Here is a 121,896-nt window from a genome sequence, read left to right as displayed (position 1 = left end):
TAATGATAGCACATAAAGAAAAAATTATAGGCTAGCAACGCTTACAAATATTGATGGAAAAATTATAAATAAAATGTCAGCAAATAAACTCTTAACATTACATTAAGAAAATAATTCACCCTAAGTAGGTTTTATGCCAGAAATGTATGGATGGCTGTGAGAAAATATATTAACAACACTCACCTTATTAATATATTTAAGGAGAAAGATCATATGCTTCTCTCCATAGGTGGCTGAAAAAAGCCTTTGACAAATTCAACCATTTCTTACACAAATACTTGCAAAATCTAATACTCACTTAACATTATAAATTATATATTATAAAAATCCAAGATCTTACTTAATGCAGTAATACTAAAGGCATTCCCTCCAAGGTCACAACAAGACAAAGATACAAAGATATTCTCTATCTCTAAAACAATTTTATGAGTAGCATTATTAGCCATACAATTAGATAAAAAACAATTATGAGTTTAAAAATTAGAAAAGAAGAATTGAAACTATGTCTGTTTGAAGACAGAATACTTGAAAATTCTCAGAGACTAAATTATAAAACTCAAAGAAAAAAGAACTTAGCAAGATAGCAGGATATAAAATTAATGTGCAAAACCTATAGCCTTTAGAAACATAAATTATAACCAGTTAGAAAATAAAATGCAAGAGAAAAATCCACAACAAAAAAGATAAAATACTTAAGAATTTACTTAAGAAATGTGAAGTCTGTGTGAAGAAAACTATAAAACTACTGGAAAAACCCCAAAGTATGCTGAGCAAATGGAAAGACATCCCCTGTTCTTGAATACACCGTTTCATCATTAAGTTGTCAGCTCTCCCTATGTTAATTAAGACATTTAATACACTCTCAAAGAATAGCACCACGTTTTTTTCTCTGTAATATGAACACTTGAAGTTTGATCTCAAGTCAGTTCATCAACTTGGAACAAAACTGTGACTTAAAACAGAAAGCTATATGCTTGGCAATTCTCTAAGAAATGAACCTACTACCATTGAGCCAGCTCTTCCCATCTCTAGCAAATTGGCTGCATGTAGAATAAGGCCTTCGGGTCAGTAAATCATCCAGTTTCCAAAATAAGCTAAAAATCTCAATTTGTGTGTGACATTTTACTCGTGGATATGTTGTAACTAAATTAAAAAACAAGATAGTTGAAGTAGAATAAAATGCACCTCGCAGGTCATATCTAGCCCACAAGCCATCAGGTTTTGAAATTTTGGAGTCTAACAAACTTTCTATAAAGGGTCTGTAATATTTTAGGCTTTGCAGGCCACATATAGCCTATGTTGCAATATTCCTGTCTACTTTTATAGCATTAAAAAAAGTAAAAAGACATTTGTTAGCTCAAGAGCTGTAAAACCCGGCCTTGAATTTGGCTGTGAAGGGGGCAGCTTGACAATCTTGGTAAACAGAAATGAGCTTTGAGATTCAATGAGTACTTCCAAAGACAGCCATGTTACCTGACCTCTATCTCCCACAGATACAAGTTTTTTAAAAATCAATCTAGGGTAAGTATAATATATATAAATTCACTAGCAATTGGCCATTTCATAATGCTGTAAGTTTTCCTACTGTTACATATTCAGGAAGCATATCCTGAAAGGGAATTTATGTGTAATTTACTCACTTCCTTGTCTAATCCCTAGAAGAGAATCATGTTTGATAAAGTTGAGGATAATAGCATCTATTTCTGAGACAGGCCAAGAGCTTTGTAATCCCATTAGACTAATGATGTGGCAAGCAGTGGAGGGAAAAGTCATTCCAATTCACCTCAGGAATTGCTTTGGTCCTGGGCCAGCCTCAGAAGGGACATTGCAGTGATCTGATCTGGACTTGAACAACTGTAAAACTAACTAGGAGGCTATTAACATCTTCCCGAGAATCATTTAAAAATGGCATTGTGAGCCCTGGGTGGTGTGGCTCAGTGGATTGAGTGCCGGCATGTGAACCAAAGGGTTGCCGGTTCAATTCCCAGTTGTGGCACATGCCTGGGTTGCAGGCCCGGTCCCCAGTTGCGGGGCATGCGAGAAGCAACCAATGCAACTCTCACACACTGATGTTTCTCTCCCTTTCTCTCCCTCCTTTTCCCTCTCTCTAAAAGTAAATAAATAAAATATTTAAAAAAAAATAGCATTGTGAGATTTTAAAAATAACTACATGTGAAGGCTGACAAGATAGATATCAGCTCTCAAATACCCTTTAAACCTCACAATTCACTGAAAACATACAAGGGGAATGAATCATAACATTATTTACTGAATCAAATTTAATCCTGGAGCACTAGTAATTTTTTTAAGAGATTTTATTTTTTAGAAAAGAAGGGAGGGACAGAGGGAGAGAAACATCAGTTCATGTCTGAGTTTGCATGTCACTAACTGAGGGCTTGGCCCACAACCCAGGAATGTGCCCTGACCTGGAGTCAGACCCGGTGACCTTTCAGTTTGCAGGCCGGTGCTCAACCCATTGACCACACAAGCCAGGGCTGGATCACTAGTAATTTGACTCTAGGTCTAGCCAAGTTGTATTGAATCTTCAAATCAGTAACACAACCACCACAGGACTAAGGATTATCTAGTGCTTGACTGGACTAATGCCCATGGACTTCTTGATCAGTATCTCTAATTTCAGGGAGAAGCAAACTCAAAAGCAACTCTTCAAGATTAAGTAGAGTGATGTGCTGGAGTAGGCAGGCCAACTAACTGTTAAAGAGACAGAGTGAGCCACCTGTTAAACACAGCCATAACTAAGATGAACTATATTATATTAAAAACAATGGTACTAAAACTAAAAACTTACCATTCTCCATTTTACATTTCACCTTTACCTCTGCTCTTGAGGTTATTTACATCTAATGTATCTGTATGGTAGGAAAAATATGTAATGGTGTGCTACTGAGCATCTTCTACCCACTTAATTGTTATCCCATTGATGATCTGAAACTGGCTATGCTAGGAGTATTAACACCACACAAATAGGCAAATGCTACTATAAATAAGGCCCTGTCTCCATTTTTTTTTTAAGTTATTGATTTTAGAGAGGAAAAGTGAGGGAGGGAGGGAGGGAGAGGAGAGAGGGAGAGAGAGAGAGAGAGAGAGAGGGAGAGAGAGAGAGAAATTTGTTGTTTCACTTATTGATGCATTCATTGGTTGATTCTTGTATGTGTCCTGACTGGGGTAGGAACCTGCAATCCTGGCATATCGGGATGATGGTCTAACCCACTGAGCTACCACAACAGGGCTGTCCCTACTTTTTAAAGAATCAGTTTAAACATTTCCCAGAACACTACTAGCTTAGGAGGATACCACAATCTCCGGTTAGCTCATGTACAGATCCCATCTCAATCACTGTCATGCTACTTCCATAGAATAGACTCAATTTTTAAAAAAAAGCCTAAATATTTATAAAATAGAATATTTTAGGAATCATTAGAAATGGTTTCCTTTTTTAACATACTTACCTCCTCTATAAACAAGAAAGCATCTCCCCTAATAAACTGCAAACTGGCTCTGAGACATTTTGGAATTCCCACAATGAATGTCTTACAGAAAGGCTTATTTATGATGGGTTATTTTTATTTTTTGTCCTTTGTCTCTGACATCAAATACTTTCTCCTGTGAGAGGAGCTGCTGCCCTAAGGCAACATAAACTGGCCCCAGGAACAAAGATAGACCAGTTGGCTCCCTCTCACCTCCAGGAAGTGATTAAGCAGGCCCTGAGCTACTCCATGCAATACAAAGGCCAGATTCACTAACAAATGTCTTTGATGCCATTTGGGTCATTTCTGGACATATGGAGTATCTCATTCAAGCTACTTAAAAGAATATCAAAATTGGACAGTGTAAAAAAAATTAAGGCATGTGTGTAAAAGGCATTACATATGAGTTTTAATTTTTTTGTTTGTTTGTCTTGGAGTGCCCGCAAATAGTCTAAATGCCTAAAATGAACTGGAAAAAGATACACAGGACATACTTTATTTTTAACCTGCCTTTTAGGTAGTTGAAAAAAAAAGCACCCCGAACTCTAGCTGGCAATGTGTGGTGTGCTAACACCAGCATATCATTGTATAAGGAGTGCATACTATCAGGATCAAGGGCCATGTGCTTGTTCTTTACAATAGAAAGGCATTGAAAATGCAAAAGAAGGTAGTTTTCATGTTTGAGGAATTGTTACCTAACTTTAAATTAGAGGAAGAGCAACTTTCTGTACTTTTTTTCCCAGTGGAAAATTTGCAAATCTGATGCAGTATACTGGGAATTAATCACACACATTTTCCACTGAATACTGAGAAATACTAAAGCAGCTACTAGGGTTTTAAAGGTAATTTCCGAGCATTTATGTGTGAGTGCATGTGTATAATTGAGCCTTAGTTCTTAATATTTGAATGAAACTAAAATATGTTATCCAGTCACGACAGCTTTGATCCCTGAAGACCCACCTATAAACCTAACTGGGGAGACGGCTTCACTTGCACGTCCTCCTGTGACGAGCACAGTGGGGATATGGCTATCCCGCTGCTTTCCCACAAATAACACGTGCAAAAAACATCTACACCTTTTACTTTATTACAATTAATAAACTGATCATCACAATTCCAGGCAAATGGCAATTCTGTACATTTGGTTGGGTGATATTAAAAATTTACATATTCACAACGCATAGATCCTTTACCAACACCGAACATTTTAGTCTATGTAGTCAAAGTCTTCTGGAATTCCAAAATTTTTATCAATTTTATTTTCTTCAAACCCAAATTTTCTTTTGGCCCAAGATTTTATTGCAAATATGTTATCTATAAAGAAAATAAGAAATATTTTTGAGAATTCAAAACACCATTATAAAACATTTCAAATATATCCATTGTTTTTACTGTCAGAAGCATCCAAATAAGGAGGTTTCTGTATTTTCAAAGTAATGGCATAATGGCAATTAATTTCAAAAGAAAATATCTCATGAGTATTTTGAATAAATAGATTTCATATTTAAAATTCCAATAAATTAGGTGCCACTGAGGAATGACTGACTTAAGACTACTCCAAAGACAGGGAGGAGCTAATGATGCCTCCCACGTTTTCAGAGCAGAGGTCAGGCTCTGTTCCCTCAAGAATCAGAGTTGCTCCTGTTCCCAACGGGAATATAGTCTCTCAGACCCTTTCCCTCCCTGACAGAGAGTAATGGCTTCCAGACCAGCAGGCCAGTGTGAGGGAGAGGGGTCAGGAGGAGAGAAGGGGGTTCCTCTCTAAAGACTACAGGATGGGAACAGATGTATCTCCAGTGTCCTCTAGGGCAAATTTAAAATGCATTTTACCACTGAAAAACTATTATATCTACTTAGAGGAATCTGTCCCAAAGAAATAAAACAAACTGTATACAAAGATGTATGGTCAAATCTTCATCCAAGTGTAATAAAAGAAAAGTAACAACCACCTCAATGTCTACTCCCCTGGACGGCGTCTTTGCACAGGTAACCCCAATGTGCTCCAACGGTTGCACTTGGGGAACAGGAATGATGGAGAGTTTTCTTTTGTTCACTTTGCATGTTTTCTTTAATGTACATATACCACTTTTATAATGAGCATGTATTATCAACATAAAAATAATGGCAGAAAGAGTATTCTATAACTATTAGTAGTGGTAATGAAGTAAGAGTTAAAATAGGTTCTCTGGGAGTGTGATGGGCTGAAGTGGGTCACCTCCCCCAAATTCATACGCTGTAGTCCTAACCCTCAGTACCTCAGAATGTGGTCATATTTGGAAACCTGACCCTTTTGGTTTTGGTTTTGTTTTTTCATTTTTACTCATTTTACTTAAAAATCAATGGAGTGAAGACACATTTTGGTGAAGATGGTCAGTTGATCTGTGAATGATCTTTAAAGAAGTGATGAAGTTAAAATGAGCCTGTTAGGGGAGGCCCTGATCCAATCTGACCGCTGTCCTCATAAGAAAAGGAAATGCGTGTGGACACACTGAGACATTAGGGGCGTGGACAGGAAAGGCCATGAGAGGACACACGAGAGAGTGGCCATCTACAAGCCAAGGAGAGAGAGGTCTTAAAAGAACCCAACTTGCCCTTGCCAGTGTGGCTCAGTTGGTTGGAGTGCCATCCCGTAGACCAAAGGGTCATGGGTTCGATTTCTGGTCAGGGCACATATCTGGTTTGAGGGTTTGATCCCTGGTCAGGGCCCACAGGAAAAGTCAACCAAGTCGATGTTTCACTCTCACATGGATGTTTCCCTGCCCCCTCCCCCTAAAAGCAATGAAAAAAAAAACATCCTTAGGTGAAGATTAAAAAAAGGAAAAAAGAAAAATCTGACACCTCATTTTTGAACTTCCAGCCTCCAGAACTGTAAAAAAATAAATCTCTTTTGTTTAAGCCACATTCAATCTGAAGTATTCTGTTATTGTATCTTTAACAAATTTATATTTGGACTCTGATCACTTTTTAAAATATTGTTTTAAGAAGTTTGTTTCCAAGGACACCAACATACGTGAGGACACAGTAAGAAGGTGGCCATCTACAAGCCAGGGGAGAGGCCTCACAAGGAACCAACCCTGCTGAACCTTGACCTTGACTTCCAGCCTCCAGGAATGGAGAAAATAAATTTCTGCTGTTAAAGCCACCCAGATGAAGGACTGCAGCAGCAAACAGATGGCCAACCCAACAGGAGTAAGGGAAGAGGATAGGGAAGGATAAAAGAAACATTCAAGATACGGTGAAGCAGATGGGCCTAAGCAAGAGCAAGGTATTTCTACTCCAAGGAAGCAGGGCAAGGAAAAGTGGTTCCTGGCCCTAGAGATCCCTATTGCAGGAAGAGGGCTCTGTTAGCGGCATGAGGCAGAGGAGCACAGTTATTTCCAAACCCCTGCACGGCACGGAGAGAAGAAACTACTCCAGGATATGATCCACACAAATGAAGGAGTAGATCTAAGAAAGACATAGATATAGGAAGTGGGAGATCAGGGGATCCAACAGAGGAGAGAGGCAAGCAATCCCAGGATGACGGCGAAAGGAAAATCTAGGGTGACAAGCTGTGCACCAGCCACAGGACGCAAGAAGACCAGACAGGACAAAACAGGAACAGTTTTTTCAAGAAGATGGAGGAAAATGATGCACTGATATGTCTGAACAAATGAAGAAGATATTAATATATCTAGTGGGATTTTGGGATAAATTAGCAGTAAGTACATGGAAATGTATGCCTTATAGGGTAAGAATAATACATTCAGCTGTGCACAGCATTACATAATCTTAATAATGTAAACATTCTTGATCACAGTCAATAATGTCAATAATGCATTATAATAATTATACTGGGAAAAAAGCAAGGAAGGAAGAAACATGCAGTGGTCGGGAAGCAGAATAGCAAAGCTTTTTCTTAAAAATTAAAGAACTACCTAAAATTGAAAATTCAAGCAACTAAATATAGAATGTTATTTGGAGATATAGTTATAAATAACAGAAAAAACAACTGAAAGAGTTCAAAGAGCTTGCTCTCAAGATAGGAAATGGGAAGAGGTCAAGGTAGTGGTGCTTTTCAGAAAAAAATTGTAGCTTTGACTCTTTAAACTGTGTGTGTATAACTTTGACTACAAAATAATAAAAAAACAAAAACAGAAAATCTAGCACAATATCTGGATCATAAAAATTCAGTGTTAATCATTTTATTATGATAATGACAAGACAGATGACAGCTTTGCACACTACCATTACATTCATGCTAGGGATAGCAATGCTTCCTCTACCATAAATGCTACTTGATCCATTTAAAACATGTTATTTACTATGCTCAGAATATCTGAGTATACTTAATAAAACAAAAAAATTATAAAACAAAGAAGTTTAATTCAAGATATCAAATAATGATTAACTAAATGTTTGAAATGAAGTTCATTTCTAAGGTGACTAACACATCAAATAGAACAATGTTAAAAAATATCCTTATTTCTTTCCATTAAAGTGTTATAGAATATCAACAGATATTAAAATAAATCTTTACTTTTTAAAAAGAACCTAAAACAAATTTTACTTTTTATAAGGACCTAAGAAAGAATACTAAATATTAATAGCATGAGGTACTCCAGAATGATGCTTAGTGTCTCTAGTGTCTGCAGAGCCAAATATTTATGGAGGGCTACGTACGATAGGTTTAAGTATATTATAGGTATTCCAGAACATAAAGAACTATGTCATCAAGCAGACACAAGAATAGGGAGAAAAAGTCAATTTACTACTAAACAATTTCAAAGTGACACGTATGTTAGAAAGAAAAGCTCAACTGTTACGTGGGCAGATTTCAGAGTAAAGCTCCATGAGTACAGAATTATCTCCAGGAAATGAAAGAACAGATGCATGTTTGGAAGCAGAAGTCGGCAGAAATGGACTTCACACCTGGGCAGGAGAGAAGAAAATGAGAAAACAGAGCGAGGCTACAGCCTTTGCAGGAAGGAGTTCCTGATCTACACGAGGGCAAAAGAAATAGTTTCATTATCAGCTTTCTAAGACAAAAAACAAAGGAACAAATAAAAGCCTCTCCGCAACAATGCTTAATGGACCAATTGAAAAAGACTCGATTAAACAAGCCCTTGAACCACGGGATGTCTGCCTTCAAGGAAATGCTACCCACAATCTTGATAGTTCATTCTCTTTCAAATAATTTCCCTATTTGGTGGAAATATTTATAAATGGATATAAACAGTATTTAAAATAAATAAATAAACAAACAAACAAACAAACAAACAGCCTTATGAAGGCTACCAGAGCTCCTGTTAATATGTGGCATGCCCAAGAGACACAGGAATAGGATGGGCGGGATCATATCATATGCATGAGTCTCTCTTAGGACCTCACCATGTCTATCCCCCCTCACTCGTTAAGGTGCCTCTCATACAAAGTCATTAAAAGTCCACTATCTTAATTATTAAGCAAGGTGCTAGATGATATAATTTGTTAGATCACATTTAAAGTGTATTTACTGTCACAGAACATTTAAATGCAATATTTCTAGTTATATTTGTACTCTGAGGTAATCTCTTATTCTATAAAACTGAAATACTGAATTACTGAACAGTAAGTATTCTCAATTCTATACACAGGGTGGGGCAAAAGTAGGTTTACAGTTGTTCATATGGAAAATGATACAATAATTAATAAATAATACAAGAATGAACTCTGTTTTGTGCACTCACAACTGTAAACCTACTTTTGCTCCACCCTGTACATATTAGGGAATCTTTAAGTAAAAAAAAAAGTAAACTTTAACTGATAATTACATAATAATCTTTAGTTCTGTTACTGATATTTTCTTCTTGTTGTTTTGAAGACTGAGAGGTTTTAACCCCATGATCTTTTCATAATACTTTTATGTTGGGAGGACCAAGTTATAACCTCAAATGGAAATAATAGTTCTTAACAGCTGTTCCTGCTTTTCTAAAAATATCTTCCTTCCTACATGATTTTAAAGGTTCCAGGTTCTTTCTCAGCTAATAAAATGGGGGGGGGGGCAGTTGTTCACCAATTTTTTTAAATTATAGTTTTGGAAGTTGATGAACTACTGTAAAACATGAGCATTTTTTAAGAAGAGAGAACGGGGAGTATTTATTTATGTGCCTAATGTTGTGCTAAATGGCTTATGAACTGTCTTATTTAACCCTCTCAAAATGTGAGGGAGATATTATCCACACTGAACAGATAAGGAAGCAGGTTCTGAGAAATTCAGTAGGTCATAGGGCAAATAAGGAACAGAGCCTGGATTCCTTTGACAGTAAGTTCCTCTCACCATACACACAAGCAGCCTGTTTCTGCTGTTTGCTGAGAGCTATTGGGGGAAATTCCTTTGTGACTACCTCATTTTAACCTAAAAATTCACCTGATATTTTTTCAAAGCCGTATGATAGAATTGCATTTATTATTTATTTAGACTTCACTGGACACATAATTCATTATTCTCTTTTCTTTTACGTTAGTTTGCTGTTTTACCCTTCTCTGATTTTACCATGAAAGCATTACATTATTTAGGAAATAACTTCATAATAAATAAAATTACAATTTTATCGAAACAAAGGCCAATTACGTTGACTTTTATCAATCTACTTAATTCTAAAATTGACAAGAAAAAATGATGTTAAAACTTTTTGAGAAATACAGAGGCCTGAGCATAGAGTCAGGGAAACCTAGTTCAAATCTCTTTCTTCCAGGGACTGATTTAATCACCCTTGACTTATGGCAGTCACTTGAAGCTTTCTGATCTTTTTGTTAATGCAATCTTACCCATCCTCCCCCAGAGAAACGGAATGAGGATGAGTAATACATGTGAAGGCGTTATAAACTCTTACCAGGATGGAATAGTGTCAATTACCATTATTTTATAATTAAATACTGAAAAGTCATCAGTGTAATTTTCAGACAGGTTTTAACAATACTAATCATACTTGTATATAATTCACAGCAATTATAATTTACTAACTTTCTTCTAAACTTTAAGACACATAGATATTGTCTTATTAATTCCCATTTCTTAGAATATCTCTGGTGTAGGACAGATATATATCCACTGGCAAACAGATTAATGAGGCGTTTCAGGAAGGCAGGTATACAGAAAAGACAGTATCAGGTAGTGGGTAAGAGCTGGGGCTTGGAATTCAGAAAAGCTGGGTTCCAATTCCTATTCTGCTGCCAAGCATCTGTGTGTCCATGGGCTCCTTGATGGTCTCCCGTTTCATCTCTAAAATTAGAGATAATGATCCTATCTACTCACAAAATTGTTGTCGAGATAAGTGAGAATGCACCACAGACACTCTCTATAATGCCTGGCTTATATATAGTCAGCCCTCACCAAATGTTAGCTGTTATTATTAGCAAGAAGACAAATCTTTATTAAAGAGTCCATGAAACTCTTCAAGTTGTATGCAAGTTAAGAGATCAGCCTAAGTGACTTATCTGGGGAAAGTTACACAAAAGTTAAACTGGCAATAATCACTGCTTTTTCAAAAATCTCTTACACTTTACAAAATGACTCATAATAAGATTTTAAAATGTCTTTCCTTGAACAAAACTAGGCACAATAGCTTCTGCATTTCATGTCAGAGTAAGTGTGAAGTTTGTATTTTAGCAGTGCCATTATAATACATACCAGTCCATCTGTTAGCAGCTTCTTTGGCTACTTTATTTGCTTGACCTGAAAAAAAAAAAAAAAAGGAATATATACATACACACACACACAATCATCTTCATCTATCTAGATTTCTTTTTCTTATATGAACAAGTTTATACAAATAAAATGACTATGTAAGAAAGCTCAAATAGTGACATATTGTATGTATCTCACAAACTTGCTTAACTACCCCCCCAAATTTAGATAGTTGCAGTTACATTAGTCATTAATAGAAAGTCAAAGTGAACAGTATCCCTTTCCTAGATGTCATTATCATACTTGCTCCTTTAAAAACAAGTGTAATTGAGATGTGTTTCTCAAACAATTTACAACACCAAAATAAGACAAAATAATTTAAGTTTAATGGTAAGAATTTTAGTGTACTGTATATATTATCAGATCACAATAAACCTGACCTAAAAACATTTCAATGTCATAAAGAAGCCCAATAGGAGGAAATATTTACTTACATTTAATTATACATCTTACTATGCAATGTGGATCTATATACGTTATGTCTTTCAAGTTAATCTACACATTACTTATGTGATAGCATTTATTCATTGGAAAATAATTTATATACCACAGAATTCACTATATAAAAGTGTATAATTCAGTGGTTTTTAGTATAGTCACATGGCTGTACAATCAGACCCAAAGCCAGAATATTCTCATCACCCAAAAGGAAATCCCATACACAGTAGGAGTCACTCCACATAACCCCTCCCTCCAGTCCCTGGAGATCACGTATCTCCTTTCAATAGTTATAGATTTGCCTGTTCTGGACATTTCATATAAGTGAAATCATACATATGTGTCTGGCTTCTTTGACTTAGCACAATGTTTTCAAGTTTCATCCATGTGGTGACATGTATTGCTACTTCATTCCTTTTTATTGTCAAATAATATTCCATTATATGGATAAACCACTTTTTGTAAGATTTATATATATGTGTGTGTGTATATATATATATTTTTTAAGTTATTTTTTTGGATATTGGACACTTGTCAGATATAAAATTTGCAAATATTTCCTCCCATTCTGTGGGTTTTCTTTTCACTTTCTAGATAATCTCTGGGTTTTCTTTTCACTTTCTTGATAATGTACTTTGATACAAAAAAAGTGGTGATTGCTTCAGCTTTTGGTGTCATATCCAAAAAACTGTTTCCTAATCCAAGGATACATCTATGTTTTCTTCTAAGCGTTTTATAGTTTTAGCTCCTAGGTCTTTGATCTGGTTGAGTTAATTTTTAAATATGATGTGAGGTGAGAGTCCAGTTTGATTGATTTGCATATGGATAACCAGTTGTGCCCAGCACCACCAGTTGAAAACACTATTCATTCCTGATTGAATGGTCTCGGCATCCTTATTGAAAATCAATTGGGCTGACTTCAGAATTTTCAATTCAATTTCATTAACCCACATGTCTATTCTTACACCAGCACCACAGTATCCTGATTACTGCAGCTTTGTAGGAAGTTTTGAAATTGGAAAATTTGAGTCTTTCAACTTTTTTTTTTTTTAAAAGATTCTTTTGGCTAGTCTGGGTCCCTTGCATTTTTATATTAATTTTAGAATCAATTCATCATATTCTGGAAAAAGCAGTTGGATTTCTGGTAGGTTTTACATTGCATCTGTAGATCATATTGGGGAGTATTTCCACCTTAACAACCTTAAATCTTCCAATTCATGAACATAGGATGTCTTTCTAGTCAGACAAGTCTTTAATTCCATTCAATGTTTTGCACTTTTCAGTATGTCATGCATTTCTTTGATTAATTTTATTCCTAGGTATTTTACTCATTTTGCTGCTGTTGCAATGGAATTTTTTCTTAATTTCTTTTCAGAATGCTCATTTTTAGTATATAAAATACAAGTAATTCTTATATATTGATTTTGTATGTTGCAACTTGCTGACCTCACTTATTAGCATTAATAGTTTTTTGTTTTTGGTGCATCGTTTAGGGCTATACTGCAAATAGTGATATTTTTATTTTTTTCCTTTTCAACATGGATGCCATTTCTTTCTTTCTTGCCTAATTGCCCTGGCTTGAATTTTCAATATAATGTTGAATAGAAGGAATGAGAGTAGATATTCTTGGAGAAACTCTATAGCCTTTTACCATTCAATATTAGCTATGGATTTTTTGGTAGATATCCTTTTATTAGATTGAGAAAGCTCACTTCTATTCCTAGTTTGTTGAGTGTTTTTATTATGAAAGGGTGTTGGATTTTTTCAAATACTGTTTTTTCTCAGGAGAAAATTATGTGGGGTTCCACCACCTTGATTCTACAGATATGTTGTACGCATTGATTTCTGTATGTTGAACCAACCTTGCATGCCTAGGATGTCCCCTAAACAGGGTGCATAATCCTTTTTTTATATACTGCTGGATCTGATTTGCTAGTATTTTGTTGAGAGTTCTTACACCTATATTCATAGGCAATATTTATAGTTTTCTTTTCTTATGATGTCTTTGTTTGGTTTTAGTATCAAGCTAATACTGACCTCAAAGAATAAGTTAGGAAGTGTTTTCTAATTTTTTTTTTTTTTTTGAAAAGGTAATTCTCTAAACTGGTAGAATTCTGAAGCATAGACTAAGCTTTTCATTGCAAGAAGTTTTTTTATGTCTAATTCAATCTCTTTACATGTTCAACATCTACTTAGTCTATTTCTATTTGAAATAGTTTTGGTAGTTTGTATCTTTCCAGGAACTGGTTAATTTCACATAGCTGATCAAATTTATTGACCTATAACTGCTCAAAGCATTCCCTTATATTTCTTTTTATTTCTGTAAGGTCAACAGTAATATTCCCTCTTTCACTCCTGATTTTAGTATAGTGGATCTTCCTTTTTCCTTGGTCAGTCTAGCTAAAGATTTGCCAATTTTGTTGTCTGCTTAAAGAATCAACTTCTGGTTTCACTGATTTTCTCATTTTTCAATTCTCGATTACTCTTACTTCTGCTCTATTCATTGTATTTCCTTCCTTATGCTTGCTTTAGGTTTAGTTTGCTCTTCTTTTTCCAGTTTTTTTTTTTTTTTAAAGATTTCATTTATTTATTTTTAGAGAGAGGGGGAAGGGAGGGAGAAAGAGAGGGAGAGAAACATCGATGTGAGAGAAACATGGATTAGTTGCCTTTTGTACACGTTCCAACTGGGGTCCAAACATACAACCCAGGTATGCGCTCCAACCTGGAATCGAACTGGCAACCTTTTGCTTTGCAGCACAATACCCAACCAACTAAGGCATAAGGCCAGGGCTTTTTCCAGTTTATAGATACAAAAGTTTTCTCTAGGCATTAAAATGCTAATATATTTCGAAAAAGAAATTATTTGAAAAACAGTAGATAAAGGAGAAAAGATAAAATACATAAGATGTTAATAAATTTCCCACAGAGCAATGCCTTCATTGCACTCCAGTCTGTGTAGGGGCATGTTTAAACATTCAGGCAATTTACAACTCTGCCTCAGCTTTTACTTCCTGCTTGTAGAGTGTCAAGGAAGGTCAGCTAGAGGTGGGAGACTAGGAACTTCTCAGGTCTTTGCTGAGAATGTGCACAGGCCTATGCATGCATGTGGACTTCTAGATTTCCTGTATTATGTTGATTTTCAAGGCACCAACGAACATTTCTTTCAGTCTTTTGTTTTAAATGTTTTTTATTCATTGATTTTAGAGAAAGAGAAACATTAATTTGTTGTTCCACTTATTTATGCATTCATTGGTTAATTCTTATACGTGCCCTGGATCGAACCTGCAATCTTTGCGTATGGAGACAATGCTCTAACTGACTGAGCTACTCTGCCAGGGCCTCAGCCTCTCCTTTTAAGCTTTTTGGTTAGTCTGTTTGCTGTAATCGCTATTCATCACCTAAGACAAACACAAACTTAAAATTCTTGTCTAAAATTGTTTTAGACAAACACTCCTCAAGGAGAGGCCATTAGCACTGGGCATACTCCAATTCAGGTCACATAAAGACAATCCTTTCTGTTGGAGGCTTTCAGGGAACCACCAGAGACATCAAATAATGACAATTCTTTGGGAATGAGGGTCTTAAAGAGATCCAGCTTCTTTCTGTTTCCTCTGATACCAGGATGCAGAGCTGTTATTTTTTAACACTGGAGAGCAGGGGTCTAATACAGGGCAAGTTAAAACACCACAAAACACCTGTTCTTGCTGAGATACAGCCCCTTTTCTTTAATAGGCAAATCTTCAGTTTGTTTTTAGAATTCTTACAAAATTGTGAAAATTCTTGCCAGCTTTCATGGAAGGCTAAAAATTTTCAGATGGCCTTACTCCACCATTTTTACTGTCATCCTGGCATTTATTTCTAAGAAAATACTTTCAAGTATTTCTGTGGGAATTCAATTTTTACTACAACTTATTTCATTTTTTTTTAAGTAATGGTCACAGCAGCTAAAATTAAATTCTATTTTTTATTAATTATAGCTTTTACTTCTTAGTTCTTGACTATTTGCAACTAATGTTGCCAATACTTGCTTAATGATATCAATAATTCTGTTGGCACAGTGAAAGGTAAATATTTCCTGAAGGAATTATTGAGGAATAAGAGAGAGATAATACATAGCAATTTTCTACAAGAACATAAGGGTTATAGCTATTATCAGCAGAAAAACTGTTTCAGAATAAACCATGACAGACTTAAAGATAAGCCTAATTGTACTATGGGTGCTACAGCCATGCCATTTAGAACTGAATCCTATTAAAATCAACGTGAAACTGGTAAACCTTTAATCCAGTATAATCTGCTCTGCAATAATATGATAGCCAAAATACTATGTAATCCTTCATTATCAAAAAGCACATTTAAAAACAATAATCTCATTAGGGAAAGGGGATTTGGGGTGAATAGAGGTTAAAATCTTAAAAAGTTCTTTAGATCATTGCCTTTTTACTAATTATGTATTTGAATTTCTTGAATCTGTGGGTTAGTTTTCATCAAGTTTGAGAACAATTTAGCTTTTATTTCTGACATTAATTTCTTCAGATATTTTTCTGGCCTGGAAACCCCTGCTACCCCACAACATAACACTCCTTTTGGCACTCCAGTTACAAGTATATTAGGTCACTTGAGGTTGTCCTACATCTCACGAATACTGTTTTCATTAAAAAATATTTTTTCTCTCTGAGTTTCATTTTGGATCATTTCTATTGTTATGTCCTCAAATACTTTCTTTTCCTTTCAAATCTTTTCTTTTGCAAAGTTTAATCTGCTGTTATTCCAGTTCAGAAGTATTTCTCTCTACAAATTTGACTTGGGTCTCTTTTATATCTTCCATGCTTCTACTTAACTTTTTGAACGTATAGAGTACATTTAGAATAACTTATAAGATGATAATGTTCTAATTTTACTATCTGTGTCAGGTCTAGGTCAGTTTTGACTGATGGATTCTTCTCATAAGGATCATGTTTTCCTACTTTTTTGAATGCCTGATCTTTCATTGTATTGTATGCCAGACATTATGAATTTTGTTGTGTTGGGTGGTAGGTACTTTTGTACTCCAATAAATATTCCTGAACTTGTTCTGTGATGCCAAAAGTTACTTTGAAACACTTTGATGCTTTCAAGACTTCCTCTTACGGTTTGTTAGGTGAGTTGAGAGGAGGCAAGACCTTGAGTCCTTTACCCAGTGCCTCAATGTTCCTCATCAATTTCTCTCTCTCAAATCAATAAATATATCCTCGGGTAAGGACTTAAAAAAAAATTGCTGTAGATAACAAGACACACAATATTTGATTCCTCTTTACCAAGCAGCCTTTGTTTTCTTTTAAAGATGAAGCATGAAGCACAAGAAGGCCCAGCTTCCTGGGAGTAACCCCCTGCCTCTCTCCTGACACTTTGATGTCCTTGTATCCACTGAGAGTTATTTGATACTAGTTCGAACTTTAACACAGATTAAAGCAGTTAATTTTGTAACAGCAGATTTAATTGGCACTTTCTTTTGCAGGATGATGATAAATGAAATGAACCTGTGGGTGGCATGAAAGAGCTAACATGCCTCCCCCAAACCTTAATTTACAGAAAATGATTAGCTCAGGGGGGTTCTTCTGCTTCCACCTCTCTTTGACAATCTCCCTGGACAATCAATGAAACCAGAGCTAAATACATGCCACCCTTGGACTGTGCACTACCTGTACATGGATGTGCCTCCCAGAGCTGCGCAGAGTGGGGACCTCGCTCTAAAATGAGGTTTAACTTCAGGTTACACTAACTGAACTGCTCAGTGTTCTTTTAATTGTGAAGAATACCATCAAGGATAACTTCATTGTAATCAAACTATTCTCCAGTTAATTTTCAAGTGCCAAATATATTTTCTCTAAAGCCTTCAATCACATAGTATAATGTCAGTTTTTAATAGAAGTTTCACTCTGTAAAGTTCCCTAAATGAAAAGACAGGCTAAGGCAGAAAATGTGAAGTTACAGGTTCTTGGCAATTAAATGCAGTATCTTTATAATACACCCTTTCATTTCTTTAAATATTCAAATTTCTATCTTTACATAAATACATACAAATTACAAAAATGAAGCTTTGAAGACTCTGGTTTATAAGTAGGACAAAACATCACTGTATATTCAAAAGGTAAGTCAACGCACAGACTGATTTTCTGCGACTTGCAAACCCTTATATTTTGGTATCATTTTTCCTAGAAGATAATGGTGGATTTCTTTCTAGAGTCAAGGTACTTGGGGCCAACTTAGCGCTTCCTCTGACTCCATAGTTTCCTAAGCTTATACTGTATGTCTTTATACTTCTACCCCACCAAGCTTCCTTACTCTTGAAATGCTTCTAATTTTAAAGTTATCACTGTTCAATACTTTAACATTAAGTTTCCTCAAAGGAAATTTTAATGCAACATTAATACTATTAATGGCTTTATTTTCTCATATACATGGAGAATGGTTACCAGGCAACAAGAAGTTCAAAGTCTCTTTCATTAGCAAAGTTAAAATCCTCAATATGAGACACAAACTTACGTATTTCTTCCACAACTTGCGGGTCACATTCTTTGTATTTTTCTAATTCTGCCTTTTGCTCGTCCCTTTGTTCTCGAAGTGAAGAAAGTTCTTTTGCTAGCCTGTTTCGCTCTTCCTGCATTTAAAATAGTTTTATGTAAAACTAAGGCAAACAAAATGCATATAAGGTATATATTTTAGAGATATTTTCATTTTATTCCTCATAACCAATGTGCATTAGGCACGGACAATATTATAAATATACCTACATATATTTATAGTATAAGACCAAACTCAAATGATCATTTTTCTGACAACTCAAGTATCCTATATATAAGACTATATATTGACTAACTGAATGAAAGTAGGTAGAATGAAATACTCATAATAGATAAGAGATTACCAGTTATGTGTGCACTCAAAGACTATGTCATCTCATGTTGGGTAAAAAAAGTTGTACTGCCGCTTGGGAAGTCTCACAACATTGTGTCTATATATGTAAATAATATTTAGGGTAGCATCAATTATCATGATTTTTCTTAAAAGTGTTCAGCCTTGAAGGATGGTTAACCTTTAAAAATATTGAAAGACATCAGAAATAACAGAATTGTAGCTTGCAGCCTCCCATCACATTTCCTTTAAAGCTAAACCAGAATAAAACTTTTAAACAGAATGCAATCCAATAAATGCCATTTGAAATGTCTAGCCACAGTTCTCACTAACAGGTAGACGTCATGGTGCTATCCGTATTCAATTCATATGTGTGAAACCTGAAAAATAAGTCCAAATAAAAATCAAATACTAGCAAGGGTTGTGGTACAGAATTATGGGGTGAGCCTGAGGCAAAACCAAGGAATTCACGCTGCCTAATAAGACTTGTTTAAGGTTCCTTGCTAGCTTGTGTTTTTGTACTTGTATTTTCCTACGTTTGCCATTCTCTGTTTCCTTTGGTTCCAAAGTGGAGAATGCTCTTTGCTAGCACAGACAGAGCAGCATGCTCTGGGGCGGCCTAGTCCAACAGGTCTCTGCAGTGACAGAAGTGTTCTCAATCTGTGTCATCCAACGCGGAAAGCATGAGCCACAGGTGGCTACTGAGTACATGAAATGTGGCTCTCGGTACTGCGAGCCTGAATTCAATTGTATTTAATTTTAATATCAGTGTAAATAGCCACACATGATTAATGTATCCCATATTAGCAGAGCTTAGGAGAGATTTTTAAATAACTACAATATAAGATAGTCATCATTTGCCTACCACACCCAAATTACACACGCTCTACAATGAGACATGAGAGAAGAAAGCTAATGCATGAAGACCGGAGAAGCAGAGCGGTCAACACCTGTGTGAGTACAACGATGGCTGTCCAGACACCGTGAACTAGGAGCCACGTCAGACAGCTACTAGCACAAGGACTTTGCCGAGTTACTTAACCTCTGTGTGCCTCCACTAAAATGGAGATAGTAACTGTCGCTACCTCCGTGAACTGTTGGCAGAACTGAATAAATACACAAAATGCACTTGGAGCAGTACTTGCCTGGCTCGTACTAAGCACAGCATTTATGTTAGCTACTACTTCTTCCTCAACATTGTCAGCATCATCACCGTAAGTAATATCTAGTAGAGAGGAGCTACATATTTCTGGAAAATCCTGACGGGTGAGCTCAGGATCAACATAAGAATGCGTCTTTCTCAGGAGCCTTTCTGAACTAGTATCCTCCTCTGATAGCTGCAGACACCAATTAGATGTGCTACTGGTTTTTACTGGTCACAGTGGTTCCAATGGACAGGGTAACACTCAGCAGACTGGCTGACAAGTTGTGGGCATGGGTGCGTCACCACTAGTTGAAGGAGTGTCTATAAGTTATTGCCAATGTTAAAGAAAAACAGGATAAAAAAGAAATAACAGCTTCAGGTTATGCCCAAAACTCATCTTCCCTTGAATATTCTTTAGAGATTACCACTCTCCAATTGCTACCTGTGACTGCTGACTCATCACGTGAAAGAAGGTAAATAAAATAACTTTGAAAAGCATAAAGCCACTGTAAACCTCAGATGTGTCCCTTTCTACAATTTGACAAGTTTTTGAGTCTCTTTCACAATCAAGTGGTACAAACAGAAGCCTAGATAGAATGTTTAATGGTTCATGTTGACCTTCAATATTTCCTCAAGTCATAAATCCATACCTGAGATAATGATGAAATGAAAAAGTAAGTTTTAAAAACCCTAACACAATACTTTAGAGAACACTACACTCTAAAAAACAAAAGAGTAAGTCAACAATCATTTAAGTAATTTAGAAATAGTAAAGGCCACAAGGATATTATATTGATAGTTTTCAATTTGTTCTGTGCCAAGACTTAAAAAACAAGACCCTTAAAAACATATATAAACATTTATATAGGGTTTACCTTATGCCAGGTTCTCTTCTAAGTACTTTGCCAATATTAATTTAACCCACACAATTACCCAATGGGGTAGATTTTATTATTCCCCATTTTACTACTGAGAAAACCAAGAACAGAGAGTTCAGGAGACTTTCAAACCCAGGAAGTCTGGCTCCAGAGTTTATGCTTCTATGCTATGCTGCCATTGTATAATCTCATAAAATAAAAATAAATCTAGATTCACGATTAGTGAATCATACCAGGTCAAATGTTCATGTCCTTTGCTGTGATTCACTTGTCTTCTGGCAGAAACGGCATACTGCTCACAGGAAGCTGTATGTCTTTATTCTTCTAGTTAGAATTGACATTATTAAAGAATCTACAGACACAAACTTACCGTTTCATGCCGGCCAATTTTAGCCTTCTCGATGCTTTTCTGTAGGTTTGCGTGCTTTTGGTTTCCCTCAGATAACTAGAGAAGTAAAACAAATAAAATGGTTTGTTAAGATAAACTTGCTAAACACGAAATTTATGAGTCAAAAAGACAAAATGAGATTTGTCTTCAGCCCAAAACAATATAACATAAAGGTCAAAGACCAAATTGAGAACTACTCTAATTCAAAGAAAACAATGTACCATGAACCATTAGAACAGACTGAAAAATAAGTTTAAAAATATTTCTCTCTATCCTGTGCAGAAAATGAAAAACATGCTTTAAATCTTTTCTAGTTTTCATTTATCAGGTTCCTCACCGCCATCTCAAATAACTTGAGATAGATTACTTAAAAACTGAATTTGCAAAATCAAAACCTGGTCTATATAAATTCTCTTCAAATTTCATTTCACTTCTTTTCTGTTGTTGTTGACACTATTACAAATATCTCCTGCTTTCTTCCCCTTTGCCCCCGCCACCAGCCCCCCTTAAACTGTTCCTTATAGACTTGTCCTGTGACCTATTTCACTAACAAAGTAAAAAATTAATGCATCACTTATTGTTCTTAAATAAGGTAATTTATGAGGAATTGATACTTTATATTCTAAGTCATCAGAGGACATAAAAATCCATTAGCCTGTGGCCAAGTTTATGCAATTTTATGTACCTTAAAGGTGATTAGTTTAAGCACTGTACTAAGCTTAGAAAGTAGTAAATTATATATGAAAATGAATTAAATGGTACCAGCATGAGAAGACCAAGGATATAGAATATTCATCAGCTGTGGCTGGGCCCAGGCCAAAAAGGACTAGTTAATTTCAGAGAACTGCTGCACCTTCTCAATGTTTTAAATCTCACTTGAGCCCATAAACAAATAATCACAGGAAATTCCCAATACTAAATTCTCCACCACATATTTTGCTATCAACTAGTCAGAAATTACAGACTTATTTGATTGGATAAGGGCCTTCTTAAAAAAATGTTCCAATCCTCCCTCATTCTTGAGTTAAAAGTATTTAAAAAATAAGGACCAACTGAATAATTTTTTTTTTTTTTTTTGGCTGATTATAAGAAATTGACCTTTCACAATATGACCCAGTTCTAAGTTGAGGGTGAATAATATTTAGATATCCTTTTTGCTTAAAAATCACAAATAGTGCCTTCAAAAAGTTGGTAGCTTTACCCTAGCTTTAGGAAATCTCCCACTTCTCAATATGCATAAAGGGAACGTTGTCAGCTTTCTCTAATGGTTCGCTTATCACTGATTCTAATCCATACCATGAACAAGATCCACCTGTTATGTCAAGAAGACACCACCACCAAACCAGTTATACCTCTTCTTGAGAGTAATTATCTTCTTAAGTTAAAAAAAAAAAAAATCTGCTGTAGATTTAAGAGCCAGAATTAAGCTCTAAAGCCTTAAATTTAGCAAAGACTTCTAGTTCTTTTTAAAAAGGCATTCCCATTTATAAACAACACCATGTTTAAAAAGTTGATGTTCCACCCTGAAGGATCCACTTGAAATAATTAATAAATGCATGTAACAGTTAAGTTCAGGAAAAGAGAACTTTCCAATAAAAAAAAATACATATATACATACACATACACATTACCATTAACATTTTCCCATTAACAAATTTTTTAAAATATTTTATTTATTTATTTTTAGAGAGAGGGGAAGAAAGGGAGAAAGAAAGGGAGAGAAACATCAATGTGTGAGAGAGACATTGACTGGCTGCTTCTCACACGCCCCTGTCTGGGGTCCTGGCCAGCAACCCAGGTATGTCTTCTGCCTGGGAATCGAACTGGCGACCTTTTGGTTCACAAGCCAAGCCAGCACTTAAACCACAGAGCCACACCAGCCAGGGCTAAAAATGTTTTTAAAATAACCAGATAGGTAGATGCTACAAATATTTAAAAATAAATTAATACTTATATAAAAATAAATTAATAACTAATGAATATATATACTATACTAATGCAGTGTCTTCCAGGTATTGTACGTTGTAATTATTTACAACATAAAAGCACTTAAAAGAGAACTAATTCAGGAATCCTTTAACTCTGAAAATAACCTTATGTATTTAAATTGTGATTTCATGATTTGTCAGCTTTAGTATCATGGTAATGAAGGGAGACACGATCTAAAGGATGTAAACAAACGAGAAGCTTCTGCTGATTATCCCAAGTACTGAAACACTATGGTTCAGGTCAATAGTGAAGGATTCTCGGCTCTCTGTTTAGTTCTTAACATCTCAACTGCTGGGAACAATGAAAGCAACTCACGTGAGGCAGCCTCTGCTAGCAGTGTTTCATCTACACATACATCTCTTAGAAGCTATTTTGCTAGAGTTCCTAACGCATACCTTGGAATTAAACCAAACCCAGGCCTCAAGTGATAAGAGCTGTACAGATATTATCTAAACCAGTAGTTCTCAAACTTTATCATATACCAGACTCACCCAAAGGGCTTGTTAAAACACAGGTTGTCGGGCTCCACCTCCCAGTTTCTGAAAGGTAGGTCTGGGGTGAAGCCTAAAAACTTGCATTTCTAGACGCTCCCAGGTCATGGTGATTCCGTAGCTTCTGGTTGGGGGAATCACACTTGAGAACTGATCTAAACAAAATCTATTCTTGCGGTAACAAACCCAACAAAAATACACAAGATGTTAATATACGGGAGAATATTATCTAGTTTACCAGCAAAAATTAATTACTGCTAAATACTGTAGCCTGAACTTAGAAGATTATTTCTGTCACTGGGAAAAAAAGGAAAAGTCCACATTTACATACTACATATTCAAAGAGGTATTCAGCACAGGATTCCTTTAAAGAGCAAACTCTTCAGACACATTCCTATAACATAAAGCAAGAACCAACTATATGCTATAATAAATCCATTTCCAACTTTCGCTAAAGCAAATAATTTTTAAAAATCCAGTAACTCGGAACAAAACAACAGCAGCAGTAGCAACAACAAAAACTACTTAAAATTAGTAAGAACAGGATTTCATTTTTAGATTTGAGGATCTGACACAATGCTTCTCTTTAATACATTCCAGGCCACCTATACAGACCCTCAGGGTTAAGAAACATAATGCCAATGTTTTCTGAAGGGCTAATTCACTGCCTGGAGGAACTGCCTATTCATAAGAGAAACAGAAAGATTGATTCAAGCTGGCTAATTTGGAAATCTTATTTGTTCCTTTTTAGAAATTAAAAAAAAAGAAAATTCCAAAGCAAAGCAAAGGAAGATAGGAGTTTTCATAGGTGGGAAAGAATGTCAAGAAACAGAGAATGGGGAAAAGAGGTAACAGCAAGAGAATCCAGATCAGTCTCAGCTTTATCAAAATCCACATACAATGTCATGAAAAAAATTGGTTGTATGTCTTATTTTTCCTTAAAAACTAGGTCAGTATCATTCACTTTAAAATTTTATTCATTTAAAAAGTCTTGTTAAGAGTATTTAAAACAGCCCTGGCCAGTGTTGCTCAGTTGGTTGAAGCATCATCCCCATACACCAAAAGGCTGGGGGTTCAATTCCTGGTCAGGGCACATACCTAGGTTTTGGATTTGATCCCCGGTTGCAGCGTGTATAGGAGGCAACCAATCGATGTTTCTCACATCATTGTATCTCTCTCTCTCTCCTCCTCCTTTCCTTTCTCTCTAATAGCAATAAACATGTTTTCAAAAATTAATAAAACAAGAGTATCTAAAGCATTAAAATTTATCTTCTAAGGCAATATTCAATTTATGAATCAACTTAAGAAAGCAATAAACACTATAAAGATATATTTATATATAAAGACAGGAGCCATATAATTGTCTTAACAACAGAGAACTAGTAAATCAGTATTTCACGGTATAAATGTTACAATTACATAGCCAAAGGGAATGTTTTGCAAGAATTTTTAAGGATACTGTAAAATACTCAGAAAACAGTTTTCAAAAAGTGGAAACAAGACTGTTTATACATTTGAGAGCCTATCTGTGACAAAAAAAGCAATGACTTTTTGGACTCCTCTTAATGAAGATCTACAATTGTTTCAAGTTGTCAAACAAAGCCTTGATTCAGAAATTAGAATGTCTGACGCAAAAATTAACACTCAAATCTTGATTTAAAAGTAAGACTCTTCCCTTTTCAGCAACAACTGGCTGCAAGGGGTCTTTTGCTAGAGAGGACACACTGTCCTTTTCTTTCCTGGTCTAGAGTTTTCGTTCTCCCTCCAGTCCACTGACTGCTGTTTCTCCTTCCTGGCCCCCACCCTTACCGAGGCTGGGAGACGGAGAGAAAGAACAGGTAAAGGCGGCAGGAAATACTGTACTGCTTGCTGTTAAGATGCCTGAGTGCTCTCTGGGCCTGACAGACGTTTAAGCTGAATACTTGCATGGCTAAGCTCCTGGGCTCTTTGTAGGCTTTCCACTGGGTCCCCCAGTCTGTAGTCCCCACGATACAGAAGACATGCTCTGTTTCTCTGGGGGCTACACAGCGTGCCACCCCTCATCACCCCACTTCCTTCTAGCCCGGCTGTTCAGAGGTTAATTCCACACAGACGCTCAGTGTTGGGTTTCAGTGTCCTCAGGGACAGGATTTCTCACAGCTCCAGGTGGGCTCTTGTTCTCTCACTTTCGAGTGTGGCTCACACGTGGCCCATGGGGACACTCTGTACCCAGTGAACTCCAGGACTGCTGTTCAGTTCCTTACTTTTGTATGTGATCATCATCGACAGAATCTACCAATAGACCTTTATAGATGTCAAAATTATCTTTGCATAAAGAATTGCTTATTTTCCTACTATCTTTCAAGAGCAATGGGAAATAATATGTTCACATTTTACTACTAACATTTCCAAAAACTTCTTAGGAGAATTAAGATTATCTACTATTGAAATTTCTAATGAAAATGGTGCTTAAGTACTATTTAAAGTGTTTTGATCCAACAAGTTATTCAATTTCTTTAAGTAATTTAGTTTCATTAGAAGCCAATCTAAAATACAACAAATTACTTGCTAAAAAGCTTCAGTTAAAGTGCTTAATTTCAAATTTAACTTAAATAGAATTAATTTAAAATTAAAGCTTTAAATTTCTATTTAGACCAGATAACAAGAAACTCTACATTAAAATTTATAAAGCCAAAGAAAAAATCATAAAGACACAATAACGCTGAGAAATAGTGATTAGAGTACCTGTCCATAAAGGCTTTTTTTAAAAAATAATCTTTTTAAGAGAATGTATAAGAGCAAGAACAGAGCAGACTTTCCAGACACCTTTGACAATTCAATATGGAGCCTCCGTCAGACATAACAGTTATGTCAAGCAGCAATATGTAACAGGAGCACCCTTTTGACAGGCCCAGAACACCCAAAACCAAAAAGTCTGGAATCCTGGCAAAGGACTCCACGTGGACACTGATGTGAGTGGACTGTCGCCCACTGTGGGCTATAAGAACTCAGAGCTCTGACCACCCACCTCGAGCTTGGCTGTACCACGGGTCCTCTGGGAGCCCAACGGACTTCCACTCCACCAGATGCGCACCACTACTGCAGCCACCTGGCTTAGCACCCACAGCCACCACTCCACCGGGGGACCCGCCAGTGACGGGGACCTCTGCTCTTTTCTATCATATAAGCTCCCCTTCTCCGCGAGTAACCTCTGTGTGCCTCTATTGGCCTGCGCAGAGGTCTCCCCTAACAGACCTAGCATTGTGGAAAGGCACACACGTGCAGGGCTGTTTCCTTGCTCGTGACAGAGAATAATGCTCTTTCTTCTTTTTCTATTTCTGCCTCATAAAGCTGAAAGGTTCAAGAAAACTTGGATTTCAGAGGATTACCCAGGCAAACTAATGCCTTCTCTTCATAGCCTAAATAGCTTTAGTGGAGTAAGGAGAGCACCCTAATGCATTTGAATGGTAAATGAACTCAAGAGAGGAAAACTGCCAAACAAGCTAAGATCTGAGGCACTTCTAAGTGTTACAAATATTGAAAAGGTGAAATGCATATAGCTTTTAAAAAGAAAATAATTAACATAATTTGAAATTGAGGTCGTTTTGCATCTAATCAAAAGCTATTTTTCAAAAAAATTTTATAGTGCAGGAAATGTATGGTTATAAATAAATATAAATACTAGGGGACCTGAACTAAACTCTGTATTTGAATCTGATGAAATGCAGGCCTGGAAGTCTAAACCATGACCTTGGTCAAGTAAAAAGCATACTTTAAACAAAAAAGCACCCAACTAACAGAGCTATTTCTGTGAAACTTCTAAACACACAAGGCAGCCAGAGATATTAGCAATATTAAAATGTATAAAATATTGATATGCTCTTTTAGGGAAAAAAACAGGCCAAACAAATTGAAATTAGGGCTATCCCAAGAAACCAAGAATATGTATGGCTTTGACACTGCCACCACCTGGTGGCATGACATCAAAATTGTAGGTCCAGTTGTCGCGGAGTACATCTTTTCCAGGATGCTTGATTTTGGGAGAAAATAGTTGTGACTGAAGAATGGCTGTCATAAACCTGTAAGTCACATGAAGAAGCACAGAAGAGTGTTTTGGGTATGGGGAAAATTCTGTAGCTCTAGAGTCAGGTTTTTTAAACTCATCCAGCAAGCTGCTCCAAGAGCAAAGGAGAATAACTTCTAGGAGAAGGTTTAGAAGCCCAGCCCAAAATTACCTACTACAAAGGCAAAACAAATAACAAAAACAAATATCAAAATAAATCTCTTAAGTCCTATCATAAAAATTCATGCAATTTCACAGCTGTAATACTATTATAACTTTGAACTACTTTAAATTATTTACCAATAAATATACTTAGTTTATATACTTTCTCTATCCACCGCCAACCCCCAATTTTTGAATCTCTTGATCTCAACAAACATATATTTAACTCTTGATTATCTAAGATGCTGGAAAGAAGTAACAAAAACATTCAGACATGACTTTTAAGTTCATACTGATAGAATTTGGCAGACCCTATTAGTTGCCTCTCTAAATAAAGCCTTTATAAACAAAACTCTAACTTTGTTCAGATTGGGATGGCAGTGTGCTCAGAGAGATTGGGTCCCTTCCCAGTCTCACGGGGTGGACTGTGACAGCTTGCCCTCCCAAGGTGAGCTTGTACCTCAGACCTGGCCAATGAGATTTGTAAAGGGAAGCCTACTTGGGAAAGGGGGCATTCTGAGACTTTCCTCCTCGATAAAAAGAGAGAGAGAGGTACAAGAAAGTCCGTCTTTCTTCCCACTTTAGACATTGTCGAGGGAAGATAGAGTATCTACAGTAGCTACTTGCATCCAGAAACAGAAAGTCAAAAAATGTCAAAGAAGCCAGTCCAGACCTCTGATACCAATGTGTGGTGAGATTAACCAATCCTGAAAGGGGCCACACCCCCAAATTTCCTAAGTAAGATAAAAAAATTTTTTAAAAACCTATTATTTAAGCCAATCTACTTTTCTGTTATTTGTGGCTGAAAAAATCCTGATTCATGCATATAAAAATAAAAGAATATATATCAAAATACCATCAGTAATTAGTTCTAAATGATAGGATTGCAAGCAATTTAACTTTTTCTTTTATTCTTTTTCTACAGTGAATATATTTTAAATTTATTATAGAAGATGTCAATGTAAGTATTTTAAAATATTACAATACGTAGTTTTTGAGGCTTGAGAAGTTCTCATTTGCTAATGTCATGTTATAGATACAAATCTGAAGTATCAATGGGTAGAGAGAACAGATGGGTAATCCCTAAAGTAGATGCTATGCATGCACACTAATCGAAAGCTGACCACCACACAGGAGTGCCTAGGAATGCAGGAGTTGTTAAGGGTAAAGGATTATGGGTTGGGCTCTCTGAGAGACTCCACACAAGAATAATCAGTACAGCTTTGAACATGTTGGGATGTGGTTTGCCAACTGGCTATTGCAGGTGGCAACACAGAATATACATCAGCTCTGGGGATAAGAAAGTAGTCTAAGGTAGTAAATAGTCTTATCTGCTGAAGCAAACCCATAAAGTTGGGCAGCATTTCCCAAAGTATGTTCCAAGGAACATTAATCTCTCATTTCACGAAAATGGGTCAAGTGAGATTAACAATACATAGTATATATGACGGCATTAAGAACTTTTGAAAATTGATGTGAAATAACTAGCGCTAAGATATTTAGTTTATATAAATCTAGGCTATAAAATAACACTCCAGTCTCCCTAATTGTAAAGAAGGGTTAGTTTATCCTTTCCATGAGAAGCTCATTTTTGAAGAACTACCATTCATGAGATTTTAGCTAGCCTATGCAGCCCCATCTTAAGTAAATATATGTTTTCTGTTAAGATTACTGAAATACAGAAAAATAACTCAAATCCAGGCAACCACCTTGACATATTAGAGATCCCCGGGCTGGTCCCCAACATCCTGTCCTCAGTCCCTTTCCCTTGCTCTGAACATTCTTCCTGGGAAGTCTCATCTGCTCCCAGGGCTTCCACTGCCATTTCCATCCTTTTGACTTCCCAGTTGTTATCTCCTGCCTATCCCTGTGCACTGAGTTCCACACCCATGCAATCAGCTACCTACTGAACATCTCTACAAACATGGCTGACAGGCAGCTCATATTCAGTATGTTCAAAATTCAGTTCATTACCCAAACCTGCTCCTCTGTGCCTTCTAGACTCTGAAAGTACTATGCACTTAGTCACCCAAACCAGAAACCTGGTAGTTATCTTAGATTTTTTTTTTTCTCCCTTTTCTCCACATCCAGCTGGTTCCAAACCTCTGCTGATGTCACATACTGGTATCTCTCAGATTGCTCCCTTTCCATCCCCACTGCCACAGTCTTGGCTCAGACACCTCTGGTCCAGAGTTCTGAATTAGTGTCTTCACTGATCATTCTGTCTCCAGTGCTCACTTTCTCCCATCTGCTATAGGAGTTATCTTGAATGTCTGCCCATTGGATGGCTTCCCAGTCCTAAATAATGAAGTCCAGATTCCTCAGCCTGGCTTTAAGGCTCTCTGTAACCCTGCCACTGGCCAGCCTAATAACCTGCTGGTACCCTTTCTGCAACCCTACACACCAGTCACACCAAATTGTTCACAGCTTCCTGAATGCCATTCCCTTTCAATCTTTGTATTTTAACCTGCTGTGCCTAGGTAAGTCTTCTTACTCCTCTAACACACTCACTCCAACCTGCCCATTAACCAGTGATATATCTCTCTCTCCACCTCAAACATCTTTTCTTCTGGGAACTTTTATCCCACCTCCTCAGCAGGGTTCAGTACTTCTTTGTGCTTTATTTCTCTTATAGAATGCCTTATTTTCACAGCAGACATTCTTTGAGGGCAGGGATATCTCAATCATGTTTATCTCCAGCACAGAATGCAGTTACTGAGACACGTAGAGACCTAATAAATGTTGCTGAATGAATGCATAAATCAGTACAGCACTCCCTAGTTTCTGTTCCAACGATCATGTACTTAGTCTAGAAGTACATCTCTGGGCCAGCTTTTCTTTTCCTTCCAGTCCACAACATACAGCAGTAAAGACGATTTTCATTAACTAGTAATGATGATAGTACAATTGATTTTTTAAAATTTAGCCTTTCTATATATAGAATTAAGCATTATTTTAATTATTGTCATAATCTATGCTATATGAACCTGACTTTCAGAGAATACAGACAGACAGTATGTGTTCCTCATCCACACACAGACAGGTAACAAAGGGGAAATCTATGTTTAGATAAAAATTAGTCTGCTTATTTTAAAATCTGAACTCTATAGACTCAAAGTGTACACTACTAATGACTATAGATTCTACCTCCTAAACTTCTCCCCATCTATCATCCCCAATCCTAGGTCCAGAGTCTTAGTTTAGGACTTCATCATCTCTTAGCTGGACAATTTCACAGTGCATACCCCTCCATACTGTCCTATAATAAGGCTCTTATGATCTCACTTCCCTACTCAAAATTCTTCAACTTAGATACACAGCCCTTCATTATCAGCATCTGCCTACCAATCTAGTTATAGTTCATTCATCTCTCACACAATTGAGTGGAACAAAAATAACTCAAGATTCTCTCACACATTATGTAGTACTGCTCACACTACTATGTAGGTCTTTGCATATAATAACAAAAGCGAAAGCACTTATTATGTATTATTAGTCATTGCTGTAAGCAGTTGCATAAAACATTTCATTATCATAATTATCATAACTTTTGAAGTAAAAAATATTAGGACCATCTGACAGATGAGAAAACAGAGGTATAAGAGATTAGTAAATGAAGTCTGGGCCTAGAGTCCATTCTTTTTAAAAAAAATAATTTATTTATTTGTCTGTTTATTTATCTGTTTTTAGAGAGAGGGGGAAGGAGAAAGAGAGGGAGAGAAACATCACTGTGTGGTTGCCTCTCACTCGTGCCCCCAACTGGGAACCTGACGTGCAACTTAGTCATGTGCCCTGACTGGTAATTGAACCAGCGACACTTGGCTCACAGGCTGACGCTCAATCCACTGAGCCACATAGAGTCCATTCTTAAACCACTATACTATACTGGTCTGTACCCAGAATGCCCTTCACCCTAACTACATTATGATCTCCCATCATGTCTCCAGAACCAACAAATGTCTTCTTTCTTAATTGTAAAGCCTTTCCCCAGCAGAACTATCACCTTCTGGTACCACTCTCCTGCACATATCACACCATATTGCAATGATTTGTTGACATATGTGTCTCATAAGACTGTGAGGCCCTGGAAGACAGGGACTACTAATTTATTTTTATGTCCTTCTCATCAGTCACAATGCCTACCATAGCAAGCATTCACTAAACAATTACTGAACTGAAACAATTTCAGTACAGGTAATGCCTATTTTTCTTCAAAAATATTTCAAGTGGTCCACACAGTCCAACAGTAAACCTATTCTTTATGCACTCAATTTTAGCAAAAAAAAAAATTCTCTATACTCATTTCTAAACACTGGTAAAAACATTTTTTTTAATTATCCTGAGAATCTTTTAGTGTCTACCAAAACCAATACACTATATCCAAAATCCAGCTCAGTGTCGATAACAAAATGTAAACCAACTCCTAGAAAATCTGCCTCCTTCCCTACCTTCCACTGGTAATAAATGGATTTCAAACCAGAACTTGGATGAACAACTATGGACAATCTTAGCAGAGCAGGAAAACAAAAGGAAGAGCATGATTTCTATAATTTTTGCCCTTAAAATAAAAAATCAGTTAAAAACAGCTGCACAGACTAGTTGCAGCCCTGATGAAATTCTCTGAGTCAGCGAATGGTTCCCAGTAAACGGTTATCATATCCTCTGTTCCCGGTAATTCTCATTCCCTTCTCAAATATCTGCCATCTGCCAAGGACTGTGCTGGGAACTGAGGACGCACACTGACTGAGAGGCGGCTGAGCACACTGCCCCGCGACAGCACAGCGCGGCCGCCTGGAGCTGGTTCATGTGCTGCCGCAGCAGGAAAAGGTCCAGGTCAGAACGGAGTGCGGAGGAAAGGACAGGGACAAGAACACAAAAGCAAAAGCACATTGAAGTGCTATAGCTTTTGGGAAAAGTCTCTTCCTTTTGGGAAAGGCTTTAAAAAAAGCATTTCTAATCAGCAATGGTCAGTTATTTCCCATCCTGCCAGTGCCGTCAGCAGCATGTCAAGCACAAGAGCTGTGACGCTGCTCTTAGTCATCCCCTTGATGTTAAGATTGTTAACTTCATTTTTAAAAGCTATTTGAAAGGGGCAAAGAAAAGGAGAAAACCAGAAGATGATAGGAAGATTTATCTATCCTAAGATTTTGTCTTGCTTTTCTGTACAAAAATATTCAGAAAAACCACACAGAGACACACACACACAGTAACTAAAAATCATCATCACACTGAAATAATCAGCAAGTTTCAGCCAAAACTCTTAAAATAGTTACCAAGAAGAAAAAGATCATTTCTTGACCTTGAACAAGTTCCATACATTCTTTAGGATAGTTAGAAATGCCATTTCACTTGGGAGTTCCACATTATAATTAAATTTTAAGCTACTTAACAATTCACAACAAAATCACAAGGACATGAGAGAAGGATCTGGTAGTTTCTACTTTCTGTTGAACCAAATGGCTATTTCTTCATTCATCCATATTTCAGAAGAACTAACAGATTTAAACATACACTATCACTTTACTTTGATCATCTCCACATAAAGCTTTTCTTGCCCATTAAAGCTATTCATTTATGTAAAAGGACTTCAGGAATGCATCTCTGCAACAGCTATTTAGTGAAGTCTAGCTTAACAATGTTTTTTCTACCCAAGTATTTATTTCAGCTTTGCAGAAATAAAATACTACATCATATATTTTCAGCAACATTAATAATACTATATTACATAGAGATGGGGAAAATTGTTTTTGCTTAATATCAAAATGTAACGGTACTATTTTCTCAGCTTATAATTAGATCAGGAAAAAAAATGTGTGATATATATATATAAATAACCTGGCAAGAAATTCTCAACTTCCCTTGCTTAGTGTATATGATAAAAATTGAGCCAGCCACTAAAATATCCCATAATAGGCCCTCAATCTAATTTCTAACCTTATTTTCCCATTACTATACAACAAAAAACTGCACATTCTTTGCATGCTGGTCACCAACTATTCATTGAATGTAATTCGCTTTCAAGTTTTGTTTATCTATAGTTGAGAGCAAGGACTGTGGAGTCAGAATGTCTGGATTTGAATCCTGTTTCACCATCTACTAATACTGCCGCCTTGGGCAAGTTATTTAACCTCTGGGTGCCTCAGGCTTCTCCTATGTAAAACGGAGTTAGTATCTACCTCTTAAGCTGTAAGAATCAAATGATATAAAACATGTAAAAGCTCGGCTATGATCTGAGTGTCTGTGTCACCTCAAATCCATATATTGAAGTCCTAACCCCTAAAGGTGATGGTATTAGTCGGTGGGGCCTTGGGAGGTGCTTAAGTCATGAGGGTGAAGTCCTCATAAATAAGATTAGTGCTTTTATAAGATTATCCAGAGACCCTGAGCCCCTTTCACCACGTGAAGGTAAACAGAGAAGTCTGTGACCCGGAGAAGGCTCTACCTGACCAGCCTCCAAAACTGTGAGAAATAAATTTGTTGTTTATAAGCTGCCCTGCCTGTGGTATTTTGTTACAGCAGTCCGAACAACTAAGTCAAGCTCTTAAAACTGTTCCTGGCTAAGTGCTCTATACATTTTGGCTGCCATTATCAACACAAGCATCAGCGGCTCCCTCTGCCCTCCTCGGGAATTTCCTCCACCCATCTAAATTTATTCAAATTTCAGCTCAAAACAATTGTTTCTAAGAAGTTTCCCTTAACTATAGGGACTTATAAAAATCTTGCCATCCTCTAAATTCATATAACAAATAGGACCTATAGCAACAACAGCATTTGGCACTGCTCTTATATAAATTAAATCATACATGGCTAATTAACTTTTCATAAAAAATTAACTATGTCTTTTCATAAAAAGTTACCTACATAAGGCATTTACTCTGCATTACCAAGTAAAGTGTAAATTATTTCAACATGAAACACATATTCTATTATTTTTATATTGCCCAAAGAAGTTATATTGCACAGAGCAGGCACATAGTAAATATCTGTAGTATTAATAGTTAATGCAACCCACACACAGCTGATGGCTTGTTTGCTAGCTTAGAAAATGTGAAAGAGAAACATAAATTATAATCATGAGGCTTTTTTAGACTGTCTTTAATAATGATCAATACATACAACCTAAAGGAAAGGGAGAAAAAAACATGCTTCCTGATTTAATTTTCAGATCTACTACAAAACTGTCTCTTCTCAGGAGACAAATACATTCCTGCACATAATTGAAATCACTGACAGAACCAAAGTAGAAGAGATTGATGGGGGGAGGTGGAGGCTGAGTTCCCCCTCTCTCTAATCTGGAAGTAATTAACAAGAAACTCGAAGTTCACATTTTACTTTGGCAATGTGCTGAATAAACGGATCCTTCAGTGCAACCTTGAATTTGGAATCTGGTTCAATCCAACATTAAGTGAGTATTTCTATCTATATAAATCCCACCAGCTCTTGCAGCATTTTTAATCTCTACACATCACTTAGGCAGTTAGCCATTCGGTACTTTTCACTTACATGTGTATGTATGTTAGCTTCAGCACAGGGTACAAGTTCTTTCTTATCAAGCATAAATTTTGAATTCTACTTTTTTCTGGTATCTGGTAAAATGCTTTGTACACAGCAGACCCTCAGATATTTGTTCTGACTGAACAAATAAAGAGTACATACTCCTGGACGCATACTAAGGTAACTGAATCTGCAGCCACCACATACTAAGCACCTACTTCTACCAGACCCCTTAAGCTGCAACCTCGACCCTTTGAAATAAACATAATCTCTTTTACAAATTGCAAAACAGAGACTTTAAATAATTTAAGAAAATCTTCCAAGATCCTGTAGTTAGTAAGAAGTGAGATGTGACTTGCATCCATGTCTGATTCCTAACTATCCTTCCATTAAGCCACATAACTTCTCTAAGATAATAAGTGATCTTCGGAGCCATGACTGAGGGGGCAGAGTATGACACTGACATGACTACTGAAATTTTGGTGAAAAAATAAAGTAGGTTTAGATCAGTGAAATGGCACTAAGTTTTTGTCTGTTTGTTTGTTTTATAGCAAAGGCCAAGGGCTATCAGCCTTTTACAAATGATGTATCAAAATCTCACCCACCTACTTCTGCAGTACTTAGAGCAGAAGATATTAAACCTACGGCCTATGTGTTAGCTCCTGACTTGAGCTCTGATTTCTGAACAGGTGTGTGAGATTAAGCTTTGACCTCCAGTTTGTAGACAAGGGTGGGGAGAGAGGGGTGTGTCACAAAGCACATTGGATGCCAACTCTCAGACCAATAGGGAGAGGAGTATATTGACAGTAACTAATTAGAACATCCTACTCCTCAATCATTCAGTGTAAATAAACATGGTATTATGCTCACTTTTTAAAAATAGATTCACTATACTGGCAAGGCTCTCTTGCTTATTTCTATTAATGTTGACAAGTTTGCCAAGCTCCTCTGCTTGCTTAGTAGAGATAATGCTAAATCCAGAGGCAAGGAAATAAAAAGTGTACATTTGGTCTTTTTTCTCAAAGTCAAGAGTTTCTCTGTCTTATGAAGTCAACCGAAAATTGCTTTGTCAGCACCTGTTACGCCCAGTTTCAGGCATGAATAACTGCCTGGAGCACAGTGAAATACACCACCAGGAACACCAACCATAAAGAAACAAAGTGATAAAACAGACTTCATCAAAATTAAACATTTCTGCTCTTCAAAACAGTTAAAGAGAATAAAAAGAAGAACTACAGATTGTGAGAAAAACATTTGAATTTATATCCATAAAGTATAGAGAACTATCTAAACTCAGTAATAAAAACAAACAATCCATTTTTTTAAAAGACAAAAAGATCTGTACAGACACTTCATCAATGAATATATATGGATGACAAATAAACACTGGCAAGGATGCTCAACACTATTGTCAATATGGAAATAGAAATGAAAACCACAAGATATCACTACACACTTACTAGAATGAGTATCATACCAAGTGTTAATCAGGATGTGGAGGGACTGGAACTTGGAACTCTCGTACAGTACGAGTGGGAATATAAAATAGCACAACACTACAGAAAAGAGTCTGACAGTCTCTTAAAAAGTTAAACATACACCTACCCCATGATCCAACTATTCATTCCACAGTTCTTTACCAATTATAAACGAAAATAAACGTTCATACAAAGACTTGTTTGTATATGAATATTCAGAGCAGCTTTATTTCTAATAAACTAAAACAAACAAAAAATCCAAATATCCATTAACAGGTAAACAAACTGTTGTACATTCATACAACGGAATACCACTCAGCAATAAAAGCGAATAATTAATACATAAGCAACATAGATACATCTTAAAACAATTATGCCGAGTAAAAGAAGCCAGGAAAAAGGGTACATACTGTATGATTCCAATTATAGAAAATTCTAGGAAATATAAACTAATGCATAGTGACAGAAAGCAAATCAGTAGTTGCCTGGGGATGGGGGCAGGGGAACAGTACAGAGAAGGACAGGAGAGAAAAACTGAAAAAAGGAATAAAAATCTTGTTGGGGTGATGGGTAAGTCTTTATCTTGACTGTGGTGATGGTCTCATGAATGTATATATACATCAAAAGCTATCAATTTATGAACTTTAAATATGAGCAGTTTTTGTATGTCCATTATTCCTCAACAGTTATTTTAAAAACTAATCGAAAGGATGAGACTTATACATGTGAAAAGTTAAAAGAAGAGAAAATTTGTGGTACGCATCCTCAAGCTATGGTTTCTGAGGAGAGATGTTTAGAAACGGCTAAGCAGAAAGGAAGGACAAGGGAATTTACAAGAGGATAAAAGCAAGAACAAAAACTCATGAAGACAGGCAAACACAGGAAGGCCTAAAAGTAAATTACCTTGTGCAAAGTTTTTAACTGCATAACTTTTTTAAAAAAGCAATAAATATGCATGTCGTTTCCTCACAGGAAAAATAAAATGCAGCAGCATGTTTAAGAGATAAAACATCGGCAAAAGATCCGAACAGACAGGTCTTTAAGAAAGATACAGAAATGGTCAATAAATACATGAAAAGATGTCCAACATCCTTAGCCATCAGGGAAGTGAAAATCAAACTTATGCGATACCACTTCATACCCACCAAGATGGCTAGAATCCAAAAGCCAAGTAATGACAAGTTTTGGTGAGAAAGTGGTGAAACCCTCATACACTGCTGGTAGGAATGTAGAACACTGCAGCTGCTTTAGAAAACAGTCTGGAAGTTCTTCAAACAATTAAATATAATACTATCATATGACTCAGCTATTCCCAAGATAAATGAAAGCATATGTCTACACAGAAACTAACACAAGACGGGATAATGGGGGAAACTGTGTGTTGGCCAGGAAGAAGGGGGCTATAGGAAGTTCTCTGTACCTTGCCATCAATTTCTCGATAAACCTAAAAGGAATTAAATTACTAGAAAATAATATCATGGCACATGGGAAGGTGAAAGTTAAAACACTGTAAGATCCACATATACATACTTTTAAGATTTTATTTAGTTTTAGAGTGAAGGGAAGGAAAGAAGGGAGGGAAAAATACATTGAGGTATGAGAGAAACATTGACCAGTTGCCTCTCATATGCACCTTGACCAGGAACAAAACCCACAACCCAGGCATATGCCCTAAACAGGAATCAAACCGGCAACCTTTTGCTTTGCAGAACGACGTCCCACAAATAGCCACACGGTCAGGGCCTGAGGTCCTTATGTTGCTTGGGTGAAAGAAATGTTGATATCTTTAGACTGAGTCAAATAATGTATGTGAAAAATTTAACAAAAACCACTAAATGAAAGATTACGTGAAACAAATTTCCTATAAGCAAATCTATTATTTGTAACTGTGGTAGCTTACCTGAGACTCCAGAACCTCCAACTTACGTTTCCTCGCATGAAGAGCTTTACTTGGAAAAGCCCAATAATAATTAGACGTTCCAATCCGTTCACAGTCAACCATACCATCATCAACTAAGCTTTGAAGAACGTCTTTTACTGACATAGCAGCTAAAAAAGATTTTTAAAAATATATTATAAATAAAATTAAAAGGCCAATGACTGAGGAAATACAACAAATATTATAGATCAAGAGTTAGTAAGTTAATCAACTATAATAGCATAACCAATATTTTTAAAAAAGAGATAATAAATAAGGAGCTTTCAAAAATAGTTATAAAAAAGCCAAATACTCCAATAGAAAAACAACAGTAGCCCTGGCTTGTGAGGCTCAGTGAATTGAGTGCCAGCCTGCGAACCAAAAGGTCGCTGGTTCAATTCCCAGCCAGGGTAGATGTCTGGGTTGCTGGCCAGGTCCCCAGTTGGGAGCATGTGAGAGGCAACCAATCTATATTTCTCTCACATATTCATGTTCCTCTCCCTCTCTTTCTCCTTCCCTTCCCCTCTCTCTAAAAAGAAATAAATAAAATCTTTAAAAAAATAAAAAATAGAAGAACAGAAGTATATCAATGGGCATCCACAAAATATGCATGGTCAGTAAACAGGAAAAATGTTCAAGCCCATTGATAACTAAAGAAATGTAAAAGAGCAATGAGATATTTTGACTACCAAATTAAAAACACTAGGAGATATAATAAAGGATTCAGGGAATGGGTACTCTCAGCCTGGGTGGACAACATGGAAGCATGTATACAAAGCTTTAGATTTATGCATGCCTTTTATGTAGAAATGCCACTTTTATAAATTCAACCGAAGAAAATAATGATGAACATGCACAAGGATTATTGTCAAAACACTGTTTTCAACAGTAAAAAGTTGGAAACCAGTCTAATAATTAAACTTTAAAAGTATTTGATTGTGATGGAATACTACACAATCATTAAATTTATGTTATAAAATGTTTAATGGCATGGTATGCATATGTTCAAATGTATTATGTACAATGTATAATATCAAAAAATAAAGTTAAGAAACAGTATACACTAATGTGACAGTGATTATCTTTGAATGACAGATTAAGAAGCAATTTTTATTTCCTTATTTTCTTATTTTTTTCCAACAATAAATATATATTGCCTTTTTTGGTAAGAAAACTAAAATAAAACTTATGAAAAATTAAACAATAAATAAATAAACTGGATATTATGGTTAGGGGTAAACTTAAAAATCAGAAAAAGGTTTTTAAAAGTAGCATGAAAAAATACGAAGCCATCTTTCAGAAATGTTTGAAATTCATGAACAATTCTTAAGTTCATTAAATAAAACTGTACCAAGAAATTATCCATATTTTAATGTCCATTTTAATTTTTTCTAGAGCAGATCACCAAATATAATAAAATCTATTAGAAAATTAAAGATTTAATAAATAAAATTGACATCAAGTATGCAAAACATTCAACCTCACTGTAAGAAGTACAAACTAAAATAAAATGTCAAAGAATTGTAAAGTAAAAACACAGTTCTGAGAAATAAATGTGAGTTTAATTTGGTATAGCCTTTTCCTTAGGTAATATGAGAACACACATAAAAAGCCTAAGACTACACATGTCTCTATTTTCTGTTCTATTTCCTTCTGAAGTAATATGAGATGTGGAAAAAATTTATGAGGCAGAGAGGATGGGGTGAATAGGCAGAGCACAAAGGATTTCTTGGGAAGTGAGAATACACTGTATAATTCCATGTGATGGACCTATGTTATTATACATTTGTCCAAACCCACACAATGCACCACACCAAGAGCGAATCCTACTGTAAACTATGGACTTTGGGTGATGATGATGTGTCATTGCAGGTTCATCAATTGTAACAAATGTACTACTGGTGAGTGATGTTGATAACAGAAGTTATGCAGGTTGGCAGGTTTTGGGAACAGGAGGTAGGAATTGTATGAGAAATCTCTGCATGTTCCTTTCAATTTTTCTGTGAACCTAAAACTGCTCTTTCGAAAGTCTTTTAGAAAAAAATGTATGGTGAGCATGTTAATTATTCACTAATTCCAGCAGGAAAAATTTGGAAATGATCTAGATGCTCAACAATAGGTAATGGGCTAAGCAAATTGTGGCACACTTGGCAGTCATAGAATTAAACGTTAGGAGATGCAGATGAACATCATTTTTTAAAGCAAATGACATAGGTACATGTGGACGATACAATATTATATGAAAAAACACATGAACAAACCATGTATGCATTATAGTTCCTTCTCAGTGAAATGGACAAATATTACACATACATACAAAGACAAACAGACCCTAAGAATAAGATACCAAATACACCCAAATGTTAAAAGTAGTGGTCTCAGAATAGATTATGAACTTTTATATTCATTACATTCTTTATAATTTCCAAATGTTTAAATAAGCATGCAGTTTAATATAATCAGAAAAGTTTTTTAAAAATGTTTAATATGTAGTGGGTTTAACAGTGACCCCTCAAAGGATAACCCACAGAACTTGTGACTGTGACCTTATTTGGAAAAAGCATCCTTATATAAATAAGGACCTAAAGGTGAAACCACCCTGGATTTAGGATGGCTCCCAAATCCAATGGCATTGTCCTTAAGAGACAGAAGGGGAGAAGATAGAGAGGAAGGCCATGTGAAGCTGGAGACAGAGACTGGAAGGATGTGCCTCTAAGCCTAGCACTGCAAACAGCCTCAGAGCAGGCAGCCTCCCTGAGCCAATCCTGTTGACACCTTGATTTTTAACTTCTGGCCCCCAGACCGATGAGGAAATAAACTTCTATTGTGTTAAGCGTCCAAGTTTGTGATCATTTGCTGCTACAGAAAAGATACACCATGTAAAGACAAAAAGTCACGTTTAACAAATATTAAAACATACATGAACAGTTGTTACTTCTTTTAAAGTAAATTATGCCCATAGATAACTGTGTGTATTTGTGTTTTATACATGTGTGCCTGTGTGTGTCCGCATTTTATTTTTCCTAGAGCAGATATGCCAAACACAGGAATCATGGCTGTGGCCCAGAGACATCATGTAAGGACTTTTACAAACATTCATCTCCAGAACTTATGTTTCCATAAAATGAAAGACTATAGCAGAAAAGATGACCGGTATGTCCCTAAATATCCCCAAATGTCTTTGATACTTACTAATGCCTTTTTCTTTGGGAGCTATCTTCTCTATGTCTTTTAATTGAAATACATCTTTCTGTTTAAAAAAAAAAATTTAAGAGATGAAAAACATGCTTTTATTACATATTTATATTTACCATAACTATGTTCATAAAACATTGTACTAAAGACCTATGCCTAGAAATGAACAGTGCAATAGAATCAGCATTTTGGAGCTAGAAGAACTGCAATTACATTGTTCAATACCTTCAACAGAAGTTAAAATGGACAGGTTTCTCATGAACATACAATTAGTTCTTAAAGTAACTGGAGAATACCTTCCCACTGAAGTATAAAAACTAGTTAACATGAATCATTTGTTAACATGAGATAACCCAGCTTCTCTGACACTGATTTTAAGTGTCAGAATGGGAATGAGAGAACATACTCACCGATACATCTGATAAGGAGTTAATATCCAAAATTTCTAAAGCACTTATTAAATTCAACACCAAAAAAATACAAATAATTCAATTAAGAAATGGGCAAAGGACCTAAATAGACACTTCTCCAAAGAGGATGTACAGATGGCCAACAGACATATGAAAAGATGCTCAATGTCACTATTCATCAGAGAGGCAAGTTAAAATCACAATGCACCTGTCAGAATGGCCATCATCAACAAATCAACAAACAGCAAGTGCTGGTGAGGATGTGGAGAAACGGGAACCCTTGTGCACTCCTGGTGGGACTGTAGATTGGTGCAGCCACTGCGGAAAGCAGTATGGAGATACCTCAAAAAAGTTAGAAGTGGATCATCCTCTCAACCCAGCAATTCCACTTTTGGGAATATATCAGAAAGAACCCAAAATACTAATTTGAAAGGACATAAGCACCCCTGTGTTCACTGAAGCATTATTTACAATCACCAAGGTATGGAAGCAGCCCAACTGCCCATCAGTAGATGAGTGAATAAAACAACTATGGGACATTTACACAATGGAATACTACTTGGCCAAAAGAAAGAAGAAAAATTTACCCTTTGCGACAGCATGGATGGACCTGGAGAACATTATGCTGAGTGAAATAAGCCAGTCAGAGAAAGACAAATACCATATGATCTCACTCATATGTGGAATCTAACGAACAAACTGAACTAACATGCAAAAGAGAGACAGACTCGTAGATGGAGAGCAGATGACAGCTATGGGGGTGGAGGGATTGAGCAAAAAGGAAAAAGGACTCATGGGCATGGACACCAGTGTGGTGATTGCGGGGCAGGGAGAGAATCTAAAGGGGAGAAATGGTAATGGAAAAAAAATAATAATAAAAATAAATAAATAAATAATATCTTAAAACCCATTTCTGGGCCATATCCTTGAAAATATTATCCTTTATCAGAGGATGGCTAAAACTGATACCTCAAATATAAGACAAAAATGTTCCTAAGATTTAGAGATATTTATGGACAATAATGAAGATAAAAATACTGTAATTTCAAAGCCATAAGAAGGTTTTCTAGGCAATAGTGTATAAACCTGTAATATGTATTTGAAAGTACATGATTTCTCCGTTCTGGCCCCACAAAAATCTGAACACTGGGGACTGTAAACATGAAGTTGAACCACAACCCAAAGCACCTAACAGAGTTTTGCATAAACTAAAATAAAAAAACAGAAACTGTACTTTGCTTATTATATATCACACGTTACATATTTAGCAGTTCTAACTAAAAGCAAAACAGATAACTGTCAAGACTTGTTTACATTTAGTTTCATGAAGAGCTACACTTAAACAAAGGAAAACGACATAATTCATGGCTGCCAATCAATCATTTATCCACACATGTTACGCCAAAGCAAAAATTATGGGAATCTACACATGTAGAATATTTAACTGTATGATTACTCCTTTTTTTTTTTTTTGTAATAAGCCTTGGTTAAAGTGGTGAAAAAAATTTGGACCAATGAAGTGAAATATTTAAGACAGAACTATTCAGTAATTAGAAAAGAATTATTGTGATTCTTGTTATGAAAATCTGGGATCCATTTCTTCCAAAATAAACTTCAAAAGGCAACTTCAATAGGATGGAAATTAGACTTCATAAAAATTTAAAACTTCTGCTCATCCAAGGTACTATTATGAAGCTGAAAAGAAAAATACTGACGAGAAGACAATATTCACAAGACATGTATCTGACAAAAGACTGGTACCTGGGTACACATCCCCCACCCCCAAAGACAAACTGACGGATGGACAAAGGAGAGGATAGATAAATATATATGTGATGAAGCAAGTAGAGTAAAATGTTAATGGTAGAATTTAGGTGTGGAACACATACGTATCACTGTAAAATTCTTTCATCTTTCACAATAAAATAGTAGAAAAAGTAACTTCATCTCACTAAACTGCAGATTTAGTAAATTAAGGAAAATACTAAGTCACTGGTCTTAGGATGCAAAATCAATTTTCACACATTGGGAATAAACTGTTTAAAAATAACACATTAAGGTCTCAGAGAAAATGCAATGAATTACTGGATTTAGGCCTCTAATGCATTTTTAAAAAATCAATTAATCGAACCTATTTGCAAATAGTTTAGATTCCTGGAAAAAGGTCATGTACTCATTGAGACATTTGCCTGTACGTGGTCACCAAGGAACAGCCCCGGGCATAATGGCTGCCCTAGTGGGGTTGCTGGGTAAATAAATGAGCTTGCAAAGAACTAGCCTCAGAACTAAAATGTGGTCATTTAAATGGACAGAGAAAACAGACGAGTATATATCATTTCTCCCCAGCATTAAACAGACATAATAAAAGAGAGATGACCACAATGATTCTTGCCCTTAAAAAAATAAAAAAGAAAAAAAAACTATGTGTAAGAGACCACTAGATAAATTTTAATCATGCATTTATGACCTAGGCATTACAATGTTTTGCACAGATGATCTCATTTAATTCTTATAACAACACTGTGAGCTGGGTCCAGTTATTATAATCCTCCTTAATAGATGAGGAAACTGATAATTAGGTCAAACAATTTCCTTAAAATCACAAAGCTGTTAGGTGAAACAGACTTCAGGTATAAGTTCTTTATCATTGAGCTATACTGCTCCCATGTTCTTCTTAAGTGTAACACGCAAAGAATTTTCTCTAGTACATTTGCAACTTCAAATATATATATGTAAGTATTCATATAAATGAATGTACAGTAGTCCCTCTCTGTATCGTGGTTCACTTATCATGGCCTCACTGTATCGCAGTATTTTTTTAAATATTATATTTATTTATCATGGATTTTTTGCTATTTCACAGGATTGTGCAGTACTGTATATGTATGTTGTTAAAGTTACGCAGGTTTAAGAGTGTAGAATATGTTTAAGAACATAAGTAGTGTTTATAAAAGTGTAGAAAAGGTTAATAAGGGACTGGGATTGGTTTATAAGTGTGTGGGAAGGGTTTATAAAGCCTTAAAATATATACAAATACTAAAATAAATGTAAGGTTCCTACTTTGCGGATTTTCACCTATCGCAGGGGGGTCTAGAACATAATACCCGCGATAAGTGAGGGAATACTGTATATAGGAATATATGAACTGAAGCCAATCAATCCATCAGTTAATACAATTACAGTCATGCACTGCATAATGACATTTTGGTCACTGTCCCATAAGATCATAATGGAGCTGAAAACTTCCTATCGCCTAGTGACTTGGTAGCTAGCCATCCTTGTAGTGCAAGGTATCACTCATGTGTTTGTGGAAACACTGGCATGAAACCTACTGAGCTGCCATAAGTATAAATGTAGAGCAGTACTATTGTGTCCAGTATATTATACTGGGTAATGATAATAAATGACTGTTACTGGCTTATGGATTTACTATACTGTACATTTTATCATTTTTTTAGTGTACTCTTTCTGTTCATAAGAACAACTTTGTTGCCACAGCGCGCTGGCGGCAACCTCACACAGCTCGTGTTCACCGTGTCTATCGCGTCGTTCTCTCTTGTGCTTGATTGAATCTCGCGTTGTTTTCCACAGGAACGGGCTGTAGAGGCTCGTAGCCTAGGAGCAAGAGGCTACACCACAGAGCCTAGGGGAGCAGTAGGCTGTACCATCTAGGTTTGTGTAACAACGAAATCACCTAACAAAGCAGTTCTCGAACAGAGCCCATCATTAAGCTGTGCATGACTGTAATTGAGAGCAAATTGAAAAAATTTGCAATCAGAAATAGCCTATTTTGATATCTAAGAAAATTCTGACAGTCTCATAAAGGACAAAATAATTTCCCCACCACTCTCCCCAACTTACCACTACTTTTCTTGCTCTGGGACCAAAGGGAAAATATTTCAACTCAGCAGAACAAGTCATCATAATCCTCATGTACAAAGTTCATCAATTTATCTTTCTAATCATATCATCATTAATATATTGTTTTGAACTGCCAAAGACTTTTAGTAAGTCATGGTATGTAAGATTAGTGAGATTACTTAGAAGGCAAACACTTTAAAAAGAAAAGATCATTTGTTTTACTGAGAACCTGCACTATTAAAATGAAAATGTCAAGTATCATTGTTATTTATTAATTTCATATTCTATTTTGCCATTTCCCCCATCTTTTTCACATTAATATATAATGAAAATAGCCGGTAGGTTGGGGCCCGACTTGATTTTGAAGGTCCTCCCAAGTATTAGGCTAAGACACAAGTTAATATTTTTTGTAGGTCAGAAGTATGGACTTACCCTGGGAAGCTAAGAAAAGCCACTGTATCGCAACATGGTAAAGAAAACAGGGTTTAGAGCCAAGTGATTCAATTTGAATCCTGGCTCTGCTACTTAGAAGAGGGAGCTTCAAACATATTTCTTGTTAGTGGCAGGCACAAATAACTGGAAAAAATTAAAGAGGCCTATATACTGTCATATATGTGTTACACTACAGACTGATCGATAAATGCAAAGAGGCCATATTCAGCACTGCCTTTACAACCAGATAACCCTCCCTGAGTCTGAATCCTGGTACTAGCACTTCCATTTTTCAAGATCCAGGGCTAGTATTTTAAGTTGTATCTCAGATGTACAGATCTGTAGAATGAGAATGATAACAATAGTATTGATCTCACAGAGTTAAAAAGGATGAAATCAGATAAACTACACCAAGTGATGAGCACATCGGAGGCCCTCAGTAGCTGTGAGCTCCTCTCATTAATTTCGGGCAGAACGAGGACACAATCAAATATATGCCTCAGAGAGTTCTGGGTCCACTGCGCAGGACAGTCTGGGTAGAAGAGACTCTGAAACCTGGGATAAGGTTCTTTCGTGTCCAGTAGCTCACAAGCACCACAAATATTTGCAGAATTGTATTTATTCTTCAGGAGATTGGTGAATACTGATCTTTAATTTAAAAAAGGCACAGTTAATACTGGATAACATATACATAAGGAAAAATTATGCAAAACACTAAAAATCTTAGGGAAAATGACTTACCGTCTCAAAAAAAATCTCCATCATGCGTGTTCTCTTTTCCTCTGCGCTCAATCCTTTCTTCTTTGACTAAAGCACAAAAAGTAAAAACCAAACACTGTATTTTTTTTAAACAGTGCATTTTAAAACAACTTGGTCTAAAACATTATCAGAAATTTCGTGCATGATCTTGTCTTATACCAACAGGTTTGATAACACTCAGAGCCAGGCCTAAAGACTGATTTTAACTATTCTACTACTATTGGCCAGGCCTTGTGGTAGGTGCTGCCAGTACAACAAAAACGGACTGAGACAGAGCCTGGCATTTTGTAGAAATTCATTATTTATCAATGACCCAATTACAAATCACCATATTTAGCTTCAAAAGGCTTATAATCTCTCCAAGAAAACAAAGAGATATAACTACTTATAACTGGTGAACAGGTTCATGCACAAACTGTTTCACTGAACAGAATGAATTACTACTCAGACCAGAGTGAGTTAAGCCCACCCTGGGGAGGAAGGAAAGTTAGAGGTGAGAAGGATTTTGGTGAGTTGAGAAATGGTGAGAAAGGTGCCCTGGGCAGACCACACACAAGCACAATGTTATGGCACGGAATGTTTCAGAAAGATCGCATGACTGTTGCACGGCATACAAAGAGGGAGTGGCAGGTGAGGTGAGGAAGGTAGTCTGGGGTCAGACGATGAAGGCCGACTGCCCAGCCGAAGAGAGTGGACTTTATTCTGGGCAATGAACAGCTACCGCACAATTTCTAAAATAGGGAGCGATGATACTAGAATTACATTTTAGCGAGATGCTTGTATAGCATTGGGAGGGAGGGCTGGAGAAAAAACCCATCCACATAGAAAACGGAGCCTACTTCAGGTTGCTATTATTCTGTAACTATCTTTTAGCCAACCTGAAATGAGATGATATGTAACTAAAATGTACATTAATAAATTTTACTATATATTGTATGGATAGTCCAAAATAAAAAGAATAAAGCCACATTTCCTCAATGCAAAGACTCACAGAAAATAACAGAAGAGAAAGAGAACCATCATCTCTTGTGCTCTGAGAGAGAATTCCACACTAATGTGCATCTTTCTCAAAAATTGCACATAAAAAAACTTTAAAACACTTAATACCACTTACAAAGCAGACATAAATAAAACAACAATTAAAGACTGACCCTATCTAACCAACAACTCCATGAGAAAATGAGAACCCATGACACATGGAGAGGAACTTGGAACTGCCATAGTGAATATACACCAGAGCAGGAGTCTTTATTCTATTTGCAGAATCTAGAAACCTACCAACTCGTCTCCACAGCAATAAAATTATCCTGTGTTCCTTGATGAGTTTATGGGTAAAATAAGTAGCCTTAAAGTTTACATTTTTCTTTTTTCTGTGTCCACTCTCAACACGGCAGTTCCCCAGGGTTCTTGACTGATGCCCTCTCCTCCTCACACCATTTCTTTGATGTCATCTGCTTTCATGGTTTTAATACAGTGAGTCCTCAAATCTTCCCGCGGGAGTCCCTGAGCGTGATTCTGAGCTGCGATCTCCTGTATCTACCTGCCTGCTGGACACACTTCAAACCCAGGAGGTGTGCACTGAACTCCTCCTCTCCCACATCCACTCCCCAAACCCGCTGCTCTGGTTTCCGAGTTCAGCGGGACGCCACTGTGTTGCCCGAGCCAGAGCAGAGGTCTAGCCGTCATCCGAGTTCCTGCATCTTACTCCACGTCCAACCAGTCGCCCGCTCCGCCAACTTCTGTGCTTAACTATTTCACAAAGCTACACTGCCTGCCCCACTCCTACCGCCTCTGCCTCCATCCAGGCCTTCTCATCTGCCTCCTGCAACATACCTGCGGTCCCCAACGCACTTCATCTCAGCCTCCAGGTCCCCATTCCGCTTGTCAAAAGCATTCAGGGGCTCCATCCAGGAGAATCCAGCACCCTAGGAATGACGTAGGAGGCCCTCTGTCACCTGACCCCAATCTACTCGTGCAGGTACCACTCCCCACCTCAAATTTTACCATGAACACACGGAGACCTAAGCAACCTGAGCTGTAATACAAAAGCTACTTGCAATTCTCCACTCGCAGAATGCTCTTTCCCATTTCTGTGCCTTTAAAAATGTTCAACCTAAACACCTTCTCCTCTTACCTACTCAAAACTCCCAAGTCTCCCAAGGCTTCCTTGAAGCATCTGGAACAGCTCAGAGGAGGCTGAGTGTCCTTCTATGTGTTCCCAGAACATACCTTCATCGAGTCACTTATTCAAGTTAAAAAGATGGGTTTACTTGTCTCTCGCAGAATGAGCATCTTCAGAACACGAACTGCCTGTGGCTTCTCAGAGCTTAGTGCCAGGCCAGACAGAGCAGACATGAAGGTCCAGCCTTAACATCAGGACCATGTGTCTGAAACTCCTGACCCTAAAACTTGAGGCTGTTTTGTTCCCAAACCCCACAACACCCAGTGGACTCCCTTAAATACGCTACAGGGTGAAATAATAAGAAATTCTGTGATAACCATTTATTGCCTGGCTTAGAGATAAAACAGAAAAACCTCAGGTAGACCTGTGCACTAAACATAGGGCCGAGAACTACAGTTCAATACCGCTTTATCCGCCTCCTTTTGCACTGGCCTCTGCAGTACCTGAGTAAACCAAGCCTGAAATCCACACTCAGTCTGAAGGCTCCCTTGGGTCACTTCACTCGTCCGCTGGGTCTCAAACTGCCTTTGGAATCACGTCAGGGGCTTTTAAGCAATGCTGATGCCCAGGCGCATCCCGTAAGAACTCAGTCAGAATCTCTGAGATGGGGCCTCAGCCTGGGCTTGCTTATTTTAAAAATCCCTCCCAGGTGCTTTAACTGTGCCCTAGGATTCAGAAGACTGCTCTTCTCACCCCAGAATCTAGAGGCCGTATCAGGGGCACTTGTGGAGCAATGAGAATCCCTTTAGGTTTTTAGTCTGGCTGCAGTACCGAAGAGCAGATCCAAAGCCTTAGGAAAGGCTCCCAATCCTAATATTTTGGTATTATAAACAGCTCCTTGGAGAGACCTATTGACGCCCCAAGAATCTGCCACCCAGAGTCAGGCGAGGAGAGAAATCCAGCGTGCTGCGGCCAGTTGTAGGAACGCTGGCAACTCTCCGCTCCGCAGCTATGCAAGCTACCCAAGGACTACGGACGAGCTGTATCACCCATTTATCCTGCTTGCAGACTGATTTCTTCATCAGTCTCTCTTAGGACTACAAACAGTTTTGACTATTAACCACAGTGGCAGAGTATCGTGGATGGAATTAAAATAACTAATGTGAAAGAATGTCGTATTAACAGGTATTTAGAAATTTCTCTTTAAAAAATCAACAAGAGTTCATTTAATACTTAGGATTAAAGAAAATCTCCTGACAGTGTAAATTATGAGATGCATTCAAGTGAGCAAGGAAGGGGACTCGAAACCTGACTCCAGGGCAGCCAAGGAACCTTCTCCAATTAGGAGCTACAGAATTCCTAAAGTCAGCCCTCCTGGTCAATTACAAGAACATTTTGCTACATTAAAAGTAGACGGTATCTGCAGCCCTCAGAAGGGGCAGACTACACGCCCTTCTCCACTTCCAAAAATATGCCTGGACTTACAGGAACTCGTTTCCTCAGCAAACCCAACCAAATCAAAACAGCTATTCATTCTCCATCAGGAAAGAACAAAAGTTATCTTTGATCAACACAACACTCAACTGATTTCTTAATCATTAATAGAAATAGGAAGTATGTAGCTTACACAGTTTTCTCACTGGTTTTGTCTCTCCCTTTTCAGAGGTAAGAATCTGAATAGTGAACAGCACATTAAACCATCACATATTAGAAGGTGATTTATGAGGAGAGAGATTAGGTAAAACGACAGCATGAATGCACCTTTACTGCACAGTGATCAATAGTTGGTTCTATTGGGCCAGTAACTCTGTAAGAGAAATGGTATCACAGAGCCCTGGGAAGAGATTTAAGTGCGGGCCTGTCTGGCTTCCTACAGAATTTCATGCCCAGGTGGCTGGGACGGTAGTTTAACCACAAAGAAGCCGTTATCAGTTATAATTACATCTGGACAAGTATCTTCAAATAAACACCGTCCGAGCTACATCCACGTTTAGTTGGGCAAAATAACGGCCACTTATCTAAATTAAGATATTAAAATCTTAGATCCATGTAACGAGGTGTTGATTCTTTGCCAACAAAAACAGAAAGAAAGAAAGAAAAAAAAAAACAGCATGGAACTCCGAAATGATTCGATGACCATAAAGCCCTTAAATTCAGGGTCCACTTGGAACCTCTCCAGCCCTTCCGGCACCCAGGTACGACGAACGCTGCGGCGCTCCCCGAATCATGTCAACCGCAGTCCCGGGCGCGGACTTGCCCAGAAATCATCTCACTGGCACCGAGGAAAGATTCACGGGGGCACTTTGGAAACCGTGAGCCGTTCGGAAAGGTGCTCTACACGTTGCGATGCATAAAGCCACTCGATTGTCAAAAACCAAGAGAGCCGTTTGGGACCTAGGGCGTCCTGCCCCTCTGTCTCGCTGACACCTTTCTCTCCTAGCTCTTTTTTGGTGGCCGAAACCGGGGAGCAGGGGCACAGGGTGGGAAGTGACTCGTGGTCTCCCGGACAGATGGCAGAGTTTGTGAGATCCTCGGGCCTCGCTTCCAAACGCTTCGCGTGTTTAATCGAGCCGGCCCGGGAGACTGCCGCGGGGGGCAGAAGAGCGGGCGTCCTCACGGCTCACAGTCGCGAAGGAGGCGGGGGTCTCAGCGCTGCCCTTCTGCCTCCGGCTCGGGCGGGCACGCGCTCCGGGACGCCCCGCTGCGCCCGGAAAGCGCAGGGTAGCCGGGGCGTCGCCCTAGCGTCCCCGCAGCGTGAGGCCCAGGGACCGAGCACCAGCCCCCGAAACCTGCCAGGGCCGTTATGGATCCCTGCAGCCCGGAGACGGTGGAGGAAAGAGACCCCGAACCATGGCCTCAGCCCTTACCATGGTGCAGGTAGCGTTTCTTCCGGTGGCGAGGCCCGCGCTGAACACGAGGGGCGGGACGCGCCGAGGGTTTAATTTTGGCGCCTAACCCGCCCCAGGGGCGGGGCAACGAAAGGGAGGAGGTGGCAGAGACCGACCTTCACCCCGACGGCGCGCAGCGACCCCTGGCGGCCTCACCGAGAGGCCGGCAGGGGTGTGGCCGAACCTTCTCAGTAGTATCAAGTTCCATTGAGGTACTGCTAGCTTCCACGAATTCTAGAACACTCTTTCATTTCCTTCCACTAGAAAACAAAGTATATTAAACAAACATTCACCCCGGAAACGGAGAAAACAAGCTTTATTATAATGATTTGAGATTTGTGTGCATGGTAAAGAGAATACACATGAATCTTGTTTCTCCTATGTTTCAAGACAGAATTAAAGTTTTATTGTAGACTAAAGCATCCAAAATACTGTGGTACGTATGTAGCTACGAACATACAAACACTTCGATGCACAGCGTTTATTCTTTTCTTTAAATAGGCAGTCAGCATTTTGATTCATAAAAGAACAAATGAAAATATATCAATCAGTATCGATGTCATTAGAGCGCAAGGCTTCGCGTTCTGTACACAAAACGTATGAAACAGACCTATAAAGATGGAATGTACAAAATTTAAAAAGAAAAGAAAGGAAGCATAAAACCTTTCTACTCATACATAGAATTGAAAGGCTATAGAACCGAGAATGATATAAAGAATTCTATTACAAGAATACGATCTTGTTGATGACAGAACATTCCATGTCATAAAGCAAAAGCGAGTTTAAGGCTGTGCTGCTGTACATTCATTGGAACAACATAGCCAATTTATTAATCGGTTTTAGAATATTAATAGCTCTCATACGTTCTCCACAAACAAACCTCACAATCACTGCCACACGATTCATCTTCAGAAAGTTTAAGATTAACACCATGATTTGTAGCTTACTGTCATTTAAAACAAACCAAAAAATTATTTATTTATACCAAACAAATCTTTAATGGGCACTTAGTTTCTTTATGGCAATACTAGATTCCTAGTTATCAAAAATATTAAAATAATTGTAAAATTTAAAACCCTGCAATGTTTACAGAATGCAACAGTATTACAACTTTCGGTTTTAAGCAAGATTAGGTGTTTGCAGCAAATAACTTTCATTTTGTCCTACCTGGAAGCGTCTTTTTAAAAATTATGAAACTAAAAATGCTCCTCCCTTTTCAGAAGCTGGTGAATAGAGAGGATACTATAGAGTCCAAACGTACAAAAAGATTTTTTCCCATTTGAAGCAATCTGCAGATGACCTGATGTTTATTTGGCATTCCCTCCAATTAACTCAGTAGGTATTACCAAAGCATTTATGTGAACCCTTTAATGTTAAGGATCCATAGTCACTTGCTAGTGTACTGCTATTCCAGTTAACTCCATGTTAGGACATACCCTGTATATTTAGTAGTAGAAGCAAGTGTCTTCTAGTTCATGGACCTGTAGTATTTTTTTGCCTCAAATCTAGTCAAAGAATAAATAAAAATAAGGAACTTGGGGACTTGTTTAATTACTGGAGACAAAAGTTTGATCAAGATACTAAGTACCATTAAAAATGGCAAACAATCATAAAGGCATGGTATACATGTGTTTCTGAATGGTCAAGTGACTCTCCACCACCCCGTGTCCAGCAGGGGTGGTCTGTATTGGGAGGGAACACAACGCCATTGACCTTTACATTCTAACTGGCAATATTTCACCAGAGTGCCCAGGGGAAATTTGAATGGGTAATTTTTCAGTGCTACTTATCATGAGTGTATGACAGGTTCTGTACACTTGACAAAGAGAAATCAAGCAATAATGGTAGCCTGGAAAAAAAAGTCACTTACTTTAATATCCTTCTCAGTTTACCAGAAACCATTTTCCATAGAATGTGACAAAATTTTACTTAAATCTTATCTATTTGTATCTTAGCAGCACTTCCCCCCCTAAAATATGTTTACCAAGGAATACAGAAAAAGCACATCTGTATCCAAATATGAGATGTTATTTATATTTTAACATATATGATTACATATTCGGGGGGAAAAAAAGATAGCATTTCCTGGAGTGCCCCATAGCATGTGTTTTAGTAACAGATAAACAGGTCTGAATCAAAGTATCTGTTCTTTCATTCCAGTTTGTGCCAATATTGACATGTTAAAAAATTAGCTTTGTTTTCAATCTACTAATTGAGATATGCAGCCCAATACAGTATGATGGCTAGTTAATTTCTAAATTCACACATATAATTTAAATGTTGTGCAAAAAAAAAAAAAAAAAAAAAAACAAACCTTTAAGTAAACTAGTCTTAAGATCAATAGCCTGTGACAGAGTCTAAATAGGAAGCCATTTTTACTTGTGAAAATAAACTAAATTTATTTAACTAATTTAAAAAGTTTTCTTTTAAATAGTCTATCAAAAGCCTAGCTTATCTTTTATGCAGAGTATTAATAAAGGGCAAAATGAAATTCCCTCCCTGGAGGGTAAGCTCCAATGGGGCAAGAATTTTGTCTGCTTCCTCCATTACTATGTCCCCAGTGCCTAGAACAACTCCCGGCGCCTGGCAGGCACTTGTTACATATGTTACTTATATTCAAAGACTTATTTCAGTAATGCTAGGAAACAGTGTCTTAACATTCTAAAAATGTTACTGAATTTTATAACTTTATCACAGATGATCTTAAATATTTTGAAGGTATCTAACTAAAAAAGTACTAAATCTAAATGTAATTCTGAAAAAAAATTTTCAGAGGTTGATTTGGGCATAAGTTTCATAGACAACTGGAAGTCACTGGACTTCCTTTCTAAATTAAAAAAATTCCTATAGAAGAGAGTGACTGAATTATAAATTAATAAGTAATAAACATCGCATTCATATAATTATATATATGGGAAATGTTTTCTTATAGTACAGTTCTAAGGTGCTTTCAGTGATAAAGATCCCAAAATCATTACTGAAAATGCCAAACATGACATCCTATTTGGTAGAACTGAGTAGAAAATTAAACAGTGAAAATAAACCACATCTTATTTTACAATATCAATGACAGATTAATAATCGACTAAATTATTCCTAACATTTCTCAAAATGCATTTATACTTCATTTAAATGTAACTTAAGTTCAACTTTTCTTTTTGACCTGTTTCTGTTTTTTGTGTTTTGTTTTTTTTTCTTTCAAAGACCAGAAGGCCATTTTCTGATGCAAAGTCAGCTGATACCATCATTCCTGGAAAACGCCAAAAATTAAATCTGCTTTAGGGCTCATTCTACTAGGACGGCTTGAAGCTGCTCTGTAAAGGAATGTGCCGAAGAAAGGCTGGATGATACTTCTGTCTTTCAGAGTGCTGCCTATTTCAATACACCAAAGATTCAGCTATATATATAGATATATATGATACATTCTACCTTACCCTAATCATGTATACATAGTCCTTTAATGCCTCTACTATTCATTAGACAACGATAAATAACCATAACATGCCCTTACCTGTAATGCTTTCACAACTTTGGTAACACTTGCTTTCTAAGGGGAAACCATTACTCAATCACATGCCTTTGGTTGACACCATCCGTCCTCCAAAGGGCTACTTATGGCTCTCTGTCCTAGGATACTGGTGTCCTATTACATGTGCTGACATTTTGCAGGAGGTAAACCTTTCGCTTTCATGAAGTGGAAGAGGAGACACATGTGAGAACATGGCACATAAAACGTGACGAACTTTTTCTGGATTACATTCCAGTGCATTGACCTGGAGTTGGGCTGTTTGTTTACCAACAGGTACCATTACTATTGTAATATGCTTTCAAAGCATTAGAAAGTTCAGGTTTCCCTGAAAATGTACTTTGTTTTTTAATATGTTAGCAGGAGAGAGAAGGTGAAAAGAACAAGTAAAAAAGATCCTTGATCTAACCCAGGAAGGATGGAAATTTTGCATTTATTTTTAAGTACTAAACTCAGAGGCCTGCTAATCACAGATGAGAGGATTTTGTAAGACAGTCTTATTTGTTGTCCTAAAGTAATTTATATGTAGTTATTGATAACCAAAAAAATGTCACAAGAGTAATACCTATTCTAAAAGTGAAGTTAGAAGATCCCCCAGGTCTTGTGACCGAGGTTAAAGTATATAACTACAACAGATTTTGTCTTTGTTTTGTTTTGTTTTGTTTTGTGTTTGGAAGCTCTGTGCAAAGGCTACCATTCACCAGATTAACAAATATACCTTTAAATCTTCTAGATTTTCTTTTAATGCTTGTTTAATTTGCAAAATTAGTTCAATTACATAAATCCCTGTCCTATAAGCCATAGTTCACAGGTGTAAAACTGCAGTTTTTATAGATTCAGTAGAAGAGATATTTTTTTTTTTTAACCCTAAGGGTCAATTACAGAAATCAGATATGAAGTTTTTAAGGAAATTGTTACATTCAGAAATAACCTTGGAAAGTTCACCAATGATTCCTTCTAGCATGAAAAGTTGAATGTAATCTGGTCCCGCGCCGAGAAATCCATTCCAGTTTATAGTGCAAGACCTTTGTGAGGGGCTGTCCGGCTGCCCACCGTTACTGTAAGTACCGATAGACCTTGAAACAATGGTTCCCAGAGTCTGCAACCACAACGTGGCCATCCGAAGTCAGGGCCAGGCCTTGGGGGCCGTAGAGTGGGTCAGCGGATGTGTTAATATAAGACAAAAATGATCCACTTCCATCAAAAACCTGTCAAAAATATACAGTCAGAGTGTTAGAGGAAAAGTTAAAGGAATATGATGAAATAGGAGTTAGGAAACTCCTGATGCCAATGTTTTAAATATAAAAAAGCACATGCGTAATCGCCTAGATTTGCTTTAAATCATATCATTTTTATAATCCCTCCCTCTAGTTACCTTGCCCTTTCTCCTCTCGCTCTCCAAGAGTCACTGATGAAGAACATGCCATCGGACACGAGATCATATCTATATTCTTAGTGGTCCTATTTGAGGGGAATGCCCTGGATGGAGTTTGAAAAATGAATGACCCTTATCTCTCACTCTAAAGCTTCCCTTTTTCTCCTCTAGCCTCATATCCCTCTTTTATCCCTAATCAGAAGTGAGAAAAATCAGCAACTAGATCTCAAGGAATTGTCCTGACTCATAATATGCCATGAGAAAGATTTTTTTTTTCCTTTTCAGAAAAGAGTACATTATAAGAAGTCAATGGATATGAAGTGGTCTCCTTTTAATCTTTAAGCTTCTGCTTTGTATAATGTAACAAAAGCATTGGGAATACTTCTCCTTCAGAAGACTCAGGCTGGTTTCTTCTGACCATTTTTGTCTGGCCCATCAGGTATTATAAAAGGCAGGTAACTAGGCAAATGCTTTGAGGGTCAGAACACAGCTCAGCATCCTTGGTCCTACACAGAACTGCTTTGTGAACTTGGTTCCCTGTCTGGCTCTGGCTTCCCATCAAACATAGAATGCCTCTTTCAAATATAGATGTCCACTGGGATAATTAAGCAAGACAAATATATTTCAGAAATAAAAGCATTTAGTAATACATTTGTAGCGTCAACCCTTGTTCTGAGAAGTTGATACCTATATCAGATTCAAATTGCTGACTATCGCTGTCCTCACAGAGGCATCTGAATGCTGTTACGTTTAGCTAGTGCACTCTGGGTTTTCACATGCATTGCAGTTCCCCATCGGCAAGGATGAGTAACCCCATCTGTAAATGTATGTTTAGGTCCATGAAAGTCTCTACACAGAGAAATGGGAGAAAAGAATAGTCTTCTTCAGTTTGAGGATTTAATAGCTTTATTCTTAATTTGGAAAAGAAATTAAATATTTTTGTATCATGGACCCCTTTGGCAGTCTGACAAAGACTATAAAAATTTTGATTATAGTAGTATGTGTGCTTTTTGAACCAACACATTAAACAACAAGAAATAGTGACGCGTCTAATAAAAACTGTAATTTTGAAGTAGCGGTAAGCATAAATGATAATTTGAAATGTCTGCAATTGTAATATGATTTCTCTTCGTGACAAAGTTATTGATATTACAAAAACTACTGTGATTATTGCCTATATTCATAATTCAAGTAAATGATAATTTTTAATTAGAAGTTAATAAAAAAAAATAATATAATATGTCTGTTCACTGGACCTCATGAATTCTATCCACAAACCCTTCCGGGGTTTGTGGGATCCATGTTAAAAATGCCTGATTTAGAGGGTTTCATTAAATTTGTTGGGGTGACCCTGGTTAACAGGATCATATAGGTTTCAAGTGTACATTTCTATGATACATGACCTGTATATTGCATGTGTACCCACTACCCAAAGTCAAACCATTTTCTGTCACTATGTATTAGGCCCCTCTGCACCCCCGACCACCCCAACCCCCAACATATTTTCTACTCCACCTTCCTTAGTTTGGCACTTGTTGCGATATTATCTATGGTTCTATGATCTAACCAATGAAGAATGAGAAACATTAAGATTTGGGGACAGCTGATTCTCCACTTTAACAAATATCAATCTCTCTACATAAATGAATGAGTACTTGGATCTACCTGGATCCTGCTGTTTCCCCAGTCCGCCACAATGATGTTCCCATTGGAGTCCACTGCTACACCTGTCGGAGCATTGAACTGCCCGTTTCCCTCCCCATTCGAGCCAAACTTCAACATGAATTCTCCTTCCTGATTAAACACCTGTATAAAATATTAAATTATTTTATGTTAAATGAAAATAGTTGAGCCAAAAATTATTTAAAAATTTCTATTTAAAAATATCTATCTGAGGTTATTTATAACAAGACCTGATTTAAGACATTCTTTTAAAAAATCTACAAATTAGACACCATAGCACTTGTGGTTTCCCAATTTACTGCATAAATCTAATTTATTATTTGTTAAATTAATTCTCCTTTTGAACTTATATCTGGTTGTTGAATACTTATATGAAAAATACTTCCATTATAAATTATAAAATGTATACAAATATAAGGTAGGATGAGAAAGTAGAGTTATGATTTTCAACAATATTATTCTTTCTACCTTTAAATAAATAGCTAAATTTCAAGAAGCAGCACTGTATTTCTACTAACAGAATGGATGATGATTAAAAGTTGGGTCAGAAAGTACGTTTTTGTTAGGCCAGATGCTCAGAACTTATTACCATTTTACTAAGTCAATTCAACAAGAAAGAGTAGGTTGGACTTCACAATTTTAACAGGGGAAATTGAGAGAAAGAGAGAAAGAGAAAGAGAGAGAGAGAGAGATGGCAGTGGGTGAGGAAAAAAGGGCTTTTATATATATATTTTCAAAATATATTTTAGTTAAAATAGGGAGTTTATATGTCCCTACGGCTAGTGATAGAAGGGAGGCGGACAGAACAGGGAGGTAAACAGAACTCTTAAGCAAATTCTCTAATCTGACAAGGGCAAGCAGTGGGTTATTGCAGTTAATTAAATATTCTTATTACCATTATTACTAGTATGTTACTGTATATGTATTAAACACAGATTACTGATTTTGAGAGAATTAATGTGTTTAATGATAAGACTATAGTAACTATAATTTTATCTTGATGATTCGGATGATAAGTTAATGGTTTTGAAATGTCTCCAGGATATCATTTTAATCTTCCATTATTTTGCAGCCTCCACGTATGGAAATAACTCATTAATAATCTGAAAGTGTTACATGCGAGGCACCAGGAGAGGAAGGGTTCCTCTAACGTGAAACCGCGGATGACCTCAGGCCCTTTCAGCGATTCTCCTACTGCCATCTATCTCTGTATCAGGAAGGATTAAAATGACTTTTAGTTACCTATATTGGGAAAGTGAGACACTTCCATCTCTAAAGGCTAAACTTACTTTAAGATAAAGAAAAATAGTCATGACCACTTCCTGAATTAATTATTTACTTGCCAAATAAGCAAGTTACCGCTTTGGTTTTTTGCAAAGGACAAAGACAAGAACTTGCTTTTATGGTCTGGCCAAAAAGTCCATTATACTTTTTCTATAAAATAAAAGACATTTTTCATTTTCACCAATAACTTTATTGATTTGGATATTTTGAGTATGTTGGCTGTCTCCTGCTATTGGCTTCTAGTGGGTAGAGGCCAGGGGTACTGTTAACCATCTTCCAATGCGTAAGATGGCCCCACAGCAAAGAATTACTTGGCCAAAATGTCAATAGTACCAAGAAACTTCACAAACCACTTTTGATACATTGGATCAGTCACAGCACCTTCTCCATATGCTGCATAAATTTTTTTTTTTTTTTTTGCATTTCAGTTGCGTTTTTACCTTTCTCAAAATAATAAGATATAATACGCCAAAAATGTTGCGTTTTTGCTTCCATCTTCAGTATTAAAATGGCTGCACAAAAATTCACCAGTTTTGATAGTTTTTCTTAAATGCAGCTGATATGACAGCTGTCACAATACAACCTAACAAAATTGTTTCAAATGAAGTTCAAAACAACTAAGCGCTACTAGAGCCACTGCACAAAAAAACTAAATGGACTTGTTGGCCAACCCAATACTACCATGTAGGCTTACTACTATGTTTCAAAAATCTCTCCTGAACCTTTTGATTTCCTTTCACATAAAACATTCTAGCTTTAAAGAGCAATAGGCGTGTCTGCATGCAGGTGAGGTCCCAATTTATCATTCTCTGATCTTTCTCTTAAGTCCTACAAATAATCTTTGTGTTGACTTGTCTGTGTTTATCTCTCTGAGCCAGTATGTTTTCCTTGGCATAATCCCAATGCTCGGCACTTCTGCTTCATTTTGGAATGATGAAGAATGCCAAATTTAGTCTTACTTGTTTTGCCAGGAAAAGAAAATATATAATGAAGGTAGCTAAAGAATTAACCAGACCACTTGTTAGACTTGACCTACAGGTATAGTTTTTACATTTATCAAGAGAAGTGACTTTAATCCAGAACGATGCTAGCTGCTCTGTGTTATATGAAAAACAAACAAACAGACAAAAACCTCCAACTATCCATAAAAGCGATATGGCAACAGCTACCACGGAGAAGACAGAAAAACAAAACCAAAAAAAAAGAGACTGATTTTAAGTAAGAGGAAAACTGAGTTTAACTAAAATAATCTACCTCTGCTGTATTGAAAACTTGAAGTTTTCAGAATCCATAATTATAAATTTCTCATAGTTTCTATTTCCCCCATCTAAAATGTCATTTAATTGCTTATAAATTATTCAGATGAAAACATATTAAGTGTTAGAAGTATGACCTGAAATCATTTTTTATAGCTTTGCTTTTTAGAGTAAGTGTTTAAGGCATGTTTTTATAACATTGATGATAATCCTTTTCTGATTTCAAAATTCTGCTCACCTCAAATACCACTCCACTTGGAAGTCTTCCCTGACAGTCTCAGAAATCTTTTCTTCTGGACACTTACAGAACTTTATACGTACCTATTTGTAAGAAATTATTTATTGCTATCTGCCTTGCATTTTTGTCACTTACATATGTCCTATGTCCTTCTACAGTGGTAGCAGGGCTGAGAAATAGGAGGTGTCCCACACCAATGCTAGGGCCTTCATAGAGGCTGCCTGAGCCCAGGGATGGGAAAGGCTCCAGGGTCACAGTTGCATTTAGTAGAAAAGAGCAACTTGATTAATATCACTGCCTTCTGGTGGGGGATAGGGAAGAACATCTGTGGCCAGGTGTTTGTTGGCCTTTGCACTGTTAGGATTTACATGGGTTTTCTTCTGATTACGGGCCCTTACATAGTTCAATGAATGATTCCTGTATAAATTGAGAGAAGGGTAGGATGTGATAACAGCCTGTGCCAGCCTTCTGTAGTAATACTTGCACAGGACCGTTCTAAGCCCCCAGGAGGAGGGACACAAGCCCAGTCCCTGCTGCTTTTTTGTTTCCTTCCTCCTCCGCCATTGATTTTTTCCCACTGCTCTCTTCCCTGTTTCAAGACATGTCCCACAGAGGTGAGAATATGCAATTTACTGGCATGGAGGGAAGTGGAGGCAGTGCAGATGGAGTTCCGCCTCTTTGGTAGCAACTGTGGAGAGATGGCATGGCAGAAGGCAGCCTTGGAAGCTGGCAACAGTGGGCATCCTTTTCCCTCACCCTGCCCCATTGTGAGGGTCCCCCATGCTCTACTCTTTGTACAGGGACTTGGCATAACCATCAAAGAAGCTTAAGGCTTTTCCATTTACTCAGGTTAAAGAAATCTTCTAGAATGGGCTAGGGAAATAAAGCAGTGAAAGACACAGAAGAAAGAGTACCTTTGGGTGTTAAACTCCTTTCTAGCCACTCCAGTTACCAACACTGACAAACTGCTTTTAATGTCGGTTGCTCAATGGTTGTCTCTAAGTGCAAACCTCAATCACTGGCATACCATCTACGCTGTTCCCTTATTATATTTCCTTTAAATTCCTAACTTGAAAAAATTTAAAGAAATTTACTTACAAGGATAACTTTACATCACTTCAATAAGTACAAACCAGTATGTATTAGTTGATAGAACCTGAAGGTAAACCTTAAAAGTAAATACATGACTCTTCAAAACATCTGCCCATGACCACCTGGCATCCCTTCAATGGAACATGCATCCCACCTTGAGAAGTGTGGTCTTGAATGTTGCTAAGCATTTTCTCATTTCCATAAATGAGAAATTTATTCTGAATCACTTTTATTTATTTCCTAATTTGTTCATAACAAAGATCAAATCTTTCTTTCCCCCTCTACCTACATCTCAAGGAGAAACAAAATCTGTTCTTTCAGGTTAACTCCTTAAGATCCTCTGTGTGTATGTTACCATTATGTTACTTTTTCCCCAGACCAATTTCTCAATAAAAGCAGTGAAAAGTTAACAACAACTGATATGTTTTTAGTAGTACCTTGACAGAATGATTATGGAAATCTGTAACAATAATTTCATTATTGCTATTTACAGCTGCAAAATGGGGACCTGCAATAAAGATGGAAACAAATATGAGATGATTGTAACAAGAAAAATAATTACAACAGAGCAGTTACAAAACATAATGCAGTACTTAGTTAAGAAAGAACAAATAAGATGAGCCTTAGTACTTGAAAGACCATTCAGCCAGACCTCTGGTTCCAGACAGCATGGAATGTCTATCACTCTACACTCGTCACCATCTACTCTGACTTCTTCCAGATCAAGCTAAGCGTTCCAGCAGCCATAATGAAGAGGGATGAGCAATGAGCATCAGAATTCATTCTCCATACCACCATCTGAATGCCACATCTGCCAGCTTGCCTGAGGACGTGTTAGTTATTTTAGGGTCCTCAGGTCCCACTGAGGAAAGACATGGTAACTCCCAGCATTGAGGAAAAAGATGCCACTAGGTAAGATTTTTTTAAAAGTAGAGCAGAAAACCCACACTCTATAATTTTTGGTGACGTTCAGAATGTGGTAGAACTGGAGACAAAGCACAAAGGAAGATTATACAAATTAAGGTTAAATGACAAAAACAGCCCTTTAAGAAGGAAATTTAATGAACGGTTTTCTGCTGCTTCTCGCAGATGCGAAAAACTGAGTAAGCTTGTGACTGCAAAGTGGTAGAGCAAAAAGAGAAATAAAAGAGACTGCCCTTCCCTTACTCAACAAATACTCTGAATGCCTGTTCACCTATAATCACCTAGAAAGGTGAAAAATTTCTCATTCAGAGGCTCTTTAAATAAAGCTCCAGCCAGGCGGATACAGGAGTTACTCCACTGTTCCTCAAACACTCTTATTTTAAAATATTTGATTTTAATTTTATATTTTATTTACTATTACTATTCAAAGATTAGACTTCTGAATGGTGAAGTGCCACTCGTAAAAGCCACACGTGGATGGCAGTTCAACTCCCTGCAGGGGAGTCACTGAGAAGCACCTAACCATGCCTTTTGCTTCGATTCCATCCCACAAGTCTTCCCCAAAGCCAGCAAACACACCGGGGCTGAGGCGTCTTCAACATGCTCCAACATCATGCAAATGTGAGCAGAAGAGGCATAAAAAGGGGGTTTACATATTACCGTCGAGTGTACCTGCAAACTGCCTGTCCCCATTTCCTCGGCTACCAAACCTGGTGACAATCTTCCCGTTTGGCTGGAAGATAAACACGCAGCACGCCTTGTTATCCACCACAATGATGTGCCCGTTACGGTCCACAGAAACTCCTTTGGGCCCCATCAGCTTTCCCGATCCGATTTTAGTCTGTGAGAGACAAACACAGCAGTGAGTGACGTTTAAGACACTACGCAGAACATGAAGGCAGACAGTTTTCTTAGTAAACATTTACTTGAGTGTTCAAATGGGGGTACACAGTGACTCATGTCACAATGATCTCTGTCTTGGAAAATTGTCTTTAGCCCATCTCTTATCTGCTATTGATATTTATATGAAATTCTTATTTTTTTAAAGGAATCACCACCAAAAATATTCTGGAATCCCCTTAACTGGGGTCACAGTTCCCTTCTAAAGAGGAAAGCGGTATAGCAAAAAGTCCCCGGATTATGAGTAGGGAGTCTGACCTCTGCTGCTTGCTTTGGATACACCTGGTCTAGCACAAATGCATTTAATTTCTTTAAGCTGCAGATTCCTCATATAATAAAAAATGTCAAAAAATGACCTCAATAACTTCCAGTGGTATTTTTGGACTGTATTAAAGTTAAACAAGGTAGGTAAAGTGTCAGAACATGGAGGCAGCCAGAATGCACACCCAGACTTTTGACATGTGCAAATCAACCCGGTCCTAGCCAGTTCCCAGAGGAAATGCAGATAACTTAGCCCATTCCCAGAGGAAATGTTAATGGACCTAACCAGTTTTGTTAACTAACCTTGTGGGGGAAACTCAATAGGATGTAAATGACCTACTGAATATGTTAATAAGCAAACTCACCCTCAAAAAATGTGTGTTGGATAGCACCTGCAGAAGTCCAGGAAGGCAATTCCTACGGGCCCACGTGGAGGACCAGGAGTCTCCACTCCCCATTCCCTATCTCCCCTTCCCCATCCCCTCTTCCTCCTTTTTCCTTTTCCCTCAATAAACCCGTTGCCTATCCCACAGTGGTCTCCAGGTGATTCCTCAGAGCAAGGCTGCCTTGACAATATTAATCCATCATAAAAGAGAAGTGATCATTGTCATTATTTTATATCATAATTCACATCAAAATTGCCAGGCATCTGCCATTGAACTTTACTAGCATTAAGTGCCCCAGAGGCAGGAGTCATGTCTATTTTATTCAGCACCATGTACTTCTTGGTGTCTAAGAGATGCGGAACAAATACTTCCTTGATATATTAACTTTAGAACTCTAGCATTGTTCTAAGGTAAAATGACTAAATGGTTCCAGTTTTCACAGCTTTTTAAATGGTAGAAAAACATTAGATTTCTTTCAAACAAACACCACACGCATTTTAAATTTTATTCATTTTTCTCAGTAGACTAGGTGTGTACATAGATGCCTGCTTGCCACTAGATCCATGTCTTACACCTTTACTTTTATTGCTCCATTTTCTAGAATGCTTATAAAGTATTTACTCATTTCCCCATTTATTTACTAACTCTACAGGCAGTGATTGAGCACCCACTATGTGGCACTCGAAGATGTCTGTCACATTGCAGAGACAAACACGTCTCCTGTGCCCATTTTAAAGTGCCTGGTAGTGAGTCTTTGACACGGTAGATGTGGGAGCATTCAAATGAGCCATCTCAGAAGGCATGCGGAACAACCTGATGACATGGGTCACGGTAGACAAGGGAGGAGAAAGAGTACCCAAGATGAGAGGGCAGCCAAAAGGCATGCCCAGCCGATGAGGGGACAGCAAGGAGCACATCTGTCCTTGCACCCCAGCTTAAAATGGCAAAGCGAAGTTGATCAGTATGTGTTTTTATGAAAGATCTCTCAGATATATTATAAAGCAACATACAGAACAGTCAGAATAATCTGACCCCTTTTGTGTTAAATGTGTTTATATACGTATACATATTTCTGCAGGAGAAAGTAAAAAACCAGAGTATTTGTATCTGGGAAAGAGATACTAGTAGTAGTGAGAGAAACTCTTAACTTTTCATTTTATACTCCTTTATAGGCTTATCTGAAAAATCTGTTTGCAAACAGTACTTTATAAAGTAAAATTTTTTAAACTGCAGACAAGCTACCTTCTCAGTTTCTGCTTTAGTTCTCATTTTCTCTATATATATTAGTGCTGTCTCATCGAAATCTAATGTGAGCTACACATGTAACCTAAAGTCTTCTAGTAGTCAAATTAAAAAAATAAAATAAAAAGGAAAAGGGAAAATTTGTTTGAATTATATATTTCATTTAACTCAAGATATCTGAAAGTGATCATTTCAACATGTAATCAATATAAAAATAATTAGTGAGATAGTTTACATTCTGTTTTGGGGACTAAGTCTTCGAAATCCAGAATGTATTTTCCACTCACAGCACATCTCAATTCAGACCAGCCCCATTTCAAGAGCTCAGTACCCACAAGTGGCTAGAGGCTACCGTACAGGACAATGCAACCCTACACTTCTTCTAAGATCTCATTTATGCTATAGCATCAACTTTCACCTCTATGTGTAAGATTCTCAAATCCGTATCTTTACTCATGGCCTACTTTTCAAGTGTCACCTTAAACTCAATAAATGTCAAACCGAATTTATCTTCCTCATTTCCATCATTAAAAAAACAAACAAAAGAGAAAAGCCAAACTAGCACCTCCTGATTTCCTAGTTCCTTGTATGGCACCGCAGTTCATTCTGTTAACCAGGATCACAATTTCGGACAAAATTCATTCACTCTTTCACCAGCATGAACCTCGGTTTTCTCATCTGTAAAACGGCAACTATGTCGTTTACCTCCTGGGTCTTGCAGGTTTCAAAAGATAAAGGGAAATGTCAACCACAGCATATGGCACACTGATAATCTCCTTTTCCCTCGCCCCACTCAGCTGGCATCATACCTGACCCATAGGATTATCTTCTTTCCCAACAGAGACATGAAGATATGTGCAAAAACAGAGCATGAAGAGAAGGGTGGGGATGTTCCTATAGCAGAGGTTCAGACTTTGTATAATCTTTCATTCTTGGAAGTTTATAAATGTCTGAGATTCAGGTTTGATCTCTTTAGAGCGAAGACATTTACTTAGGAAGGAAACAACGGCATTCTGGCAAGGGATTCTATTGTGTAAATTTGGTTCTGATTCTGCAATTGAGCCCCAAGATCAAAGACACTATAACATAATAACTTACAAAGAAATTGTGCACTTTCTTCCATGTCTGAATAGAAGATATGTCAGTAGGGATCAAAAGAGAGAAGACTCTGATTATTAAAACAAGAATATTATTAGTACCTAACACTACGAACACTAGTTGTTACTTAGAATGACTCAGCCACATAATAATACCAAGTGGATGATAATTACGTAGCTTAAAAACAGAAAGTAAAGGATTACTGCCATTCTATCAAATAGTTAAGAACTAGTTAGTGCGGGTCTAAAGAAAAAACTTAAATGTTGAACCAAAACCTCTTTTCTTTCCACTTCCCTTCAATCCTAGTTCAGCTGCATTAGATTCTACCAAATAAAATAAGAATGAATAACATTTGGTCTGATAATGTGTCCCCCATCTTAAATAGAATAATAAGCAAAGATATTTTAGATCCTGGCTCTGGAACTGTTAAATGAAAGTATTTAGCTCAACAAATAGGTCATTAAGTTGAAGAAGAAAAAGATGAGATATTTTAGAATATAGTGACCAGGGTCTTCATTTCTACCATTAAAAAAAAAAAAAAAAGAAAGAAAGAAAAGAAAAAGGAAAGGAAAAACCCAAAATGGCACCTCCTGATTTCCTAATTCTTTATGACAGGGGCCTCTGTGTCTGTTCTGGAGTCACAAAGGGTTCCTAAATGGACCAGAAGATGTAAGTCAGGAGGGAAGATGGGAAAGAAAAAAGTTAGAGGCAGAGAGGAGTGAGTATTACGGCTAAGAAGTTAGTGAGTAAAAGAAAAGAAGATACGATGTGATAGTCCTAGAACTATTAGGAATAAATACATAGAGTTCACATTTGTGCTAAAGGTTTGTCTTTGTGAGCACCTGTTTTATTTTATTGAATCCCATCAAAGAAGAAAATAAGCATCTCTCAGTGTATGGTCCTGCACATCATACTTGGATGAACTCCCTTAGGGTACTAATGTGTTTTTCACTCGCTATCCTTCAACCCTTTGGGTTTTGACCAATATCTGCTGTAAACAAAAAAGGCGTTTAGGGGTAGGATGTTGAAACTACCATGTCCATTCTCCCAATCCTCTAGGGGGCATGAGTGTTCTTCACTGTTTATTCCCATTATTATCAAGACTATTCCAACCATGTAAATCCAGTTCTTCCAGGAAGAGTGTCTATTACATACAGAATATTAAACCACTGAATGAAAAGGCTTAATTCAGGAAACCATTCTCTCTTCCATTTCAATGTTTTAATATATTAGATATAAAATATTTCAATATAATATATAGATATAAAACTCCTCTTTCAATACCTATCTTAGTATTTGTTTCTGAACTTTAAAAAACAGGTCATGATTTTGCTACAGTATGAAGTAGGAACTGTAGTTTGTCTCCTACCTAGACAGATATTTTCAAGAGGCCCCTGCATAGTTTTTATTCTATTGATGTTAAAATTGTCATATTTGGGTATGGTGCACTACACATACAATTATGAAAACACAAAAGAAGAGAAGGAAGTTAGAGAGGCCGGAGACTTTTCTTTGTACATGGCCATCATATGAAGGCATTATATTACTAGTGGGGCAAAAAAAAGCAGAGCCAATTGAAGAATTTTGTGCAATATGGTAGAATTAAAAACAACAGCTTTTGGGGAGTGGACGGGGCAGTGGAGAGCAATGGGGAAAATTGAGACAAATGTAATAGAACAACAATAAAAAAATTAAAAATTAAAAGTTAAAAATATTAAAAAATTGCTTTTTATTTTTCTAGGTTGAAAACATCCTACATCATACAATACAGAGGTTCCAATCTGAAGATGAACAGTTACGTAAGTAACTTATTTAATAATAAAAATACTATTACGATTGTAAAGGTCTAACAACTTTAAAAAGGAAAATATAATGATGCCTTAGGAGAGACATTTGTTATCACCAGAGAGCTCTCTGCTCTTGGGTGACTTGCTGAAGAAACAGAAGATGACACTGGGAGAGACAGCAAATAGGTCAAATGATGGGATCCTTCAAAGTGTAGCTCAATTTGCATTTTCTTTATGAAGCCAGGCCCCATTTTCTTTTCTTTCCAATTCTTACATTCTTTAACACTACGCTTTTACACTGTACCAATGTATGACAATAAAGGCTGATATGAATTGTTTTCTGTGTATTAGTCTTTTTTTCTCAAGGGGGTTATATATTTTTAAAAATAAGGACTGTGTCTTATAATTTTATTTCTCCCCAAGATACTTATCACAGATCTGAGAAAGTAGAACACACTTCATCAATGACAACCTGTAGGTTAATTTGGGAAATGCAAATTGCCTCTTAATAACCCTTATATCCAATGGCATAAAAAAACTGACTGGGTAACCTAATTTCTTTATAAAATAAAGCCATGTTTAGGATATACAGGAGTAGATTTATGGCAATATCATTGTTACTCTCACTTCATAAAACTTAGATGTAACACAGTCTAGATGTCTGTATATGAAGAATTGTTGAGCATTTTATTTGATCTCAAAAAGAAGAAAGACAATTTAATTTTATATTTTCCATTCCTTCTCTTAACTGTTTAGTGCTTAATCAGTACTTAATCTTACCTTAAACTTCCCATCTGAAGAGAAAATGCTAACCCATTTATTATCATAATCTGCAATAATTATGTCCCCACTCGGATGCACAGCTACCCCTGTGGGCCGCTGCAGTTGCCCGGGAGAGCGTCCTCGTATGCCAAAACGACTTTTGAACTGGCCATCATTGGAAAATATCTGTAAAACAAATCACATTCATTAGAATGAGAACTCACACAGAAGAAATAGGCCAGAAACTTTATCACCTGCACTACAGGTCAGAACTTGCCAGTCCTATTTGAAGAAAAGACTGTGCACACATTATAAGCTTTCCTTATACCATGCACCTCAAGTCTTAAGTAGGAAAATATGCCACTGTACCTATTTTATCACCGTCAGTGGTTGAAGGTATACAATTTAGGGCCATACCTGCACACACTGGTTGTTACTGTCTGCAATTAATATCTTCCCACTTGTAGATGCAGCTACCCCTTGAAGATTTGTGAATTCTCCTTTATTTCTTCCTTTGGTACCTAGAAGTAAATTATAAAACCACATAAATTAAGCAACAGAGAATCAGATTTCTCAGTCTCAGTAAGAGAATTATCCAGGCTTCCATAGGTAACCTGAGAATGCACTGTTTTAAAATTATACTTTAAAAAAAGAGAAAGAGAACACTCTCCCCGTGACCTAATTTATCTGCTACTGAACTTCCCTTCCAGACCAATCAAGTCTTCGCAAAAATCACTCTTTTAGGCAAATGCCAATCTTCTCTTACTAAGTTGTAGCTGCATATTAACATGATTAGAATAGATTTAGATTCCACAAAGACACAATATTAGAAACTAACATTATAATTGAGGATTTGCAATAGGAGAGAGCCTTATTTTAGAATTTTGCCAAAATCCTACCCTCGCACCCAGCAGCTCTTAGAAGAAACCCGAACATTAGCCTTCAGTGCATTTAACAGACCTTAAGGCCACAGCTGTTATAAACTAGCAGGCTGATTTTTATATACTGGATTTACTTGTGCATTATTTTCACAGACTCGTTACCTCAAAGACTGTGTATTCTCAGGCTGTATGGAAATGTAAAAGATACCCTGACAGAGCACTTTCTGGATTAAATAAAGAAACGCAAAAGAAAATGAATTAATCTAAGTGATATTTTCATCTTTACTGACTTTCTTTAATGAGAGAGATGAGGCAGGAGAAAAAATAGCAAAGGCATCTATAGGTTAACTAACAGACGTCTGTTTTTGTTTCAAAAGAAGTGTTTACAACTGATTTCAAGAGACTCATGTAAATAATAATGGATGGAAACAGAATAAACTTTGCTCAGAAATGAGCAGGAAGGAGGATAAAATTTTCATAGAGAGAGAAAGCTATGCCTCGGTTTTATAATCTCATTTATATTCAAAAGCGCAATTTAATATTTCATCTTAGACATCAATGCAGTGCCTTAGTAGACAAAGATGCTCACAGTGACAACTTAAATACATATTTAAATTAAGCACTACTTAGAAATACTTTTGAAACCAGATTTCCGGGTTAGAAAGCGAAATTGGTGATGGAATTAAACTCAGAATAAACTCAACAACAGAACTGCGGAGCACCACCAACCATGTCAGACCACCTGGTTCCACCAGACCCACATGTTACGGAAATCCTGGACTCTAGCAGGTTTCCTCATCGCCTCACTATTTCATCTACTCTCACTAACGTGAAAGATAAATCTGAGGTCCAGACCTCAAAAGAACATTTTCCACATTGTGGAGAAAACACTTTTATTTTATTTCAAATGAACCAGAGGAGATGATCTTTTATACTTGAGTCACATGGAATCCCTATGATATGCATGTCTATGGCATCAGCTAACACTCTTTAAAGATGATGTGTTGGCATCTGCTGGTGGGGGGCAGCCCTTGAAAGGGGTATGTGCTAGCATGGTATTAGCTTTTGTTCATTCCCACTGACGGCTAAGCAACCGCTGGTTATTGCATACAGAAAAACTGAAGGACCAGGAAAAGAAACAATCCTAAAATGCTCAGTTTATAACATACTTCTTAAAAGGCAGTAGGGGCAAGGCCAGGGTCTCCCAAGAATAAAAACTTAATTTATCAAAAACTTAGCAAAACAAAAGTATGGGAGTTTGCAAGATGAGGAACCGAGGCTCAAGCGAAGAAGCACAATAAAAAAAGCGAGTTTGACAACTGAACTGGAACATAAACAAAAGAAGTGACTCTGCAAAGACAGCCAGGTTGTTCTAGATCCTTATGTCAAAATTGGAAGTGCACCGTGGCTTACAGGGCAAACAGATCCGGGTAAGAAATACGGAAAGTGGGGAGGGGAGTAAGAAGCACCTGAACAGAGATGATGAACATTGGCTTGCTTGCCCTTCTGGCCCATGTAGGGACAGAAACCTGCCTGCTGCCCCCTTTCATTTAACCTGTTGTCCCTCCTCCTAAGGACAAAGGAGAGAAGGCTTGGCAGGCAGCAGCAGTTGGTGTTTGAAAGGAAGGGAAAAATAGGGAGGATTGTGTTTTATAGAAAGTTAAGGTGCTTTAACTCAGTCAACGAGATTTAATTTTTCTTCTGAAAATATAAAGGTGATGTTGGAGGAAGAAAAGTACATGGCAGAAATAAACACATTTGAATGTCAGCAGACATGAGAAAATTGGGAAGGCATTTAGTTGGACTCCATAGCAATATTATTCAGAGCAAGGAAAAGAAAGACTCTGCCCGAATGTGAGCTGCCCAGTACCTGCCAAGACTGGGTCAGGAGAGCGATGGAACTATGTTGCAGAAGGCCGCACTGCTAGGAAGAGGGTCTCCAACCTCTACTGAGCTCCAGAGCGATATGTTGGCCCAGCTCTTATTCTGGTCTCAAGTTAACTAGAGCTGGAATCTGTAGTCGCACGTGTAAATGAACTCACAAGGCTGGAGGCACATCTGTTAGTCCAAGATTGCTTATACATTTTTAAGAGCTAAACAGGATGGGCATTGGCATGTTAATTTTATATTTGTTTTAAAAACCTGTTTCCTTAAGTCACGTGGCTCAGTTTACAAATAGCTGGGGTAACATCCCCTGATTCTAATGAGCATCTTTTGTCAGTTACTGACAACATGATTTTTTTTTAAATTCTATTTGTGTTTTTTTAAGTACAGCAAGATCACAGTGTTCCCCCTGAGGATTAAAGGAAGCCACTAGCAAACTCTAAAGGAAAAACTAATACTATTTTTCATTAGCAGTTAAACTAGGAAAACCTTGATGTTGAGCAATGATGCAGAACTACAGCATATTATCATTATACTGAAATGCCCACAGTCCAAGTGCTAATAGAGTGCCTTGAGACCCGAATAAAATAGACAGCAATTCCAAAAGTTAGAAATAAGTTAGCGTCATGCCTTACTCTTCAAGATTCTTAGTCAACTCTATTTAGTCTATAGAAAAGTCCCCTCGAAGTATTCTAACTATATAATAAAAATTATTTCTTTCATAACAAACATAAATGTAACACAAAACACATAAGAGTACTTACAAAATCTTTTCCTGCTACGTTGATGTAAAAAAATTCATTTGATGGTTACATTCGGCTAATAAAGCAAGTAACACGAGTCTTAAATGTAATTATGAACAACCTGGCAACAATTCCATAAGATAATTAAACCTGTTTTTCTCAGATGTTTAACGAGCCTATGAGGCACAAAATGAATTTTTAAGCCAACAGCTTCTAATCTGTGCTCCTCCTGGTCACTTCCACCCATGCCTCCAGGAAAATTATAGAGATAAGGTAAAAGGTAACAGGACTCTGGACTGAAATAGGGGATTAATAACTGTAAATTGCCCCGCTCAACTTAATGAGAAAATTAATGTTAGGGAAAGCTAGATACTAAGAGTGGGATAATGCACGAGGATGAACGTGAGGCCAAATATAAGGTCTAACATGGGATCATCAAGTGGGTGCTTAACAAATGTTTGCTGAGTGAGTAAGTGCCTGAATGAATTATTAATGACTGAGTAAATTACACCCACATTAAGTCATGGGAAAATGAAATGTTTCATAATATTGACAGCACTTTCATATACTTTCTCTCATGCACTCCTTACAACAACTCTATGAGTTAATATGATAAACATTATCTACATTATTTACAGATGCGAAATTGAAGCTAGACACGTCACCAAGGTAGTAGAGACGGAGGGAAGACTAAACCTGGGGTCTCTGGACCAGGAGATTAATACATTTACATAATCCTTTTCTTTCTGACACACACAATGCTTCTTTCTAATTGGACTTTTTTTTTAAAAGTATATTTTATTGATTATGTTGTTATGGTAGTTCCAATTTTTTCCCCTTTGCTACCCTCTGCCCAGTAATTCCACCGCCCTTAGTTCATGTCCATGTAACTGAACTTTTAGAATACCAGGGTTCTGAGGTGAGGATCATTACCCTTTGGGCTCATGTGAATCATGCTTTCTCCATAAAATCCTTTAGAAAATTCCATCCCTTATCACATGAGACTTCAACTGTACAACTGTCTGCCTCCCTCACTAAGCTGTGAGCTCCCAAAGGGCAGGGGTCCATCTGTCTCGCGCACCCTATCACACAGCACTGTGTCCCACTAGCACTCAGCAAATGTCAGTGGCATCCTTTCCACCTGACAGGCGAGAACAGTTCCCAAGGATGAATGCTCAAGGTGGGTGAGGGGAGGCTGCCTATAACAACCTCAGATGCCAAATTAGTATGATCTCCTTCCTCTGAGATTCTAGGGAGAGAAGGTGGTGGTTTGCAGAGGTGAGACAGGAGAGGAGGGCCTAAGACATCCTATCTTCCAGGAAAGCCTCTGAACTCGTGTGATTTTACACATCTATTTTATATTAAAAGAAAGCACACTTCGCTATGGTACACATGAGGGGTTCATTCAACACTTCTACGAATTCACTAAGGGATGGTCTATTAATTACTTAATTTTAAACAATTCAATTGTAATTCTTTCACTCCCTCCCACATCTTCTGGCTTCCCTTTTGTTCAGTGACTTTCTTTAGCTGCTGACAAAACCAGCTCGTGTGGGGAAAAATAATCCCTGGGTTTCAAGGAATCATCTTCAACAGATGCTCTAAGCTACTTCCCTCAACTCATTCAGGACTGTTTTGCGATATAATATTAGAGAAACCTAATAACTCATTCACTGTGGGCATATCATTAAGTCTTCAGACGTGGGAGGTATCAAATACCTCAACTTTGGGAAACCACCGTAGTTAAAGGACATTTTCGGTGAAGAGGGATCACTGTGCAATTACAAAGGCACCGGCGTGAGAGGCACAGGCAGCTCAGGCTCCTCCCCCAGCTCCCTGAGCCCCTGCTCCTTCCACAGTAAGAAAAATTACTTGCTGTCGGGCTAATCTGGCTCTTGAGGGGCCCGGGCTACAGGGCTGGGAGGGGATCTCTAATTTGCTGCATTTGCCCGTTTCTAGATGTAAATGCTCCCCTTTTGGCTGATGTGAAGTCACTGAACAGAGTTGGGAGGTGGTCTGAGAACCAGTATGAGCACAAAATTATGCTATAGCAGTTGTATTACACTGTGGGGACATCAGGACCTGAAAATACATTACATTCGCTAAAGAGTTTAAGCAAGGTGACATGCAGAAATAAGCAGACTGCACAATGCCTGGCTCAGAGAATGCCTGTCCCTTCCTCCTGCTTCCATTCCCCATCAGTTCCTCCCAGAACCACAGGGTCTATCTTTGCCTTTTCACTGAAACGCATGATCTAGTATAATTTCTCTATACGTTTCACTTCCAGATTGAGGTCTAGCGCTGACTTCTTTGCTGAGCTCCAAACCCATACTTCAAACTGCCTATGGTACTCTTCAACCTGGATGATGAAAACTGAAACACAGGTCTAGAGAACACAATCCCAGCCCCTAATCAAGGAAATGCAGCCTCCTCTCTGCGTCGATACCACTTTATTGATTCTCCAGGTTGATGGCATCATTTCTAGTTCCTTGAAATACTCAGTTTCTCACCTTCATGTCTTTGTACCAGCTTATCTTTTATCTAAGACCATCCTTTTCTTCCTTTATCAGATGGACTCTCTCTCTCAAAGCCAGCTTAGGTTTAGATGTTGTTCGTCTTCAGGAACCTTCCTTAACTCCCCACTACCTGCCTGGCTCCTCCCCCACCCACCCCACCCCAGCTCCTATGCCTTCATTCACACTGAAGGTACATTTTTTTCCATTTCTCTCTCCTTCTAGACTATGGCCTTCTCTAGGCCAAATTTAGAATCTCATCCCCCTCTTTATACTCATATCCCTACGGCACTCAAGTCAAACAGCTAGAAGCTGGATTTGATCACCAAGTGTCTGGCACATAGTAGCTGCTGAAATGGCAAAGTCACATCTAACTAGGAGGCTAAATAATTGGCGAGGAAGGTGAAAATTTGAGTCAAATTTACCCCTGAAAATCTTCTATATCACTCAAAAAGGGATGATTCACTTTCATGAATACACAACATTAATACACATTATTTAGGGTTATTGAATGAAACCCTAACACACATGTATGATGAAAACTATGTATCTTTAAGCACAAAACCAGTGCTATAACAGCAGAATCACATTTGCCACCTCAGACATGTAACTGAGTTTCAGTGAATTATGGATTACATGTAGCAGGCTTTAACTCAGGCACGAAAGGACTGTTCAAACCATGAATGTTCTATTATCATGCACCTAAGAGCCTGATGTACAAAGAAACTTAAAGTTCTAAAACAAAACAAATGTCAGAGAAAGTTGAACTCTTCTAATTATTAATATAAGCTCTACTCACTTGTAGCTAATGGTATATATACATGTTGAGAAAAGTTCTTAAAAGGCCAGCACTGTCTGATGGTACCTAGCAGAGCTACATGGATGTGAAGGACTGCCCTTGAGTTTAGTGCCTTGTTGCTCGGTCTGGGTGCCCCTGGACCCCAAAACTGGAACCTGACCATGGTGAGCGAGAAGTGAAATCATGCAGTAGGTCATGACTTGATCCTATTTCCAATGGGCAATGTACTTATGCAAAATATTCTTCTGGGTATTGTTGGAGATTATAAATGATTCAAGACATCATCTCTGCCCTGAAGTAATTTATAATCTTGTTGGGAAATAAGACCCAAGCATAAATAATAATAATTACAGTGGCTTATAAAGAAGGAGATGGTCCGGAGGGAAGAATAAAATCAGGGGAGGAGTCTGTGGATGAAGGTGCCCATGGTGAAAGCTCAGAGGCGTTCCAGGAGCACGGGGCTCCAACATGGACTTGTCCAGCCTCATCTCCTGCTGGTGACCCCATCTTTCCACTCCTCTGACTTTTGCCCAACCTACATCTTTTCACGGATGTGTTCCCCAAAAACATCTACCACGTTCACTCCTCTTTACCTTGCCTTTGCCCTGCACACAGTCCCTCTACCTGGGATGCCACGTCCACCTGTCAAATTGTAGAAGCTGTATTTATCATTCATGTCCTATTTAAGTTCCTTCTCATTTCTATAGCTTTCCATCACCTAATCCACAATATTAGAGTTAGTTGGTCATACATATGTCACCCCAAACTGTCAGCTCCTTGAGGGAGGAGCTCTCACCCCTTTCATCTCTATATTCCCATCACCTAGCATAGTAGCCCGCAGGCACTAAGGGCTCTAGAAATATTTTTGAGTTATACTGTTGCATAGTGAGTGGCGTCTTTCAGCTAGACTCTGGATCAGAACATAAAGAGGACTAGATAGTAGGACCTGCTTTCCTTTCTGCCCCTACATGTCTGAGGTGCTTAGCATCTGCTGTGGGATAAACTATGTCCCCCACAAAATTCATAGGTTGAAGTCTCAATTGTACCTCATAAGGTAACTATTTGGAGATAAGGTCTTTAAAGAGTGGATTAACTTAGGGTGAGGCCATCATCCAATAGGATTGGTGTCCTTATTTTAAGAAGGGAGCGAAGCACCAGGGTGGGTGCCTGTGCAAAGGAGGACAGCCACCTGAGCACAAAGCAGCAAGAAGGCTGCTGCCTGCAAGCCAGGGAGAGAGGCCTCAGAGGAAACCAACCCTGCCGCCACCTTTTCTTGGACTTTCATCCTCCAGAAATGTGAGAAAATACATTTTGCTGGGTAAGCCACCCAGTCTGTGGTATTTCATGGCAGCCTGAACAAACTAAGACAGAATCTTTACTTCCTTAATAAACTCAGACATAGTGCTACTTGCCAGGCACTGTCCTAAGCACTTTACAAGTGCTCGAACATTTAAACACCTGCCAACCCATGGCAGTGAATCACTAATGCTACATTTTTCAAAGGGCAGGAAGGGGAGAGAACAGATCCCCTTCTCCCTAGGGTAGGAACTGGGAATTCAAAGTCAATAGAGGTGGAGGGAAAATAGCCCTAACAGAAATGTCTCTTTTCTCGGGTGAGAATCACACGTGGAGATGATGGTGATTGATAATAACAACAGTAAAATAACAGCTACCACGAACGGAGCACTTACTATGGACACAGCCAAGTGCCAGTCATATGACAAGAATTCTCCCTCTTTCAAACCCACAACAACCTGAAGAGTTAGGTAATATTTCATTCCTTTGTTTCACAGAGGAAGAAACCAGGTTAAGAAAGGGCAAGTCAGTGGCCCAGCTGGCAAAGAGAATCAGGGCCACACTCAGACTCAGGTCTGATCCTTTCTCTACCATGCACACTGCCTGGGCAAGTGGACCGGGGTCCCGTGGCTTGGGGTGGGGTTTCTGAATTTGACTGAGTTTGTTCTTAATGCAGGAGATCAGTGGGCAGCAGTGAGTTAAAACTGTTTGAGAAGGCAGGAGGCAAAATCTAACAACCTTAATTGCATGTGCAAAAACAATACTTTTTATTTACTTAGCTCCTCCTACATGCGGGAATGACTCTTGGAACTTAGAACAGTTCTCAGAAGCAGATATTTGTCTTTTCATTTGACAGACATGGGAACTGAAGCCCAGGGAAGCTGAGAGACCTGCCCAAGTTTCAAGTAAGCGGCAGAACCGGAGTGGCAGACCTGGGAGGCTCCCAGTCCTGCACCCACCCCAGCTTGTCTACTCTGCTTTGGTGGGTGGTTCAGCAGTTTCTGCACCCACACTGCACAAATGGCCAGTGACTCTACGAGGCCTTCATGCTCTCAGCAAACAACGGACATATCACATCATGGTCTTTACCAAGATTCAGCCTGAAGTATTAACATAAAGCAGATTTGCCCAGGAATGTTCCAAGGAGTTATTTCCCAAAGACGTTCCATGGGAAAAGTTCCATGATCAGAAAAGTTTGGAAGTGCTGCCTGTTATCCCTCCCCTGCCTTGGACACTTAAAGTGCACATGAACAAATTCTAAAGGTTCTGCAGTTAAAATAATCTGTTTCCTTCACTTAAGCCAGAGTATATTTGAACCACAGAGTTGCTATTCTACATGTGTCAGTTAATACAGGGGCAGTGTCCTCTTAGAGAATCTGCAAGAAGAGGCAGAAAGAGAAGCAGGCTCGGTCCACTTTTGGAAACAGTAAGTAAGGACTTTTTTTCTTAAGCATTATCGAATCATTTGTTTACACCTAGTTTGCTTTCTACTGAGAAAATAAACAGCTAAAAATAACATCCGACTCAAGTTTTTGTTTTGCATTTTTAAAAAAGTCTCAGTAAGTGTTTGTTTTGATAGACAAAAACATCAGAAGCAATATATCAGAAAAGGATGAGCTATTTGCACACACCAACTTCTTGGCTCATTCCAGCCTCTGCCTCCACCCTAATAACCCAATTCCATTCGTTCCATTCTCCAGGTTTCCACCCACCCTCCTGCTGGGGGGCTGCTCTGCAGCCAGCACACTGAAGGTGACTACAACTTGAAATGCACCTTGTCCCCCACCCCCCAGCCCTTCCGGCAGTGCAGAAGCAGCGGCAGGGAGGCATCAGACCCTCAGCCCACACCACAGCCCAAGCTGGCGTATTTCAGAGAAATTGAAGGTTATCTGATATTACGATCTCTCCGGTCTCTCCGCCTCTAGGTGAGGCGGGAGTACTCCAAAGGCATTCATTCCCATAGGGAGGTAAAAGACTGCCAACATTCCTTTAAAATTTACAGATTATGAGTGCTGATTGTTCTAATTCTCCTTTTGCTTATTTTCAGTTTCCAATTTTCTACCATAAGCATGCAGCGTTGTGTTTAAAAGGAGTAGCAGGAAGGGAAGAAGGGGGGAAGGGAAGAAGGGAAGAAGGAAGGAAGGGAAGGAGGGAGGGGGGACAAGGGTGGAAAAGGAGGGGAGAATAAGTCATAATATCTCCAGAGAAAGAGACTGCAAAAGCTCACCTAATAAAATACACCAGTAACTCCCAACACCTTCAGGGAGAAGTTCAGACCTGCAATGCGCCTGTTTGCAAGAGCTCCCCGGGTTAGCCCTCCACCAAAGCACCCCTGGGCCCGCAGGCGCAGCGCCGCTGCCTCCTTACCCACTCGGAAGATCAGATCGTCCTCGATGGGATTCTCTTTTCTTTTTCCAGTGCTGTACATGCTTGCGGGTCTTTTCACAGCTTTTTGCTTGACGTGACCGCTTCCCGGGGATTTCACACGCCTCTTCACGCCCTCGGTGGTGGGCGACACGTCAGCCGACCTGATCACTTTCAGCTTAAACGGGCTGCCTCGGATGTGCTGGTCGTAGAGTCTCAGCGACAGGGTGAAGTCCCCTTCCTTCTGCACCGTGTACAAAAACTCGTACGTGCCGTTCTTGTTGTCGAGGATTTCTCCGTCTGCCACGCTGCCGTCGGGAGTGCTCAGCTCCGCGGTGATGTAGGCATTGCCAGTTTTGCAGAGCTCCCCGTCTTTATCTTTCGTTGTTATGGTCACGGACATGGGCTGCCCGATGATGGTCTGCCGCAGCCCCTCGCCCGTGGCCACCGTCTCGGAGGCGACGGCGTTGGTGGTCAAGATCGTCCCGAGGTTGTGGATGGACTTCTTGAGCCCTTCGGTCTCTACGATGAAATCCAGCTGGTCGTTCTCCCGCGGGTGCAGAGGGAAGTCCTGGTCGGCCAGTTCGTTCAGCTTCTCGCTCATCTGCTTCTTCACCAGCAGCACCTCCGTTTCCGTGCCATGGTTAAGGGCCTGCGCGGTGAAGTTGCTGCAGCTCTTGATATTCTCCTGCCCCTCGAGCAGAGTATCCAGCTGCGACTGGAGGACCTGCAGGAAAATGCGCCCGGGTGAGTGCTTCCTGCAGCGCCTGAGCGCACAGGGGCAGTGCCCTCCGTGGGTGGGCCGGAACCGGTTCTGCACCCGCCCACGCTGCTGGCGCTCAGCAGGGGATGTTTAATTTCACTCCTGAACCCAGTTCTAATGCATCATCCTACACTCTGCATTCCCACTAGCTTCTCTTCCCCTTCCTCCTCGCCCACACAAATATTTCTTGGGTCATGTGTTTTTTGACAGATGGAGCAGAAACTGCACAGCCGAGAGCTGGGCAAACTGATTGTCATGCTTGACATCTGAAAAACTCATTTTTCAGTATCTTTCCTTAATGTCCAAAGCTCCCCTGTCACCTCTTAAAGGAAGAAACCAGAGGAATGAAAACTCTTTCACACTTGAATCTTAGAAGCTTTTCCTCCCTGGTTCTGTGATCAGACTGCAAAGTTAAACAAAGGCTGCAGTCAGGGCTCACTTAGAAGTTGACGAGCAGGTCCGTGTGGATGAGAGAGCGATTAAGAAACTATTAGATTTTATAACTAAGGAAGGAAAACAATCCAGTGTAACCCTAAATCCTGAAAGCATTACTTTATATTCAACCTCGCCTTGTGTCAAAATATAAATTAGGACTTAAGGTCACAGGATGAGACTTTTGCTGAAAACAGGAAAGAAAAAAAATAGCTGGATAGGCCATTAAATGAAAACTACTGTTTACTGTGCAACAGTGACACTTAAGGACCCATTTGAGTTCCCTTTGCTGCTATTAGAACACAGTAAGCAAGAACCATGACATGCTCCAGACATCAAGTCTCTTCAGGCCATCTCTAAGAACAGCTGGAGTCTTACTTTGTGTTTGAGGCCATAATTGACCTCCAGTTCCATAAGCAACACGCTCTTGCGCACATTTAAAGTTTTCTGGAGCTCATCAAAGGTAGAATGGATGTCATCCACAATGCTGGCCTTCTGGTTGGTTAACTGATGAATGATTTCCGAGATGAACTGAAGAGCAGAATCTATTTCTGGGAGCCTGGAGAACAGTTGTTAAAGATCATTATTATTTAACATCAACCTAAAAATAGTAAAAACAAAACAAAAAACAAATCTATCTAAACACTATCTTCTCTCAAAAAGCATTTTATGTGCCTCTCATTATCTTAAAGAAGTAATAACTGAAGAACAAAATGAATAAGACATAATTACAGCCTTTGAGAGAGGAGACTTTGAGGGTCCATGTCTATTTCAACCTACTTCAGTCACCTACTTTGAATAACGGATGGCACAGAGCCTTGAAGCTCTCTGAAACCCATGTCTTTCCCTCATACTCTAAACCAGGCTTTCTTTCTCAAACTTGACACTATGGCTACTTTGCAACAGAGAATTCTGTGTTGTAGGGGATGGTGCTGTGCATTACAGATGTTTAACAGCATCGTGTCCTCTGCCAGATGCCATTAGCACCCCTACACACACACACACACACACACACACACACACACAGTTGTGATACCAAATTGTCTCCTGGCATGGTTAAAGTTACTGGGGTCGGGATGGGGGAGTGGGGTGTATAATTACCTATGGCTGAGAACCCCTATTCTATACATACAGCTGTATCTTTTTTCTCAATCCCATGAAAAACTTATCCAACACTCAGAGTTCCCTCAGAACTTCTTGCAAGTTTCCAAGTTCTTTTAATTAGTATAGAATAACCACGCTTTTCTCATTACAACAGTTGAATAGATTTATTTTCAACTGGCTACTTATCCCCTCCCTTTGGTCTGTCTCATGCATCACACAGCTACTCTGTTCCCTCAATTCCATGCCAAAAAAAAAAAAAAAGAGCCTGGACGCAGGGAAACACAAGAAAAATGGAGCAATCACTGCTGAGTACCAGTTTGCTGTGCTCAGGCAGGGAGGAAGAGCACAGGCAACCCAGCAGGCCTTTAAGGATGTCAAGAATAGCAGGAAAGAAAGGCTCCTCAGAGAGCCTGGTTTCATGCACACATTTCAGAGATCTCCTGAGAGTATTTTCTTCAAGAATATTTTATTCATAATCATACTAAGGTACTAAAACACAAATGTCACCACTCATAACATAAGGGAGAATTTTACCAAAGCACAGGGGATGACTCTCCACTCACTAGTTTGTGGCTACAGACCAATGATCAAAGGATTTATTTAGGTGACATGAACCTACTATCTCACTGAGACGAGAGATCTGGAAGCCAAGCCTGACGCACAGGCGGCCAGTTGGGAGCCTGGGGAACACGTGCGCACCTTTTGTTGACAGCATCCAACTGGACCTGGAGTGAGGCTTTGTGCTGCTCCACCACGTCCTTGAGGGGCACTGTGGGGTGTTCCGCGTGCTCTCCCTCAGTGCACTCCCGACACATGGCGGTCTCACAAGACTGGCAGTAAAAGTCCATCACCTGTGGGTGACACGAGAACAATTCGAGGACCGGTGCCACCAACTGAGGGCTTACGTGCATCCTGCCGTTTAATTCTCACAGCCTCCCCAGGATGTCGGCAATACGACGTCCAGGTTCACAGGAGGCAGATCAGACGCCAAAGCTGCTGCTTTGGTCACAAAACCAGCTTTTCTGTGACCAGAACGGTGTAGGGCTGTGGCGCTCACCATTTTGGTCCCAAGATCCCTATACACGCTTCATACATTATTGAGGACTGCAAAGTGCCCTAGTTTATGTGTTACATCTATAGATAGTTATCAATTTAAAAGTGAAACAAAGTTTAAATATTAATTTATTAAGAGCAATGATACGCCCATTAAATAGTAACATGAATACAGTAATATAATTTATAAAAATAACTATTTTGCAAAACAAAAACGTTATAAGAATGGCATTCACCTATTTCTATATAATTTTATGAGCCAATGCCACCCCAATAAATTCAATTAAAAATAATTAAATAAATATAAAGCTTGTCCCCCAGGGGAAAATGTAAAATAGAGGAACTACCATCAACTGGCTACAGTCCCTGTACAATTTCATCCAAATCCTTTAGCACTGAATGACTGGCTGGTAAAAGGCAAATCAATGGGACAATAGATCAGCAACTCATCAACTATCGCCATGCCAAGGACGATGGAGTCATGTGATACTCGCACTGTCCCTTCCAGGGCATGTGAACAGGGCAGACATTGAAGCCCAAGTAGTATAGAACTGTATAAATTATTACCACCAGAGATGCAGACTTATTGCAAGAATACATAGCAAAGCAGGTATGGCAGCCTGAACAATGGTGCCCCGAAGATATCCACATCCTAATCCCAAACACCTGTTCCTGTGTCTACCATATATGACAAAATGGACTTGCAAATGTAAGTTAAGGATCTTGAGATGGGACGATTATGCTGGGTTATCCAGCGGGGCCCAATGTGATCACAAGAGTCCTTGTAAGAGGCAGGCAGGAGGATCAAAGACAGTGTAGGAGATGAGACGACAGGAGACTGGAGTGATTCACAGGTCACAAGGTAAGGGAATGCAGGCAGCCTCTAGAAGCTAAAACATGCAGAGAAATGGATTCTCTACTGAAGCCTCCAGAAGGAACACAGCCCCACCTACATTTTGATTTCAGACTTCTGAACTCCTGAACTATAAGAGAACATGTGCTGTTTTAAGCCACACACACACACACACACACACACACATACACACACAGAATGCGCATTGTTTTCCATATCTGTAAATCTCTTCAGTGTCTGGCTTCATAGAAGTAAGCTGGATTATCATATCTGCTTCTGCATTCATTCTGTTTTGATAGCCGACATTGTATAGTCTGGAAAATTCCACTGTATACTATTGAGAAAATGAGAGTTAAAAAGGCAAATAACATCTTAGTGTTATATAAATACAATGTTGATCTTTGTGGACCTCTGAAAGGGTCTTGGGACCCCTGCGGATTCCCGGATGATGGTTTGAGAACTATTACTCTTTGGTAAGAGGTGAGCTGGACTCAGCAGTTTGCATCCCGGCTCCACTGCTTCTGTAACTTCACTGTGTCTCAATTGCTTTTCTATCAAATGGCGACAACAATAGTAACCTACTTCAGTAGGGGTGCTGTGAGGATTCAGTAGGTTAACATGCACAAAGAAGCCAGATGTGGCCCAGCGCTGGCACATAGTACGTTCTTAATAATGATATCATCTGCTTACCTGAAAACAGAACCACCACCTTATCCCAATTATTATGATCCTCAGTAGTAGTATAACATAAAGCCTGGAAGTTAGTTTCCTTGCGAAGGTATTCCCCTTATTCTCTCAGTAGAAAATAATTTCTTCCAATTTTGAATTTCTAAAGCACTTTTAGGGGGGATCCTTTTCTTGAAGTGTAACACACATACAGAATAAATCCTAATACAGATTGATGGATTTTCACAAAGTGAATGCACCCATGAAAGAACTTTTATTCATACCCCACTGATTAAATATTTATGAGATTTTAAATTACTGAGCACAGGAACTTTCTTTTCTCCCTCAGAGCCGAGTAATTCTGCATACATAGTAGGTGTTTAGTAACACTGCTGAATGAGTGAGCTCTACGCTGTCTATAAGAGACTAGCATTAGATCCAAAGATACAACTAGGTTGAAAGTAAAAAGAAGAAAAAAATTATTCTATGCAAATAGTAATCAAAAGAGAGCTGGTGTACTTATTCCAATATCAGACAAATCAGACTTTGAGACAAAAGTTGTGATAACAGACTAAAAAGGACGTTATATAATGATAAAATGGTAAATCCATAAAGAAATAGATATAAACAAACATGTTCCCAACAACAGGTCCTCAAAATACATGAGACAGAATCTGACAGAACTGGATGGAGAAACCATTAGTGCAACGATAATAGGTGAAGATTTCATTATTCCACTTTCAATAAGGATAAAACAACTTGATGGAAGATCAATAAAGAGAGAACTTGAACAACATTATAAACCAACCAGACCTAAGAGACAAATAAAGAACACTCCATTCAATAACAGGATTTACATTTTTGTCAAGTACACATGGAACATTCTCCACAATAGACCATATATTAAATAACAAAAAGTCTCAATACATGTTAAAAACTGAAATCATATAAAGTATCTTCTCTGAGAACAAAATTGAAAATCAATAACAGAAGGAAATCTGGAAAATTAACAAAAATGTAGAAATTCAATAACAAACAAATAATGAATCAGAAAAGATATTACAAATGAAACTTAAAAATACTATGAGATGAATAAAAATGAAAACACAACACACCAAAACATCTGCAAGATTGTGCTCAGAGCAAAATACAGCTGTAAATGCCTACATTAAAGAGAGAGCTCAAATCAGTAACCTAAACTATCTTAAGGAACTAGAAAAAGGGACAAACTAAATTTAAAGAAACCAGAAGGAAGGAAATAAAGATTAGAGGGGAGATAAATAGAATTGAGAATAGGAAAACAATAGAGATAAACAATGAAACTAAAAGGTAGTTATTTATAATGCTCAACAAAATTGAGAACAGAGTACTATGGACAGTTGTATACCAAGAAACTGACCTAAAAAAAGAAAAGAAAAAAGAAAAAAAAGAAACCTAGATACAATGGACAAAGTATTAGAAACACACAAACTACCAAAAGTGACTCAAAGAAGAAATAAAATATCTGAATACACCTATCATAAGTAAAGAGATGATAGGGCTATTCAGTTTTTAATCTTCAAAAAACTTCCAACAACGAAAAACACAAGACCAGATAGCTTCACTGGTGATTTCTACCAAACAAAGAATTAACACTAATCCTTCCAAATTCTTCATAAAAGGGTGAAGACGAGGTAACACTTCCTAACTCATTCTATTAAGCCAGTAATACCCAGCCAAATACACACTAAGAAAATTATAGACTAATATCCCTCATGTGTATAGATGCAAAAATTCTTAACAAAATACCAGTAAACTAAATCCATTTGTATATTAAAAGAATTATACCATGACCAAGTGAGATTTGTGCCAGGAATACAAGGGTGGTTCACAGATAAAAATCAAGGTATGAAATACATCGCACTAATATAATGAAGGAAAAAAACCCACAGGGTCCTCTCAATTGATGTGGAAAAAGCATTTGACAATATCCAACACCCTTTCATGATAAAAAAATAAAAAAACAACACTTATCTAACTAGAGAGAAGGAAACTGCCTCAATTTAATAAAGGACATCTATAAAACATTCACAGCTAACATCATATTTACGATCGGGATGTCTCTTGCCACTTCTCTTCAACAATGTACTGAAAGTTCTAGCCAGGGCATTTAGTCAAGAAAAAGAAATAAAATGCATTCATATTGGAAAGGAAGGTGTAAAAATTTCTCTATTCAAAGATGACATGATTTTATACACAGAAAATTCTAAACAGACACACACAATGAGAACAAACAAATGAATTCAGCAAAACTGTAGGAAACAAGATCCACTTACACAAACTAGGACACCTGGACTCAAAAAGTTAGCTATAACAAGTGTTGGCAAGAATGTGGAAAAATGTGAACTCTCGTATTTTGCTGGTGAGAATGAAAAATGGTGCAGCTGCTGTGAAAACAGTTGATGGTTCCTCAAAAGTTAAACACAGACTTACCATATGACCCTGCATTTCCACACTGGGTGTATATCACAGAGAACTGAACACATGTCCACACGATGACTTGTTCACAAATGTTCATAGCAGCATTATTCACAATAGCCAAAAAGTGACAACACAAATGTCCATCAACTGATACAGGAATAAACAAATTTTAGTATATCCAGACAGTAGAATATTATCTAGCCAAAAAAGGAATGAAGTTCTACCCTGACAGGCATGGATGGCTCAGTTGGTTGAGCATCGTCCCACAAAGCAAAAGGTTGCTAGTTCGATTCCCAGTCAGGGTATGTGCCTGGGTTGCCAGTTCAGTACCTGGACAGGGCGCAACCCACTGAAGTTTCTTTCTTGCATGATGTTTCTCCCCCTCCCTCACACTCTCTTTTAAAATAAAAAAAAAATCTTTTTTAAAAAAAAAAGCAATGAAGTTCTAATATATGCTACAATACAGATGAAACTTGAAACATTATAAGTACTAGAAGCCAAACTCAAAAAGCTACATATTATATGTAAGATTCCATGTATATCCAGTGTCCATATGGATAAATCCAGAGAGACAGAATGCAGACTGATGGTTGCCAGGGGTTGGTAGGGGGAGGGTAAATGAGTGGCTGCTTAATGGGTATAGAGTTTCCTTTTGGGATAACAAAAAAGTTCTGGAATTAGATAATGGTTATGTTTGCACAAGCTTTTGAACATACTAAAAGCCACTGAATTGTACACTTTAAAATGGTTAAAATGTGAATTTTGTGTTATGTGAATTTTACCTCCATTAAAAAAAAAAGGACTTCCGGCCAAGATGGAGGCTTAGACGGACACGCTAGGTCTCCCTCTACAACTATAGAGGAATACAACTACTTCAAAACAAAGGATAACTAGAAATTCCAGAAAATAAAACTACACGGAAGTCCAACATATGAAGTTATAAACCAGCGGTGCCATTTGGGCAGGTAAGAGTTAAAGAGGGCAGTGCTGTTTGTGGTCGCACCCGGAGCGGCGGGCGGCGAGGAATCCCGGCGGCCAAGCCCCTGGCGGTGCGCGACTCGGGCGCTGGGGAGAGCGGCCGCCGCATCGCCTTGAACAGTGAGGCCCAGGGGGGCGGGAGGACGGATCCTGGTCTCCTAGCTGAATAACTGTGTGAATCCATCTTGGACCCCCGCCCCCAAAGAAAGCACCACAGGGCTGCGAAATAGGTCGCGGACAGGCAGGCGCCGGTCGCTGACTTGTGACGCCAAACGGCGCCGGTCGTTGGGTCATTACGAGTACACAGGCACCGCCCCCGACAGCCGGCCCAAGAAAACAAAACGCATCTGTCAAAATGAGGCAGGCAACTTTAGAAATACCGGTAACACAACTCACCAGGCAGCAGATAGAGAACCTGACAGATGAACAGATAAGAAACCTGTCAGAGGCTCAGTTCTGGGCCATTGTTATCAGGTGGCTTACAGAATTCACAAAAGAGCAGGAAAAAGATATGAAAGAAGCGAAAAACTTTCATAACGAAAGGAACAAAACCGCATACGAGACAGAAAGAAAGGAAATAAAATCCAGAGTTAATTTCAACAAACTGGAATATGGAGAAGGAACAAGCAGTCAACCAATGCAGCGAGAGGAAATGGGAAGCAACAATGAAAGGATCAGAAACCTCTGGGACAGCTATAAAAGGCCCAACATAAGAATCATTGGTTTGCCAGAGAGTGAGGAAGATGAACTAGAACTTGAAAAATTGAGTGAAAATATAATAAAGGAGAACTTCCCAGACTTGGGGAAGGGAATAGACCTGCAGGTCCAGGAAGCAAGGAGAGTTCCCAAGAGACTGGACCCAGGGAGAACCACTCCAAGACACATTATAATCAAAATGTCAAAAATTAAAGATAAAGAGAGAATCTTAAAAGCAGCAAGAGAGAAGAAAAGAATTATGTACAAAGGGGTCCCAATTAGACTATCAGCTGACTTCTCAAGGGAAACCCTACAGGCAAGAAGAGACTGGCAAGAAATATTCAAAGTAATGAAAATCCAAAACCTACAACCACGAATACTCTATCCAGCGAAATTGTCATTCAGAATAGAAGGACAGAGAAAGTGTTTCCAGGACAAAATAAAACTGAAAGAGTTCATTAGATCCAAACCACTGTTATATGAGATGTTAAAGGGACTGGTTTAAAAAAAAAACAGAAGCTAGGGAGATGAAACAAAGGCAAACTAAATAGGCAACGAGAGTGGAAGAGGAACTGTGGGTACGGGAAGCATGTTGGGGGGAGGTCAACAGGGAGGGGGAATGGGGAAAGGGAGGGAGATGATATAGGAATTGGGGATCAAGGTAGGAGGGAATGGAATAGACGGAGAGAGGTTGGGAGGAACTGTATGCACAACTAATGGACATAATCTAAAAGGGGGGGACAACTGGAGGGAGGGGGGCCACCGGGTGGAGGGGAGCAGAGGGAAGGGAAATTGGCACAAATGTAATAATTTAATCAATAAAACACATTAAATCTGAAAAAAAAAAAAAAAAAAAATTGGCCCTGGCTGGTGTGGCAACCAAAGAGTTGCCGGTTCAATTCCCAGACAGGGCACATACCTTAGTTGTGGGCCAGGCCCCCAGTTGGGGATGCGCAAGAGACAACCGCACATTGATGTTTCTCTCCCTTTCTTTCTCCCTCCCTTCCCCTCTCTCTAAAAATAAATAAATCTTTTTAAAAAATAAAAAATGTTTTGATTGCTTTGAAAAGACAGCAGCAGACCTGGGTTATGGTCCCCAATTCAGTAGCTCTTGGGAAATGTTGTTTCTTGGGATGCAAAGGCCCTGAAATCATTCTGAAGTGTCAACAGCTAGGCATTCTCAAATGCTTGTGCTCAGGTTCTGACAGCTTTGGCTCCAGCTGAGAGTTAATCGTGTGAGGTGTGAGACTCAGCTGAGCTCATCCATCTTGAGTGAGATGATGCTGGTGCTCCAGGGGGTGGGGGTGGGGGGCCATAAGCCAGGATGAGCTTATTGTTGTGGCAGGTCATCGACCATTTGTGTTCAGTAGAAGAGAAGATGACCAGAACCATGTGCATCACTAACAGCTGAGATGTATAACCAGGGCCTTGCAGCCAACCTGGAGGCTTCTGGAAGCGGGGACTTGTTCCTGGCATGGCATTCTTAATGAGGCTCGCTCCTTTGCACCTCTTAACATTCTTGTCGGCAAGGCCTAAGCAAGCAGAAGTGGGGTTTGATGATCATTCGCGTTCTGGGACTGCAAGGCATGCGCTCAAGTGTCTGCTTTAAGTGCGAAGAACCTCTTAAATCACTGACCGCTACTCCCATATTCTCTGTATTTGAACAATGCAGCCGTGGCAGTTTAATTAGAAGACTGTCACAGCACTTAACGTAAATGACAGGCTTTCATCCACATGTGCTAATCAGCACTAGGCAGTTTATGACAGCAACATCCTGCTTTATTGTTAATTACTGGATTTTATTAACCTTCAGACACTTGAAATGTTTTTAAAGATTTACCCATGATAATTAACTGTGGCAATTTATTTGTAATATCGCATGCATTTGGCTTGAATGTGCAATCAGGACCCTTGTTTCAAAGCAGCAGCAGTGAACTCTCACAATCTATGATGAAACAATAGAATGATTCAGGTCACACTGTTAATTTTCCAAGGTCTCTTGCTGGTTTATAAATTTTATGATTCCAAAGAATCATAATGATCCAACATTGAGAAAGTGCTCAAAATATACTCTAAATAGCTTCATTCACCCTAAGGAGGATCAAATCCTTTAGACAGATTTCATTTTTTAGTGTGACCTGATGTGATGCATTTGGTAGATAGTACAGTTTTAACAGAAAGGATTCTTTAATTTTGCTGAAATTCACATCTCTGAGAAAGTTTCTGCTTAGCAGCCTGTGGCAACCAGGAAATACAACTTTAGGAATTCTTTTCTATTTGTCCCTCGGGCACTAATGAACCTGTTTCTCCTTCCAAAGTTTCTCTAAGATTGATAGTGCCATTTTATAAAAATTCATAGTAATTTTCAAGAGTCAACCCTGTTTCCATTGGTTGCATCGCTGTTTACACAGGCACCCGAGCTCGGCACCTGGGGCGCAAGCTGACCCCACCAGTCCTCCGGGCTGACCACCTCTCCCAGGGCCCACTTCTCCAATCTTGCTCCAGCTGGGCTGAATCAGGCCTCCTCTGTGGATTAGCCCAGTGGGCCCTGGCCTCTGGCTCGTCCCCTTGACTGCATTCTCCCCTCCGCCATCACATCTCTAGCAACTTTGAAATGAGCTAAATGCATATCTTACCTGGGCATTTCAATGCTTAAGATCATTTAATAGCTCCTTAAGACTTCGGACACACCAAGTTCCCTAAAGTGGCATCCAGGGCCCTCCAAGACCTTTTATTTATCTCGTCCAACACCTGCCTCCCCTGGTTCCTGGAACTCTGAGATCATGTAGAGAACAACAGTCTCTTCATGTCTCTACTCTCTCTGACACTTTATCCCTTCTGCCCAGAACACCCTTCTCCTTTCTGTACTACATGTATACTGTGGCCCTACTCATTAAAAAGCATACAGGCATACGCACATATTGGCACTAAGATCATCTGTTTTAAAAACAGTTTTAACAACTACTCAATAATCAGTTAGATGGACTTACCATAATTAACCATTTCACTAATATTGCACATTTAGATTATTTTCAAATTTTACTGTAATATAAAATGTTCAATTAGTCTTCTTATATCAAATCTCCATTCTCATCTCTAGCTATTTCCTTAGAACTTTTCTATTTGTGGAATTCCTGGAATAAAGGATAAGAGGTTGTGTAAAACACTTATTGTACTTTGTCAAATTGATATAAACTTTCTGAAGAGCCACTTACCCTCTGGCCCACAGGACAGGAGAATGTCTCACCTTACCCTCAGCGTTGGTTGTCTTTTTTAAAACTTGTGCCTAACTTGAAAAGATTTGCCTATTTGTGAAGTTCAGCATTTTTACCATTTTATATATGCCCTGTGATTCTTCTGAGTTCTTTACCCATTTTCTTTTGTAATGTTCGTACTTTTCTTAATTTTTAAGTGTTCTTATGTTGTAAAATTTTGAGGGGTATTTTAATTAAGAATTTACAGCTACTTTCATAAACTGAATGATTAATACTTTTCTTCTCGTTTTGACTTGCTAGATTTTGGTGTCAGAGTCATGAGTATATATCTTAAGTGAATTGGGGAGTTTTCCTATCTTTTCTTATGATCCAGAAGTATACACAGTATGAATCATATCTGTTTTATATAGGTCTGAAGGAATTCAGTTTTAAATTAACTTTTACCAGTTTCTTTTAAGATTATCAGTCTGCTCAGATTTTCTTGATCATTTGTAATATCCTAGATAATCATCTACTTCATTCAGACTTCTAGTCTATAAGCCTTTAGCACATAGAATTGATTTACTCTCTTAAAATCTTTTTATCTGTACTGATATCTCTTTATTAGTCCTAATTCGATTATTTATATTTTTATTCTACTGCGTTAATGTCAAATTATTTCATTAATTTGTTTAAAACATTCAGCTTTTAGATTTATTCTACTCAATTGTTTTATTATTTTCAAACTCTGTAAGTTTATTATTTTCTTTCTTTTGTTTCTAATATACTTACTTTGTTTTCCCTAACTTTTTGAATTGAACTCTTTTTAAATAAAGGAAAATACCTAAACCTATAACATTTCCTGAGTACAGACGTGACTTTACCTTATACATTTAATAGATAAGGCTTCCACTTCCAATATTTTGTTGTCTAATTTTTGCTATTTTTTTTTTCAATTAAATAATTGTAAGCTTTTTTAAAAGATTAGAATTTCTTCTGTAATGTGTTGCTAATATAACTTGAATGCATGGTGGTGCAGGACTTCGTTCACACAAACAGAAAATACAGTGATGTTTTTAGTATATGACCAATTTTAACTGCTTCAATTCTTACAATCTTAACAGCTTAGTTGAACAGATTTTAGCATGTGCCTTTTTATTTTGGGGAGGTAGATTCTCAATTGAAAGAGCATTCTTTCCTCTGAAAGTCGTCTTTTCTTTTCCAAGTCCATTGATGCTATTCTTGTTCTACCCCTTATCACCTCTCATTTGAACAACTCAATAAATTCAGAATTGGAGTCGGAGTCTCCAGTCCCTGCTACTCCATTCTTCCATAATGCCACTAAAATACTCATCTCATGTTTAAAGGCTTCAGTGCTTCCCCGTTGTTAATGAAGCTGAGGTCAAACATTTTCTCAATGAGATTCATAGCTCAGCACCATTTCTCCCCATCTTTCATCCCAGGCTCATCCAGTGTTCTCCAGACCACCTGTGTTCCCACCCCACCATCCTACCTCCATTCTCTATCTGTACTGAGCTAGAAGCTCTTCCCTGAATTCCACAACACTCTTGCCTTTACTTACTTATGTAATCTCTCCACTCTCATTATTTCTCATTCTAAATGATTGCCCTTTACATCCCAAATTTGGACTAGTGTCTACAGTAGGTCTCCTAATGTCTCTGAAACTACTCCCCTATCAAGTCCAGCCTTCCAGAGAGCTACGTGCCTGGGTGACACTTTAAGGGGACTTGTACTTGAGAAAAATGTCCTCCCCAACTAGTATTTAGAATGTGAGCTCCCGAGGAGACAGCCTCAGCATTCACTAAGCACCTGTGTGAGAAACGGTTCTAAGGAGAAGACTCAAACTGCTTTTGAAGGTACCATCTGACAAAACTTACATGGTAACTCTTCCTTGGAGTATAATGTGCAGAAAACCTATAGTTACTGATAGTCTGGTGTGCTTTCAATTAAATAAAGATAGGTAATCCATGATGTCTCTCTTATTTTGGCTCCCAAAGAGCTCAGTGTGCTCCTTCCTCCAGGTCTAGCTTTTGTGATGTGTCAATTAGATTTGGGACTTAAACTGTTCAAGTCTGTTTCTTCATCTGTAAAATGAAGGTAACTAACACCTCCTTTCCAGAGTGGTATGTAAGGAACCAAGCACGGTGTCTGGCATGTTTCTTCAACAAATAGGTACTGATTGACTTCTGACAGACTAAATCTACAAATGGATAATGGCCAGACCACATACAAAAATAGAACTCTGACCCACAACCTGCCCAGGAAACCAACGCCATATCTATAATAAACGGTCCAGGAAGTCATCCTGCTGTAAGTTAGATTTGTAGGAAGTCAGATTGCTACCTCTAGTAACAATCCAAAAAGCTAAACAATAACTTCAGTAGCAACTGGTCTGAAATGGCTAGGACTTGATCACTGATAGCTTCCCTTATTTTTGTCTCTGCTCCCAACATAGGACCAATCAGAGAAAGCCAAGTATGTACCTCTAACCAATCACAGAGATGCCCCCTTCTAGTTATCCCGCCTCCGCTTCCCCAGGTCAATAGCCTCACATCAGGGCACATGTGAAGTCTTCCCTTTTCCTTCTATTGAGCGTTCCCACTCCTCTGCCCGCCTTTGAGTCTCTGCCCAAACACAAGCAATGGTGGCTGTCTCCTTGTTATAGCAAGTTCGGAATGCGCAGCCTTTGCTTGTTTGGGTCAGGTGGGTCTCTAATGATTTCCATACTTCTATGGATGAGACACTTGCTTAGTGCTAGAGGTAGAATGGTGAACATGGTCCCTGCCCTCCTGGAGCTTCCTTTCCAAATGGAAAGCCAGAAGATTGGTAAGTCAGCAGCTACACAGACGAAGGCATGCAGGGCGTGGTGAATGCCATGCAGGAAAACAGGAAGTGATGTGATGGCACGGGCCTGGGTGTCAGAGGTGGCACCTTGGTGCACTCAGAGAAGACTGTTCTGTGTAGGAGAGATCTGAGCTGATGCTTGGAGGATGAGAATGAGTTATAGCCACATGGAGAGAGAACAAAGAGCATTCAGGGCAAAAGGAACAGAGGCCAGCCAGGCCCAAGGTGGGAAAACACTTGGCAAGTTCTAGGCCAGGGAGGCTGCAGCACGGGGGGCAGAGAGAGTGGCTGGGCCAAGGCGGATCCACACTCGTTATGGCTGATCATAATTGCTTTGCTCAAACAATCTCCTGTTGCTTTAGTGGTTCTATGACACCTGAGAGCCTTATATTATAAGCAGTTTCAAACACTTTTGAAGTAGTCATCATATTCTTTTTTAAAGGGACTAAAGTTATGAATTAGAAATAATTGTAATGGCTCACATTTGTCCAGAGCTTACCATATACTTTATATGACTTAAACATTTAATTCTCCCAAATTATCCTATATGGTAAATACTGTTATTACTTCCTTTTTATGAATGAGGAATTCAGACGCAGAGAGTCTGATCAACTTGCCAAAGCTGACAGAGAACAAGGAGAAGAGCAGGATTTGAATCAGGCAGTCTGACTCCCAAACCAGTGCTCTTAGCCACCGTACAGTGCTGCCTCTTTGAGTTACAGAGCTGTGGTGAATCAATTATTTGATGATACATGCAGGTTCCCCTGAGTTTACAACAGTGTTGTGCTTTCTGGAAGTATAAAATATGTTTGGAATCCATAATCTATAATCTATTATCAGGGACTCACGAATCTTCAAATTCTATTTATTAGTGAAAAATAGGATCTAAGGGAGTATGAGAACATTTTCCTCACAAGAAAAATAAAGAACTGGAATTCACATTTCCATAAACACCCTCAATTTACAGAACTTATCTATTATTAAATCTTCATCCATAATTTATTACACAGATATTTATGTAGATCAATGTATGCCTAGCGTGCAAATAGTTACAGACTTGCTCTCCTGGGGAAACCAACAATCTGTGCTAAATAGACACAATGAAGATGGATTTTATTATTTAAATAAATTGCGCCAGAGAAAAGTAAGCAGGCAAAATAGTCTGAGGGCTGGGAAAATCTTTTTTAATTACTCCTTTTCCAGGTGGAGTTCTGTCTGCATGTAGAACCTCTGAGTGCCCGAAGCCAACCCCAATCAAGCAGTCAAGCTGCTGGGCAGCGACTTACATTCCCATCGTGGTTTGGGCAAGAGAGGGGCTTTCCCGCAGCCACGGCGGTCACTGTCTCCAGGATGGAGGACTCCTCAACGTTGCTGCCTGGCGTTCGCTGCAGCACGTCCATCAGGTTCGTGATGAAGAAGTTGTTCTGGAGCGCGGCCACACCCTTCTCGGGCAGGATGGAGGTCTGGCGGCACACTGGGCAGGAGAGGGTTAAACTGTGGGCGGGAATATAGTTCTGCAGGCACCTGTGGCAGAGGCAGAAGCAGAAGCCAGGGCACCATCAGCACCGTGGGGCGCAGGGAACAGAACCGCCACGTCTCACAGGTGCCCACACATTCTCAGCAACTACACAGGCCACTTTGCAGAAACTGCCTTTGTAACTTCCCTTAACTAGGAAAAGAATATTTCAGAAGCTAACCTGTACTCACATTTGGCCCTGTCAGGGAAAAGAGTGATGCCACTGACTTTGGTAGTGTTTTCTAGAGCCTTCTCTCTCTCTCTCTCGCTCTCTCTCTCTCTCTCTCAGACACACACACACACACACACACACACACACACACACACACTCAAGTGTGGACTGTGAATGGGCAGCACTGGCCTCTCTGGGGAGCTTGGAAGAAATGCAGACTCTTACATCTTTCCCCAGGCCTAATGCATCAGATCCCAGGCAATTTGCATCCCCACTGAGGTTGAGAAGCATTGGTCTAGAATATCTATCTAGTCTGGTGTTCATGAATTTGTGGACTTTTATAGATGGGAGAAACATGTCACCTTTTTTTTTTGGAAACTCTTTTTACATACAAAGTTACAAGCCAATCTCTAGAATGACCAACGTATTGTATACACTGACCTCTAAATGCAAAGTACTTCCAACAACCCTATGAAGTAGGTACTACTATGATCACCTTTAGACATATGACAAAATGCAGGCAGAGAGAGGCTAAGTTACTTGCCCATGGGACGTAGGTGGTTGGGGAGAGCAGGAATTTGAACCAAGGCAATTTAGTACGAGGATCTAAACTCTAAACTACATTGTACAATGTTTTCCAGTTTCCTAGCCAAATAGAATTCAAAAACCAATGATTTTTGCCCATATCCCTAACTTTGCAGATGAGGAAACTGACAACAAGGAGGTGAATTAACCTTCCTTATTATGTCACAGAAGAAGTAGCGAATGACGTCTAAATCCAATAAACATCGTTGAATCCTATCTTACTAGACTCCTCAACAGCGTTCATCAAACTTGACTGCTGTGCTTCACCCCCTCCCTTTCTTTGAAGCTTCATCTTCCCTTGGCTTATGACCCCACACTCACCTGGTTCTCCTGTTTGCTCTGTTTTTTCTACTGAGTCAGTACAGTGAGGCATTAACCCAGCCTCCTCTGTAAGCTCTCTTCTCTCCCTGGGATATTATATCCACACGCCTGCCTACAGCATAACACACCGACGTTTACATTTTTTTCCCACAGATATCTCCTCTGAGCCCCAAGTCTGTACACCAACTGCCTTCTTAACACTTCCTCTTAGACGTCACATGTTCTAAACCTCAACATGTGCCTTCTTCCTATCTCAATGAAAAGCACCTCTATCCCATATAGATGGATTGGGCTAGACCTAAACACAGGGCAGGGGGCAGGCGGCAGGCTCAGGGCAGTTCAGCATGTTGCTTCTCTCCTGTCAAAACAAGGAAAGGAGAACCAAACAACAGACCAGCTGGGCACTGAACACTGGGGAATCGGGCAGCTCTGCTGAGCTCGGACTGAGTGGCTCTCAGCGCTGTATACAGGGAGCCCCGGACGACGGCTACTGCTGCAGATCAAATAATGATCTCACCATGGGAGCCCAGGGATGTATGGACAATTAGCTGCTGTTCATGTTTTAGCTACACCTGTTGATGAGGGGGGAAATCACTCTCCATTTAGCCGTTTTGGATTATAAGTTACAAAGGACTAAAGCCCAAATATAAAATGACTAAAGTAAAAGGTATTGATGCTCTATATACCGCCACTAAAGCAAACAAAAACCCTATAGCCACACATACTCGCACGACCACAAAACAGCTCACGACAAAGAAAGCAAAGCAAGCAAACAAAACCCATAATGACCCACAGTAAACCTCTCCCTCTATCCATCACCACCAAGGATGTGATTATTCTGTTGCAATTGAGACCCTCCAAAGTAAATCAACTCAAAGCGGGCTCAATCAGTTAACAAATCTATGTTAAATTAGATGGCAGATGTAATTAGCATTGATTTGAAGCCTTTGGAGATACCAATTTCCTGTTTTGTAACAGAAAGCAAAGTATTCTAATTATATACATCAAATAATAATAGCAGATGTATTTAACAAAATGCTATAAAACATAAGTACCATATTTGTTTTTTTGTTTTGTTTTGTTTTGTTTTTTCCATATTTGTTTTTAAGAGAAATATATAACCTTACTAGGGGAAATACTTAAATGAGGCCACAGATAAACTAATTACTAACAATATCTTTCTGCTAATGCTCATGTGGAAAATTGAACACGGTGTTAACTGTGTATTCTGATAAATGAGTAACTCAATGGAAAAAACCATTTAAGAAAAATAAATGAGGAAGTATATTTTTATATATAGCAAATTGCTATATATGTAATTTGTAACTATTACATATATAGTTTTTTTCTTCATCTGAAATATCATAATGTTCAAATGTGCCATTAGTATCTTTGGAATGAGACTCTCTCCTTTCAACTGATGCCTCATACATGCAGGTTTTTTTACCTGATCGTTATATGGGAAAAAATGATAGATTTTTAATCGTTTCACAAAGAACAAAGGAAAAATTTAAACATTTTTTAAAAATCTTCAAATAGTTAATGCTCCATCTCCTGTGGCTATGAATAAAGAGCTACTAGAATTTTTTTTGTCCCACTTGTAATTACTTGAAATAAAGTAAATTATTGGCAATTCACGATTATGTTTCTAGCTATCTATCAGAAGCACAAAAGATGTATTGTCTCCCACAGGTAACTGGAGAACTCTGGAAAGAACCCTTGGTGGGAGGTCAGTCTGTGGAAGTCCCTGCTCCGCGCACGGAGGCTTACCTCTCGCAGAAAGTGTGCAGACAGGGGAGAACCTTGGGGTTTTTGTACCGTTCCAGGCATATACTGCAAATCAGAAACTGCTTGTCAATCTGGCGCACCACAGGACTTGGGATGTTGGTGGCTTCACTGGCCATCCTAGACCACGGACATGGGGGGCCGGCTGTCTCTGACCCTGCACACTGCTGCTGTCAGACAGAAAAACCAAAATGGAAACATATTTAATAATCTCTAAGTGCAAATCAAACATTGGCTCATTCACTATGTGTTAGGAATGCAGGTAGCATTCCATGTTAGTGACCTCAAAATGACCATGGCCAACTCTCACGCTGTGGAGGGAGTACAGTGAGCTGCCTGTTTTGCAAATCAACAAAATGATCACAGGTTCACCATGCAAACAAAGCAAATTTTAAAAAGGGACACTGTACAAAGAGGTATGCTTGCTGTTTTCCAACGCAGCAGCAGCTGAGGGGTTAAATACTTATAGAGCTATGGCTTCAGCCATGACTATATTTGAATATACCTTTACTGTCTTATTAAAATAGTCTTATAACCTGTATTAAGCAGAATAGTCTTGTAATGATAGAATGTTTTTCCAACGATTATACAGTACTTGAAGGGGATCAAAACACGCCACCTCAATGTAAGGACTATTTTGACCTAAAGGCAATTGAGAAACAGCAGACATGGGAGGAACTTTGTGCCCTCTCCCATCCGCCTGAAAGCAGGTCAGATATTTCCCCGTCATAAAGGTGCCCCCCACTCTCCCATACCAGGGAGAGAAGACTCAGGATGGTACAGAGAGGAATCTGAGTAACAAACCTCATTAAACAACCCTTATCTACCATACTCTCCTGCCACTTCCGCACAATTTACTGCCCTTAGGAGTTCCAACTGCCTTTTTCTTGTCTAGTCACTTCTCCACAGCGTGTTGCCCTTTGTTAGAACTGTCTACAAGCTCCCGGGTCTAATCACCTCTTTGGATTTTCACCTCTTTTCTGTGAAGCCCCCATGCATGTAAAATTAAAAGTACCGAGTCGATAAAATTCAGTAAAATATAACATATTTTATTTGGGGAAGATAAAATGTCCATAAATTTGTACATCTTTTTCTCCTGATGATCTGTCTTTTGTCCGGTTCTTTCACAGGCTCCACACACAGAACATAAGAGTGTAGAGAAGTTTTTCCCCCCTACGTACTGTCAATATACACAATGGGAATAATTGGAACTTTTAATTAAAAACTTTGTATATGGTTCAGAATGTTTTCTTCAGAACTAAAGGTTTGTAGGGATCATACTAAAATGTATTTATTGTGGATCCGGGACAAAGGCTAGAGTGAGTCCCTATTACTTTAAACAATGTCTGTTGTTATTCGTGTGTAGGCATTTGAGGGCCCAGGTGAGGGAATTCATTCAGAGAAGGTTTCAGTAAGTGAGGGATCAGGCCAGAAATGCAGACTTAGAAGAGGGCAGCGGAGAAGCAGGCAAGAATAAGGGAAGAAGCTATGACTAAATTTACCACCTTAAAGAACTTCTGGCTTCTATCCCAAACCAAGGCTGAGTTAAAATTTACTTCCTAATTTTCTGAATATTTGGTTAAGGTGTCCACAGCCTTCAATTCCTAATAGAAATTATTTCTGTCCTTCTCCCCCCGAAAAATAAAGTAATTAATCTTCAGGACCCTAGACAGGCAGGGTATTCTTCTCACATCATTAAGATTTTTTTTAAAAAGAGGGTCAGTTAAGAAACGTGCCAGAATGCAAACTCAGGTGTGCTGGTCACTAAAACCCACGGTCTTTTCACTCCTTAAAACCACACCTCCCATGACTTGTGTTTAAGGAAGCTGTACTATGGAAGCTCAGTTTATATAGAACACGTTCATGTGGCCTGGGACCTGTGTTTGAAGCTGGAAAAATAAACTGTTTTTGTGGAATCAACAATTCTATACTTTCCAAAGGAACCACGAATTTCCAAATAGAAACGATAGTTCTTTCTCCCCACCAAATCATCAAATTTTTAAAAAGTTGTCAACTTGTATTAAGAAACTTCTATTTACACGTATTTGAGTATAGTTACATACGTGACACACACATTTTTCCAATGCTATACCTTCTAGATACGTTCGTTAAAGATCACGAGTAATAAACACACAGAGCTTTGTGAAAGCGCCTGCTACACAAGAGTGTCACATTCAAATGACTCGCTGCATTAGTGAAACCGTGTAGGTGTAACATATCTCATCAGCCAACATTATCTGCTAGACTTTCATTGAATGTCTCCCTAAAGAACAAGAGTGGAGAATGATATTAATTGAATTAAATGGAGCTCATCTCTCAAAAACTCAGAATGTTGGCACATCATCTCCTCTCCTTCAACCACATCCCCATGACATCGGAATCGGGAAGAATGGATTTGCTTGTCTGTAAGATCAGGAAACCAAAGCTTAGGGTTTAAATGACTTGCCCAAGGTCATCCAGCAAAATCAATGAATCAGAAAGGTCAGATTTCAAGTTTTCTGCCTTATCTGATAAGTCATGATACTTAATCTTAAACAAGTGTAACATTTTACTGTGTGTGTGAGAGAGAGAGAGAGAAAGAGGTAAAAATTATAGAGGGCTCACTTGAGCAGCAAGCACTAACATTGAAATGATACAGAAGATTAGCATGGCCCTGGAGTAAGGCTGTGTTCCATATTTTAAATATATATATATCTTTTCAGTTAAAATCAGCTAAAAATAATTTTATTTCGAATAGTTTTTGAAAAGTTTCATATTGCCATTTGAAATACTCAGTCATACTGAGTATTAGAGACAGCAGAGAGAAAATATATTGTATTTTACTTTTTTTTAACCTTCCACTTCAGATTTGGGGCAAAGAAAAAAGCATTTGTTTTAATGATATATGTTGACAAAATGAAATTTCCTGAGCCAACATTTTTATTCTCTAAAGCTGAAATAAAAACATTTCATTGTAATTTCATGATCATTACTGTGGCGGGTGAGAATCTTTGTTAGCATTAATACTAATTTAAAATAACAACAATGTTACAGATCTGTCACAAGTGACCTGTTGAAGACATCTGGATCTTTAGGACTCCCAGAGTCAATACAAAAGGTTTCCAAACTCCCCAAAACAGAGACTTTGCCAGGAACTATCGTTCCCTGAATACGACTGGATACCCACAAGAGGAAGACAATTTGACTGCTCCTAAAGGGATAATGTGCTCAGAAAAATAGAAGCATAGAATGTACCAATAAGCACCGTGGGAAGCCTTCCATTAGTCTGAATATGCCTTGAGGAAAATTTACAAAACATATGACAGCCTTTAATCAAAGTGTTTGGGCATGACCACAGTTTCTGATCTCCTTGATTAGAAAAGCAATAAATTCGTATCTAGATTCTCAGCCTACATTCTTTCCCCATCTTTGTTTCTGAAGTGTCAAAGATCCTTCTTAACTCACATAACCAGTAGAAATGAGTGAATGATCTTGGAGGAGATGAGGACATAGAACTATTCTGCTGGAGATCAGCAAAACTAATGTCTGAAGAGATGCACATGAAAATACGCCTGGGGTGGACTTTGTCTCTGAAGGAGCCTGGATACTTTGGATGCAGAAATAAGTACCAGACACACTGACAAAAGGAAATGGTAGAGAAGTGAAGACAGGAAGATCCATTTTAAAACTACATAAATAGCCAACATGGATATGATATTGACATTAACCAGCTGTGAGAGCTTTTACGTGGGGAGACTGAGGTTCCTTGTCAGTGGCAAACCAAGAGCAACACCGTTTACAGAGGGGTTCACTGCCCCCCTCCAGCTTTACTCCAACTGACCATTATTTAAACCTGAAACTTACCCCCAACCCCCTAGCACTTGCTTCCCCCCATCCTTGCTTTGTTTTTCTCCATAAGTCACTTTCTAATATAACTATGTCATGTATTTATTTCGTATATTATCTCCTCCCATGCCCCACTAGGTTGTAGAATTCTCAAGGGCTTCTTGTCTGATTGCTCACTGCAGTAGTCCCGGCTCCTGGAACGGTGCCTAGTACATAGTAGACACATGCTATTTTTTTAAATGTATAACATGAGAATGAACTCAGTCCCAGCAGCAGGACACAGGGGGACTTGCTAAACGACATGATAAAAAGCAAGGTCATTACCGGTCATGTGAAGGTTTTCACTTGACATCAGATGGTACCTGTCTCCCTATGTGATAGTCTAATGCTTAGCAACATAAGCTATCATCCAGAAGGTAAACAGTTAGCAACATCTTTTAACACACTCACAAATGCAGGAAAAGTCACTGAGAACTATGGAAGCCACCCAGGCACGGCAAGTAAAAAAAGGTCGACACATAAATTCCTTATTAGTGGGGGCCTGCGAACTCAGCACAGCTCACTGCAGGTAAAAACAATGCAACAATCACATCACCAAGTCCTTGGGCAGAGAAAAATCCTGTCTCAGCACTTCTTTCCTCTCATCATCTCTGGTACTTTTCCTGGCTCACTTTCTCAAATCTACAGCTTGGTGAGAATTGCAGCCACACGGAAAAATAGAACTTGATAGGAGGAGATGAAATGAAAGAAAAACGCCTGCGTCCACAAGTCTATGGTTGAGAACATACCTCCCACCCCAAATGATGCCATTTAGATCACAAAACCACCCAAACTCCCACTGATGACGCCACCGCGAGGGAGGGCAGGAAGGGAGGGTGGAAGAGAAAAGCCAAACCGAAAGGCACTCCTCTTGAGAAGGGGAGAGAGTTGGTGAAAACTTGTCTGGCTGGTCTAGGAAACATGGTTGGGAAACAGGTAAATGTTCCTTTGGAGAATAAAATGTTAGCATGTGATTTGTGGGTAAGAGGCAGCAAGCATATCTGATTACATATCATCCTACAAGCACTAGATCCCACGCCTGTTGCTTCATTTCATGGCATTCCTGGGTGACTCCTCCTCTTTGTTGCCACTTTGCTGAATTTATTAATATTGCTACATTTTTGTACTGCCCTCGGGCCAATGGCAGCGGTGCGGGCATGCGAAAATCAGCATCTCAAGAAGTTAAAAATCTTCTGGTACAGTTAGAGAAAGGAAATCTTGAACCATTAGGATGATCTATAGCTCACAATATGCTACCTTTTACCTGTCAGGAAAAGGTAAAGGCTCAAGCCACAGGTTGACACAGGATTCAAGAAGCCAGGTATTTTTAACTTTTAAAATGTGTGAGCATTCACTTGCAGTGGAATTGGCATTGTTGCTGAGAACTCAGCTAGAAGAAAGAAAAGAGGACAATCTTCAGTGGAATTAAAACAGGGTGACCTATTTCCAGTTAAATCACGCTGCTATCCCAAATGGGCCATTTTGTAAATTAGAAGGCCAGATGCAGTATCTTTCCTGACATTAATCTGCAAGTGTGTATATGTGTGTGTGTTGGCAGGGCGGTGGGGGGTGGTGGTGGCATTCTGGGGGCATCTATTGTACTTTAACTTGTGTCTCCAGACAAGGACATGCCCAAGCTTTCCAAAGGTTCTTACTTGCAGGGTCAGATGCATGACCGCTTCCCTAGATGGCTGGCTTTTGCTTATCCAGAAGTTGATTTAAAAGCCAAGTCCCCAATTTGTTTTTATGCCTATTTCCCCTACCTCTTCCCTTAATATGGATAACTGTTTGCCACTGCTTTCTTCGTAAAAGTCCTCACCCTTTGCAGTCAGTTCTTCAGATTTGCTCCAGAGTACTAATTTCCAGAAGGCCGAGTCTGCATGATGGAGTGTTAAGTAGTCAAGCTAATCGACATTCATTTTAAGGTACCCTGGGACCATCAAGATGAGTGTGGTCTCCTCACCCCACATCTGTCACCTTGCTTTCCAAGTATGCTCCCTGTTTTTTCCCTCCCTCGCTTTCCTCAGGGACTACACAAAGAAGCTGAATATTCTGGGACCACAGAAATGGCAGAGCACAGCCAGGGCCCTAAGCTCTGTGGGTTGGGCGAGGTTAGGAAGTAGGAGGAAGAGAAAATTACTCTACATCAGAACTTCAAAAGACAGGTCTACTCACAGCAAACCTCTTTTGCCCTTGGTTAACAGGAAGCGTATTATTTAATTCTCATATTGATTAGAATAAAGGTTCATTTAAATTAATACATTTTCAAGAAGAAGAATAAAAAGCACATAACGAAAGCTATTGAGACTATAAAGGCAGAGAAGGTAAAGTAGAAGTGGGTAGAAAGACTGGTATGCAAAAAGCAGTAATGAATATTTCCTTCAATAATACTATTTGAATAATTATACTGGGCTCATTTATTCCTCAGTATCTGGTCTAATCCGAATCTCCAAATGTTAGCAGGGTTTGTTAAATTCAGACAACCTACACAATAATATTCAGAGAGCCCTAACAGCCATCCCCATTACAGAACAAATTCTACTCTGATACTAAAACCCTAATGTAAGTAATAAAGAAGCACAGATGGCCTTTTCTTAAAGCAATTACAGGTGTGTGCAAATTATAATTGTGCCACAATGAGAAGTAATTCAGTCACATTTTTTAAAGAAAAAACTATAATAGTAAATAATTTAGCCACAAATTTTTTAAAGCCTGAAAGTATTTTTCTTCTATACATTTCAATAATATATACCAATGTTTGGTTAAAGTCTTAGTTTTATCAGAGATAATGAAATCAGGCACAAGGGAGTCTTAAAGTCAAGATGAGTTAAATTTTTGAAAATTGCTACATACTTAGGTTTTTTTCCTACTTAATAAAGGTAGAAAGTTGTAAAGTTCAGAAAAATTAATGTCTAAAGATATCCAAATCAAGGACACTTTCATTTCTTTTTAAAGACAAAGAGTAAGTATTTTTACTTTATTTCACATGCAACAAAACCCACTTAAGCTTTTGTTATCATATAAGAAAAGTCATCTCAGGATTCTAAGGATGACTATGGTGAAAAAATGTGTATAGATTTTATTCTCTGTTTTTAAAATGTGTGGGTTATATATGCTGCATTTATATGTCTGGAAGCAGGACAATCTATCAGAGACCCTTTTTACATTAGGCCATGTTTCAACCTTTCCAACAAAAATCACTCATGTCTTTCCGGGAGAAAATTGGAAAGGGCTATTTAGAGACTTAGGAAAGGCCACAACTTACATCTCTGCAACAGAAAGCTGCTTTCTCATACCACAGCACACACGAAACTTGCATTGTGTGCCTGCTCGGGAGGGCGTGCATTATTTAACATCACAGTGGGTTAGGGCTGGTGCTGCTAAGGCATCTGCTGGAAAATAAAGGCACCAGGAAACAGGTTCACACTAGGCAGAATGGAATCTTCATACTTGAGAAATTAATTTAAGAATCTGGGCAAACAAATGGCTCTCCTTACATATTCTCATCTTTTTAAATAAATAAAATTTTAAAAGAACCTCTAAACAATAAAACTGCCACAATAGGAGCTAAGCCAAAGAAGAACCAATAATTTTTAAAATGCCTCATTCTAAATCTAGATCTTTTCCTTAAAGCTTAAAACCCATCTTTTCCTAAGACAGAAATATCATCTTATCTCCTGGTTCAGAAATCCACCTGATTTTCAGTGTAAAATTAATAGCTTCCTTACTTGCTGTCCTATTCCCCCAATATAAGGAATAAGGACAGGGTGGGGCATACTTGTAGAAAAATTTCTCGCATATAAAGATAATGTCCACTGTTTCAGAAAGCAAACCTAAGGTCCAACCCAAAGATTTTTTTTTCTTCCCTGTAATGCTACCACTGAACTCCACCCAGATTTGAGTCTACTGCAAAGGCAGGGGGAAAAAAATGTCAGAAAAATAAACCAAGTCTTCTCCTGCATATTTGCTGGTCATCAATGGGATTTGGAAATCAGAAGGTCCAGTCATGCATTATGAATGAATGGGTTTCCAATGGTAACTAGGAACCGTGGCACTCACCCCAGGGTTCTCTAATAGAGGACAGGGTGGGGGAAGGGTCGAATCGCATTCTCCTCCACCCTGGGTTTTCCAGAAGGAATCCTGCAAATTAAATATTTCATCCCCGTCTTCATACCCAATATATGCAGGAGAAAATTTTTTTTCTCTTTAAAATAAGCCAAGATACACGTTAAAATAAAGACTAGTAAAAACCAAAAAAGCTAGTCAGATCACATTAGGAACTTGAAGAAAATCTTGCATGACTTTCTCCCTATTCTTGTGAATTCAGTGCCTTTGTTTAAGCAAAGAGCGGGTCTCCCTCCATCCTATAGTTAGACAGAGCGTGCAGCATTACCCAGAGAGAAAAGGTGGGGAGAGGGGGGCAGAACAGAGAGAGCAGTTATCCACCTGGCATAATACTAAGCCATCCGAACGTTTAGGACCTAGTCATTTCTGCAGACAAACTAATCAACGAGGCAAAGCGTTAAACCCTCCCAAGCTGCAGCTCCGCGGGAATCCAAAAGAACAATGCATATTTCTGCTAACATCTCAAGTTTGGAAGCACCATGCAAAGAGACTGGTTAAAATTCCCTACCATGTGGTGCAGCCATCATCAGAAGCCCAGCATATCTTCTGCTCTGGAGGGATGTGCCAGATCATGAACAGAACAGAGGAAGAGAAAAATGGAGGAAATGAGCGGAGAGGAAGCTCAGCCAAGTCCGCAGGAATGTTTCTGGGTCCTTAACAAGTGGGAGACCCCTCTCGTCATTCAAATCAATCAATCTTTATCTTACAGAACATCTTTCTCTCACTCAGGGTCTGTTGAAAAGACTGCAGCAAACCAAGCAAGGGATTATGGGATAGGGATGCAGCAGCGAGCTGCAATGAGATTCGTGGGTGGCTCGCTCGCCCCTCTGAGTCAGCAGTCAGCTGTTTCCCTGCTCTCAGCTGGGCCGCTGAGGTCCATCCCCACGATGTGACCGTACGATCCACCCGGGGAGAGGCAACCAGTGCGCGCGGCGCAGCCTGGACAGGCACCAGGAGCGCTCCAAAACGGAAAGAGGGCTTGCTGATGAGCGAAAGGGGGGACGCGGGGAGAACGGGCTTTTCAAAGAAAATTGGACATACAATAACTCAATATGACAAGTTCAAATTTAGAGGGCGTGAGAGCATACACTTTCTTTACGGGGAGGAAAAAAAAAAAAAGAGGACCGCTTTCCTTAGACTTTTCAAATAACTTGAAACACAAATGCAAAGTTTAAAAATGCAAAACAGCTCAGTTCAACAAGCCTCTACTACCTTTTCCCCTCTTCGTATTTGCCCAGGAAATAAAATGCAGTTCCTCAAAGTCAAATAGTGCAAATGATATTTCTCTACTTTTGTGGTTCCAATCATTGAGAGAAAAAAATCACATAGTATTTACTTGTTTCAGGGGATGAACTGAACTCACTGCTTTTGTTAAGGTTCAGAAGCTTAGCAAAGTTTACATGTACACATAAGTTGATTTCCTACCAAGTCATTAAACTTATTTTTAAAGGGTTTGCTAGCTTAAAAAGTGATCAGCATGTAGCCATATAAAAACTATTAATTAGATCCTCACATTACAAATAATACTTTAGAGTTAAAAAATCATACATGTCAGGATGGAACTCACAATCATTCCATTTTCTACAGCAATGAAGGCAGTTCCAGAATCATATTGCATCTGTTCCTTGGTTAGTTCCTAGTTTAAGAGTGGACAATAATAATTTTTATTTAAATAAAACCATGAATTTGCATATTTGATTATATCAATATTCATCATATTCTTTTCTTGCAGTCAGGCATTGCACTGAGCCCTGGGAGGGCAGCAGAGCAGTGATTACTTTTGTTAATGGGAGGGGGAGAAGGGTCATAGAGAATCCAGTGAAACCAACAGACCCAGGAAAACGCACAGACATGCCAATTTTAGCATGCTTTTCCAGGTGGTACACAGTTCTCAAAAGCCAAGGCTGCCCTGGTCAATAGTTCAGTTGGTTAGAGCATTATCCCAATATACCAAGGTTGTGGGTTCAATCCCCGGTCAGGGGACATACAAGAAGCAACCAATGAATGCATAAATAAGATGAGTGGAATAACAAATTGATGTCTCTGTCTCTCTCTCTCTCTTTCTCCCCCTCTCAAACCAATAAATAAAAAAATAAAATTTTAAGCCAAGGTTAACACCCTATTTTAGAAGTTTTGTTTCTTCCAACAGCTTTATTGAGATATCATTCTCATATTATACACTTCCCCCATTGAAACTATATAATTCAGTGACTTCTAGTATAGTCACAGATGTAGGCAACCATTACCACAATCAATATTAAAACATTTTCATCACCTCAAAAAGAAATCCTGTACCCATTAGTTATCACCCCCTACCTTGCCATCCCTCAGTCCTCAGCAACCACTAACATACGTTCTCTCTCTATTCTGGCTGGTCACATGAATGGAGTCATACAATATGGGGTCTTGGGTGTCTGGCTTTTTTCACTTAGCATGATGTTTTCAGGGTTCATCCATGTATCAGTTAAAAAAATATCCCATTATGTGGATATAGCACGTTTTGTTTCTCCATCTGTCAGTTGGTGGACATTTGAGTTGTTCCCACTTCTTTTGACTATTATGAATAACACTGCTGTAAAATTCCTACACAGGCATTTGTGTGGACACATGTTTGTTACAGTTTATAATTTGAATTGTTCAGTTTACAACCAATACCTGAAGCTATATGCAGGCTACCCCCACTTGATGTTACAATGTCTTCTTCCTAAGACAGACCATCCCAAGGTGCCTGACTTGGTGATGGGAGTCCCCTCTTCTTCTCATTTGTGCTGCTGAGCGCATCCGGTAGCCAAACTCATCGAAGGCACATCCTCTCTCCCCACCTCTCTCTTTCCCTTCTCCACTCAACCCAAACTCTGGGACATACAACTGCAGTGAGTCTCTTCTCAGAAGACGGTGGAGAAGTGGGAGAGATCCTTGGTCTTGTTGCTGGGTTTGTAGCCAGGGAAGGTTCACCTACTGATTCAATCACTCATTCCAATGAATACTTATTGAATGTCTAGTGTGTGCCAGGCACTGAGTAGGCACTGAGGATACAAAGAGAAACATAACAGCTTCTAAGCCCTCAGGAAGGTCACAATCTAGTATGAGAGATGGATGAGTAAGCGAGCAATTGCAACTCGGCGTGGTAAGTGCTTTGCTTGCAAGAGGAAGTGGATGCTCTGGAGCCCACCAGAGGGACATACTGGGGCGGGGAGGAGTGGGGTGCATTTCAGGCATAGAGACAAGACAGGCAAAGGCTGGGAGGCAAGTGATGGCTCCCAGGAACTGAGAGTGGTAATTTCAGTGTGCTACAGCCTGGAGTGTGGTAGAACTAATGGGGGTCATATGTGTTTCTGATCTTTTCCTGGAATTAGACTAGCTCCTCCTTGGAAACAGCATTACACAGGATACTTGGGTCCCAAATACCCTCACCATGACAGCTTAACTACTTACTGTCTAGGGGAGTGGGTTTGGAGGGCTCAGCCAGGAACCTAACACACATGACACTGTTTATTACAGGCAAGTGCAGCCTTATGTTTAGCATGTCACGGCAAATGAACCAACTGTTTATACGTTGGGCCTGAGTTACCACAGGGTGTGTTACAGGCCACAGCATCTTCCCCTTGACACTCCCTGGCAACAGGTGGTGATGCTGGTAATGGCTGTTGGTATGTAACAGCGCAATTTCTTTCTGAGTTTGTTTCTTTGCTTGTTTTGAAACCTCAAGCAGCCAGACAGTGGGGCCACAGAGCAGAGAAGAGCCCAAGATCCTTGGGATTGAGTCTGCTCCACATCTTACTGACGTCTTGGGGCTGTCTTGCCCTCCCCACTGTTTCTCTCCAGTTGAATAGACATTAAAGAGTTAGCTGTCTTTGGGCAGTTTGACTGTAAGGTACACAGGCATCAGGAGATATACAGACAGTGCACATGCCTGAGAACAGGACATGTGCTGACTAAACTGGGTTTGGCAGGATCCTGGGAAAGAGAGATCTTAAATTTATCAGCCATCTGTCATGTGCCAAAGCCCGTTATATACAGCCTATCTCTCCCTAATCAAATAAATTGTTCCAAGAAAGTAAACTTCTTAAGATGGCACTTAAGACCATCATCTGATCTGTGCCTCCTTCATTTTTTCCCACTTTCTGTCCTCCCCAGTCATACTCCAGTTCCTAGGACAGGCCAGAAATGCCTTCAAACCCCCGATGGAATGGTGGGGCATAAATCTGAAAATGTGAAGGGGCATTTGGGGGGTCATGTTGATTGTATATTTGGGGTGGGGAAGTACTGCTGATATTTAGTGCCCAGGGGCAGGGATGCCAAACACCCTCCAGTGCATGGGAAAGTCACATACAAGGACATTTGTCCTCTCAAACAATCTCTAGGCTCATGTGCCACTTGTTCTGCTGGAATGCTCTCATTCTTGACTGACTCTTTCCCCTGGTTAACTCCTTCCAATCCTTCAGAACTCAGCAAAGACATTACCCACTTTAGGGAAGATTCTTTGATAATTGCTCCAATTCCAGACCTTCCCACCCCAGTCTGGATTGCGTGCCACTCTTGTGTACTCCATAACATTCTTTGCTGAAAATTATTGACAGCCCCAGGCCCTAGCGCAGTACCTGTCACACAGGTAGAGTGACCAAACTCCTTCTACAAATGAATGAGTGACGTAACATGATGTAAACGTACATGTTCACTTTAGAATTGGAAAAGTGTCAGATCAGAGACCACTAGAGAGATACAATTCCTCATATCAAGTTGGCGGTTTAAAATTTAGAAAGCACTTTCATAATACAAAGCAAAGCAAAGCAAATCCAGAAACAGAGCAAGCACGATTACTATTTTTAGCGGAAACTGGGGTTCAGAAAGGCTACAGGACCAGCCCACAGAGGAGTAGCCGTTATAGAGCAGAGGTGAAATAGAGTTCAGGTCTGGCTGGCACAATTCCTCCTTCAGGGCCATAATGCCCTGCGAGGATGGACTAACGCAGGTACAGTTATCAGGCAATTCTGCAGTGGAACAAAGCCAGCTGATTAGAGAGGTGGTGTGTTTCAGTGAGAGACAAATACAATCAACTAGAAGGAGGCAACCTGAAATCAGGAGCCTAGAAACTCTGCTTAATGCAATCATTATTGAGTTTTTCTTATCTTTGTTTTCAGAAACCTTCATGAAAATTATTGCCAGATGGTCTTCTGAAAGAGGATGTGTAAAGGAACAATTATTCCAGCCTTCAGTTCGGGCATGAGTAACTGAAGAAGAGATATTATTATGATGGATTTTCACTCCAGGTGTGGCCCCTCAAAAACAGGCTCCTTCCAGCCACTCCAGACTCTTTATAGTCAGTTTGGGTGAGTAGCTTGGCTTGGACCCTTAGAGGCTCCTTCCTGTCTATTGTCAGTGGCTCTTGGACATCCCTCATATTGGGGGTTTAGTGGCCATTCTTTGATGACTATGGGGAGGTCCTAGACCAAACAGGACTATTTGAAAATAATGGTGATAACGTGGAAAGAATCTTCCCTGTAAGTGTCCTTAAAAGAAGAGAAGGTCCAAGCTGGCCTTAACCTAGTGTGGTTATGTAGATAGACATGGATTAATGAGGAAACCAGCTGACTCAGTTGCAACCTAAGAACTCATACCAGCACTGGCCTGTGCCTGGGATTACCATTTAATGTTCTACATTACACAAATAATTATGTGCCAGGTGATGTACTAGACACTGATGATACTAAAATAAGAAACAAACAGAACTTCTCAAAATTATTCACGGGGACAGTTACCTGCCTACAAGTCATAGTCATGTTGATGGGTCTCAGGTGTCAGGATAGCCCTTCCCAGACAGGCAGAGTGTTTGCAGTAAGTGACTCAGGTCAAGCACCCTTGACTCCTTGCTCAGTGTCTTAGCACCCCCTCTAGGTTGTCTGTGTATTTCCTACAGGTGCTGCCCAAAACTCAGAGCAGAACAGGGCAAGATGATCACTTTCCTTGACCTAGGCCCTATGCTTTCACTAATGATTTCTGAGTTCACTTTACCTTTCTTGGCACTTTTGTCATGTTGAATCATACTGAACAGGTAAAAAAACTCGTGTCTATTAACTCTATCAACAAGGGAATTCACTACAGGTCTAGTCTAATTTATTCTTATGAAACCCAGAATGTTTTCTTCCCTAGGTGCTTCCAAACCATCCCATGAATACTCCTCTATAAAATTATGCTTGATAGCATTCCTTAGCCTACAATTCCTGGGCTTGATCTTTGTAAATGAAAAGTGTATTTCCCTCTCTCCAGTATTTAAAAAACTTAAATTTTCCCTAAGATCTCATAAAAATCAGGGTCTGTGATTTGGCAAGCATATGCTCTTTTAAAAACCTGGAACGTCACTTGTTGAAGCCAGGAAGCTTAAAATTTATTTGGAGCAAATGCTTTTTCTATTTTGACCTACCGTGTTTGTTTCCCGGGGCTGCTGTAACAGAGCGCCACAGAGTGGGGTGGCTTATGATTACAGAACTTTATTTTCTTATACTTCTGGAGGCTAGCAACACAAAAATCAAGGTGTCAAGCTCCCTCTAAAGAGTCCAAGGGAAGATCCTTCCTTGTCTGTTCTAGTTTCTGGTCGCCCAGGCATTACTTGACTTGTAGGAGCACCTACCTCCATGGTTACATGGCTCTCTGCGCGTGTCCACATGGCACTCCCCTCCCTGTGTCTCTGTTTTTACTTCTTGTAAGGAAACCTGCCATATTGGATTAGGGCCCACCCTCATGGAGTATGACCTCACCTTCACTTGATTACACCTACAAAGACCCTAGGTCCGTATAAGGTCACATTCATAGGTACTGAGATTTGGGACTTCGACATATCATTTTCAGAAACACTATTCAACCCATAACACCTACTGTGGGTAAAAGATCAACAGGAGGCCTCGGCTGATGTAGGCCCACGTGAGAATGACCTGGTCTTCCCACAGCACTGTTCCCTTGAAAGCAGTAGTTAAGATAAACGGGGAATGTTATGTCTGCTTCACTTACGGTGTGCGTTAGTGGAGCCGAGAGATGACTGGCAGAAAAGAGGGGCTACGAGTTCTGTGTGTCAAGATGACTCCCACACTCCTTGGCTCTCATCCCTGGTCTACGCCCTAAGCAGGGGAGGGGCAAAGGAAGCTTCTGGGCTCCCTGATGTGATGAAGGTACTGTATCTCCTGCTTTGTCTCCTTTGCCAGTACTTACTAAGCATATGATTAGATTGAAGCCCGCTTGTGTCTGATTGGCAGCTCAAACCCTGTGCTGCTGGCCAACCCTGGTGTGACTTCCTTCTCATCAGCCTTCAGAAGCCCTTTCTCAGTTGGAAGATGTCCTTTACAGAGAAGACTGAAGCAAAATACAAGGCTCTGCCATCTGCTGATACAGCATGCCACCCCTTTGCTATTCTTTGTCTTGCTCTGGCAAAAAATAAAAAGCAAAAGCAAGTCAACAAAATGCTCTTTTGTTGTGCCATGGTTTGGCCTAATTCAAAGCTGACTCTGTTTGTCCTGAGGCTGCTTGGAAGATAACCTCCCAGCCCTGCCTCTGGACTCATTACATTGACATCCACACTAAGGAACACCCCAGCATTGAGTTGTTTCTTTTTTAAAATAAGAGCAGAGGTTTTTCTTTTTAAGATTTTATTTATTTACTTTTAGAGAGAGGGGAAGGGGGGGCATCAATGTGTGAGAGATACATTGATAGGTTGCCTCTCACACTCCCAACTGGGGACCTGGCCAGCAACCCAGGCATGTGCCCTGGCTGGGCATCAAACCAGCAGCCTTTTGGTTCCCAGGTCGGCACTCAGTCCACTGAGCCACACCAGCCAGGGCCCAGCATCGAGTTTTTCTCTTTGCAGTTTCATGATCACACTTCTCGTTTTGGCAATTAAATTCACGGCAGTGCCAAGTTACTGCTTGCTTCAGCGGTTTACCTTAATTAATCAGTGTGGCGGCTCTGACTACAAGGTTGGGAGTTAGTTAGGGATGCTATAAGCAAATTTCCCTTTGTGTCTGACCTGGTGGATGCAGAGACCAGGTCTGAGATGGGTGGGGCCGAGCCCTGACTGACAGCGGCTAGGAGCCAGGAGTTGGCTGATTTGGGTGAGAGGCTGGTAAATGCCTTGCTAGAAGCTGACTTCCTCTCCCTCACATTCCTTCCTCTCTGTTCCGGTAAAATGGATTAGTTTTAAACCAACATGCAGTTTGGGGAGAACCTTATAAACGTGTATATCTGTTCACCAAGTAATCCCACTTCTAGGACTTGACCCAGACATCACAGATATGGGCCAATCTCAGCCACTGCTTCCCAGGTCAGGCGTAGAGCGCTCCCCTGCTCCTCACCCGGGGCTGTGGTTTCTATGGCAACAGGCTCCTCCCCCAGGGAGCCGAGGTCTCTAGCTAAAGAAAAACAGGCGCCTCCTGGACAGAAATGTTCAAGGCTCGGTTTATACAGTATTTTGAAACCCTTACCCCCTCTATGTTTCCTTTTCTAACCTGGTTTCTCAACAGGAAACACGGCCACTCGGTAAAACATCTCATTCAGATGGTGGCCATGGGAGTGCCAAGGGCGGGAAGAGAGACCTGCGGTGACAGCTATAAGAACTGAACCTTGGGAATCGCCCTGGCCTGGCTGGCCATCAGTGCAGGTGCTCCCGCTGTGGCCCCTTCCCATCTCCTGGGACTGCAGCTCTCCTGCCAAAGGCACACGAGCTTCCCTGACCACGGTGCTCGGCGCTCAGGAGCTAAGGTGGGACTTTCTCTCACACTCATGCCCGAGTTTACTGTGAACTTGAACTCAGTGCTTTAACCTGCAGAGTGATACTAAAGTTGGAGTTTGCCACCCCCAAAATATGCCTTGTTGGGCTATTGATTATTTTAACCTGGTCATTTTTAAGAAACAAAAGACTCAGGAAAAACCTTTGACCTTCCCCCTACCTGCCTAAAGGATTTGGATAGAAGACCTGCTCCAGGAAAGGAGCGAACATCAGAGATAACTAGAGTTTAATCTTTAGTGTGTGACAGACAGGGAGGAACTCAGCAAACACCCTTTTGTTCAAAGTCCTTTCTGGGTCCCATTGTTAAAGATGACCCAGCAAACATTTATTTACCAAACATTTGCTCTTTCATCTCCACGTGAACTGACTTCCTCAGTGAAACAGCCCCCACCCCTTTCTCCTTAGCTCCCCAGGCATATAAAGGCTGTAAGTGCCTGATGGGCCCTCCCAAAATCTTACTGAATACTCATAGGTACATACATCATGAATTTGGTTATTTTCTCCTCTTAATCTGTCTCATGTCAATTTGATTGTTACACCATCTAGAAGACCTTAGAAGGGTAGAAGAAAATTTTTTCCTCCCCCACAATATCCATGGTATCTGAGGACAGTAGAACTCGACATCACCTGCAGGAGGCTCCCCCCACCCCAACCCGCCCGCATATAATCAGGAGAGAGTATTTTCCTAAGCAGCGTAACTGGCACCATGCCACATTGGTCACTCATACCCCAGTATTACAATCCTACTATGAATGTCAGCATGAAGCTGGAATTCAGGCACAGGCTCTGGAGACACGTCTACATTTGCTCTACATTTGGGTTGTTCATTGCCTCTGTAAGGGCATTTGTAAAATATTTATAGTTCCTCATAAAGCTGTGATGATGACTAAATGGTACACGTGTGAGTGCCTTAGCAACATGCGAATGCATAGCAAATCTCAAGTTACCATAACCCGAAGCTGTGCGGTGCAGCGGTGGAGTGTGCGCTCTGGCACCAGGGCGGATTTGAATCCTGGCGCAGCCACTGATGGCTTTGAGTAAGTAATGTAACCTCTCTGTCCCTCAGCTCCCTCACTCGGATAATGGGGGTGATAACCTACTTCATAGGATAATGGTGAGAGAAGGAAACGACTTAGTCAGTGAAGAGAACCTACCTCAGTGACTGCCATTGAGTACACAGTCACTACAGGTATTAGTACAGTGGTTTTTCTGGTAGTATTGCCAACACAAGATTTATGAGTTCCTTTAGGGATAACGAATGATTCACTTCTGTATTCCTAGAGCCTGGCTCATGTAGAGGTTCAATAAACATTTTTTTGGATGAATGGATTAATAAAACATTATTCCCCGTTAATTCTTTTCTTATGCCAAATAAAATAAATCAATAAATGAGAGTGGGCAGAATCATGCGAAATCAGGAGAGATGTATCTATATACACTTTTATCATTCTCGCCTGGACACAGCCCCCTTTGGCCTTGTCACCCACTTAGCGCTGGTGTCTCTTAGTGGCTTTGACACAGTTGAGTAAGAGGCTGCAGCATTACTTTGTTGCTCTTGGTGAGTCCTCACAGCAACTGCCAATCCCAGGGCAGCTCCCGGAAGGAAGAGGGTCACTGTCCAAGCCCATCTGCCCCTTGTTCTTGTGAGTATGGATCAAAAAGTAACCTCCCAGGGTGATCTGATCATAAATTTTTAATTGGGTAGGTTATGGTGGGTAGTCACGCCCCAAGCCTATAAATTCTTTAGTGAAAAGTTTTAAGTCAGCCCTGGCCATTGTTCTTGTGCATCTAGGTTAACAAACCTTTGAAATGCCAGAGTAATATCCTTGAAGGGGATATTAACCCTCAAGAGAGTATTTTACATAATGTTGTTAACTATCCTGTAACCCATTCCCACTTTGCTTTGTCCAATCTTCCTGCTGTCCCCTATTTAACTTTAAATGCACAAAGAGAGCTGCAAAACTTATCCTTGGGGGCATTTGAGACCTTGCTCCCTGGCATATACTGGCAGTTTGGCTCAAATAAACTCTTATAAAAATTCTCTACATGTCTGGACATTTTTTGCATTGACGTAAGAGGCCTTGTGCTCCATGCTGGTCAGTGGAAATGAGTTCTCATTAGCCGGTGTCTCGCCTTGAGAATCAGCAGCCTTCTTGGAAAGGTAAGAAGAGAAGCAATTTTTTTCGGCACCTTCCCAGAGTCAAAGATTTTCCCCTTTGACAAAAGTCATAGTCTTTGGACATGAGAATGGGAGGCCTCGCTTTTACATCCTCCTCAGAATGGACATGCTCCAAAGTAAATGCTGACTTGCTAGTTCTCCCTGTCAAGGGCTGGCAATGTCCAGGCTGGGTGCCAGGGAAGTCACAATGCCACCAGAAGTTAAAAGGGCAGGACAAGCAAACAGGAGCAGCGAGGCTGCAGCAGAAGGGCTGTGCACACCAGTCAGGCCAGGCCTGCCATGCCCAGGGTGTCCTGCCCACACCGGCGTGTCCTGGTATGGGGTAAGCCGCCTTGGTGCCAGCGGAGCCATCCGTGGTGTGGGGGACAATGCCGAGGGTCCCCAGCTCATTGTCCTTTCTGTCTCCTTCCCCTTTTCTCCTGCTTGTCCCTACGTCCCAGCTAGTTCCTTCAGTCAGCAAGCTCCTACTATGTGCTGGGGACTGTGCTGGGGTCCACATCTGCTCACTCTCCTTAAGGAACTTGCGCACTCTCATGAGAGGGACAAACATAAACTCTCAAACAACAAATTAAGTTAACAAAAACAAAAATAAATTCAATCTCAGATAAACAATCTCTCTCTGTGGCATCCCCCTCAGCCCCACCAAGGGTGCTCATGGGCATTGCTCCAGCCAACTGGGATGGCGTCCAGAGGTTGATGATAATCCGGACCCTGGAATCAGACAATGTGTATGAAAATCCCCGCTTTGACACTGACCAGCGGTGTGAATTGGGGGAAATTACACAACCTCTCTGACCCTCCTCTTCCTCATCTGTGCAATGGCAATAAAAGTTACACTTCATAGGGTTGCTATGGAGAGGAAATAAGATAATGCCTCAAAGATGCTTAGCACAGTGCTTGGCGCAGAGTAAAACTCAGAAGATGTCAACTGCGGTTGTTAACAAGGGATCAGCTGCTTTCTCTGTGAAGGGCCCAATAGCAGTTTGTGGCCACACAGTACCTGTGTCAACTTCTTACCTCTTTCAGTGTCATGTGAAATGCCCCAGGTAATATATAAGTGAAGGAGTTTAGCTGTACTCCAAAGAACTGCGTTCATAAACATTACAATGTGAAATTTTATGTAAATGTCACATGTCACAGAATATTATAACTTTTCCTCAAGCATTAAAAAATGTAAAGCTGCCCTGGCTGGTGTGGCTCAGTTGGTTGGAGCATCGTCCTGTAAACCGAAGGTCGTGGGTTTGATTCCTAGTCAGGGCACATACAGGAGGCGACTGATCGATGTATCTTTCTCACATCAATGTTTCTCTCTCTCCCTATCTCTCTGTCTCTCTCTCTAAAAGCAACAACAACAAAAAAAATGTCCTCAGGTAAGAATAAAAGTAAAAAATGTGAAACCATTCTTAACTCATGGTTTGTACAAAAACAATCTGTGGGCCGGATCTGGCCTGCAGGCTATAGTCTGCCCACCCCTGATCAAGCCTAACGAAATGCCTGGCACTTCCTTTCACGGATTTTGTGTCAAAGGAAAATCTACGTGTGGGGTCCACAATACCCTAATTCGGTGTCTGAATATTAAGACACAAGCCCCACTAACTTTAACAAGGTTATACACCAATCCAAGGACGGCAAAAGTCTCCTACAGGAAAAACAATACCTACAATATGTTTTTGCACAAGCAAAAGCAAGTAAACAATGCCTACAATTTACTTGTGCACAAGTTAAGAAATGGAAACAACAATCCATTCCTTAGATGCACCATCGCCTGTGTTTCATCAACAAAAGCAAGCTGTCTGTCCCCCACAGGTACAAGGATTAGCTGTGTGGACGTCACTTCTCAGTGCCGTGCAGAGAAATCCAGCTGTAAGCTATGCCACAGAGGGCCATAACACCCTGAAATTACACACACAAGCTGAGAGGAGACAGGATGTGTGGTGGGTGAAGAAGAAGAAAATGAGAGCAGGCAGGAGGAGAAACCTGCCAGAAAATAGGCCAAGTCTCACCGCCATAGAAATCAGATTGCAAGTGACTTTGTTATAAAACAGTCAGATCCCCCAGGAAATGCCATGGGTTCCCTAACTCCCTCCTTCCTTGCCTTCACCCCGACCTTCTTAAGCCTATGTGAATGAAGCCAGGACACTGTGCTTTCCTTTCCACTGCTATCTATGAAGAGTGTCACTGTCTAGTTCATATCAAATTCCTCACAGGCCAGAAATTCTTCCCCTAATGCTATTAAAAAGGCCAGATTCCAGACACATAACAATGAATAATTAAACTAGTTTCCCTTGACTCAAAGGAAATGCAAAGGCTTTCATATAAAGCCATTCCAAGAATCAAATCTGCTCTTCTACATCTTTAAAAAAAACTGTGTGTTATCCATGTGCTGCTATCATGACTAGATAAAGAAGCTGCTCATCCGGCCCAACTGAAGTGCTGAGCATCCTCAAGGTCAGGTGTCATAGTAATGCCCTCTAACTCGGTGGGGACTCTCCTCTGGGAAAAAAGTGGTCCAGGTACCGATGTGTACACATAGTTTGAGTCATAGAGAACCTTCCAGCGCCCTTCAGAATTACTTCTTTGTTTTTACTCCTATCTGATGAAGAAAGCAAGCAAGACCTCTTCAGAAAGAAAAAAGTGAGGAACTGGGATTTGTCAAGGAACCCTGGCCAGGATGTCTCCAACTGTACCCAAAGCTCCTTCCCTACCTATCAAGAAGCACAAGGCCAAGGTTAAAGAACCTGGCATTTTCTCTCATCTTTACCCCACCACATGCTGTGGCATTGGTACCCCTAACAGGATAAGAGCCACCCTCCCTGTCAAGCGGATCTCCAGTCCAAATGACCTTGGTCAGGGCCATAAACTCCATCCCTTTCCAATACCACAGTGGGGCTCAATTCTCTCCCCAGCCCCAGGTCTGGCTCCTAACGCACCCCGCTCTTTGCCCTGGCAGGGCCTCTCCACCAGTCACTGGAATCATTTTTTCACAGAATCAGAGGCATTTAAAGTTGGAAAGAACTGTAGAGATGATACAGTCCCATG

At 39.3% G+C, this 121,896-nt stretch overlaps 2 protein-coding genes and 1 pseudogene across 2 annotated transcripts; 1 reads left to right on the top strand and 2 right to left on the bottom strand.

Moving 5' to 3' along the window:
- Positions 1–4,567: 4,567 nt before the first annotated feature.
- On the bottom strand, positions 4,568–52,228 carry MND1 (meiotic nuclear divisions 1). Its single transcript, XM_090288736.1, has 8 exons — positions 52,159–52,228; positions 47,152–47,217; positions 41,705–41,762; positions 38,495–38,643; positions 20,921–20,995; positions 18,160–18,274; positions 11,140–11,184; positions 4,568–4,802 (listed from the first exon to the last, which is right to left on the bottom strand). The coding sequence occupies exons 1-8, from the start codon at positions 52,159–52,161 to the stop codon at positions 4,696–4,698; spliced, it is 618 nt and encodes a 205-aa protein (XP_090144862.1). The 5' UTR covers positions 52,162–52,228; the 3' UTR covers positions 4,568–4,695.
- A 3,891-nt stretch (positions 52,229–56,119) lies between these two features.
- TRIM2 (tripartite motif containing 2) lies at positions 56,120–108,647 on the bottom strand. The gene is made up of 13 exons (XM_090288434.1): positions 108,414–108,647; positions 107,046–107,172; positions 99,902–100,086; positions 96,824–97,061; positions 83,472–83,623; positions 82,047–82,227; positions 80,477–81,200; positions 70,411–70,514; positions 70,012–70,179; positions 64,230–64,398; positions 63,071–63,141; positions 58,746–58,886; positions 56,120–56,913 (listed from the first exon to the last, which is right to left on the bottom strand). Exons 2-13 carry the CDS (start codon positions 107,124–107,126, stop codon positions 56,761–56,763), a joined length of 2,367 nt encoding a protein of 788 aa, XP_090144560.1. The 5' UTR covers positions 107,127–107,172; positions 108,414–108,647; the 3' UTR covers positions 56,120–56,760.
- Positions 102,515–102,615, top strand: LOC149999317 (U6 spliceosomal RNA; annotated as a pseudogene).
- Positions 108,648–121,896: the final 13,249 nt, after the last annotated feature.

The sequence above is a fragment of the Furipterus horrens genome, unplaced genomic scaffold, assembly GCF_987537825.1.
Source record: "Furipterus horrens unplaced genomic scaffold, mFurHor1.1.pri manual_scaffold_10, whole genome shotgun sequence".
Lineage (NCBI taxonomy): Eukaryota > Metazoa > Chordata > Mammalia > Chiroptera > Furipteridae > Furipterus > Furipterus horrens.
Note: the sequence above shows the minus strand (reverse complement) of the source record. Positions and strands in the feature narration are given on the sequence as shown.

Coding starts and splice junctions, on each gene's coding strand:
- TRIM2 (XM_090288434.1), bottom strand. CDS start 107,126: ATGCACGCCCTCCCGAGCAGGCACACAATGCAAGTTTCGTGTGTGCTG. Junction 70,515..80,476: donor CGATCTGATCTTCCGAGTGG/GTAAGGAGGCAG, acceptor ATTTACTTCTAG/GTACCAAAGGAAGAAATAAA. Junction 56,914..58,745: donor GGGGAAACAGCAGGATCCAG/GTAGATCCAAGT, acceptor TATTTTTGACAG/GTTTTTGATGGAAGTGGATC.
- MND1 (XM_090288736.1), bottom strand. Junction 41,763..47,151: donor TGGAGATTTTTTTTGAGACG/GTAAGTCATTTT, acceptor TTTTTTAAACAG/AAAGATGTATTTCAATTAAA. Junction 20,996..38,494: donor TGGAGGTTCTGGAGTCTCAG/GTAAGCTACCAC, acceptor TTACTTCTCTAG/TTATCTGAGGGAAACCAAAA.